Source organism: Chelmon rostratus, chromosome 9, assembly GCF_017976325.1.
Source record: "Chelmon rostratus isolate fCheRos1 chromosome 9, fCheRos1.pri, whole genome shotgun sequence".
Lineage (NCBI taxonomy): Eukaryota > Metazoa > Chordata > Actinopteri > Chaetodontiformes > Chaetodontidae > Chelmon > Chelmon rostratus.
Window position 1 is genome coordinate 7,861,065 of NC_055666.1, and position 116,502 is coordinate 7,977,566.

At 43.2% G+C, this 116,502-nt stretch overlaps 8 protein-coding genes across 14 annotated transcripts; 4 read left to right on the forward strand and 4 right to left on the reverse strand.

The window, feature by feature from the left end:
• Positions 1 to 9,206: 9,206 nt before the first annotated feature.
• fgf20b (fibroblast growth factor 20b) lies at positions 9,207 to 11,665 on the reverse strand. The gene is made up of 3 exons (XM_041944330.1): positions 10,995 to 11,665; positions 10,613 to 10,716; positions 9,207 to 10,406 (listed from the first exon to the last, which is right to left on the reverse strand). The coding sequence occupies exons 1-3, from the start codon at positions 11,284 to 11,286 to the stop codon at positions 10,161 to 10,163; spliced, it is 642 nt and encodes a 213-aa protein (XP_041800264.1). The 5' UTR covers positions 11,287 to 11,665; the 3' UTR covers positions 9,207 to 10,160.
• A 453-nt stretch (positions 11,666 to 12,118) lies between these two features.
• On the forward strand, positions 12,119 to 30,622 carry micu3b (mitochondrial calcium uptake family, member 3b). Its single transcript, XM_041943886.1, has 15 exons — positions 12,119 to 12,373; positions 14,628 to 14,775; positions 16,634 to 16,665; positions 16,782 to 16,860; positions 19,047 to 19,094; positions 19,186 to 19,268; positions 19,354 to 19,425; positions 20,828 to 20,869; positions 22,850 to 22,945; positions 23,564 to 23,652; positions 23,874 to 24,045; positions 25,449 to 25,557; positions 27,176 to 27,333; positions 28,048 to 28,116; positions 29,455 to 30,622. The coding sequence occupies exons 1-14, from the start codon at positions 12,119 to 12,121 to the stop codon at positions 28,114 to 28,116; spliced, it is 1,452 nt and encodes a 483-aa protein (XP_041799820.1). The 3' UTR covers positions 29,455 to 30,622.
• Positions 30,623 to 32,821: 2,199 nt separating this feature from the next.
• zdhhc2 (zinc finger DHHC-type palmitoyltransferase 2) lies at positions 32,822 to 43,993 on the forward strand. Of its 3 annotated transcripts, none has more exons than XM_041943679.1 (14): positions 32,822 to 33,029; positions 36,296 to 36,322; positions 37,185 to 37,279; positions 38,041 to 38,161; positions 38,329 to 38,398; positions 38,511 to 38,543; positions 39,363 to 39,483; positions 39,629 to 39,667; positions 39,822 to 39,954; positions 40,554 to 40,680; positions 42,071 to 42,163; positions 42,437 to 42,552; positions 42,662 to 42,734; positions 42,812 to 43,993. In XM_041943679.1, the coding sequence occupies exons 1-13, from the start codon at positions 32,903 to 32,905 to the stop codon at positions 42,700 to 42,702; spliced, it is 1,143 nt and encodes a 380-aa protein (XP_041799613.1). In that variant the 5' UTR covers positions 32,822 to 32,902; the 3' UTR covers positions 42,703 to 42,734; positions 42,812 to 43,993. The 3 variants fall into 3 exon arrangements, with proteins under 3 accessions (XP_041799613.1, XP_041799614.1, XP_041799616.1); XM_041943680.1 differs by having other exon boundaries at positions 42,662 to 42,712; XM_041943682.1 differs by lacking the exon at positions 39,629 to 39,667.
• Positions 43,994 to 44,152: 159 nt separating this feature from the next.
• cnot7 (CCR4-NOT transcription complex, subunit 7) lies at positions 44,153 to 50,967 on the reverse strand. The gene is made up of 7 exons (XM_041943683.1): positions 50,816 to 50,967; positions 50,030 to 50,153; positions 49,753 to 49,946; positions 49,136 to 49,297; positions 47,223 to 47,367; positions 46,962 to 47,072; positions 44,153 to 45,881 (listed from the first exon to the last, which is right to left on the reverse strand). Exons 2-7 carry the CDS (start codon positions 50,144 to 50,146, stop codon positions 45,750 to 45,752), a joined length of 861 nt encoding a protein of 286 aa, XP_041799617.1. The 5' UTR covers positions 50,147 to 50,153; positions 50,816 to 50,967; the 3' UTR covers positions 44,153 to 45,749.
• A 2,087-nt stretch (positions 50,968 to 53,054) lies between these two features.
• mtmr7a (myotubularin related protein 7a) lies at positions 53,055 to 62,456 on the reverse strand. The gene is made up of 14 exons (XM_041943684.1): positions 62,274 to 62,456; positions 61,809 to 61,931; positions 61,377 to 61,539; positions 61,061 to 61,218; positions 60,841 to 60,969; positions 59,368 to 59,502; positions 58,975 to 59,107; positions 56,953 to 57,062; positions 55,699 to 55,824; positions 55,256 to 55,305; positions 54,979 to 55,179; positions 54,635 to 54,769; positions 54,311 to 54,437; positions 53,055 to 54,216 (listed from the first exon to the last, which is right to left on the reverse strand). The coding sequence occupies exons 1-14, from the start codon at positions 62,295 to 62,297 to the stop codon at positions 53,872 to 53,874; spliced, it is 1,959 nt and encodes a 652-aa protein (XP_041799618.1). The 5' UTR covers positions 62,298 to 62,456; the 3' UTR covers positions 53,055 to 53,871.
• Positions 62,457 to 66,674: 4,218 nt separating this feature from the next.
• slc7a2 (solute carrier family 7 member 2) lies at positions 66,675 to 76,733 on the forward strand. Of its 3 annotated transcripts, none has more exons than XM_041943825.1 (12): positions 66,675 to 66,899; positions 68,196 to 68,573; positions 68,658 to 68,813; positions 70,439 to 70,604; positions 70,822 to 70,958; positions 71,040 to 71,262; positions 72,203 to 72,735; positions 74,348 to 74,450; positions 75,181 to 75,392; positions 75,472 to 75,638; positions 75,745 to 75,853; positions 76,164 to 76,733. In XM_041943825.1, exons 2-12 carry the CDS (start codon positions 68,204 to 68,206, stop codon positions 76,349 to 76,351), a joined length of 2,364 nt encoding a protein of 787 aa, XP_041799759.1. In that variant the 5' UTR covers positions 66,675 to 66,899; positions 68,196 to 68,203; the 3' UTR covers positions 76,352 to 76,733. The 3 variants fall into 3 exon arrangements, with proteins under 3 accessions (XP_041799759.1, XP_041799760.1, XP_041799761.1); XM_041943826.1 differs by having other exon boundaries at positions 72,203 to 72,342; XM_041943827.1 differs by having other exon boundaries at positions 72,599 to 72,735.
• A 2,409-nt stretch (positions 76,734 to 79,142) lies between these two features.
• Positions 79,143 to 83,818, forward strand: pdgfrl (platelet-derived growth factor receptor-like). The gene is made up of 6 exons (XM_041944552.1): positions 79,143 to 79,368; positions 80,172 to 80,445; positions 80,541 to 80,692; positions 81,814 to 82,107; positions 82,639 to 82,775; positions 83,493 to 83,818. The coding sequence occupies exons 1-6, from the start codon at positions 79,314 to 79,316 to the stop codon at positions 83,679 to 83,681; spliced, it is 1,101 nt and encodes a 366-aa protein (XP_041800486.1). The 5' UTR covers positions 79,143 to 79,313; the 3' UTR covers positions 83,682 to 83,818.
• Positions 83,819 to 84,775: 957 nt separating this feature from the next.
• On the reverse strand, positions 84,776 to 112,624 carry mtus1a (microtubule associated tumor suppressor 1a). Of its 3 annotated transcripts, none has more exons than XM_041943880.1 (14): positions 110,603 to 112,624; positions 109,541 to 109,775; positions 106,739 to 106,972; positions 105,255 to 105,347; positions 104,654 to 104,773; positions 99,040 to 99,257; positions 92,279 to 92,345; positions 89,471 to 89,685; positions 88,691 to 88,796; positions 88,402 to 88,475; positions 88,177 to 88,272; positions 87,295 to 87,411; positions 87,081 to 87,178; positions 84,776 to 86,018 (listed from the first exon to the last, which is right to left on the reverse strand). In XM_041943880.1, exons 1-14 carry the CDS (start codon positions 112,622 to 112,624, stop codon positions 85,790 to 85,792), a joined length of 3,924 nt encoding a protein of 1,307 aa, XP_041799814.1. In that variant the 3' UTR covers positions 84,776 to 85,789. The 3 variants fall into 3 exon arrangements, with proteins under 3 accessions (XP_041799814.1, XP_041799815.1, XP_041799816.1); XM_041943881.1 differs by lacking the exons at positions 109,541 to 109,775; positions 110,603 to 112,624 and adding exons at positions 102,795 to 102,917; positions 107,352 to 107,478; XM_041943882.1 differs by lacking the exons at positions 99,040 to 99,257; positions 104,654 to 104,773; positions 105,255 to 105,347; ... (1 more) ...; positions 109,541 to 109,775; positions 110,603 to 112,624 and adding an exon at positions 93,125 to 93,337.
• Positions 112,625 to 116,502: the final 3,878 nt, after the last annotated feature.

Below are 116,502 nucleotides of genomic sequence, written 5' to 3' on the forward strand. Positions count from 1 at the left end.
TAAACATTATTGTGGGAATATAAATGGTTCTCCACTCAAACACTGCAACATTTGAGCGACGTCCCAAACTATTCTGCCGGGTCTCGAGGCTTTGAAGTCTGATTTCTGCCTACTGGAGCAGACAAAACTGACATCTTCTTGTTTGAGGCATGGGAAATGAACTTGGGAAGCGCAGGTGAAACTCTAGAAAGCTTGAATATGATATTTCCTGTGCTCAGCTACTCTATTCTAGGCCAGATCTGCATGATGATTAGTTACTGGGACGTGGAGAGGTATGCATGCCTTATGAGCAGGAGGAAGAGGAGGAGCAGACAAAAGCATCATCAAAAAGCCCCTCTATGTCCAACAACTGCTAATCTATGTATTCTTGTTACACCAGGAGCTGGACTGTGAAGTTTTCTATTTCGCCTTTATATTGACTACACCACAGTAGATCACCATTATTATTCCATGCTAGCCAATGCTTGAGTCCTCCATTGGTCAGAAAAAAACATTACTCCTGAAATGTGCAGATTTTGTCCCAGTGAGGTCAGATTTTATCTAATATAAACATTGTTTTCTTTTTTTTTTTTTAAAATTACCATTTTTTCTCATGCAATTCATGAAAACATGTCCAAATTTCATGCCTCTATGGTAATGTCAGGCGGTCCACCTCTTTGGTCCAGACTGAAATGTCTCCAGATGTATTGGATGCATTATCATGAAATTTTTCTTCAGACATTCATGGTCAGGGTGAACACTCCTGACTTTTGCAACCTCCTGGTTTCTCCTCCAGCGCTACCACGAGGGTCAACTATTAAATGAACTGAAAGTTGGTAAGGACAGTCATTCTCATGATGATTTTAATCACTTTGCAATTTTCAGAGTGAACATGGTCAACATTACCTGCTAAACATCAGCATGTTAGCATTTTCCCTGAAGGGGGAACCTTCTTCCAGTCTTGTTTAAATCCAGCAGCTTATCACCTGCTCCAGCTCCTTGCTCTGTTTTTTCATGTTGCCTTTGATACTGGGGGAAATGCAGGCTTTGGCAAAATAAAGGCCTGTTGGAGGCGCGACTGATTAGCCTCTGAATCTGTGATAAGCTGGGAGGAATCAGCAGTCGTAAGCAGCATGCTGGGATGGATTCTGATTGATATGGGGCTGTAAAAAGTCCTCTACAGACAGGAAACAATCATGTCACGATTTGGTTTCTGAGGTTTTCTGATCATTTTCACACTCTATATGGATTGGGGCGATATTGCGTTTAATATATCTCATATCATGTCAGTACGGGGAGAGGGATCATTATTCTGTTGCTCCTCTTCATGCTTCTCCCATTTTTTACATTTCCTTTACCATTTTTTCCCCTTTTTTCATTTAATTTTTCCTTATCTGAATTGAGGGTTTAAGGGTAGACTTGCACAAGATATTATTGCATCCTGTACAGACTGTGAATCTCTCTTAACTTACATGCTTTATAGATCTGCATGAAGGTTAATAGTGTCTTAATCTTAGAGTAAGAAGGCAAGATTTGCTGCTGTTTTACAGAGAAACTCTTCACTCCTCAATGACATTGCAATAATACTTGAGAATTTTTCATTTTCCATGAAAATGTTTAACTGAAGACCTGAATTAATAATGCCACCACCTCGGGATTAGTTCACTAAAGCTGAGTACAATCAGCAGTGTTTAAATGTGTGGAGGTTTGTGCCTGAGTTAACACGGACTGTTATTTCAAGGTGGGGTCTGTGGATTGGCTGTGTTAAACCGGCCGGCTCGTTGCCTCTGTAGTGGAGTGATGTGTCTTTCCTGGCCAGGGGATTTCCTTCTTCCAGAAGCACTCAAGGTTATTACTGTGGAGGAGGATCTGAGCTCTGCTGCAACGCCTGTTTGAAGTTCCCCACAACATTTTGCACTAACACTCCCAGAGAGATCACAGCGGGAGCACTGGAAAGTCAGTCATATCTTCTCTTTTCATTTTCTAAAAGTCCACTTTAAATTTGATCTGAGGTTACTGTCTACATGACAGCTGTTTGAATCCGCCTTTCCTTTCATCCACCCTTTACATCACACTCACATTCTTTATGTATAAGTGAAGCAGTTACGGATTGAATGTGGAGTTTTCACTGTAACACATCACAGGTCCATTGATTCACATTGATTCCTCTGAAGTGGTTGTCTTTCTTGGCTCAGACTCCTTTCTGTTCTCCAAAACAACTGAGACTCGAGCGGCACGCTTGGATCACTTGTGATTCGTAACTCGCTGGGGCTTGTTCACGTTTAGCCCTGTGATTTAAACAATGTAACGATGTAAGAGCTGCAGATTAATGTACTGTATGGCAAAGCCTGTTTAAACTCCATGTGCAGCAGTCTTGTCAAAGGAAATATCCTGTTCTCAATTACTGAACACATTCTTCAGGAAGGGAAAGGAAAATGATTTTTCTCTGTTTAATTTAAGGATTACTTGATAAGAACTGATCTAAGTGCTGTGCAAAAGAAATTTCACACTTTAAAGTGACACTACGCCGTTTTAAGAAAGGTAGATAACACGGTCTTTCAATTAGAAATGAAAAATTTAATTCATTAGCAATAAACACACCCTTATTTAACGCCATACATTGGGGTTTTGCTGCTACAGCCTCACTTGGTCCAGTATGACCGCTGTGTTAAGGTGGTAGATTATTGCTGTCTAACTGTCGCTTGTCGTCCATAACTGTAACATTCACCAAAACTCTCTCTCCCCAAAACTCTCTCTTGAGTGCTTATGGGAAATGCTTTTTGTTAAAGATGCTAAAAAACAGAAATATTAAATACACAATAATATTCGATTTTTTAAAAACAACAGAGGGATTTTGAATGAACAGTTTCACTTGGTTTCAGGGCCACAAGGATTGTTATGTTGCAGTACCGTTGTTGGCCTCTGGGCTAAAATGACAGCGAAGCTAACTCTGCACCTTCCCCAGCAATATCAATTCATCCCTTATAAGGTCCCATTCATCTCACTCTGTCAAGTTGCCGAAGCATCGTGTCTGGAAATAAAAGAAACTAAATATGCCGTTATCCTGTAACAACCACTCGTGGCCATAGTGGCCGCTGTTCTGCCAAAAAAGCTACACAGTCTAGCTTTAAACCCTGAATAATCATATATTTATGTTTATCATTTAAATGAAGCTGCTACTAGTTAGACTACCATTACCAAAATAACATCACAACCAAACTGCATTTCGCACGAAACTATTTAAACATCAAAAGTTATTTGCATGACTGTGGCCTCGTCACATTCGACGCTGCTCTGAAGCAGGAAAACAATTCAGCCTATTTGTCTTTGACATTGATCTCTATTGATGTTCTGCAGACGCTACTTCATAATTTGTTGAGAGACACTCAAACGATTAAAACAACTAGTTTGAAAGCTGAATCATTTTTGGTGTCTGTCTTTGATGTTCCATGCGCATCAGATCTGTGGGAAACAGCCTCGGAGCCTCTCCTCAGGATTAAGCAGTCAGCCGAGCTGTGGAAAAGTTTTAAGTGTTTCTGCTATTGCCGTAAATCAAGCAGCTGCTGTTTTGACCGAGAGGATAACAGACAACATCCTCTTGAGCCTGTAAGAATGTTCTGTGGTCACAGGCAGGAATAATTAGTGGTATTCTCCAGGTTTGGATGTTGGCCAAAAGCTGGCATTTCATCTGCCACTGTGAGCTAAATGTATATTGGGTTCAAATAAGCTGAAATGGGCAATAGCCGTGCAAGGTTTCACGGTAAATTCTTCTCGCGTATCGTTTTTCTCTCCCCTGTCTTTAAGTCGCTCGCTCTAAGCCCTCTTTTCTCTCCTGTTCGGCCTGTTTTGTTATTTTACCTGGAGGTGCAGGTGTGAAAGGGTGAGGCCGTGGAAAAACATTTGATTCCGTAAGGTTGTCATGAAGGAATCCATTGACTGACCTCTGCATCCTGGCACACAATGACAAATGGGTTTGCAATTTTCCGCCTGACTGAGGGGCAACAAAGCACATTTCCACTTTCACCGGTTGGCAGTGAGAGTACAGTCCCCTTCCGTCGTGCTCTTTAACCAGGCAGCGAGCATGTTTGCAGCTCTTACGGTCAAAATAGACAATCGCACTCGCCACGATCGATCAAGACAAACATGCTTCAGTGAAAGCCTGATTCACACAGTGAGGTAATCTGGTGATGAGGAGACGAAGGCTTGTTTTTATTGCATCCCATTTTTACAACTCATCCTAAATTTAGAGAATCTTCTGTCCTTCATGTAAAATGTTATTTTCTTCTTTGGTTTGTTTAGATTGAGCTTGTTTAGATTGCTGAGCTTTTGTTGTAATGATTCATGAGTGTGCATTTTTGGCAGAATATGAAAGACATACTGTACATTACCTGATCTACTGAAGAGGTCTTGTTTTCTTTTGGAGCTAAATGTTAAATGGAAAAATTATAAATGAAATGTGATAGTTGTTTGTTCTGTGTGATACTGGTTGTAGTTTTCACTGTGTATAAGTGTGTGTCTGCAGTGAAGAGGCTGAAACATGAAACTAAGTTAAATTAATCACACATTTTCTATAATTCCATTTTTTCTGATAATTTTGCATTGGTTAAGCACTAATTTGTAAGTATGTCTCCCAAAACAAACCATCTTCAGAGATAGACCTCATCACTCATACATTATGTTCATAATGTGCTAAGCTTTTTTCAGTTATTATTATTTCTGAGTAAATATTCCATCCATTAAGGCTGAGCACTGAAATGCATCCAGCTCATATCTGTAAATCTTGCAGAGCTGCATGCAGTTTGTGTTGTATTTCTCTGTGGGATACATCCATCTTGTTTATGAGTCCTCTGTATCGTTAAGTATGGCTGCTAACCAGTGTTTTCACTGCTGATTGAATCGCTTCCAAATCCTGCAAGAATGTTTAAAGTAGAAGCTATGGAAATGAACCAATTGACCTCTCTCCTGACCCTAAAGATCTCCACGCCCTGTGGGAGCAGAAACTGTCAGGCGGCACCAGAGTCATGAAATCAAAGGGATCTATGCTGTTATTAGCGTAGCGGCACCCTGAGACCTACTGCCGCTCCTCCAGCATGGCCTCCACACACACATTGTTTTCACACAGCTGTCGTTTCAAAATGATGATTGAATATCATAATGAGAATCAGACTAGTTATAGAACATGCTGGCACGTTGCATGACCTGTCTTGGCTCGATTGCTACCAAAAATGAACCAATAACTATAAACTCTGTGAGCTTCTGTGAGTGTGTGTGTATGTGCATTGGCGTGCGTGTGTTGTGTGTTGCGTGTGCCCTGGCGGGGGCAATCCGGCCGAGCAGTCCAGCAGGGCGATTATGTCCTGTAGGGATAACCTGTCATGGCGCTGAGAGCCTAATTGATGCCTCATGCTTTTCAGGGGGCAATTATAGCGCCCAAATGTCAAGACCTAATTTGTGACTCTGTAATGTGGACACATGGGCCAGAGGAAGGGGTGACACGGCTGCTCCGGAGGGACTCGCACGCCGGTTTGGTCAGCAGATGTGAGGAGCTGAGGGGGTTACAGCAGCACGGGTTTGCTTCAGTAAAAGCAGCAACACAACAGTAAAAGTTTTGTATTTTAAATTAGAAAATGTGTATGTGCAGAAAACTGCACAGAACTATCACTAGTAACAGTACTAATTATGCAGATTGTGTTATTAAATATAATATAATTGGAATGTTATACAGATGCATCAAAGCTACACTAATCAATATTTATATATTAACAATGGATCAAATGACTATGTGTAAAGAGAAAGAGGTCACTCGTAGTGACGAGTGATCCACAAAGACACCAGCTCTGAGGAATGTTTAGCATCTGTCAGCTGATTGTTTTGGTTGACTGAACTCTAATAAAAGCTAATGTTGCCTGCTGGATGTGGAATAAGCGACTGTTTGGGGACACATTTGCTGCAACAAGATGATCATATCATTTACAGCTTGTTTTGCACCAAAATAACAAACCTGTTAATTTTTATCAAGAGTGTTTCAATGAAGCTCCACTTCATCTCCACTTCCAAAAGTTGAGATGAAGTGGAGCTAATTTAACTACTTTATACTTTAGGGTAGTTCAATCTATGATAATCCAACATGTTTTATCAAAAGGATCCCATGTTTTGTGTTTAAAATCTTTATCTTCAAAGTAGCTGTCAGCGCTACCAGTCAAATCAATGCATTGGAGTAAAAAGTACAATATTTCTTAAATGTAAAATAAAATATGCCTCAAACACCTCAAGTCAAACATACTTTTCCCCTTTCGGCCATCTGTAATGTGTGAACTTCATGGATAGCTAATATTTGTTGACATTCAGAGAATAACATCGTTGTAGCTGAACACACTTCCTGTGGTTAACATTTCAACAAATATTCTGAAGAATATAGAAAGCAAACTTTTATTTGTTGTATCAACCAAGAACTTTCCTGCAAGAGGGTGAAAACTATGTTCAATTTCCAGCAGAACACTGTCAGAAGCCTGTTATCTAGATAAGTACATGTCACAGTATGTCATATGTAACTACAACTATGCCTCTTGTCGACCTGTCTCTGCATCTGTGCGCTGTATTAGATGCGACAGATGGCAGCTGTGTGTTGTTGTTGTTGCAGAATCTGAAGGCTGCAGATTCTGCAGCCTTCAGCCTCCTCCAGGTCCTGTGTGCTCGGATCCTTTTAGCTAAACAGAACACTGTCAGTCACCGGTGAGGTCCGCGAACGCACCGCAGTGTTGTTCGCCATGTGCGCCTGAACTCTGCAGAAACGTCTTCTTCTTTTTGTTCTCCGCTGCACCTAAACATTGTTGTTTTCTGCTAATGTCTCCATGGAGATGCAAACAAAGCAGCATATTTTCCACTGGAGCTGACAGCTTGCGATGTGGAGTGTCAGTAAATCAGGTATGCTGGTCTAATTGCCGCTTGCGGAAGGCGGACCGCAAAATCCTCTTAGCAATGACACTAAAAATGATTGAACTCAGACGGAGCACAATGCAACAAGTGTGAAAGATGGTTTATTTTTTCAGGCCACAAAACATGAATGCTGGATGGATGACATTTTGGGAGCGCTGGCTGCAGATTTTTCTAGGATCTCTCTCTCTCTCTCTCTCTGGACTGGGATGAAAGCCCAAAAGTATCAAGTGGATAACGCTATACTTACACTTCTGCTGTAATCCCTATAAACACACATGCAGCTCATAATTTGTGCGCACGGCAATTTAGTAAGGAATAAACAAACAACAAAGAGCCTGAAATCAATAGTTGCAGGATTCAAATGACACAAAGCTGCAGACACCATCCCTGCGCAAACACACTCTTAGAAGTGGCCACGGCTTTGGAGCAACAGGTGAGCTTCTCGGCACCTCCCCTGTCTTCCCCAACGCAGCCTACTAAATATAGAAATTATGCTCTCTGATAATTGGGGCCAGACAACAAAGCCGGCTGTATTTCCACCCTCCTCCTGCTGTTGCTGCTGGTGCTGCTGCTGCTCAGTCATATCCCCAGCTGACAAGCAGCAGACCTGAGATCAGAGTGTGAGAGCTTGAGTGTTGAGGGAACACCTGCGCCGTCTGACCGGACCGCGAAGATAGACGCAGAAGATCACTGACTTCCACACCTGCCCGTGGAAACACACACACACACACACACACACACACACACACACACACACACACACACACACTTGATTGGGTTTCCTCGAGAGCCCTTTAAGGCCGCTGCTGAGGAGGTGATGAAAGTCGGGGAGCGTCCATTAAGCGTGTGAGACGGCCCTCCGGAGTGGGTGCCGATGAGGGGTCTAAGTGTTTTCAGCGAGGAGCCACAGACCACCTGGAGGAGGCGGAGTAGGCTGAACAAAAGCATCTGTCTCAGGGCCAGGTAGACTCCAAAAACATCGGTTAAACATGTGCCAAAGAGCACTTCTGGGCATCAGGTATCACGAGTCAGGATTTCCAGCGTGTTTAGAGAGATGACCTTCAAAATGTCAAAAGGGGGGCGGAGGGGGTTACGCTCTTAGATCTGCACAAAGTCTGCTTTTCATGGCCACAACTGAGACGTCTCTTTGGAGGTATTGCAATGACAAAAAAAAAGTTGCACGCTGCAGGTCAAAGTCTTGGACAAACTGCTGTTGCAACACACCGTATAGCTGGGGAGGATGGGATGGTACATGCACGAAGCACGCCCTGTCCATCATCTTCACGCTCGTTAACGTCTCTATGGGGCTACAGAAAGACGAGCAGTGACAGTATCTTTCCAACAGCAAGCCCCACGAGCCATTTTCGTGTTGTTAGAGGCTCGCGTGTGTTCAGCCGGTGGACGGGGGATGTCCACGTGCACGCAGGTTATAATACACTCCGGGACGCTGTCATTAATCGACGACAGAAGCGCGTTGATGTTCAAGGTGTGCAGGTGGGAAAGTCCCACAGTATCACACTGCAGATGGGAGAGAGTTGGCAGCGGGGCTGACTCCCTGCATCGAGACAGCCCCCACTGGCTCGCCATCACACACACACACACGCGCGCGCTGAGATCACAGGCTGAGCTCTCATGCTTCAACACAGATCTTCCCCCAACCGTGGAGGACACATGCGCACAGACATGAGACAGTGGCTTTTTCAAAAATAAGTCAGCAGTTCAGCTGCTTTGCACCTCGAAGTCCATCATGCTTTTGTTAGTTCTTCTGCTGTGGAAAATAGTGGAGCAGCAAAGCAGCATTTTGACACAAAAGACACAGGAGCTGTCAGGAAACAAGAGAATTAAACAGAAATGTCTGGACCACCTTGACTTCCATTATTTGATCAGACATTTCAGCAAGTCTGTCATCCTCAAAAACTGTCAGCAGAGGTTACTTCATCCTTATCGCTCTGACCTCCACTTTTATACAGCTGCTAGAGCTGCTGGGCCTGAGCTAAAGGTCACATTTTATTTGGCCTGGTCATGTTGTTGCGCAGCCTTTACATTCAGATGATTCAGGAGGGCAAGCTTTGAAGTTTTATGCGTGCATCAAGTCTACGACTCGTCTCTCAGCATAATGGTGTCCATAAAGAAAGACAACATTGGTCTCGTAAGTGCATTTATATGTTTAAACTCTGAAAGACGAAAGCAACCTGTAAAGTACACTTTTTTAAACAATATTGCTTTGTTAAAAGTAAAAATGTGGCTTTTTTTAAAAGGACACTGGTTATAAGTGGACACAGTGAGCAACTAGCAAAATATCTTTATCTCCGATCACACAGGCTGACAAAAAAACATTTTGATCACATTCGAGCAATTTATTGTTTGTATTATCAGTTTGTTGACTTCTGATTCCTCCTGTAACACATGTAACAGTAGTTCGGCTAGAATTAATACGTCAACATTACAAAGATTTTTAAAAAATTAATTCACAGTTGCCATATTGTGATTAAATGCATTTCAGAAGTGGGGATCTTTCCCAAATTTTGGCAATATGTTTCATAGTTGTGGTCATATTACAGTATATCACTAGCTGAGCTTTGTTCAGAATAAAAGACATAATGGTACAGTGTCTCAGTCTTTATATAATCGATACAGTTTCTAGTGGTTTTTCTATATTGCATGTATCTAACTGTAAAAATATATTCTCCAATAAATAAATATATAACATAAATATAATATGTATCTAAAATGAATAAATAAATTGTTACATTTTCTTACTTTTCAAACAGGTCTAGACACAGGTAAGAAAAAAAAACTGAATTCCTTCAAAGTCCTTCTGAACAAACTACGTCTCTCTGACACAGGACCCACGTTAATAGTACCATTTCATGATAGTACAAGCTCCCACAGACTCCACGTCAGCTGACGTCTCCGTCCCACCAGAGGAGATGCTCCCTGGCCATTCAGCGCCGTTTCCCATTCGTCTCCTATTCCACGCAGGTACTTTTTAGGGTCGTCCGTCCTCTAAAACAAACGACCCCCTCATGCCGAGTGTGCAGACATTCTAGCCTGTCTTCCTGGCTGCTGAGAGATGGCCCGTGCATTCCTACAAGAGGCCCCGGTGCCTTTATCCCTGCTGGTCGGACTGCTGTCCACCAGCCTGCACCGGCCACGTCCCCACGCCCGCGTCCCTCTTCCCTTCTCTGCTCCCTGCCTGCCAGGGCTTTAGCAGCTATTCCTGAACTGGACCAGGGCTCGGGGTCTCAGCTGTGTCCCAGGATATCCCTGTACAGCTCTGGCACACGGTCAGGGTCCACAGGCCTGGGCAAGAAGTGTGTAAATTTCTGATGCCGCCTGGATTTAGTCCCATCCCTTGGTGTCCCGTCTTTATTTAATGCCACAAAGTAACGCGTCCCTTTGTCTCCGTGTTTGTAGAGGTTGGAAGAGTACGTGTTGTACCAGTTCTCCTCAAACTGCTCCCTGAAGACACATTCAGCTGTGAGCTTATCCTGAAAACAAAGTGGACAACATGAGACAAGTCCTGGCTTATGATGCAGACACAGAAACTCACACAACACATGCCATTATTCCTCTACATTTATACTTCCGAAAATCAAATTATCCAAACATGACAAATGCAAAAAGCTCCTTGTCCATAATCACATTGCCAAAAATGAGGATTTGGGCAAGATGAAAAAGCAGAGATGGTACTTACAGAGCCATACAGCTCTCCTTTGTCGTTCATCCCCAGATAGAGTCCACTGTCCACCCCTCTAATGCTTATCAACCCAACAGCAAGGCTTATGAATTCCAAAATACCTGGAGAAGAATAACACAGTTGTTCAGTACAGACTCTCACAAAGATGAAAGAATATCATCCAAGAGGTTTAAAAATCCAGATTCAACTCTGACAGCAGCCTACTGGCACAATTAATACATGTTAATCAACAAAATTGCATCAAATTATTATTTTCATCGTTCGTATTCACTCTTTCCTTGTTGCTGACTATTTTGATAGTTATTTGCTTTATTGCCACTTTCTATTGCTTACATTTGTTGCAACCAAAAACAGATTAAATTAAAATTTCTTTATTTACCAAAACGACTGTGGTCCTTCCTCGTGCCTTGCACTGTGCCATCCGGAAGTATTTCCAGATGAAAACCAGTCCTGCAGTATAACTGTCTCCTCCTGAGAATCCCTTTCAGGTGCGTTAAATCCGCCGTGGTGCTCCGGGAGAGCCTGTCCCCAGGTATGAGGTGCTCCCCCAGCAGCGTCGGACTGTCCCCGAGAGGGGTCAGCAGGAAATGAGACCCGACCTGTGCGACACCATCGATGCCGTGCAAGACGCCTCCAACTTCCCCCAGAGCGGCAGCAGCAGCAGCAGCCATCGCGTCAGAGCTCAGCGGGTAAAGTTCAGTGAGGAGGTGCGGAGGGAGCGCTCTTGCGTAGTACACTACCTGGTCGCCGCCGTCACTTACTGCATGTTTACGTCCACCTCCTCCGTTACCTAGCACACGTACGAGGACACGCAGACGCGCGGGTTTCTCATCAAACAGTCACCAAACCTCAGATTCCCCCTTCTTCTCTTTTTCTTCTTTACCGCCGCGTCTTCATCAGCTGGGGGTGGGCTGCTGCAGCTGCTGCTCACACAGCCCTCATGTTGCATACCTGTTCGCAGCGGACGGTGATGCTTCAGTGGAGCCGCGGAGGAGACACGGCGGAGAGTGGGGGCTGAATAAACGCTGCAGTGCAGGTACAGGAGCTCCGGGAAGGTTTTGCGCTCAGAGTGGCAGGGGTGGCGAGGCAGGTGCAAAACCACAGGACTAGTAATGGGCGGGGCTGCCACAGTTCAGACGTGCCCTGGCAGGGATTTTTTTCCCCTTCTCCCAAGGCATAAAACAAGAGACACGCAGGGAGAGAGAGTTGGTGGTGGGCTGGGGGCTTGGACTGAACACTTACATCACTTTGAATCCAAATTAAACCAGTAAACTCACACAATAAGACACTTTAACTCATCCAGCGAGAGGTGAGACGTAATCCAGCCTCTGTTTCCATGTTTCTGCAAAGATTTCAACACTTCCTTCACTCTCACCAGTTTGACGCCCTTTAATCCCTGAGCGACGTGAAATGCCCACGGCATTTCTCGCGAGCTCGGAGCGGCGGGCGGCTCGAGCTCTGTGCTGCGTTGCTACCGGTTACGACACCTCAGTGCGAACAGCCATGGCTGCCCTGCGCAGGCTGCTACAGTCGCTCGCTAACAGGTCTAAGTCAGGGACGTTCACGGCGCGGAAACAGCAAACAGCGTCGAAGGCGACAAGAGCGCTGAAAGTTATCGCCGGCGGAGGGTGTATCACCGCCGCGGCCGGCGCTGCTTATTTCTGCCGGACGCCTGTCGACAGGCGCCGCGAACTGAGGAGCCACGTCGAGGCTCGACTCTTTCATCTGGCGCTGCCATCAGTTTCTGCCTCCGACAAGGTACAGTGGCACATTTGTCAAGCTCCGCGGCTTTAGTGGCAACATTCAGCTCACATGCAGTCAGACGAAAGACACCTGCGGCCGTTCAAAATGCTTCAGTTTCACTGTCAGCCTGTCTCACGTGAGCGGAGCTCTGGTGACCGGAGCATCTGCACTTCCAACATCATTAGCCTATATCACACACAGCGCACGTGAAGCGACGGTAACGTGGATGTATCGTCACCACGAGGAGCTATCCCCGACCTTTGGTGCTGAAATGGCAAAATGGTCAAAGGCAGTACACAGACCACGTGACCTAATTGCTGCCATGGATGAGGCTGTTGCCTGCTTTTTCTGCACATAACGTTCAGAAAACGTAGAGAATGAGAATACCTATGTATCCTGTATGGTATATTCACATATTTCAGGTGCTGTTCAAAATAACAAGAACACCTATGTCATGTAATACAATGCAAGAGCCGAGCAAGGGTTGGTATCTCTGGGAGGCCTCTAGTATAGCCCTGTGTTTTTTACCCTCCAAATTGTACTGCATCAGAGAGTGTTTGATTCACAGTCATGCTTATCCATGTTGTTGGTGCTTTAAGATATTCCTATTATTTTAGCGCCTCCAGCATCTCCAGAGGTTGACAAAATATTGCAACAATAATGTCAAGGGTTAGGCATTACGAGTAGAACTCCAACTAATGAGAATTTTCATATTGATGAATATATTCATGATTTATTTCAATAACTGAGGAATTGTTTAGTCCGGAAAACACCATAAACAAGTGAGGTCACAACTTCCCAGAGCTCACAGTGACATCTTCAGGTTGCTTGTATTGTTCAATCGACAATCAGTTTTGCTCAACCCCAAAGATTTTCAATTTGCAGTGATATAGAGCCGAAAAGCATTTGAGAAGCTCAAACCAGTAGGCAGTGTTTCGATTTCTGAGCTAAAGCGATCAGTCGATTCATCTGTTAGTCATTCTGTGGAAATTAATCAGCCACTATTTGGACAACTCATTCTCATTCACTCATTCACCAAAATGCCAAATATGTTCTGGTTCAACTTTCTTTCTCCATGGATTCAAAATGTGGGGTGGTTGTGGACTGCTGGTTGAACAAAACATTTCAACAAACAAGAAAAAACAACAAGAAACGTCTGGCACGATTCTGCCTACTTTCAAGGTGAAGAAAGTAACTCGTGTTGACGTGTCAAAACTCCAACAATGCTTTTAGAATGATGAACAACTTTATTGTGAGAGCAATACTTGTTTTTAGCTTGTGAACTTCATCAGAGTCATCATACAACACATTGCAAAAGAATAGTTTGTCAAAACAGCGTATTTTAAAGCTTCTCTTAGGAACTTGTGATCGCTGCTTTCCACAGAAACAAAAATAAAAGTCTAGAAGATTTTGGCCTATTTTCTTGAGAATGTGTGTCTCAATTAATTGACTATTCAAAGTGTTGTTGATAAGTTTTCTTTAAACTAAATAATAACTAATCATTCCAGCAGTAATTACTAGCTTTACTGGGTTTTTGCAGAACTACTGTCATTTTTTGCACCATGTCAGATGTTCATGTTATTTTCTCCACCCACTGTACAATGTGGATGGCCCTATTAGCCTACATACCAGCACTTCCACAGTAAGTCTCTTAGCTCAGACATGTGCTGACATTGTTGACGGGATCCTCGTAGATCACAGGGGATTTAAACAAATAACGTAAACCAGGTCTGGTTTGCACTTCTAGCTACAGAAGATTCCTTGTTTCTAATCTGCGGGTCGCAGGGAGGAAACCTTGACTGGTGTCCACAGGCAGCAGGAATCCAGGGACGCAGGAAACTGGACACTGGGACTTGGCGGAGGGGCTGACATTTGATGAGAGGTGGGGGTGGTTAGAGGGGGTTTAATGGTTAAGCAGAGGGGGGCACACATTCCCTGGGTGTTTGCTCTGTGCCCAGTGGACCTGGCACTGTGCCACCCAACAGAGAGATCCACTCTGTCTTCACCAGTCCAGCCTTCTGATCTGGCTGGGTTTGAACAGTTGTAGGGACATTATCTGGTGCTCAGGGATGAAAAATAGGGCTGACATAACATGCGCCCCATTACTGAATTAAAGCTTGGGCCTCTTTGTTGTTCCATGTGAGCGAGGCTTTTCGTGACAAGAAAAGCTTCCGTGGATTTCATAAAAAGCATCTTTCAGACAGTATTATCACTGTATGATTTGCAATATTTCAACATGGTTTGTGTGTCTGTGTGTGTGTTTTCAAAGGCCAAGACCTATGGCCTGGATGATGGAGACGTGTACATGTCGTCTTATGAAAACAGATTTCGCCTGTTCAGTACGGTGGAGCACGAGGGCCAGCTCTACATGACGCCACTCAACTTCATCGAGTCCATCAGTTTGAATGAACCCAAGAGTGAGTGCACTCGTACAACTTGGCTCCTTCCCACGATACTAAACATCCTTTGGAGGAAGGAAGGAATCATAATTGATGTTTAGGGCTAAAACAGTCAATCAATCAGTCACTCCATTGACAGAAAATTAATTAACAACCGTTTTGACAGCTTCTAAAATGTGAGGATTTGCTCGTGTTCTGACTGTCATTGTTGTAAATTGAATGTTTTTGGCATTTGAACTCATGATCTGACATAAAGACCTCAGTCTGGGCTTTATGAGTGCAAGAGATGAAACAATTGTGAAAATTATCAGCAGATTGATTGATTATAAAAACAGTCACATTGGCAGTGACGTATAACCATTGCACCTCTTTGACCAAATATTTCCAGGAACAGTGGAGAGAGACCTTTTGGGTTAGGAACTACATTTAGATGCTGATTTCTCTTGTTGAAACACTAGTTAAGTTCCTCAGAGGGTTAATGGGTCCCTAGAACAGTTTTTGTGCGGAGCCAGGCTAAATCAATCTGTCTCAAATGCAGAGGAAACAGTCTCTAATTTGGTAGACCTTTATTTATATTTCCTTATAGTCTTTAGTGCTAAAATTAGTTCCAATCGTTTTGAAGGGAAGGTGGCAGCCCATTTTCCCTCATGAAGAGTGCAGCAGCTGCACTGCAGATGCTGCACTGCCTCTATAATCTTTGTAGCTGTGTGAAGAAATCAGCCACGTTTGTCAGCAGCCATTTGCTTAATTACACTTCCATCAAGCCATCAGATAAACCTCTGCTCCTTCAATTACTTGAGATTAAAAAAAAGGTCCCTGTGTTGTTGTTGTTGCGCCCTGGAACTTGTTGCTGAGGGCCTGCGAAGTGTCATCGGACAATAAGTGGTGGCTTGAAGAGCTTCAGTCATAACACCTGCATAAAGATAGACATCTTTACCAGCAACCCCACTTTTATGGCTCATTTATGTGGCAACAAACTCGCAGAGACCCAGAGAGACCAAACAACTTAGCATGGATGTCATAAATGTAATGATAAGGCATTCTGATTACTGGGATTTATTATGATTTGAGGTGTGTGGCCTGCTGTAATCTTTCAGATATGGCTTCACTGGCATCTGATGAGCAAGGCAAATAAGGAGCACTAATAGCGTGCGTCATTGTTCCCTGGTGGCTAATGGCTTACGTGTGACAAAATAGTAATCATGGAGTTTTATGGTTATATTGTGGCTATAAAAGGAGATGTGTTTTTGCCATTCTAGAAGATGTTTAGGAAGGCCTTGAACATGACCATTATGCATTACTGATGGTCTTAATTTCAGAGGCAACACATGAAGCAGAGGATGGTGGGATTATAGCCTTTTAGAAGTGAACCATCTGAGTAAAAAGTTAAAGTGCTGTCCATTGTTCACAGTAAATTATTCATATGAGATCCGTAAGTGTTTGCTGGTTATGAAACATTAATAGAAAGCATCAAATACATGTCTACATGGAGAACACGACCCCCTTTTATCTTCACATGCTCACTCAGACGCCTCACTTTGGTGGAGAGCAGGCCATCACATGGCAATCATAATCCCAGCTTTAGACACAGGCTTTAAAATGTGTCAGTGGAGGGTTATTGTCACTGTTATCGATGTGATTTTTCCTAGCCAGTTTTTTTTTTTTTTTTTACAACACCTCCACCTTATCTGTTGCTTTATTGACCATCGGAATGCGTTCATGGAGATACATGGCTTGTGTTTCTGTCCACGTAAACACCTGTTTTCACTTTTGTTTCCCAGTTCTATATTCCTAACACAGAAATCACCACTTCAGCATGTTATTATAAGTCAGACGTCATAGATCATCCTCTAAACGTTCCCCTTTGTTTGTTTAGGTAGGAGAGCTCGGAAGTCCCTGACAAAAAAGGTGAGCAGAATCTCCTCTTCATCCGTGTAACACCTCCAACAAGCAGTGCATAACGTTGTGATTACCTGGGATTTAGAAATGAATGAGTGATTTGGGATTTTCTTCTATTCTCGCAGGAATTAGACAAGATGCTGTCTGATACCCCGCCTGTTTGGAAAGGATCATCTAATTTGTTTAGAAATCTTCGTGAACGAGGTGAAGTAACCCACTTAATGTATTACAGCTATACACATAAATCCATTGAATTTAAGTAACTCCCTTTTATGCTTCTATTTTTTTAAAGGCCCTCCGTCTCTTGTTCAGAGTCTGCTCTGTTGTGCATGTCAGCCTCGTATAATCCAGAGCCATGAGTGTGTTGTAAATACTAATCTTATCTCTCCATCAGTCTGGAAACAGGTTGTAGATTTATTCTCAAGTAACCTCTGCAGGAGGGAATGGTCCATTGATAATATGCATAAAGATCCTCTCTGCTTCCTCTACTAATATGCAGGAACTAAGTTTCCTGGAAATATGTAATTTTGTACTAATTATTATAAAGGACAAGTTTCCTTGAAAGAAAAGCTCATTTTAAACTCAAGTAACACATTTATTTTTGTGATCCATATATGTTGAATGGTATACATGCTTGTAGAACATGCCACATTTTTGCATGTTTAACCGAGCTGTTACACTTTAGGACACTCTAGGTTACAGAAAATACTAGAAATTAGCTGAAAGTGTACCAATTTCTCAATTCCTTGGACACAGGAAATTATTCTGAACATATGGGCCATTAAAATAAAGGCCAAAAACAGTGCTGATTAGAGTAAAGCATTTGCATCATTTTGCAAGTTAATTGACATTCACTGCACAGACATATGGAAGCATATATGAGCAATGTACTGGAGCCTTCACTCCTCACCTGCAAACCTGAAGTCACAGAAGTGTTGTCAGTGTGTGTGAAGATTTTTTTAATTCTCCCACCTGGGCCTGCACACTCCCGCTCAGTAGGTCATGCGAGCCAGTCGAGCATCAGATCTCACTGTTCTGCTCTCTTCTCTGTTGCTTTAGCTAAGTGCCAATGCTGGGATTTGGGGCTTTTAATCCTGCTGTTAAACGTTGCGGCTTTGTCAGGGAAAAAAGGACTGGATTGATCTGTGAACAAAGCGTTGCTTTAGAGAATGAGGGAGCTGTTTGAACCCAGCTATGTCGAGGCATGTCCCACTGGCCACCCCCCTGATCACCACGGACATTATGAAGCCTACGAATGGCATTGGATTACATCTCCGGGACTGCCACTCTGTATGAAGTGTTTCTGTGGAATTCTTTGTATTGTCTAACAACATCTACTTGAGCTCTGAGGCTCAGAGGGAGGAGGGGGGTGGCTCCCTCCAGGAGTGAAGGTGTGTGGTATTGGTGAAACATGGCTGGAATCTCAAAAGTTTTTTTTCTCTCTCTTCAACCCATTTAAGCTTTAAAGGCTTTGAAGCTAGAGATCTGTTGTCATTATAGGGCCGTACCTGCCAAACAGAGAGAGCCGGGGTGAGAAGATGGAGCACTTTGTCGTGGGGATTTTTTGATGAACTTTGTCGAATGGCATGCACCACTGATTCTCTGTTCGCACCTCAGTTTGTTCACGTGTTTCACTTGGCTTTACATCACCTTGGTAGAAGCGTAGCTCCAGCCCCTAGAGGAAATGTGGAAGCGAAGTAAAAATGGCATTTTTGTTTGCTAGCTTTGTTTTCTTTCCCTCGAGTGTTCCTCTTTCTGGAAATATCTCCCCGCAGCAAACCCTGTACCTGAATTCTTTTCCCATAACACCAAGGGCAGTCACCCAGAACTATCTGTGCTCGATTCTCTATCTTCCCGAGCAAACAAAAGCTTGGGAATGCTTTCAGAGTCAGAGGGGAGAAGCCTCCTGAGTCGACTGAGATGTCTCCTGACACATACTCTTCCCTTCTCCGTGTCACACAACAAAGGGAGCTGAAGGACACGACACAGAACCTGAATCGGCCATTCTCAATCAGTGACAGATCACTCGAGAATGTATTACACCTTGTTACCCAAACACGATCAGAAGCCGTAGGCCTTAAATTTGTTTGGGTTTGTGTCCAGATAGGTCAGCTCAGTTGTAAAGCCTGTGTTTGTGTGAGGGGAACACCAAGCATGAAGTAAAAGGCACCTTTTAAGATGTTATCAGCGGGCGCGAGAAGATTACTCTTGTCTGAAGGCGTGCACTGTTTCTTTGGACGGCTTATTCATCTCAGGTGGATGACTTTGAACATCTGTAAACACCTTCAGCTAACTGGTTAATGCTGTTTGATGCTGTCTTGTGTGGAAAAGGGAACATTTAGGTTTTTGTTTCTCAGCTTGACAAATCTTTCTCTTTTTTTTTCTTCTAGGTGTCATCAGTTACACAGAGTATCTCTTCCTGCTCTGCATTTTAACAAGTGAGTGACTGGCTTGAGAAGACTTGTCTTGAAAGATACTTAGATACTCAAAGGTGACTGTCCCATGTGATTCTTTTCTGTTTGGTTTCAGAGCCCCATGCAGGCTTCAGGATTGCTTTCAACATGTTTGATGCAGATGGGAATGAAATGGTGGACAAAAGGGAGTTCTTAGTGGTACGAGCCTCATCTTGGTACTCAGAAATAATAAAATGCATTTGATCTATCTTTTCTGCATAATAACTTTTCTTCTTCTCACCAGCTGGAAGAAATTTTCCGTAAGAAAAAGGACAGAAAGGAAGTTGCTGATGATGTGCAAAGATTTGACCTGCAGGTATGAGTTGCTTTTAAATGTCTTAACACTTATTAAAGCTGCTTTAATCAATGAGTTTTATATTAACAATGGAACAAATGACTTTGAATAATGTAATAGGTTGCTGGTAATTATGAACCCACAGAGGATTATCACCAACTTTGCAGTTCACCTCATTTTTAGCTTTTTTGCCTCTTAAGCTCAATGCCAGACAGAGAAAGTTAGCAACTAGCAAGCTAAATGTCAGATATCTTGTTGTTATCTTGTTTTCATGATTCTAAATGAATGCTAATGTCTGCTAGATCTGTAAATAAGTGCTTACTAATAACTGTCCTAAAATGCTCCCTATAACAACTTTATATGTAGGGTGTTGTGCTTTCAGCCTCATCTGCTGCCCCCATGTGGTCAAAAAAAGCAACATGCATTAATCAGTTTGGCCAACAGCACAACAAACTGTAATCACAGCAAGGACATGTTATCACTGCATAAAGTTGATATGGCTAACATGTTAGTGAGCAGTTGCCTATTTACACATCCAGCAGACGCAGAGCAACATTAGCATTTATTCTGAGCTGTATTTCTGCTACCTGACAAATGTAAATACAATAGTCACCCTTGTTTTAGATTTATTTTAGTCTACACCAACTCCTGAGAAAGATTAGCCCTTTAGCTTCCTAGTTGCTGACTTTGAGAGAAATATCTGTCTCTTTAAGTAAAAACTTATGCCACATTCACCAGCTAGTCGCTATCTTTGTCTTTCTGCTCTTGTCTGAAAGACAATAAAAGGCTCCACAGAGAAACAGAGAAGGACAAGTGACACCAGCCATTTGATCCATTGTTGATTAAAGGAAAAATAATTAGCTCAGCTTGACTTTGCCCTGAATCTCAAATTTGAACCAGTGTCTAACATGACATTACATTACATGAGGTGTGGTCGTACAGGGTAAAACATGCCTGAGGCTTTCATCTCTTTAGGGCTGTCTTATGCTGCATGCAGGTGGATGTAAACAGGCAGAGCTGAAAAGAGCGATAAGAGCAACTCTTTGAGGTCTTATCGCACAAACACAACATGGAGGAGCTTACTCTGACGGGACAAACGCTAGCATCTCTGGACGGTCTTGCATTAATCTGAAGCCCGTATAACCATCAAAAAGATCATTAGAATGGGCACTCTAGATTTGGAAATATAACGATGCTTTGCAAGAAGACAAAGCTGAAGATGAAGACTCTGAGCGCATTCACAAAGCTTAAGAATAGGAACAAGATTCTTGGATCGCTGGTAAAGTCACGACATATAAACTTGATGGCTAAGACTTGAAAATCAATGGATAGCTTACAGACTAATTTCCAACCATCTTCCTGTTCTAAAACACTTTGTGAATTATAAATGAATCTCTCTTTCTGCTCTCTTTTTGCATTTCAGAGCCTGCAGCTGTACGGTCATAACAAATCCCAGCCGCACAGTGTATGTATTGTTCTCTTTCCCTGAAGGAAAATGAACTGTTCTGCTTGTTGCATGCACTTTTGGCATGCGCCCTCCCTAACCTGACAATGTTTTTGCATAGTGAGTTAGCACAGAAAACACACATGTATCTCAGGGGCTGACAACACCCGTATTTGTGTCTGTTAACACCAGATAACCTCATTCACATTCACTGGAATTGAAACACAGCGCTGCGTACTTCAGCATTATCTGACATATTGTCTTCGTCTGTGTGTGTGGTAGTGCAGGGGGTGCACCGCAGATGATTTATGTACCAGCCTTTTGTCAGTGTTGGGCGAGAGATTCCACTCCAGAAAGCTCTTACCTGAAGACTGACAACGTCTCACCCAGACCCCCATGTTTTATTTTTACAGTTTCTTGAGGAGTGGTATTTGGGCTCAGGTTACCTTTTGTGTTGGGTTTGACCATGAAGATGCCCGTCAGAGAGGAGAAGCAGCACTGTGAAAAGCACTCAGCACACACACACACACACACACACACACACACACACAAACACACACACGCAGGCGAGTCTACAGCGAGCAGAGGGACGGAGTCCTGAAGACTTTCCCTTGAGGTGTGCCTTTTTTGTTTTGATTTCTTCTGCCGTACTGCAGGTAACTTTCCAACAAAAAGTTCAAAAGTCGGATCTTTTTAAAAACACATAACAGGCATGTGTTCAGTGCTGCGGTTGGGCTTTCCCCAGCATATTCTAATTACAAGTGTATCAGGATCTTTTCATGGGATGAGATGGGAACAGCGCAGCGCATTAAAGAGTTGTTCCGTAATTAGCTGTGGGATCATGTCGTAAATCTCTCTCTCTCTCTGGTGAAAAGCGATGAGGCGCAGAGGAAGAGCTGTTTTATCAGCTGTCTCACATTCCCCCTCAGGCCCGAGAGATGAAAAAAAAAAACTTAATAAGATAAATAAATATTATGAAATCAAGCAAGCCATCCTTAAGAACACGTGTCGACGGCGACTGGCTGTTTCTGGTTGGTTGCGTGCTGATGTTGCTTTTGAATGAGGTGATGTCGAGACTTGAGAAAACATCTAGACTCAATAAATGATCGGTTGAAAAAACAGAGCGAGAGGCACCAACATGGTCTATAACTGCGAGTTAGAAATCCTAGTTTTTTCCTAACTACTCGGAAGACAGATTTCCTGTGATCTTCTGGTTGCACATGACACCAATTACAAGAAAATTGTTGTTGACAGTTGTGTTTCAGTGTAGCTGTAGTTATAGTCATCCCACGGCAGCTGGGAGAGTGCAGGGAGCAGTGTAAACTGTAATAATAATAATGATTGGTTAATCCCAGATCAGGAGCATGACCTCATCAAGAAAAATAGCAGAGTGGCTTCTTTGTTCCAGGGCAGGAAATGTGTTGGAAGAGCGTTGTGCATTTTAGTGTATTGGTAAAAACATCACCATCTTTTATATTTAGACTTCAATCTCAGACCAAATTGTTCCAGAAAAGGTTGCTATTTAAAACCAGAAGCCATTGCACAAGAGTAGGTAAAAGGTGTCCGATAACCTGCATTTACCTCACAGCATAGCATCAAATGATGATGTATTGGGTGGGTTCAGTTACATCGTTAACCTGGCATGAATCACCCTTCAGGTCTCACGCCCTGCATGCTTTGGACATGTGTTAGCTACATCGGCTCAACGTCCTGCCAAGAGGCTGCATGCATCGCTGCAGATCAGGCTCACGTCAGGGCTGATGAGCCTCTCAGATACACCGGTGTCAGCCCCCGTCTGTCTCTGCCTGTCTGTCTGTCCCTCCCGTCTGACTTTTTGTCTACTGCTACATATGTCTGACTCTTCATCTTCTTTCTGTCTCTGTCTCTGTCCTCCTCCCTGCCTTAGTGTGCATTAACCATGCTCGTCTGTCCAGCTTCCTTTTCCTGATCTCAGTAACATGTGCCAGATGTATTTTGTCTTCTAACAGCTGTGCTTCACAGGTTCTTAAAAAAGATAGTCAGCATGTGGAGGCCCGCGGCATGTGGGACGTTCTCAGACGTGGCACAAGTCAAGTTCTGTTTTCTGATCTCGCTGAGGTAGCCCTGCCCTCTTTAGCTACTTCTTCATTACTTTGGTTACACAGTTATACTACGCAGCAGGTCCTGACTGTCCTTACTTGTTTGTTTCTCATAAAAGCTCCTGTAGGTTCTGAGGTAGTGAGCACAGTGGAACAAGTTCTAGATTTATGCATCTGTCCTCTTGCTAGTTAGAGTATTTACCCAAAGAGAGCTCCTCCGAAGCATGTTTAATGAATGTGTTGCATGGCACGTGTTCCTATCGTGCAGAAATTACAAATGCTGGTTTGGTTTCAGGCACCATGAAAAATTAACCATTAACTCTGAGTAATTATTCAATAGCGGAATCTGGGTATGGCCATTAACTAACATCTTTACTTAAAGCTTTCAGCATGGTTAAATAAATGCCATTGTTAATGTTTACCTGGCGTTACCATGATACGCTTGTATGTAACAAAGCAGCTCGTCCTGGCTGCTCAAACGGAGATTTTGTGCTGATTTCCTCAATATTTGACTGAATCATTGCTGTAATCGGGTGTGGTTTGCTCTCTGTATTTGACTATACTGAACATATCACATCTGAGGTGGATGTTTAACACTATGAGGATTCATGATGCAGTCACTTTTTACCTACGACAGCACGTGGATGAGAGAACAGAGACAACCCTGCTGGTGCATTTCTTTGGGAAAAAAGGCAAAGCTGAGTTGAAGTTTGAAGATTTTTACAAGTGAGTTGAAAATGCTTTTGTCTGCTCTGTGATGAATCATGATGCCCCTGAGAAAGTGATTATCTCACAGTTTGATATGTCCATGGGTCATTTTCATACCACCTGTAACAGATCAGCCTTTAGTGGTTTTGTTGGTGACTACGTTAAGTGTTCCTCTGTGCATGTGAGTTTCTGGTGGTGGCATTTCCTGTCAGCAGCTGCTGTCCCTCTCGCGCCTCCAGGTTCATGGACAACCTGCAGACAGAGGTGCTTGAGATAGAGTTCCTCTCCTACTCCAAAGGCCTGCCCACCATCAGCGAGGAAGACTTTGCACAGATCCTCCTTCGCTACACCAGCGTGGACGACGTCAGCGGGTATTTGGAGAACGTGCGCCACAGCATGCCGGACGAAAAGGTGCGCTGTATTTTTTTCCCCCTTCAGATTCGCTCTGTCATCACGTCACCTGTGACAGCTCTCATTCAGCATCTTAAAGAACAAGGGGTAGACAAAATAACAATAACACCTTATAATATGATGTAATCTAAGGCAACATCAACTGAAAACATGCAGGAGACATTAATCAGCTCCTCTCTTCAGCATTAAATGAGTCACAAGTTTGTAGGACTGATTTAATTGGACATTTTGGAGCAGGGTGTTTGAAGGAATAGTTCAACATTTTGGGACTAGATGGACTTATTTGCCTTCTTTTGGAGAGTGAGATGTGAAGATCGTGAAGTAAAGTGAAGTGATTTGCTTAGCTTAGTTAGTCCAAAGACAGGAGAAACAGCGAGCCTGGCTCTGCCCATCATCACCTCTAATGCTGACAAATTCACATGTTGTACCTCATTTGCTTGACTTGCCCATGAAAAGAGCAGTTTCTCTGCCTGTTAATTAGTTTTAGTTTTTCACAGACTTTGAAGCAGCACAGTTCAGCACAATCTACATGAACTGCAGTAAGTTGGCCTGTGAGTCTGCACTCAACCAGAACTTTTCGTAACTTGTTGGGCCGTCACAGGTGGTTTTGTGTGAGTATGGGAGTATTTTAGTCCTTCGTTTCTTTGGCTACAGCTCTGTGAATTAGCTGCTGAGTGAAGCATCCTCATTTTAGCTTTAATTTGTTTTTCCTCTTGGTGCGCTGACCCGGCTCCTCAGCCACCTCGAGTAGCCTGTTGCTAGATCTCCATTGATTATCAAGTGGGTCTCACCGTTAGGCTAAGAGATGTTTTATGGCCCTCACCTTGTTAAAACAGCAAAGCGTCACAGATTAGTCATTACTCCATTTGTTCCTCTGTGTGTGTGTTGCCTGTTTGGCGGGGCCCCCGGTGAGAGAAGGAGCTAGTAGCTGCGGGATGGTTGAGTGGAGATCAATAGGCTCAGTGTTTGAGTCATCAGCCAAGCCTGAGATGTTTGGGGATTCATCACTTTTGTTGTTTTTGTTTATTCAAGTATCAGGTTAATCTGCCTTAGAAAAGTCTGCAAACGGCCTGACCTCTTTCCAAAAGCTCCGATCCTCCCCCCGCTGCTGACAGCTCAGCGTGTCCATACTGCACAGGGAAAATCCAGCAATGTATACTTTGTCTGTTTGGGTGTGTTATCTACCTGATGGCTTCAAGGTCCCACACACACTAAAGGATTCCCCGCAGGATGAAAGGAAGCAGATTATGTGTTGTGTGAATTGTAGCACTATCCTTCTGCCGGAGTGTTGACACATGCAGCCGCTTGCTTTATGTGGCACGTTATAATTTCTCACGTTGCGTTTCACAAGCTTTGTGTTTCATAAATAAAGGCATTGTTTTATTGTCGTTATCTCTTTGCAGGGAATCACCTTTGAGGAGTTCAGGTCCTTCTTCCAGTTCCTTAACAACCTGGAGGACTTTACCATTGCCATGCAAATGTACAACTTCGCCAACCGCTCCATTGGCCAAGGTGAAGTGTCAAAGTTTGTAGTCACATACTAGTTGTACAGCTCTTTAAGTCTTTGCTTTCTTTCTTATGTCTCTGTCTCTGTTGAAGTGAAGTTAACGTTAAAGCTAAATTCATGGTTAGCTATGAAGCCAGCAGCTGGTCTCAAGAGGGGAAAACTTCTACTTAACTTCTATGTAATATGTAATGTCCATCAAACTTCCAATCCACTTATTGTTTACACAGAATCAAGGTGCACACATAAAACATCGTTCCAACCGTAATGTATCTATTCTGAATTTTGAATGCACCCGTGGAACCATTTGATCTTATGAGCATATTCACTGTTTCAGGATATTTACTTTGGCTGATTCTTGGTGGTATCATACACATGTCTAAGGTAAAACCTGCACAACATGTCCAAAAGTATGTGGACACCTGAAATCAGGGCATCTGTGGGTCCTTTTTTGAAAATATCGGTCCTTAAAACTCATTAAATGGTCTTAAATTCTAATTTGTGATTTCTTAATTGCCAAAAACATTTGATCTGATTTAATTTATCCATTTTTTATTTTCTTTTATTCAAAACGAGTCAAGCTCTTTTGCATGAAAGTCCACATTTCAGATATTACAAAACTTTAAACCTACCACTGAACCAAATACTGTCATTTTACTTTATACCTGCACTAACAAGTTGACAAAAGGCAGATTAACCTAACTCAGTGTAATAAACATATTCCTTCATAAGACCTACCCCTGCACAAGACCACATATATACAGTCCTACTTATCTTTATATTTACCTGCAATGTTTGAATAAGAAAAAGATGACTTGTCCACAAATCAGTCTTAAATTTGGTTAAAAGTTATCTTGAAAAGGTGCTAAAAGCATTCAATATAATGTCTGATACCTGAACATTTCGCCCACATGTGATTGTCAAGCATCTCATTCCATGATCACAACATGCTGCTGTGACAGCCTCCGCTCTTCTGGGAAGGATTCCCACAAGAGTTCGAACCCTTGCTGCAGGGATTTGATCCCATTCAGCTCTGAGAACAAAAAGGTTGGACACTGATGATGGGCGGTGAACCTCTTCAGGTCAGGTCTCTGTGCAAGCCGGTTAATTTCCAAAACCAGAAAACCATTTTTTATGGACTTGATCTGTTCATGGACCATTGTTATGTTGAAATAGGAGAGCTCCTCCACAAACTGTTGCCACAAAATTGGAAGCACACTATATTCTGAAATATCATCGTATGCTGTGGCGTTAAGATTTGCCTTCATTGACACTTAGGAGCCTCGCTCAAAAGTATGAGGACAAGCATCTGTGTATTTGCTATCATTTATTTGCCAAAGCCTCATTCCACAAAATGTCTGAAATAATCCCTCATACATGTAAACATGCTGCTGTAAGTACTGTGTTGAACAGCCTGTTGGTTGTCATGTTATTCTGATGAAAACAAGATTGCTTTCCAAAAAGTAGTGTGTCACCCTCCAAACACTGGTGTTACAGTGATTTTGGTCTTATTTCAAGCCGAAATGCTGAAGGCAGCATTTAAAGCTGACATGTTGTAAAGTTTGCTCTCTATTAGGTGATTTATTGTTCACTTCTCACCGATCACCTGTTTTATTTCCTTCTCAGAGGAGTTTACCCGTGCCGTCTACGTGGCTACAGACATCAAGCTGACCCGCCACTTGGTCAACACAGTCTTCAAGATCTTCGACGAGGATCACGACGATAAACTCAGCCACAAGGAGTTTATCGGTGTCATGAAGGACCGGCTGCACCGCGGCGGTGGGGTGAGACATAACCATTTACATACCATCTAGTATCTGTCTTTATTGAAGGTGACAGAAGACATGGCCCCTCTCTCCTCCTCCTTCGTCAGCCTCTCACAGTGTGGATGAGAAGGAAAGCAGCACTGAGGTGTTGGTGTTTGAACTGAGAGCAGCACTGGCTGATGTGAAAGATACCAGCACTGTCAGCCTTTGTCAGCTACTTCTTAATGTGTAATCTGTCAGGGCGGATGCCACAAAGAGCTCAAACATGGACACATAGATGCAAAGTCAAGTCAGATTGAACAGGATGAAGGAAAAAAAGGCAAATATGTCTTGGTGCTGAGAAATACATGTTTGTTTTCAAAACAGAGCACTTTTGCACCATTAAGCCTACTTACGCAGCTATTAGCATCACAAACAGCACATTTCCTATTTAATTACAACTTTAGGTAAGCACTCATTATGCCTCTTTTCTCTTTACATTGTGGTATACTTAAATACCTCCATACCATAATGTCTAAATTACACTCCTGCCACTTTCTATTACTGAAGCACGTCTCACCTCTGAAGCAGCGATTAGTGAGGTTTGTGAAATTATACTGCCATCTAGCGGAGCATCATGAAATTGAAACTGATTTCTCTCTCTCTCTCTTTCTCTCTCACACACACACACAAACACACACACACACGCACACACACACACACACACACACACACACACACACACACTCACAGGGTGTCAGAGTGGAGGAGAAGTTCACCTCTTTTAAGTCCTGCATGAAGAAGGAGCTGTCAGGGAAATAGGTAAAGTCTTTTCTCACACTCTTAAACTATACTAACACTGTTTAACGTGAGGTTAAACATGCGACATTATAATTTTTAGCTGTTCCCCAGCAGAGTTTCCCAGGCACACTATCCCAGCCTATAGTCAGTCTTTTCAGATGTGTTTTGAGGCCCTCACTCTGCTCTCCCGCAGCATTGAGTTACACTGTAATATTAACGCCTGATCAGTTGCCACCAGATACCAGCTTAAGTCTGCACACATGAGCAGTGAGCAGTGCAGTTTAAAGCCGTATAAATGTTTCAAAGGAAATGCACCTCTTTGGAGAGGGCTTGATAATCTTCCCTGATAAATCTTCGGAAGGGACTTGATCTGTATGTCTTTGCAAACAGTGCCGCAACATAAAAAATGTTTCTTTTGAGAATTTTGATAAAACAAAATAGAAAAAATACCAGGTTTTGGCCTCATTATTGTGGGATTTGGACAAGGATGAAAGTGCAATGAAAGTTTAATATTTCACTTCAATACAGCATTAATATTTTTTTACATGAATGTAACATTATCAGCAGTTAAGGGACGATTTTGACATTTTGCTTTCTTGCCAAGAGCTATGTGATTTTGGTATCTATTAAAAATAACATGCAGCCAGCAGCTGGTTAGCTTAGCTTAGCACAAAGACTGGAAACAGGGGGAAACTGCTAGCCTGGCTTTGTCCAAAGTCAAGAAAATCCACCTACCGGCACCTCCAAAGTTCACTAATTAACATGCTATATCTCCTTTGTTTAATCTGCGCAAAAAAAACAAAGTGTTAAAACAACAATCTTCTCATCTAACTCTCCACAAGAAAGCAGAGAAGTATATTCATCAAAATGTTGCACCATTCATTTAACGTTCATCATCTGCCACAGTAACTTTGCTTTTCTGCCATTTATCATGATTGTTTTACCCTCTGCTGCCAATGACTTGACATGTGTGACTTCTGTGCTGGCAATGCTAAATGTTTTTCTTTCAATTAAAGTAAATGAGTGAAATCTGGAGAGAACTGTTGCTGGTTGCTGCTTGTTGTCTCTGCTGAAAGTCCCCAGCTGTAGTAAATCCTGCAGAGGACCCAGGTTTATTTCTGCATAATTGCAGAACTACTGCAGCACTTGTGCTCCATGACTGTTTTAGAGGCGTAAGAGTTCCTGTTTCTCAGTGTTGTATTTCTGCATTGTAATATACAAGAGAGAACTGACTGCAGTTCTAATGTAAGAACAATATAGATTATTCACCCTGCTCTGCCTTCACAATGGCAGACAGTGTGTTGGTATACATTTCCAAAGTGTCACTTGTATTTATCATTTTCTCTCTGTCGTCACCAGGTGAAATCCCATCATCAGTGCATGTTTTACAAACTGGACGAGCTGTGCCTCCGCGGTGCTCTCTACAGGACAGAAGGGTTCATGCATGTTGCAGCGTCTTATTGCACTGTGTCAGAAGTTTTCAAATAAACACAAACAGGATGTGGTCAGCCTAATGGGAAGCTGTTGCAAGTGGTCAGACAAACATGAATGACCTAGCAAGAAATTACATGTACTCAGTGTTGCAGGACTCTAAATTTGACTAACTTGTCTAACTGCTTCTGCTGCTCAGAAGATATTGAACTATTGATTCACCTAATTGTAAATATATTTATCACTTTATGATTGCTAACTACCTGATTTTATTTATTCATCTAAAAGTCCATTGTTGTCTTATTGCTGCTCTCCCTGTGTGTATCCTTCCATTTGATTCTCCTTTTTGTCCTGAGCCTGTTTCTGTACGGCAGCATTATTGCTTTCATACTTTGTCCTTCTATTGGCTCTGCAGCCCCCTGCACAGATCAGCTTAGAACAGCACCTCCCCTCCTTCCGATCCTCCTCCCTGTCCTCCTCCTCCTCTCTCCCAAAGCGCTGCAGCTAAAATCCTCCAGGATCCCTCAGAGCCAGCAGGCCTGAACAAACTCACTCAGTCTGTGTCTTTTTCACTGTTTAACTACAGGCAGCTAGCAGTGTTAATCATTTCTTGGCTAGTAAAGACAAGTGTTATTTTAATGCCACTGGCAGGGAAGACCTCTTTAAACATAAATATGCAGAATATTGAAGCCATATGTTTGTTCCACTCTTGGGACACTCAGCTTGAATTATTGTTGGTTTTAGAGGAGCAATATATTAAAATGACTGTCCCTTTAGGCTCCGTGAGGAAGACTTTACACTATATCTTCTTTATAGAAATCCTCTCTTGTCCTACTGTACTCTATGTTACTGAGGAATTCTACATGAATGTTGTTCCTGCTATAATGTTTGCTTTGGGTGGAGTTCTGTACTGCAAAAAGAATGACTGAAGATCAACATGTTACATGCTGCACCACACTAATGGATTTGTATTTCAGACTACTTTCTGTTTTGGTGTTGGATGTTTGATTTAGTTAGACTACCTCTTAAAGAGTTTAAGCAACTTCCGGCCATATATTCTTTCAAGTCAGGCCTTGACTGTTACACTGATGTTACGGTACATTACATGCATTTATAATGACACAGTGAAGTAAATATGATATAAAATAATTGGATTCTTGGCTATTTTTATACTCTGTCTTCCTCTTTGCCACACACAAACACATGCTAACATTGCTTTGTTGTCAGCTAGTAAAGTGTGAACCTCTCGCACCGTCCTCACCAGACAAGGCTTTTCTCTCTAACCACAGTGGACTGACGGCAGAAGCACCGAAGAATAAATTAGCTGTTTTATTTTCAACCTCAAGACAAATCATTAACAGTATTAATCATCAGGAACCTGGGGCTGTGTGGGTGTACGAGATTTTAATCAGGGACTTTTTATCTTTAAATGATTAATTCAGCAGGGTAATAATTTGCAGTCTCATACTCTAATCATGCACTTCTTTCAGTAAGATCAAGGAGATCCTTCAAGGACTCAGTAACAGATCCCTGAAATATAGAGAAAGGTTACAGCTACAGCTGCATTGCACATCACTGATGCAGTTATCTGAACTTCACCCATCACATCACCCACCTGTGCCGTGTGAAAGCACCGGCAGTCTCAGCCACTATTAAAGATCCATGGCTGTCACCTTCCCCTCAGTACAAACAATCCTGTGACGGGGAGTCAAACAGGGACATCAGCAACTTAGCACTGCACCCCTGTAAAGTTGGGGGACTTAAACAAGACCGATTAAAAGAAAGGATCGTCCAAATTGATGCAGCAGAGGCAGAGATATCCTGAATTTTTTGTCCCTGTTATGTGTGAAACTCTGGATCCTACAACTCCCACAATGCAACTCATCTTTTATTAGAGCCCCCCTGCCTATTAAATGTCCACATCTTTCAAACTCCAGGCACCCAGTTTGTAACACAGGCTGCAATATATATATATAATAGGTCTCAAGCCCAAGATGATTGTCAGGGTTGTGTTGGTAGACTTTAAAAAGGGTCTCTTCGGAGACCACAGGAGAGATGATGCAGCTGTTTTCACATGCTGAGTGGTACTCTTGATGGGAAGTAAATCAATCTGCGTGTAAAATCAGTGAAGTGCCACTCAGGGGAGCTCAGGGTCAGTTGTAGCATTTTCAAAATGTCTCCAGGTATTTATAGAGGTCGCTAAACTGCTCACATTTTTATAAATTACATTTAGATCCAAACAGGCATGAACCAGTGAAATCTTTTTTCATCATTTGATTCAGTTGTATCATGTTTTTTGTTTTTCTTCACCTTTTGCTCAGCAGCTTTTGAACAATACTGAAACTGGTTGATTTTTGACATGTGACTGGACCATCTGTCCTTATTGTAAGACTGAGATGCTTTATTATTGCGGTGCATATTGTTAGCTTGCTGCAGCATACCGCCCACCCACGAAACTGGCGACAGGTGGAAAATCACAGATCTTTCTCACATTCAAACAGCATTTACGAAAAAGACCTTCTCAGTCAGAAAGCAGAAGTAAAGAGCAGTTGGTGAGTAGAGAGCAGCTTGGCAGGGGCGGCTTGTGCGAGGGAACATACTGCAGGACTGCAAAATATTTTGCAGGTGCAGTTGGACGCGAGGCAGCAGAAGCAGGTGGATCTTGCAGACCTCCACCTGCACTGTCAGGTAATGGAAGAATAACAATATGCTTGCAACAGCGCCTCTGACACAAGCAAACCGTATCATAGCCTGGTAAACAGTCACCAGACCAATAGATAGATATTGTCTGAATAGGCTGTGATATTAGAGGATAAATATTAAGAAATGTTTTAAAAAACAGTGAGACTGGCTTCCTCTTGCCTTTGTGGGCAAATGAAACCAGCATCTGGGCATGATGGGGGCAGACAGACATCCCTCAAACATGTGTGTGTGTGTGCGCGCGTGTGTGTGACCCCTATTTCAACACTCGCGAGGCTGAACTTATTGAGCCCATCTGCTCGCGGTGAAAAAATATGCCAGGCTTGCAGCATCCCGCGGACGTCATGGCAACCTGTGGGGGGGCAGCAGGGGCGGTCCTGACTCTGCGCGCGCGTGTGTGTGTGTGTGTGAGCTGTCTGATATTTTGTTGTAGTCTGTGCTAGTGGCTGAGCAGGACGATCAGAGGGGAGCAGTGCAGCAGCGGCGGCGGCGGCAGCAGCGGGCGGGAGGCTGGTAGGATGTTGCGTCTGCGCTGCCGATTAGGCTGATCAGAGCCGGAGCGACGATGCAGTGACAGACTACAGGAAGACACGGGGACGCACACGCACACGCACGGAGGGAGAGGGGAGGGAGAGTAACACACGACTGCGCACGAGAAATGATCCGCTCCTAGACTATGGCTCCGTCGGGCTCGCGTAGTATCAAGAAGGGCTGTCAGAGAGTTTTGTACTGGATCCCGGTCCTCTTCATAGCCCTCATAGTGGCTTGGTCGTACTACGCCTATGTTTTGCAGCTTTGCATAGGTAAGAAAGCAGCTGTCTGGGTAGTAAGAGGAGGAGGTGTGTGTACGTCTCAGTGTGTGTGAGGGAGAAATGCCTCTGACTGGTGTGTGAGGTTTTTTTGGTGATGGGGTGGGGAGACGTTTCTGTTTCAGCAGTTTGTGGTCCAGGCTGATTTTTTTTTTTTTTTTTTTTTTTTTTTTTTTTTTTGGAGGGGGATGCAGAAGACTGTCTTGTTGTTCATGCAGTGTGTGGACAGTGTCAGTCACATGACAATAACAGTGCAACCAGGGATTGTCAGCTTTTTTTTTTTTACACACAAGTAGCAATGGTGTCTTTTTGCATGAACAAGACAATTTCATTCTTTTTAAATCCTGCCACAGACAGAATTACAAGTATTTGACAGGCAGCTTTTATTGTGAAGGAGCTTTTATGACACTATCACAGGATGTACAGAATAGGATTAGGCCATCCTATGAGATTCATTATCTGACTCCTCCACTACCACTCTATCAGCACTATCTTAAAGACTTACTGTAATAGCTTCAGGCTCATGTAGTTGCCGAGCTTCATTATCTGAATTTATATCCTCCACCACAACACCAACAGCATTATCTGTTGGCAAGAAGTCTGCCCGTAATGGCTCTTGAGTCGGGCCTGCCTTCTTCCTTCATGCTCCCGCCGGCTGCTGAGCGTTCGGCGGTGCGGTTGCAGACAGCGAGCCTCCTCGGTGAACGGTGAACACAGAGTTGACCTGGATAGTGAGTAATGGTTTCTAGGATGTCTCAGAGGAGTCTCGGCAGCCTACTCATGTGCTCCATTTGGCAGCTTGTCAGACCACTAGGAAAGCAAATCTCCTCTGTCAAGAAGGGGGATGAGATGTAGACAGTCTAATGAGACCAAACACAGGAAGACACAGAGAGGCAGAGCTTGATATTCTGGCTGTTTATCAGTCTTATCTTCTCCGAATTTACTCAGATCACTGATGAGTGAGACTTGTGTGTGCTGGAGGAGTCACAGTGCCATGTCACTGGGTTCACCAGCATGGGTGAGCCCAGAAAGGTTGGCCATGGGTGTCACACCACCCTCCCAAAGTCTGATCGCCACCCCTTGGTGTCCCCTTTACCAGAGTCAGTAGGTGACAGGGAGTTGACTTCTTAGTATTGTGGATGGAGAACTGAAAGTCTTACAGAATGACCACAAAGACGTGAAAAATGACTGTATAAAGATGACAAATGAAAATGACCAAAAAAGAGACACAAAAAACCCAAACGAGACAAAAAAATGACCACAAGGAGACAAAAAACAACCATTTAGGGACACAAAATAATCATAAAGAGATGAAAAACAACCACAAAGAGATGACAAATGACTACCAAGAGACGTAAAACAGCCAAAGAGAGAGGACAAACAACCAAAAAGGGATGCAAAACAGCCACAGAGAAATTAAAATGGCAACCACAGAGGGACAGAGGGACACAAAATAATCACTAAGGGATGAAAACGACCACAAACAACCAAAAAATGACCTCAAAGAGCTGAAAAGTGAAGGAAACCAGTTTCTCATAAAACATCCATGCATGAAGCTATTTGGAGTTATAAATGAAAAAAAAGATATTATTATTATTATTATAGTATATTGTATATATACAATATTGAGAGGTCTTTATTTAGCTTTAATTTATTACACAGAATAAACAATGCAACTATTAATAGTGTGCAGTTAATTATTTCCAAGAACCAGGGCTTTACATGTGAGTCTAAACACGTTCTTATAGTCCTGTTCTTTAAAACCTGTCCCCAAAAAGTTTCTGAAGCTGCCTCTGTTCAGCAGAGACGCCTGCCAGCGTCTGTCTCAGGATGAACCTCTTCTAAGGTTACAGGACGCCTTGTCTCTGCCGCCAGCTCCATGAGATATCGTCCTTCATCACTGCGGGGTGACAGAATAGCAAAATCACTGTTTCAGTCAGACTCTTTTTTTTTTTAAGCATCTTGTTTTGCATCCTGCAGAACAAGAGCAAATTTGTGATGCATTCGAGTCCCATGGGACAGACGGAGGAAAACAGCAGCAGCAGGGCAGGACAGCGGTCGCTCAGGGCCAGCATGTGCTCTGCAGACAGACACACAGACAGTTGTGCGAATGTATCGTCAGCTGATACCTCTCAGTTAATCCCATTGTCTGGTTTAGATAATTCACCCCAAGCAATCTGCGGTTGACCCACTTCCTTTTAAAGCGCTGAACATCAGCCTTTGAACAGTTGGTCCTTTTTCCAAGATTGCTTAAAATGGGAAGTCAGGTGGTATAGTTGGAAATGTGCCTTGTTACTGCAAGAATGCAGAGGGAAAGCCGAGTGCAGCAAACATGATCATAATGCTTTCATAGACACATTAATGGACATCCTCGCACATGCCCTAAATCACACACACACACACACACACACACACACACACACACACTCACACACTTATGCTTCTCTGTCACACTCTGGGGCTTTTATGCTGGCAAGGCGACATGCACACAGTTTTTGGCTGCATGCCTCAATTCAGCTCCTTGGCTTACCTTTCCTCAGTTCCTGCTGTGTGCATATGTGTGTGTGTGTGTGTGTGTGTGTGTGTGTGTGTGTGTGTGTGTGTGTGTGTGTGTGTGTGCTTTACAGGCTAATTGCTGAAGATGGATGATTCTGTGTGCTCAGGTAATCATAGCTGAGATATTGGGACAAATATAAAACGGTGTCAACGGTGAGGTGTGTGTTTATGAAGGTTTTGGGTTGATCGTCAGGTGTGCGGGTGATGATGTGGGCCTTCAATCAGCAGCTTTGGCCGGTCCCCTCTGTGGGAGTTGTTGCAGCTGTCAGCATTCACACACACACACACACACACACACACACACACACACACACACACACACACTGCTGTTTTCAGTGCCTTTTGTTAATGCACCGTTATCTACATGAGAGCAACAATGAGTCGAACCGCTTGACTGGGACTGTGTTGTATATTGATTTTGTGACTGGTGTGTAATTGGACGCTGGCGGTGGGGGGTTACAGAGTCAGCATTTTGGAGTTTTGCTAATTTGAAGTCAGACACTGACCGTCAGTTAAACATCGGTCTTGTAAAACTCACCGTGTGGAGGAGGTCCCTGTGCGAGGGATTCAAAAGACATATAAAGCTTTCATTTTCCTCATGTCGACCTACAAATTTGGGAATATCCTAAGATGCTGCACAGTGTGTTTCACCTGCTTTCATTCTGCACAGATCTGACTGTGTCTTTTCATTTTGAACTTTTCAGAGTCCATTGAAGACACAGGAGAAAAGGGTAAGTGTTGCTGCTGAGCATCCAGAGGAATCACAAGTGTTTCGGCTGCTGTGTATCTGCTCTGTGCTGAGTCGAGCTCAGCAGCCTTCAGTCTTCAGCCCACATCTAAACACAATAATCAGCCTGCGTCAGCTGGAAGAGTGCCGGCATTTTTTTCATGACCTTGATTATATGTTTAAACGCTGGCTTTTATTCAGAGCACATTTTGCATCCACACAGTCTAGAGATGCGTTTAAAGAGACCAAAACAGCTGGACTTGCTAGCATCATGGATGGTGATGTCTGTCAGTCATTCAGTCAGCGAACCATGTTGGTCCAGGCTGAAATATCTTTACAGCTATTGGATGGACAGTCATGGACCACAGAGGATGAACCCTACTGACCTTGATCACCTGACCACCTCGAGGTTCACATTCGTGGCTTTGAGTGAAGAGTCCCACCAGCAAATCTAATGAAATTATCATCATCCTGAGATGTGTTTAGTATTAATTAGCAAATGTTAGCATGCTAACATGCTAAACTTAAATGCTAAACATTATACCTACTAAACATGTTAGGCATGTTAGCGTTGTCAGTGTGAGCATTTCAGCATTTAGGAGCACAGTATGTATGGCACTGTGTAAAATACTGAACAAAGCGTTATATGTGAACTTCACTGTCATGGAAGATAGATGCAGTTACACAAAACTGATGTCTTGACAAAATAGTGCACAAATCAACACCACATACATATAAGAAATGATTAGATTCTGAGCCACATCAATTTTAATAATATTCACTGAAGCTGCAGACTAAATGGTTAAATGCATGCCGCTGATGATGATGATGATGATGACGGCTTGTTTATGTTTTTCTGCTTTCAGTTGTATACTTGCTGGTGTACCATGTTATCTTCATCATGTTCGTGTGGGCGTACTGGCAAACCATCTTCACCAAGCCCATGAACCCCCTGAAGGAGGTGAGTGCGTCTGACTCCGCCGCAGCGTTATTGTCGGCTGCGATGATGAGGCATGGTGGGAAGTGCACATGTAGGTTACAGCCTCCCCGCGTGATTGAACGCTGCATTTAGACTAATAATACTTTCCAGTGGAAGTGCCTGGAGCTGCACTCTAATGGCTCTGATCCTGACCACAGCACTTCAGCTCTGCAGCTCTGCACACACACACACACACACACACACACACGCGCATGCATACATCTTGGAGAGGACACTCGGAGAAAAGCCACCTTTGCATTTCAATCTGAAGCGAGGCGAGGCGGCCCTGGCAACCATCATTCATATGAAAGCTTTCCTTTATGAGACGTGATGGCTGGATCACTGGAGGTTTTGAGTTTGTAATAAAAGTCAAATTTCGCGTGTGCTCTGCTGTTTGCTATCATCTGAGTTATTTGTTTCCAGTGTTCAATCATAAATCGCCTGAGTGGCTGAAAGTAATATTGCAGCTCTGTGCTGCGTCGCTCCAGTTTGCCTGCTGGGGCAGAAGGAACCAAAACAAAAGGAAGAAACAGATAAAACCTTCACTGCCTGCTGAGCTGCAGCTTCACACTAACAGACATCACTGCATTACTGACACTCACACAGCCTGTAGCTTATCTGACAGATAGCTGAAATCTGTAAGGGTATGATTCATTAGGGCTAACCAGCGCTGCTCACAGCCAGAGCTGCTGATAAATCACAGGCGCTTGTTTGTCTTTCCCTCGCTGCTCTGCCCTACATAGTTTCACCTGTCCTACTCCGACAAAGAGCTGCTGGAGCGTGAAGATCGAGGAGAGTCTCAGCAGGAGATCCTGAGGAGGATTGCCAAGGATCTGCCCATATACACCCGCACCAACTCTGGAGGTACGGTACAGTACACAGCGCCGCCGATGCGGGCCAACAGGAGCAGTCTAGACTGACACGCAGCTCTCAGAGCTCATTTCGCCCCCGTCACCTTGTTAGCCTGTGGTCAAGTGTTAGGAGAGGCTGCTGCTGACGGCTGCATGATTGAATTGCCTGTGTCTCCTCAGCAATTCGTTTCTGTGACCGCTGCCAGCTGCTGAAGCCTGATCGATGTCACCATTGTTCAGTCTGTGATAAGTATGGCTCTCTGCTCGTGCACCCATAGAGAAAAGACCACACGAGATATATTGCATTCTGGCAGGCAGAGTGAGATTCACTTCCACTGACGCGTGACCCTGCTGTGTTACAGATGCATCCTGAAGATGGATCACCACTGCCCGTGGTACGTAGTGACGCTCACATGCACTCACATGGTGCTGTTAATAAATCCTTGTGATTGTGTTTTTCGTTAAAAGCCTCACAGGCTTGGGTGTTTTTTTCTTTTGCGCCACACTGTAAACACACATCACATGGAAGCACAGAGAGCCTGTTTACTGGGCAGCGTTTGACCCTGTAACCTCTCGTCCTGCCAGATAACACGATCCGACAGCAGAAGGAGGCAAAACAAATCTACCTCCACTCGGTGTCATTTTTGCTAAACATGGTCGGTTTGTCTGCTCTCTTTCCAGTCGTGCACCATGTCTGGCGTTCAGACTGGGGAGAAATTCATGAAGAAAGCTGGATATTAGAATGAGTCATAACGCAGTTTGCCACTGGATCATAAAGCAGCAGGATCCAGGAGTTTCCTGGTGTGAGCCTGTCCTTAGCAGTCTTAGACAAGACGTAACACACGACACTGGTCCCTGATTGGCTGCAAATACCAGGTCGTCTAATCCACATGACACAAACCTGCTGACTGAATGTTTTCTGGTAAAGTTCTGTCGACCAGCTGTGATGCATTTACCTGTTTTTCAGGTAAACGGGCTGGAAATCCATCCACAATACATCAGTGAATAGGTTCTGGATACCAAAATAAATGAATAAAATATCCGCGTTAATACAATAGAAACGTTTATTGTTACAGTCAGAACTCATCCATCAACTCATGCCCAGTATTTAGTGTTTTAAATCATTTCTTCAAGTCCTGTATCTCTGTATTGAGAACAGGCACTGATAAGAACATTTTCCCACGCCGACCTGAATCCTTTCATTCTCATCGCAGGGTGAACAACTGTGTGGGATTCTCCAACTACAAGTTTTTCATGCTGTTCTTGGCATATTCGTTACTCTACTGCCTTTTTATAACTGCTACAGATCTTCAATACTTCATTAAATTTTGGACGGTAAGTATTACTTTTCCTCCACAACATGAACCGTTGATTATATTCTGTGTTTTTGTTTTTTGCTTTAGAAACTGTTGGGCTGAATGCACGTCTAAAAAAATGCATTCTGGGTTAAATATGTGGTATTTGATTTTTTTCTCACAAGGCTGGAGGTAGAGCACATTTCCGTCTGAAAGAATATCTGGTATGAGCCAACCTGCTAGTTAGTGGCACTGCAGTAGAAACAGATTAATCAGCTCCCCTAGAACACTTCAGAAGAAATCTCTCTCACAGTTTCTTAGTGTTCTCTCTGTTTTCGTGCAGTTATCTTGATTGTCTGGTTGTTGTTTCCCCCTCAGAACGGACTCCCAGACACTCAGGCGAAGTTCCACATCCTCTTCCTCTTCTTCTCGGCCTCCATGTTCTCAGTCAGCCTTGCTTCGCTTTTCACCTACCACTGCTGGCTCGTCTGCAAGAACAGATCCACTCTGGGTAGGTGCCGCGCTTGACGCCTGGGCGTCTGCTCTGTTTCTGGATGGGGTAACTGCACAGCCTCTGCTGGACAGCAGCTCGCTCATCTTTGTGCACAGCGAGTCTCCGCTCATAGCCTGCCTACAGTTTGCACAGCGTCGTCTTTGCACTAATGATGAAGGATGTCTCATTGCTTTTTTCCCACCGCCAGTCACCGTCCTCATCAGTGCAGCGATATGATGAGCCTCTCTGGGCCGTTATCAGACGGAGCGGTCTCTCATTATGTGTGCACAGTGGCACACTTTGTCTGTGTGTTGAGGAGAGTGGATTATCCAGAGGAGTATGTTACAGTGTAATGCAAAGACACGAGGCTCAGAGCAGTAAGCAGCTTAGTAACAGACACTGCTAGGAAGAGAAGTCACACATGGAGGAACAGTCTGAGATCTGCTGTTCCTCCACTACAAAGACACTTTCATTCAGACTTGTTCCACTGATGCATCCATTCAGCAGCAATGCGTTGATCTGTTGTCTGAATGAGCCGCTGTTAGAGTAATAGATTGTAAGGACTGAGAGCGAGCGCCGTATTCATTCACTCTTGGTCTCCATGTGTGTCCCCTCAGAGGCCGTGCGCTCTCCAGTGTTTCGCCACGGCACAGATAAGAACGGCTTCAGCCTGGGCTTCAGCAAAAACTTCCGACAGGTCTTTGGTGACGAAGTCAAATACTGGCCCATTCCTGTTTTCTCCAGGTAAGGTTTTATGGGCTTCAAAGGAAAATCATCTAAAAATATCAATGAAACAAAATGAAATGAAAATAAGAAACATCAGACGACTGTAAGAGGGCAAACTAAAGAAACATCCAACAGAGTAAGTGAATGTGTTTAGAAATTTTTTTCAGCATCCACCTGGCAGGTTGTTGGACAGTTTAGGAGCCCTGATGACCTGCAATTTAGAGTCTAGACTGAAGGACAATCGGGTCAAAGACTTCCGGCTCCACAGCTCTGTTGTGTGGCGAGGACTTAAAAAGAGACCAGTAAGACCGAATCAAACTCATAACCTGTTGACAGGACTGCTGCTACACTGTGAGCTGACACCTAGGTGTCTAAACATGATGTCAGGGGCATCCTTTCATCTCTCCACTGTCAACTCCAATAAACACATCAAATATAAATATATGTATAAAAAATAAAGCCAAAGAAATCTGAGGTAGAGAACTTGAGAACTGTTCAGCAAAACCCCACCACCATCTAGATATGTACTGTTTATGAGCTCTTATATAATGCATTAATGTTTCGTCCAGTTGTATTTATAACACAGCATCTGTGTACAAATTATTATTGTACATAAGTTCATTATGATGCCATCTACAGTCTCTGCCCCATTTCCTCCCATTGCATCTATAACTATATGAGGTCAATGAGTTTTCATATCAGTTATAAAGTCAGCATCAGCGCCACAGCACCGCCACATATTTTCCTCCGAAAATGCCTCTGTAGTTCTGATAACCTCACTGAGGACGTCAGAGAAGTGCTGAATAAATGAAGTCCCGGTTCAGCTGGGGGATCAGTGAGCGCCGTCGCTTAGTTTGAAGCAAAGTGGTTCAAAAGAGGGAAAAGTCCCAAAGGACGCGAGAGAAAATGAGCTTCAGTAAACAGCAACAACATCACTGTGAACGGATGCAGAATCTCCAGCTTTGCAGAATTAGTAATTCATGCAGACAGAATGAATGATATTCTAAATATACAGCTTTTTGTTAATTGCAGTCAAATTATGAAAAAAAATAAATAAACAAAATTTTACTTCTCAAGTGTAAAAACAAAAGGTAGAAATTTGAAGGACAAATTTCAGATGTGTGCATCAGCATTAGTTCACTGATTTTATGACTCTTCTGTATTTGTGCTATTTTTACTAAGCTTTAGCATTAAGCATCATCCCATAATTGCCACTGGTAACCACAGTGACCGCTCTTAATCAAATGTTACATAGACTCACTGTAACATAATCCACAGTCTTTATTAGCCATCATGTCCACGCACATAAATAAAATAAACATAACTTTATGGATAATATCAGCTGCACTGAGCAGATTTATTACTGGCTAAGCTGATCTTTCTACTCTGTTTTTTGCTGCTTTTCCAGTTTAGGGGACGGTTGCTCGTTCCCAACCTGTCTGGTGAATCTGGACCCCGAGCAGCCCTCATCGCCAACTGGCTCCAACCCTGCCAACAAGGGGTGAGTGAAAATAAAGTGAAGAACACACACATTCATGAAAAAAGTAAAGCCAGGTGCAGCACAGAAACAAAAGAGTCTGCCCAAATGCAAGTCAGCCTGCGGTGGTTCATTAACCCCGAAGGTTTAATGATGCAGGAAAATCACCTTGCGGTTTTAAATTAACCATCCAGATCACAGGATAAAAGTATTCAGGGCTGTTTTATTTAAAGAAGCATGCACTCCTCAGGAGGCTCCTGGCTTCATCCCTGCTCATGTGTATTCGTGTGTTTGCAGTGCAGCAGAGGGCCGCCAGTTCCCCTCCAAGCCGCTGAGGGAGTCTCAGAGTCGGCTGCTCACCAGCACCCCCTCCTGGACAGAGAGTGACAGTGCAACAGAGAAAGACAAGAAGGGTGAGACAGTTTCTCTCATTACATAACCCCAAGAAAACAAATGATTAGGAGTTGAAACAGTTTCTTAATGACTTAAATGATGGGTTTTATTCCCTCTGTGTGTGTTAAGGTGCCAGCAACCCAGGGATGACCATAGAAAATGAGGCATAACCTGACAAAGGTGACACATTCAACCCAGAAAAGTATGTTTACAGTCATACAGAAAATATTCACCGATCAAGGCAAAAGATATCTTATACCTATGTGTGTCACTCTACAGGTCTATGCTGCCCCCTCCTTGGTGTTTGTGCCTATCAGAACGTGACGTAGTGGTGACATCATCAGTACTTGTTGTTTTCCATACTGCTTCTGAGAGGTTTACGCGACCGAGATCATACAAACCAGAGAAGAAAAAAAAGAATGAAGATTATCACCAGTGTCACTGTTAGAAGCAACAACTTCTGCTGCTATCTGGAAGAATTCTTGCTTCAGAGCAAGTGGATTGAAACGATGACTGCATTCCAACTATCACTCCTTCTTTTGTTTGTATATGAATAAGCACAGCAGCAATGGAAGAGATGTTTTTGCACTTTGTATACATGGAGATCAATCTGAGCTGCTTTTGTATGTTACAGTGGAATTATGTTCAAGTTGATTTCTGTTATTTTCATAGCTTAGCACATAAAGTAAACCCTGTTATAAGTTTGCCAAATGTTTGCACATTAAGTATAGATTAGTAGTGGTGTTAATGTGATGTAACTGATATTCCTTTAGCCATTTTCTGTTTTGTTTGGTGACGTCTTGCCTGGGGAGGGGGGGCAGGTTTTCCACCCACCATGTTGAGTTTTGTGGAAGTTCAAACGATGCATGCTCTCATCTCAGGATGTCAAACACACCTTGTTGTAGTGACTTGTACCACAAGATGTTCTCCGCTTTGCTTGGAAACAAAAACAACCCCAGTGTATTAATTAGTAATCTGAATAAGGGCTCTTCTGACTCGTTATAGCATGAGTGAGGGTGCTGCTGTCACACCGAAACACCTGACGGCACGTGTCCCCCTCTGCCAAATATCTGAAGTGCTGTCTGGTAGCCTACAGGACACGTCACACTGCCGGCCAACAGCTTCCTGACTGTGTCTGGAGGGCCGGCGGCAAGACCTCTGTGTAATGCTGCAGATCTGTTCACCATCAAAAAGCAGACGCTGTTGAGTGTTTTTCTAACTCGCAGCTTAATGTTGTGGATGAACTGCAGAGCAACAAGAAAAAAAAAGAGAACAGCTCCAGTCGCTTTGTATATGTTCACCTTCTGAGGATGTCTGTTCTCTCTCTGGCTGGAAACTATTAAACCATCACTGGAAATTAGCTGGAAGAATGTATGCTTGTTTCAAGACAAAAAAAAAAAAAAAAAAAGCTCCATGGTGACAGCGTCGATCTATATTTTTCTATTCTTCTGTCTGTATGACTCAAGAGACAACATGGATGTGTGAGGTAACGTACTGTACAGTTGTGATGCCTTATAATTAAAATGAGCTCCTCTTCAGCCTCTTTACTCCAGTCTTTGTCGCACATGTAGAGGAATCTTGCATCATGAAAGAGATGTAATGGCCAAGAGCATGTTATGGTAGAAAAGTTTCAAGCCTTTATTTACAAAATACTCTAAAAACAATCCTCTTGTATATTGCATATTCTCTTTTTACTCCTTTACAGTGTGAAAGATGTGCTGCAGAGTCAGGAAGGAAGGTGTTTCAGTTGTCAGCTTTTCACGCTGAGGGAGGTAAATAAGTGGAGAACCTACACTTCAACACACACCTATGGAAGTTCAGGATACTATTCAACAACACAGCATTTATTCAAACTTTTTTTTTTAGTACATGCGGCTCTTCTATGCGGCATGAATGAACTGGAAAGCAATCCCAAAAAAACAAAAATAGGTCATTCAAAAGGCCAGATCTACAAGTGAAACGAACTCCACCGGAACAGAAAGATGCGTGTTAAAAGGCAATGTTAGTTTTTTTTCTAATGAGTAAAAGTTTTTCTCCTTTTATTACAACACTAAAACCCTTAATTTCAATTAAAAATGAAAACTGACTCTCAAAAGAATAGATCAGGGTGACCTCAGCATGGCCTACAGCAGGCGAGTGTTTTTTGTTTTTTTAAAGGTCTGGTGAAATTGGTTGAAATCAGAGCAAGACCATGCAGAGGTGATGCATCTGCCTTCACGTGTGCTTGTGTCACTGAGGGTGTTTACATGCACAAATAAACCACATTCCTCCAATCAAAAGTATGCATCGAGTACATACTGCATACACATATTTGAATGCGACCTCTCGGACCATTATCATAAATAAATACAAAAGGAAAAGAGCGACAAGTAGTAAAGAGGAAATGGTGCTGTCTCGTTTTAGTATCCCGTCTATGATAGACAGAATACACCAGCTTGTTAAAGGCATCTCACATTGGGATTAGAGTATACTCAGGTCATTATAAACATAATATTTATATGAACAAATGGAAAAAAAAAACTTCAATGATAGTCCTGTGCACGTAAACAGACTCACTGACAGCTCCCTTTCTCATTATCATACAAGAGATCCAATGACAGAGGGCGGGCGTACCGTGTCTTAGTGTTGAATGTCAGAGAAGACAAGATACTCAATGTCAGACAACCTGCACAATAAAAGTTTAAAAGATAAGAAAGCAGCTAATGTTAAGGCTGAGCGTGGTGAGAGCGGCTGCTGTGAGAGTAAAGAGTTGCATGTTCACAATGTAAAACGGGAACGTAGAGAAGGCAACAAAGAGGAGAGACACACCGGAAACATTTTCAGCTTTCCATATAAAATCAGGTTAGAGCTTTAAAGTGCAAAACATTTTCTACAGAACATCTTAGGAAAACTAAAATCCCATCTTTTCAAGCATGTTAAACTGAACTGATTCAACCAGCTGCCTACACCGCTTCGGAGAAATAAAAGACTAAGCTCACACATGCAGCCAGCGGGGGGGCATGTGTGAGGACAGCTGTAGAGCTTTTTTTTCTTTTCTTTTTTTCGACCATCATATTCAGTTGTCTAAGGTGAGCAGAGCCTATGAGAAGCAGCTTGCTAAATGACGTGTGTATGTTCCGTGTTCTTCCATTTTTGTCATCCGGTTGGCGAAGCTCGGCTTCGGTGCCGCACTGATTGTGCACGTTGAACCGCAGGATGGGAGAGTTTCGGGGTGATGTCACGACTGCTGCTTGTTAGCCTCCTCTTCGTAAGCGTTCCCCGTTCCGTTCTGGACGTAGGCCGAGCCGGAGCCCAGCCCGTACAAGTGACCACAGTACTTTGCATCATCGATATGATCCTCAAAGAACATCTGTGGACAAAGCAAAGAAGAAAGGACACAGAACAGACACGATCATTTAATGTCCGGAATATGGGCTTGTGATAACATCATCATGTGAAATACAGCCATTGATGCATTTGAGGCGGTAAGCTATGCTGTGAAGGAGCTTGCACAGTGGTTAAATCTGTCAACAGTTTTTTTTTTTTGTCTATTTTTCATCTTTATCAGCCTTGCAAAGCATCTCAGAAGCTCAATTTCACCATTCTGAGAAATGTGCATATTGCAGAGCATAGACAGCCACCATGTTTTCACAAAAATGTAAATGTGAAGCTCAATCAGAGAAGCAAATGAGCGGTTCATTAGTCCAGCTCAATCAGATGCAGGAAGTATCCGGGGGCAGAAACAACTTTACAATTCATCTTTTAGTCAATCAACAGAAAAATTATCAACAATTTTGACAATCCATTAATCATATAAGGCTTTTTTTTTTTTTTTTTTTTAAAGCCAACAACCATTTAGCTAAATGTTCACTGTTTCCTGCTCTCAAGATGTGAGGATTTTCTGCTTTTTATGGTAGAAATTAAATATCTGTGGGTTTTGGACCGTTGGTTGGACAAAATAAGATGATAACTTGTATTTCAAGACACCATCTACAAATCAAACAATAATGAATATAAACTGCAGCTGCAGTCTGAGAGGGGTTTCGTGAAATTGATCCAATTATCTGCCGATTTTGATCTGAACACTTTAAGAGAAGACCTACTGAGGCCCTGCCTGATGACTCCAAATGATTCCATCATGGAAGACAATACAAGACGAACATTTCTCTTTCTGCATGTTTAACCACAAACTGCTGCAGCCTTTGTGTTAACCTGACAGCTCCGTTCACACTGGTTCAAAGGGACACTGAAATGTTACCAACATGGCCATCGTGACTCTAAAGCGAATGTGACCAGGGTGCTTTCTCTGGCATGTTAAATTGGCATCAGATTAAAGAGGTGTGGTGCAGGTCTGAAAGGGGCTCAAGTAAAACTTCTTGCTGGCTTTGGGAGTTTTGAGTGTCACCGCACTCACAGTACAGACCTCCTCTCTCTGACTTGAGGAGCTCACCTCTCTCATCTTGAAGAAAGCCATGCCTGTGAGTAAAGAGTCAGAGCCGGCCTGATGCTGTGGTCCGATCCTCTCCAGCTCCAGCTGCTCGGCTACTTCCTGCAGCCCGCCCTGAAAAACAAAAACACCATCAGCCACCCAACAGCCATGACTGTAGTCAAGTAAAACCTGAGAGCCACACTCACAAGAGATCACAACAGAAAACAAAGGTGTGAAGCTTCACATTTATAAAACAGGAGACAGGAATAGTTATTTAGCTACCTTCAGGTTTTTACAACTCTTCATGAGGTACTTGACATCGTAAATGACTGGAAAGTATAAACGAAGAATCTCAAAGAAGTCCACCTCTTCCTCAGGCAGGTTAGCGTTGGACAGAATCTTGATCAGGTATCCAAAGTCATAGCCACTGCAAAAAAAAAACAAAAAAACAAAACACATACACATGCGCACCTTATAACTTTGTTTTTAAAGAGCACACAGGCCCCAAGAGATTCTCACTTCCAATCAGCCGTGACACAAAGGTAACGGTCTTTCTTACACCCCTACCTGCTTGCCCTCATGTCAAGTACACAAGGCTACTACATGCAAGGACAATAAACTACACAAGGCCATTACCCCAGAAAAGAGGTTGTGATTCAGGACTTTGATTTTACAACAAGTATCCTACTAATCAGTTGGCTAATAAGAGCTGAAAAAACAACAGTCCAATTATCCAGTAAGATTAACACTGACTTCACCAGAAAACTATGAAAAATAGGATAAATTAAAGAAAAACTGATAACAGAATCAAGAAAAATAAGACAACAAAGAGTCTAAATGAAAACAACATGACATTAAAGCCTGCTGGTAAAGGTGTGTTCTAAATACCTGAAAGATGACAACCTAAGCTTTGATTATTTTCCAAAGCCGGGTTATCTGTAGCCTCAGTTTGCCATGGAGACACAGTGGGAAACTGAGTATGACATGAAGATGTTAAGCAGCAGAGTGGAGAAAATACTGGTGAAAAGTCACGTCATCATTACAGACCAGTGCAACAAGTGTTCATTTCACTCGAGCAGCAAACTTTAGCAGGATATCGTCTTGTTTTAACATGTTTCACACAGTTCTGCTCAACAACTTTCTTCTTACTAAAAGACAATAAATAAAAGTGAAATAAATACACAAACTAAATCATGTTCCTTCTGGGAGGCCACAACAAACATCATTAGTCAACATGAGGATGTCTGTGTGTAGACGTGCCAAGACAGCCCATACACTGAGAAATACTTTCATTTGGATAAAAGATGCTGTGTATTATATACTGTATGTGGTGCTGAGAAAATATAGTTATGATACCAGAATTAACACAGTGAGTCTGACAAAAGCTCGTTAATTAACTAACTGACAAGCAAAGAGTGAAAAAATATAAGCGATGAGAAGAGAATTTCTGGACATTTTACCATTTTTATGTCCGACAAGGAGCTGGCCTGATTTCCATGAAACTTGGTGGAGGGGTGTAACATGGGCCAAAGAAGAACCAGTTCAAATCTGGAGCAGGTCCAAATCACAGGGAGGCTACACAAAGTATATTTAACTTTCCTTAACATTGCTAGAGAGGGTGCCTGACTTTGGCTGAATAAATGTCATACATCTTAAAATCCAGCAGATGGAAATAAAGTTCAATAATGACAAAACACAGCCGAGTGTAGAAATGACTCCATATCACAGCCCACATTCACATCCACAGTAATCCTCCGAGGTAGCCGACACATGTAGCTGCTCAAACTCCACACAGAGAGCAGTCGTTATGGAGCACTGGGGGGCAGTGGTTTGGTTTCATGGGAGGACTGGTGCAACTGAAACATCGCCACAATTGTAACAATACTGTTTTCTCAGACTAAGGCGTAGCTGTGGAAAATAAACACATATCATGCAGCTAATTATAATCTTATCTACAGCCAAATGTGAAATTCTGATAGTTTTGGAAATATATCCTGACTTATGTAGTGGTTGCTCTTGCAGATTTGCAGAGAAGAATGGACAATTAGCTTTAGCAGAGGTCTGTGCTCTCTAGTGCCCTTCTAGTTTCTGAATACTGAGGGCACAATGAACTGATTCCTGTTGCTATGCAGCGGTCTACAGCACAGCTGCCATTCAACTCTACCTGTCTGCATACAGCTACATGAACAGAATACCTGTGAAAAGACAGCCACTTGACCCCATCACAGAGCACCACTCCTGATGTCATCAGCAGCTCTGCAAAGTACAGCGTCTCAATGCCTTCGTCCTCGTGCTTCTTGAACTGAATCCCTGAAGTGGTCAGGAGCTCAATGGAGTCCTGTGCATACATATCTTCTCTGATGGCGGAGACACGTCACACTGTTATTATTTCAACCGCCAAAGACACTCAAGTAGGTATGAGAGCAGTAATTGAACATCACAATTAGTAAAATAGTCTGGGTTTTGTAAGCGGTGTCTGAGGTGTTGTGCTGTCAGAGTATGCAGTTGAAAGAGTGATGTACTGAATATATAGACTGACAATAAGCATTTTGACAGGGAAACGTATCTTGTGTGTGTGCTGTAAACAATCTGACACACTCTTCACTTCACTAGTACGACCACAAATCATGACACTTCTAATTTGACACGTGTGCATGTCACATTCAAATCTGCGCTGCAAAAACCATGTTTGCTGTTAGTTTGAATTGTACTGATTTTAAGACACCCAGGACTACATAACTACATGCCACGGATGTATTTGAACGCCACACAAGAAGCGAGAAGAGTAAGAGAAGCACAAGTGCTATCTTACGTGAGGTTAAACTTAAAATTGAACTGCCATGTGGATGTTCCCGGAGGGTATTCGCCTTGCTCATTCATAAATGTGAGGCCCAGCTGGATTATCTTGAGCAAGTCCACGTTGCAGCGCAGTAACTGGTACTGATAGTCAGCGTTGCTTCTGAACTCTCCGATTGGTCTGGCTACTACACCTGGAAACTCGGTGTCCTGGAAGAAGACAGACAAGTCGTTACGCCCGATGGAGATCTGCTTGTGTGGGACAGTTTTTGCCCTCACCCAGCACCACCCACCATAGCAATGTAGTTGTACTTTCGGATGACATGTCGGATCCTCTTCAGCTCCTCCTCCAGGTTGTTGGCCCAAACCTCACATATTCTTTGGCTGTGATCCACAGTAGCTGCGGGCATAGTGCCACTTCACCATGCAAAGAGACAGATTACAAAAACAAAAAGGACTAAGCTTCAAGACAGATGGTTCATAGACCCAATCAGCTGACCTGTGACAGACCAAATGATAAGAGGTGGAAGGACAAAGGCACAAAACACATGATCCCCAGACACCCAGGAAAAGCTGACAAACCATTTGGCTAACAATACAGAAGTGTTGACGCTAGGATATGAAATGCAGGACACACAACCTGCTCAGGCACATATCTCAATGTCAGTGGGGAAGCTAACTCAGCCTCAGAGCGGGTTGTGCTTCCTGTCAGCAGGGATACTGAACTGAAATGAACAGGTAACAGAAATACAGACATGTGAACAGCAGCCGTCTACCCAGGACGTGCCTGGCTGGCTGCTGTTAACATTAGCTCGGCGCAGGCAGTTCTCAGCAGCACTTTGGGCTAGCTAGGTTACCTGTAGCAGTTAGCAGGCTACAGACAGCTAACATGAGCAGGACAGCTCTCAGCTGGGGGGCTGTGCGCAGTTTCAGCACACTTCTCCAAGCAGACAGCTAGCTCGACAGATGAATAAGAGTGTGTGCAAGACATGAAAGACATGAGTAACTAGCAACACACACACTCACTCACTCAGCGCCACTCTGATACTGCAAAGCTCACTGTAGCCTCGTCAACTCACCGTTCCCCAAACCGGGCCGTGTGTGTTTTAAGTGCGTACTATCAGAAAACTGTTGCTTTGTTCTACGTTATTGTGCCGGGGGTTTTCCGCTAACTTTTAAATAGTTTATATTCAGTAATGTATCGATGTCAACCCACGGCTGCCATCATAGCCGAGCCTACAACACGACGTCATCACGTAAAACAGAAACGTCATGCGCGTGCGGGCCACGTCCTATTTGTTCAGTGCTGCTGCTTCAATGTGTGAAAAAAACTAAAACATTTGTTCATTGAGAGGAAAAAGGTTCAATTTCAAATAAGCGTTCAAACACATTTTCATATGTTTGAAAGTAAATTAAACCTTGAGACTTTTTACACTTTTTAAACTTGGACCGGTTAGATTAACCATCAATTTTCCAATTTAGTGCTTCAGTACTGGTCAAAACAGCCAGACAGATGTTCACAAACATCAGGACTGATGCTGAGCCTGAGTCTGTGCTGCCATTGACTGAACCTGACTGATCACGTCATAAAACCTGGCTGAGCCCAACTAATGCCAGTCGACATGAAGCATATTATTATCCTTTGTGAATTAAGAATTGATTATGTAAATTCAGTTGTGTAGATATAAATGGTTTGAGAAAGTTGCACCTCTCTTGCATCAAAAGCTTCTATGTGGTGAAAAGGGGGGACAGGAGACACAGCTGGGTTTCAGGCAAACAGTTTTGAGGAAATAAGTGTGTGTGTGTGTGTGTGTGTGTGTCATTCTTAAGAATGACAGACTGTGCAGCTCATTGACTATTTAGAAGAATTGCTGAATTGAATATACAAATGTTACCTAGTGTAAACAGAGCGTGCAAAGGCTGCATAACATTAAAAAACAAAAAGAAAACAAGCAAATGTCTCATGTGCTTCTTTTGGTATCTAGCAGTGCAGACAGTTTGGGTTTTATTCGTTCAGGGATTGAGACAGTTGTCTCTGACATTTCTGCAATGCAATGGAGCACTCAAAATTACATTTCAAAAAATTCAACAGCAACATATTTCTACAATCAGTGTCCCAGTTTCTCTGTGGAATCCACAGATCACACTGTCAACATTGCTGGAACTTTTTACTGACGCAGTAATCCCTATGAAAACTATTCACAGTGTGTTCTCTGGATTATCCAGAAAACTCAAACCCTGGACAAACAAAACCAAGCCTATCTGCAGACGTTTGGGATAACGTCAGAAAACTTTTTTTTTTTGTAATTTGGGTGAGCTGACCCTTCAAAATAGGGTCAGCAAACACACAGCCAAGAATTATTAAAACAATATAATTGACGATAGTATATTTATTTATTTCAAAACAAAACTGACAGGAGTTACACGACTTTGCATTTGAATCAGTTTGACAAATTTGGCTCTTATTCCACCTGAACAAACAAACGCAGCAACATAAAGCTCTTTCTGTCATACAAGAACATAACTCAGTATGACCACTTTAGACCACCTGATACAAATAAAAAAACGTGCATTAAAGCAAGATTACAGTAGTCAAAAAAAAAATAAGGTCATCGTACAAAAATATCTGAACATGCTTTGCTTGATAATCTCGACATTGTTCATTTGCTGTGTTGGAGTGCACCTAATGTGTTCTACACGATTAAAGTCAGCAGTTTTATGCATATTTTACAGTAAAGATGGCACAAATACATAAAAAGTCAGTCGCTAATCTGCTGGCCAAAGCAGCAGTACATTTGTGTTCGCATGCTTCAGTCTGCTGCTGTCATATCATTTACTCTGTGCACCATCTATACTAGCGGGCAGTCAATTTCCTTTGGTCAGAATTTCCAACAACAAATCTGGTGTTGAAATATTGTGGACAAATGTATACATTTTTTTTTGTGACGGCTTATTTTTCACGTTCTAGTGGAAATATCACATGATATTGTGCATCCAGTTGAAATACCCAGGTGTGAACCACAAGGTGCCGATTGACCACAACTAACCACTTATTATCAGTGTAGTGACCCCAAAAAGCCAGCTGAGGTCACTGTGGTGTCCTGAGTGATTTTAGTTTAGTCATAACGTGTCCTCTGAGGTCGAAACACTGCTACATTGCTGTTTGAACTATGCTCCTTCAGGCCGGACTGAAAGCTTGAGTCCAGACTGCAGCGGCCATAAGGTGCGACATCATTTAAATCAGGTGTTACACAAAATTACCAAAACACTTTATGGAAAAGGACTTACGGAGCAAACATGAATCACTCTGAATGCCAATTAGCAGCATGTGGCAACAGTCTATATTCTGCACACATATCCTTGTTGATGAGTCAGCTGGGTTTTTTTTTTAATCTCTGCAGTTTGTCTGTTTTCTGATCTGTTTAGTTCTGTTTTCATTTCTCTAATCAATTATTTTGCTGTCTTAAAGACCAGAGCACCTAAAATGATGGTTTTCCCTCTGAGGAGATCTCTCGTTTGTTTCATTATGCTTTAAGAACTATATAACAAAGTGCTGCTGACTACCTCATGCCCTTTCTCATACGGTGCTTACATTGCAAAGCCAATGCTTGATGAGTAAATAAAGTGTGGAAGACTTGAGTAAAAAGCAAGCATACACACCGAAATGATTCATTAATTTGATGAGTTGACCATCTGTGGACATGTGCATTGAATTGTTCAATTATTCTTAACTTTGTGGTTGAAATGATTAAAATGTCTCCAACATCAATCTGGTTACTGTGACCCAGGAAGCAGTGCCCCATGTTTTAACCCTCTGCATGTTTCTCATTGGTTAATTCGGCCGTCGACAACAGACATGACAGTGAGCAAACCTCAGCTTTGCTATTACTTTTAGAATCTTAATTTCTTTCAGCCCCTGTAAGAAGAAAAACATGATCAGCTACAGTAAACAACTATTAACTACTATGTGTGTGGCAATGGGGAGAGTCCTCCACACCACAGGCAAAGAAAAGTGCAAATCAAGTGTGTAACCCCACTAAGACTTTTCACTGGAGTAAGCCACCAGCTGGGTTACTGGGTGAATGTGTAGGTTTGTTCAGTGGCCCAGTGGACCTTCCACTAATGCTACATTTGTTCAGGCAGCTGAGTAGGCAGCCTCATCAGAGTCCGGATCCCTGGCGCTGTCCTCGCTGAGGGGCGAACGGCAGCTCAGGTCCGCGATCCCCGACTCCTGGTCGCTGCCGTTTGAGAGGCTGGTTTCAGACGACTGATTCAAGTCCTTGGGCAGGAGGATCAGGGTGCTGTCGGGCGCTTTGGGCTGACAGGGGCTGCTGGTGATAAAGCCCCCGGTGTAGTCCTGAGGGGTGTTGGCCAGACCGAGGTCATTACCGCGAGCCCACGCTGTGGGGCTCTTATCAAAGGTGGCTTCTTTCTGGTTAGCACTCCTCCACCCCTGCTCCTGCTCCAGTTGAGCAATTTTCTATTGATAACGTAAGGCAACAGTCACCTTCTATAATCAGGTGCAGATTTTCCTGACTTACGAGAAATGAACAACAGTATGAGTTGTGTTCTACCTGTTTGTGTGAAGCCAGCTGGTCCTCCAGCTGCTGGGTCTCCTCTTGGATGGCGCTCAGATAATCCTCCACAGACTGTCGAGGATGCATCCCCCGGTCAAAACGGTTGTACAGTCCTCTCCAAAACCTACACAAAGCAAGACATTTCCAAATCTGAAGTCAACATATCGCCAACTCTGGCTCCTTCCTTTGTTTCATTTACCATTTATATTGATTGATCAAAGAACAGTCCAATAACTTTAACTACATGTAATAGGAAATACATGTGCGTGCATAGACTTTAAACTTAAGTTGTATGTGCTGTTCTCGTTTGCGGCAACCTACTTAAAGCAGTAGGGGGCGGTAGATGGCCGGAGGAGCCCCTGCGTCTGGCTGTGGTCTGGTCGGTACAGAGGGTTGATGTAGTCTGCCTGGTTCGTCCACAGATAACTCCACAAAGAGTGAGTCCTGTCACGCAGTCTGTATGAATGAAAGTGGCAGCCAGGAGACAAAGACGTGGACAGACAAGATAAAACATAATTAATGTGCTTCTGTTAACAGACAGATGTTTTGTTTTGTTTCTAGCACAGAGATGTCTCCATTTGCACGGCTGTAGCAAGTCCATTGTCCAGATGTCTGTGCTGTGAAAAGGCAAAGAAACTGATGGCGGCTGCAGGTGTAAATCTCACCCCAGCTCCATCCTCTCCCGCTGGTTGTTGCCAATGAAGTTGCCGTACTGGCAGGAGTAGATGTGGCTGTGAATGGTGATGAGGAACCTCTCGTTGAACTCAAAGGCACAGGGGAACTGCTCCATGAGCTGCCACACGCACTCCAGCAACTGATCGATGATGGGAGATACCTCTTTAGGGTCTCCGACCTGGTGGTTGCATCTGCAGAAGAGGTGAGGACGGTTAAAGCCAAACACTAAGTCCAAATCACAGATGCTGCAGTATTTTAGAGTCAAACCTGTGAGAGAACTTGTGCCCAAATGAGACCCAGTCTTTCTCGATGAGAACCTGAGGGCAGAAAAAAAAAGACATTCATGTGCTTAAAACATTTCAGAGTCGTGATGGGAGGTTCAGACATAGTTTACAGTTAAACCCTGCAGAATGACTGAACCTCTTCACCCTCTGTGTGGGGTCACTTTCCTCTGACTTTAGGGGCAATTCCCAATTCACTATTAGATTTATTTTCCACAGTGGCTCTTGGTGGATTCCAGGTTAGCCTGCACAAATCCTTCTGGTCGAAGCAACAAGCCTCATGAGCCCAGTGTGGACTACTACCAGAGAATGTAACTGGATAAATGAATATGATGCAGAGTGTACCAGTGGCGTGTGTGACATCCACAGCGCTACGAAACAGATACAATCCTACATGGTAACTTAAATACAAAAAGGTCCGGTACCTACCATGAGTCCCCTGAGGGTCCTGTAGTGAGGATCCAGCAGCACACAGGCCACTGAACACACCTGGGCAGTGCGGTCCCACCCGTCTGAGCAGTGAACCAGGACACTGACACCCTCCTCAGCAACAGCCTGCACACACGCACACACAGCCACAGTGTGATCAGACCAAAATAATACATTTAGAAACATCTACTGCAGCCAAAGTGCAAATATCAGCGTTAATCTTAACAGAAACAAGAAACACAAGAGAAACACTGAATGCCAACAGAAATTTGTTTCAGAGAAAACTCCAAAGGGCCCCTTAAAAAACTCAGATACAGCAGCTCACTTCAGACCTGCTGAAGGACCGCAGTCGGGACACTGACTCACCACAAGTTAACAGATCAGAGATACCGCCTGGGGCCACACACAGCTGTGCTTAAATATCAATCAGTAAATAAAAGGGATCAATGAAGAAACATGCTGTGTGTTATAGTCCTGCAGTAAGTTGTGGAAATCCAAACATGTGTGACTGAACAGTGAAAACAGCTTAAACAAGAGTGCACCAGAGGCCCTGAAAGCAGAAGTTTCTGCTGCTGAAGTTGGAAATAGAGATTATGCTTTTATTGTGATTGCATTGTACCTTGTTTGCATGTGAGTTCTCCCTAATGTTCTTGTTTTTATCTGCTTGGAGAAGTCTGACACAACTGGTTGTGCTATTTTATCAGTTAAATTGAGAAGTAAATGGTAAATGGCAGTTTTGAGAAGGGAAACTGTCAGTTGTCAGATCATTTTTGTTTCCTGTCTTGCACCTTTTGTGCACCTGCTGCTTCCTGTTAGGCTGCATACAAATTCTGCCTTGTGTTGTTGAACTGATTGACCCTAAACATGTGTGTGTGTTTGCCTAAGCAGCACAATGCAGGAACTAAAGGTCCTGTATTCATACATCATACATGACCCAGCCCGAGGAGAGGGATCTGATCTGTGCTGTTGAACTGAATTGTGTTCTACTGACAGGCATCTCTATTATTTTGTCCACCTCATTTATATCCATGAAGGTAGCCAAAAGGATTTACTGCAGGACTGATGTATCAGACTGCATTAGTTTTTGCTATCTTAACCTCATAACTGGCAAATGAGTATACACAGACAGACAATATCTGTATCACACACACACCCACACACACACACACACACACAGGATACAACACACACACACCTAAGCTAATATTGAGTGCAGCAGTGAGGCAGACAGCAGGGATTAACCTCCAGACTGACCTTAGCGATGAAGATGCCTGCATCCACAACAGCTTTGATGTGCTTCAGCCAGCCTGAGTTCTCCAGACCTTCCAGGAAGTCGGACATGGAGGGGGAACGCAGCTCACACACTGTAAGCACAACACAGCTGTATCACTGGCAGGAAGCATGGAGCATACCTGATCACTGGACGTTATTAAAGCCCACAATCACTTTCACTACAAACATCCACGACAGTCACTTTAACAGGAGTCTGTGCATGGCATGAGAAAGTGTGGGTCTCACTGGCGTATTTTGTTTTTCAAAACAGGCTTCCTTCAGCGTCTCATGCGATGGTTCTCGTGGACCCGACAATGTTTCTAGTCCGGCTGGCAGTGTGGCTCTGGGGACGGCACCGCCGGTCTGTCCAACACTTCGGTCCAGACTAAAATAGCTCCACAACTAATGGATGGATTGCCATGAATTTATGAAGAGACATTCATGGCTCCCAGAGGATGAATCAAACTAATTTTGGTGATCACCTGACTTTTTCTCAAGTGCCACCATGAGGTCAAAGTTTTCACGTGTGAAATATCTCAACATCTACTACATGGACTGGCAAAACATTTTGTACAGATATTTAAGGTCCCCAGATGATGAGGTGCCTGACCTTTCGTCTAGCGCCACCATGAGGTTCGTTTGTGGTTTTAATTGAAATGTTTTACTACGCACTTTTTGGATTAAATAAAATTCATCATGGGGGGACATTTGTGTTGCCCTCATGTTGAACTTTAATCACTGTAGTGCCATGATCAGGTCAAAATGTTTGATTTGTCCAACACTTTGACCAAATGCCTGCAAAACTAATGACGTTCCCGTCAGCCTCAGCTGTACTACAGCATGCTAACACACTAAACTAAGCTGGTGAATATGGAAAAAAAAAAAGACACATGAACACGTTAGCATGCTGGAGTTAGCATTCAGCTAAAAACAACCACTACGTGTAAGTATAATATATATAAAGTATGGCTTGTTGCTGTGCATTTTAAAACATGAATGTAAGACACACTAACACATGCAGATCCACTTCTGTACAATAAGACTTCCTGCGTTCTGTTTGTTTATCTCGTAAAACTGAATCTGAAATTAATTTTTCCATCTTCAGGGTTCAATGTCAATATTTGCAAGTTCACTGGCGGGGCAAAGTGACATAAACCTGTTTCTCCACAGCTGGCAGGAAAATTTATGACATTAAGGTTCATAATTCACACACACTGTTAGATGAGTGTATTAAAACAGTGTATTGCTCGCTCCTCTCTCATTAAAAAGGTGTCGACAGAGGTGGTAAAATGTGTGCTGACCTGTAAGAGCACGCTGTGGCCACGGACAGAGGAGCGAGCAGGTGAATGGGTTCAGTCAACCTTTTATAACACTTTGTAGAGCAGACTTCCACTTAGAGGAAATATTTGAGCTAATCCTGCCAGGCAGGGGGTCTTCAAAATCTTATTCAAGTGTGCAATCGGGTAGAGCGAGTCAGGCAGGGCTCTGAAGGGGAGGCGCTGTCTCCAGCATTTAAAGACTTCCCTTGTGCTGCCAGGGGGCAAAGAGTTATCACAACTAAGAACAGCTATAACTTTTCAGACTTGAAATCACATCATTCTCACGCCCTCGGTCTCTCTTTGGGGGATAAGGTCCCGGATCGTCCACTCCGGGAAACCAAAATAGCTCAGAAATAAAATCCAGATGGATTCAAAGTCTTCCTAGGAGCACCCCTGCACAATACCCAGAAATTATCCTGTGGGCTCATTTGAGGCCTGATTGCAGCACAGTCCGGTCTGCATGAGCGCATATGAAAGCCACAGGGGTAGCATGGGGTCCCGCTCTGCTTTAGTAATGTGAAGAAGCGGCGGACGTTAAACAGACAATGCCAGAAAATATACATTTCATTGCCCAAGCACTGGTGTGGTGAAACATTTCTGACAGTGATGAATGCACTGCTGTTTCTACTGCAATTAACTCGAAAAATCGGTGCGACAAATCATTGCAGGGAGACGTGATAATTACCTTCCAGCATTTTTTGTTGGCTGTTTCTCATGACATGGATGTTCTCGATGCCGATGAACTGGAATTTAATGTTGGAGTAGTTGTCTTCGTTTTCGTAGCCCTTTCCTGCAGCTCGGTTCGCGATGGCATTCAGCTAGAAGGACATTTGCTGAGTAGTCGGAAAATACTTGAAGAGCAAAACAGCTAAAGAGCGCACGGTTTTACGCAAATGTTTCTTACATAATATTGATCATGGTTCAACAAGCACGTGGCCAGGGATGTTTTCAAGGCTTTGGCTGTGAGCACATCCAGCTGGCAAAATGCAGGATGGAAAATAAAGCCCACCTGAACATACAGTGTAGTACTGTAGGACTTGTATTTTCACAGGCCATTCTTTAGGCACAAAGGGCTCACCTTAGGCCTCGTGTCCACCACATACATGAAGTCGCTGCGGGGATTGGACCTCAGGATGGCCTCCAGCATCTGTTCATCCTCCAGGCAGCGAGCGCTGAAACCTGACAGGGGCTGGCTGCTGCGGCAGATGGCAGCCTGGGAGGAGGCAAGAGGCACTCAGGCTTCATACGGGAACCTTTACTCTTCCTGACAGTTAATTTTAAGTTAGTTACTACTTTGGACGACATTTAGAACAAAACAAAAAAAAGTCAAACATGTGAGAATCAGGGTAAGCCCAATTTCACAGTGTTTTTTCTTTCCTTGCGTGTTCAATTCGAATTAATTAACCACACAATTTCTCAAATGTCCCTTTATAGCCCCAAGGGAACGGGCCAGAGACCGTCGTGTGATTCTCCCCTCTGGCTCATGAACCGGAACGGAGCCCCTTTTGTACGATCTGAGCTCCACACACTGGACCCTCAACCCTGGGAAGCTGACCTCGCACACATAAAGCACTCCCAACTGTCCCGTCAAGGATTAATAGAACAGATTACGAATGTTCAGGCTTACTCCTGATGCAGATATAGAAAGTGGTAATAATTCATGATTTGATTTAATGACAGCATGGACATCTCCTCGAGGGAGACAAAGTGTCTGCTGACATTTCATGGCTGAGAATCGCATGTGTTCTCTTTCCACTTTGTTTGATGAGCCTTGTACTTTTGGATGTGTTTCTTATTTTCATCTGTAGTATTTCTGTCCCGTCTCTTTTAGTAATGTTTACTACAGTGACCCTGACATGGTGAAGATCTACTTGTTACGTACCAGTTTTTTTTTTTTTTAAATCAATAACAAACGAAATGGCAAAAAAGACACAAATGATGACATTGCCCTGTAGCTTGGCTGTGTCAATGTCAGCGTCTATATCCGATGTACAGCTTGTTCCTCACAACACAAAAAGTTAAAATCTGGTTTCAAATCAACGATATTTTTTGCATTTTTACTGATTAAATGCAAAAATGGCCAGAATATATCTGCCTGCAGTACGAATAACTCAACAGCAGTCACTGACTGTTTACTTTTGGGGTTTGTGACTTTCAAAAGTCACTGCCAGTCTTGCATTTTTTGTGAAACAGAAAAACGTTCGGCTGCTTGAGGACGGAGGGCGGTGCTGAGGATGACCGACCAGCTTTAACAAGTCATTCTGGCACCAAAAACTGGCCATTAAGGCAAGCATAAAAGAGGAAATGTCATCGTAACATTTTACATCGTAATATATGATCTTATCCTGTTTTTTCTGCCAACATTTTTCAGCTATGAAGCTTTCTATCGAGCTTCATACCATTCCTATGCAGGGTCCAAGTCTCAGTGTTCCTACAACCCCTATTCATCGGGGAGTCTGAGAAACATCACCGTTCATGCCCCTAGAATTAAACATGAGTTGTCATAAGAACACATGGAAATTACAAAAGAAAACACACGCAGTCAACTCACATGATTTTCTTTGGAGTAGTACGACAGAGTAGGAAATCTGCCCCGGCTTCTGAACTTGGAGCTCCCCACTATGACCGGAGGTGTGGCAGACTCGGGCACAAAGAGGTCAGCGGGGTAAGTGTCACTCACCTTTGAAAACAACGTAAGAGAAGTCTGAGCCACTGCCATGCCCATATTAGGATGAAATAGCTAAACTGGTCATAGATGTTGACTCACTGACCTTGTAGTGTTGGTTGACAGGGGAGAGTTTCCACAGGGAGTTTGGAAGTCCCATTCTGCTGTAATCAGCCATGAGGTCCAAGAAGTCCCATTCCTGCCGTCTCTCCTCCTCGTCAATGTTAGGCTTATAGGAGAAGCAATACAGCTCCTCGTAACTCTCTGCAAGGCACAACACTGGCTGAAGGCTGATGCGCAAAACCTCAAATTTGTATGAGTTAGACAGAGCAGAGTGTTGCAAAAGCAGAGGACATGAAAACTAGAGAATGAGCAATAACATCACCACACTGATCTTTTGTTGGCACGATGAGACAGCTCACCTGGTTGGGAGAGGCGCTGCAGGGACAGGTGAACATCCTGGCACTCCCGCTCTCGAGGTATGACAAAGTGAAGAACCTGGAAGTTCTTGCAGTGGATGATCAGAGGACAGCCCGACGCTGTGGCAGACTGTTTCTCCACACTGCACACCAAGCTGTGAAGCACCTGGTGAGGTAGACCAGAGACAGATGCACACCTTTTATTGCATGTTTTACACTGAAAACACATCGTACAGCAGGGTGCATGGTTGCACACGGCGGCTAAAGAATCTACAGGTAAAAGTCACGTGTTGTTTACAGCATGTGTGCCACATTGTGCATCTGAGGCCTTCAGGCAACATCTCACCAAGATACCTCCCTCAACATCTACTGATTTGTATTCTGTGTCCCAACTGGTTGATTTGTGGTCCTTCACTGTAGCGAGCTGGTGCCTACCCAGGTTTCATTGCGCACTCCAGCCTCGTTCTCCACAAAGATGGTGTGCGTGGCCGTCAGGTAGAGGGTGCCCACCCTTCTCCTTCTGGGGGAGACTCTGTCAAGCAGCCTGACATTCTCCACCTGCAGGAGGAGGGAGAAGAAGGAGAACATGACACGTCCTCATGCTCAGAGCTTGGTCAGCTCCTCACACAGCAGCTCTGACACAGCTGGACTCATGCTACCAGCACCGACAGACAAACACACCGTGCCTCCGTCAGATGCGGCTGATAGCAGCAGGACTCTGGCTGCCTACGTGGCCCGCGCGCCACACGCCCTTTAATTAAGCCTGAATGTTAGCCTGGGCTAATGAATTGAATTAAAACTCCGCAGTCCTCGCCAGCGGACGCGGCTGATGTGTTGAAGTGACGCTGCGGGCTCGGTGCGGAAACTGGTGCTAATCACTGCGATCGGATCCGCGGTTACCTTTGGTAGTCGGATGTGCTCCATCAGCAGCTGATAGATGAGCCGCAGCTTCCTGCGATCACTCAGCCCGTCACAATACAACTACCAGCGGCACAGCATGTGTACAACAGGGGTACAATACACAGGAGGTTAGCTTAAATGGTTAAGTTGATCAGGAGCGCGCAGGTAAACCCGGCCATAACATTGCTGTCGCTGTCTTCATCAGAGCTGCGCCGCCGGGTCCTAACGCCCGCCTAGCTTTGACCTGCAGCTGAACATATTATTCACTGAACTGCTGCTAAAGTATTCACCCCCCAAAAGTAAGTACATTCAAGACATTCACTGAACTGCTGCCATCTGAGAGGAAAATTAACAATAACTTTGGTTAATTAAGTGGTTTATTATGATGGTGGGAGTGGCTTTATTCAGAAAAATGTGTTTTAGCAGAGTGGAAAATAGCTTAAGTCACGTTCAGTATATAGACTCATTCCAGCAATCACATCAAAAGACAGTTCACACCTGTGATGCCAGGTGAATCCAATGAGCTACCTGGTCTGCGCAGACCCTGAACCACTACTCTGGCTGGTTAGACCTGCTGGCTCATGCTGGGTGAGGCTTTTGCTGGGAAGGAAGTTTCCAAAATGTTGGAAAATGAATGATGAAGGTGGAAGTCCTGCAGAGAGAGGTGGCTGTAACAAAAGCTGACAGGTGGTTGAAGGAATCAGGAGTCTAGTCTAATCTGTAAATTATTTTCACACTAACAAACATGGCTGACCAAGGCCAAATTTAAGTTGCTCATCAGCTCTGTCCTGTCCACTGCAGTGAAAACGTTGTCTCGGGAGGCATTTCTGCTGCAATGACACTTGACTGCTGAAAGTCAGTAACCGAGACAACACTGAAAGAGCTGCTGTTTTCTTGCTTTCTTCCCCCTCTCATAGCTCACTCTACAGCCCTTTTTGTAAGCTGTCAGCAGGACACAATCAGAGACAACCAACATTTTGCATTTTTGCAGCCAGTCCAGATGTTAAGGAGTGTCTCACAGAGTCTTACAGCAGACAGTTGAAAGTGTCATTTGAATGCCAGTTTTGTAGGATACAGTACTGCACATTCTGGCACTGAGCATGAAATAGCCGGAGTTTGCTCAAGTGATTGTTGCACTGCTAGACAGTGCATGAAGGTATTTTGAGAAGCTCCCCAGTGCAAACACAGATGCATCCCATAAGATCTAAACTGCATGTATACACATTTTATCTGTATACCCACTCTCAACTGTTTCAGTTTATCAGGTTCTTCTGACATCTTTGTCATTTCACCAAGTCCTACCAAATGTATTTTTACATTCAGTAGTATTTCCAGTGAGCAGAGGAGCCATCTGCTGCAGGACAGTTGACAGAAAAAAACAATAAACGTAGTTAGTTAAACTAAGCAGAAGTCATTGACTTACTGACGCCTGGCAGCCCTGCTGCACGCCCACTCCTGCTGCGCTGCATTCATGCATGAGGAACCAAAAAGAGCTTGATTGTCCAATGATTATAAAACCCAGTTCAGTTCTGATAATATCACACGGTCAGACAACACACCTCTGTTTAGATGAGCAATCACATTATGTGCATATGCTAATTAAGGCAATCCAGCCTTGAGGACTGACCTGAGATCTGTTCATGTTTGATATTACAGTACATGTCTACAAGTAATTTGTGTAGGAGTAGTTAAGGAGTCCCTCTGCGCTGTCATGTGATCATGATAGTGCAGAGGGATGATTTCAAACCAAATACTGATTTAGGGTTGTAAACCGGTAAAATCCCCCTTGCACGTCAGCCAGTTTTACAGTAAAACACGTCTGAACTCGCTCAGTGTGGAATTCTTTTTTGGAAGTCAGTGCATCCCGAGGGACTCGGAGTAAAGGCAGCTCGAGGTCACAATTAACCCACAGACCAAAAACTTTCTTGAACATCACAGATCATATTTGAAAGAATCCGTCACTGCTGCCAAATGTGTTAAAACAGAAGATTGATGGCAGTCAGTGTACTGTATTCTACTCTGAGATTGTACTTTATCCCACACCCAAGCTTTGGCCAGAGCAGTTTCCTAAACCATGAGCGGTCATTGAATTACATTTAGATGTGTGCAAATGTAGTAGAGTTGAACCCACTCCACAAAAACCTCCAAGAACTGTACACAGTTTGTACGCTGACCTGGACAGAGACAGGAAATCACTGTTAGCAGAGCAGGGACTCGACAGAGAAGATGAATGCATCCATAGATAATACTTCAACCTCCTACCTAATAAAAAGAGAATTAAGTCAAACTAAGAACAGGTAATGTCTTCAGGCTTCAGTCCTCAGACTGTTCTTAACATGTAATATGAAGAGGCTTTATGCCATTACATTAAATTCAACATCTAAACCATGGCTGATACTGGCCTCCTAAACACACTTCAACACATTTTTACACTTTGTCTTTACATTTTTTCTGTGAGCTATACTGAAATAGGTGATTTGTGTCTATATATCCAGTCTGGTACTGTCTTATCGTGGAATGTTTGTATTTATTCAGCCTTTATTTTCTTAAGAGTTCACAAAGGGGATCAGATGTCCTTGTTGCGCATTTCCCAAGTTATTTGTGGCCCTGTCTTTTATTTAACTTTGTTGCATCCACATAAACCAGTTTTATTTTTGTCTTCCAGGCCTGAAGACGGTTTTTAGTGCGGAGGGCACTCTTGCCGTCTTGATCCTACTCGGAGCTGTTGTCTGCCTTATCAGTAATTGTTCACTCTAACATTTCCTGGTGACACCAGTGTTAACTGGAGCGAGCAGTCCCGGTGTCCGCAAGGCAAACACCACTCAATCTGTTGACCATAGCCACGATTATGAAGCTGGGTCACTCAGCCATTGGAGGGCAAATGCATTCAATTGGCTTCACAGAATTAGCGCATGTCAACAGTGAGACATGGCGAGCCAGTGACTCCTTTCCAACCTTTCCATGGTTACAGAGACGACCTGCAAGTGAAAAAACTTTCTGCTCGGTCTGACAACAAGTATAAGGATTATTCCAGCAATGCAAATCTGTGTAATCTCGAGTTGAAGAGCTACAAAAATGTGTAAGATCAGGTGCTTCCAGATAAAGTGTTGTAATAAATGTCCATCACATGTCTGCTGAACCATGATATAAAATATGATTATTGATTAATATTTTAAGCTACATTAGTGCAAGCATCTGATTGTTTGATTCACCAGCTTCACTGATCTGCTGCATTTGTTCCTCGGCGCACTGCAACACATTGTACAGCCACAAATAGCAAAGTATGCTCAAAGACAGAAGACAGTTTAGTAAATTCTTCAATTTCTGTCCCAATTTCATGCTCTTCAGTCATTTGATAGGAGCCATATTGTCTTTGTGTGCGTTGAAGACAGCTAGCATTAACAATGTCTCCAGCCTGCCCACCACTAAGTAAAGCATTGGCTTTTCTCATCAGCATGCAGGTCAGATAATCAGCCCCTGCAGCCAAGGTTTGGTGGGCGATGGGCCATGATATTCGGGCTGCTTGGCTGGATGGACAAACTGAGAGAAGGCTGGCAGTTACCTCGCCATGGAGCCTCTGGTCTGTGGGTTGGAGCAGGCGGCCAGCTGCCACCTTCCCACTGAGGTCTCAAGCTGGTTCGAGCTGGTCTTGGCACAGATTCCCTCCACTGCAAACTCAACCGTAGTTGTAATTCGCAGGGGCAGTGTTTGACGGAAAAGTTTGACTTTTTTTTTTTCCCCCTTCAAGAGCTCAGACTTGTAACTGAAGTTGCTGTGGAGATGCCAGGCTTTAGGTGGTGTACTACAGTGAGCTGTGCTTCTGATTTTGTAATACACATGGGTTCAATAGCTCAGGGAACATTGAGCAATACCTGTCTTCCATTAGTAGGACTTAACCCCCCAGTGCTGTAGCTCGTCCACCCTTCACTGACCAATCAGCACCCATGCTTTTAGCAGCACTCCTGTGGGCTGCACTGGGTAAACACAAGTGGCTGCCTCAATGTTTGTCAACGCCAGTTGCCTAACCATTTATCAGCAGTCAGTAAGCATCTGGGCAGCTGGAATCTATTTGGTCTCAGTGTGCATTAGAAATCACTAATTCTGCCACCAAGATTCCTCCCTTTCTCTTCCTGGTCCTGCTGCATGATCTCAGGATAAGAGCTTATGGTGCAACGTTGTTTAACTCCCCAATCCTCAGGCATGGAGGTGAAACGCCCCCCCTCACCCTAATTCCCTGGGGTTCCCTCCTCCCCTCTTGCCTCCCTGCTCAAGGGACGTCACTCCCATGACTGCAGCGGGACTGGAGGCTGAGTCTAGGGGCAAGGCGAGGGCAGATCCTATGAAGAAACAAGGGACAGAGGGGTGGTGTAAAAGCACTGCTCTGTACAGTGTACATGCCAGCATATGAACTAGTGTCGAGCACAGTGCTGAAGGAGCGTTTGGAGGCAGCAGTTCATGGGACACCAGTGGATGTTATTTGACGGTTACCTGTACTTCATGTGCAGCTGATCTGCTGTGGCTCCCTGCAGAAGCCAGCTGGAAGAAAAGCACAGCTACTTCTAAAAGCCCTGTCTTTCTGGTGTCTGATCTAAGACCCGTCATATCCTCACAGTGTCATTCAAACAGGTAGGTGCATGCTTCTAATTAAGTTAAATTAAATTTCCAACAACTAATGCTGGAATGTACTAGTCAAAGTTTTGCAGTAGCTGTGTGTTGTGAATGTGAATTTTGCAGAGAAATTCAACACAGTTGAAGACATGACCTAGATTTTGATGTCACTGTGCAATGTAAAATACACATGACATGTATGGAATAATGATGCAGGTTAATGTCTGCACACAAATTACTTGTTTTCTCAATTTCCAAAACTGAATATTCACATGTCAGAATCAGATTTTGGTCTCTTCGCTTTTCATCCACTGTATTCATGGAGACGCTGCAAAGCAGCCCACATTGTAATGTTAATGAGCTGTCACATCCCAAACTCATTTCTCTTGGTCTAAAAAAGCCACACTTAAATGGAGATCAATGCATATTTTGGACGGTCGTCAGTGTTAATTTACTCAAGATAAGCCAAGTGTAGGTTCAAGGAAGAAGCCTTAACTTCAAAAGCACGCTGGAAAGTATTCACTGGAGAGCAGGGATCTTTTATCATTCTGCATTCATGCAAATATTTTCAGCAGGAACCTCAGCAATCTTACTAATGAAAAGAGACATTTTTAGAGACAAGACAATGAAACCAAAGAAGACTCTGAAGTTTGTCTTTTTATGTCCGTTTTAAAGTAATTAGTAAAGAGAGGTGCTGGAATGTCTTTATTGTGTTACAGCGGTGCATTCATGGTCCCTTTATGAATGCAGCTCTTTGAGTACTTAGTCTGCACCATAACCCCAAACAATAGATCTAATGGGATGCTACTGTATGAACTTTACCAGGCTATAGCCCTTGGCAGCCTTCCAGCACGTCACAGTTTGCAGGGTTACTATCCCCGACCACTCTTTAGTCCACCTTCTGTTTCATCCTCACATGTTACGCAACTGACTTCTCAGCATTCTTTTAAGAGAACGAGCTGTAAGAGCTGCTGACTGTGTGAAGCAGGTGAAGTTAAATCAAACTGTACACACAGACCTGACCTTTGGCTTAACAATTCTTGCACCTCATATTGAATAGTAAAAAAGTGCAAATATTGATACTCAGATAAGGAATGATTGATCTTCTGCCCCTTTTTCTCCCTCTCTTGCACTGTGACTTGTTGAGATTTTTCAGATAATATTTCTTCTTCATGTGTGTGTAGAGGCCCTCACGCTGCATGCATACAGAACTGTACACCTACATTTTTTGATTCTGGTCAACCCAGCTATTTAACGCATAGTAAAGTAGGTCAGAGCTTTTTTCAGCCGTTTCTCCTTTTCCTCCATCAACAGGTGTCGACATGCTGGAGCAGGTTCTGTCATTCGGACGCTCCCTGGTGCGCAGGAAAGTGGTCGACCTGAGCAGCCTGGAGGACTCAAAGCTGTGCCGCTGCCTGGGAACCGTCGACCTCATCGCCCTCGGGGTGGGCAGCACTCTGGGCGCCGGTGTCTACGTCCTGGCCGGCGAGGTGGCCAAGGGCGACTCAGGCCCCAGCATTGTCATCTCCTTCCTAATTGCTGCCCTAGCCTCCGTCATGGCTGGCCTGTGTTATGCTGAGTTTGGGGCACGCGTCCCCAAGACCGGCTCTGCTTACCTTTATAGCTACGTGACAGTAGGAGAGATCTGGGCCTTCATCACTGGTTGGAACCTCATCCTCTCCTATGTGATTGGTGAGTTAGAGACTATCTTTGCAGTACATGACATTTAAAGACGATGCTGATTCTTCACGCTGCCTGTTTGTTGCTTTCTCACAGGTACCTCCTCAGTTGCCAGGGCTTGGAGTGGCACGTTTGATGAAATGATAGGAGGACACATAGAGATATTCTGTAAAACCTACTTCAGCATGAACTCTCCTGGTTTGGCTCAGTACCCTGACTTCTTTGCAGTCTGCCTCATACTGCTGCTCTCTGGTAAGGCAACACACAAAGGCTGAATATCAAAGTGTGTTTGCACAGTGGCCACAGAGAAAGAACGGAAATTAGGGCCGCTCCATTTTGTTTAATACCGCCAGCTTTTATGAGCCGCAGCTGGCATAATCCAATAAAGAGATGGCAGGACACTGTGTGACAAGTGTTTAATAGGGCAGAGCAGTGTGAGTCCACTGGGAACCCACATTCTCCCCTTGCTTTTCAAAATATCCCCCATCATCCTGCTAGTTTTCAGCAGTTTTCGCTTCTGCTTCCCACAGTCACACACACCCACAGCTGGCAACAGCACAAGTGCACTTTCTTTACAACCTCAGGCCACTGAGATGCTCCACTGTAGCAGCGGAGGGTTTCGTATCGTCAGCAGCTGCTGGTGATTGGGAGAGCGCTCCATATTTGTTTCTGGTAGTCAGACTCATGACAGTCCAGGGATTCAAACTGAACATGTTTTGATTAAATTCCACCTTTAGGACCCTCAGGCTGAATCTGAAAACTTTATCATGTGTTATATCTACTGGCCTGCCAATGCGCTGATTCCATTAGGTCAGTGTGATCCAGAAACAATCCACTAGTGTTGGTGGTTTTTAAGGCCCCAGATGTAGAACTTATGCAATACGTATCCATCAAAACAAACAAACAAAAAGATCAGCTCCTGCTTTTGTGAAAACTAGAAGGAAAACTAGAGCTTTGTAACTTTTCCACCTTTATTATGGTCTGAAACGCTCCATATTGTGTTCTGTACATTTTTGGGACATTTATCTTATCTAACAGATTCTTTAATGAATGTATTCATCACACAGTCCCACTGGCTAATCATCAGTATGTGAGCATTGCCCTTGCTCATTAGTACGCTGATGTTAGCATTTAGTAGGGGTGGGGGATATGATCACAGTATTTTTTTGTGTTTGATGTGTGTGCGCAGTGTGTGGTGGAGGTGTTACACTTTTATTTCAGACTGCAGCTGATATTAAAGCTATTTAATTCAAAGAACAATGACACTACTAAGAAATGTAGTTTAAGTAGTAATGTTGCTACTTTTAGTGGCAGAAAACCAAAAAGCATATTATAGCCATGACAGTGAGGAAAATAGTAGTTACTGGATGTAACTCCAGTTCTACCTGCACGTTATGGCAGCCACAGTAAAGTGCATTATTTTTATTATGATGAAACTTTCATCACGGTAATGACCGTGTTGCAAAATCCATGTGGTGGCACGACGTCACACTGGTGATGATGATGAAACCAGTACACTGCCCACCCCTTTCATTTGGCTCAAAGCACCGCTGGGCCTAAGTGGGCTACAGCCTCACAGAGCCTGGATGTTCACTCTAACATGTTAAAATTCATCAAGTGGCAATTTTCTTATGATGTCTGGCTCAGTTTGTAAAAACATGCAGTGGGTGTCTGTTGGAAAAACAGAGTTTTTTCTCTTTAGTGACATAACTTAATTGGAATGATCACTAATTGATTATGAATGATAATGATGGTGTGTGCAAATACACAGAGTAACTACTGGGCTTTAACAGATGCAATATTTGTTGAACCAGCAGTAGCATTTCAGCCAAACTACAACAAACCTCACATCTGTGTTGCCTTTTTGCTCATCCCAGGACTCCTGTCGTTTGGGGTGAAGGAGTCAGCCTGGGTCAACAAGTTCTTCACTTCAATCAACGTGCTCGTGCTCTTGTTCGTCATCGTCTCCGGCTTCGTCAAAGGAGACGCACATAACTGGAAGATATCCGAAGAATCCCTTATAAATGTCACCATAGTTACGAGGTAATTCACTCATCTGTAAACCATTCCAGTTGTGTGTTTTGATAGCCCACAAATACAAAGCTGTTCCCCAAACACACAGCGGCACCAGTATTCCAGTTTGTTTGTGTTCATGCGGTGCTCCCTATCAAACACGCAGTGCAGCTGGGGCCAAACTTTTCCTCACGTCACCCACATTTTTTGTCCAAGTGTTGTATGAGAATGAGTTCGCGTGTTTCAGGAACTTGTCAGCGACGGCCAACGTGAGCAGCGATTACGGAGCCGGAGGATTTATGCCTTACGGCTTCAGCGGGACCCTGGCTGGAGCCGCCACCTGCTTCTATGCTTTTGTTGGATTTGACTGCATTGCAACGACAGGTGAGCTGAGGTCGTTTCTTAGCACGGTTTGATATCACCAAAGCTAAATGTGGAGATGTTTGCCACGTCTGTGTGTGACAGGTGAGGAGGTAAAGAACCCTCAGAGAGCCATTCCCATCGGCATCGTGGTGTCACTGACCGTGTGTTTCCTGGCGTACTTTGGCGTGTCAGCGGCGCTCACGCTGATGATGCCCTACTACCTGCTGGATGAGAAGAGCCCTCTGCCCATGGCCTTTGAATATGTGGGCTGGGGCCCTGCTAAATATGTGGTTGCTGCAGGTTCACTGTGTGCCCTCTCTACCAGGTAACCACTGGATTTACTTTTGTAAAATAAGTTGAGGAGAAAATATCAGTATTTCTGGCAGATGAAAGCATTTAGATATTTGCTGTATTTGAATTTATAGCTTTAATTTCTGATTGATGTGCATGCTATAAATGGGTGATAACATGGTGAATGAGATCTGGTCAAAAACTATGACCACACATCTCTGTCTGTGTCTTGTTATGGGATTGATTCCTGTTGTTTAACAGGGCATAGGGTGCAGTGCTCAATTCTCTCTGTTCTCAGATACCCGCATGTCTTTGTAATATACTATTTTTAATTAAAACATCTAAAAGGAGGTGGGTAAGTGTGTCTCAAAGCAATATATTGCTGTGACATAATTCTGTCTTTCTTCCCTGAAGGTTTGCTTTGTCAGTTCCCCCTTCAGTTTCACCTCAGCAAACCCTGGTGGATGTAAGTCAACAACTTATCCCATGAGCCGCATTTGTGTGCATTTCACCAAACTGGACCTGAACCATTTCAATTAAGGACGAGTTAGTACCTGCAATTAGTGTTTAAGCTGTTGCTTCTGGGTCTGCCGTTTGGCATGTTAACACTTCTGGGCAATAATAACTCGAAAGCCCGTGAAACCTCTTTAAATCCAGCTCTAAACCAGTTCTCAAAACTGAGGAAAACAACAAAAATATACCCTCAAACATAAGAATTTGTCTGTTGTGGGACATTAGTGACATGGCTTTGTAAGCAGTCACATTCTATTGTGCTCCATTCACGTAATTTGATGAAAGTGAATGAAAGGAAATGATGCCATGGGATAAAATCCAACAGGGAAGAAAGACACTCATTGACTTTAATCATGCTCTGAAGCTTTAACTGTATAATTGTAAGTGTGTGTCTGTATGTGTGTGTGTTTGGGGCTCTTGACTAACGTGTTGGTCTTGCATGTCTCTGCTGTCTCATGCAGTCTGCTGGGCTCCATTTTCCCCATGCCTCGTGTAATCTATGCTATGGCAGAGGATGGGGTGCTTTTCAAAGTCTTAGCCCGAATCAATCCTAAGACGAAGACCCCACTTATTGCCACTATGACCTCCGGTGTAGTAGCAGGTGAGAGCCGGGGAGAGTCATCATTCCTGCTAATCTTTGTCCACCAATCAACTGTGAAAGACACAGTCAAAGATGCAGATAATCATTTGGCTCTTTTCTTCCTGAAATTGACCCACCCTTCACTTTCTGCTTTAAATGATCCAGTTGTAGGAGGTTTTCCCTCCATATGCAGATGTTGTTCTTTCATAGTTGTGCAGGTGTCATGTTTTCTTTCCCAGAGTGCCCTCCACTTAACCATGAACCGTCTTCTCCCTAGCCTTTTGGGCTCCATGTTCCCTCTGCCGCGCATTCTCTTTGCCATGGCACGAGACGGTATTCTGTTCAAATTTATGTCCAAAGTGAGTAAACGCCAGTCGCCTGTTGCTGCCACCATGGCGGCAGGTACCACCGCGGGTAAGCTCCCGAGACAAGGTCTCGCCTATCATGGGGTTGTGTCCTGGACTTGTATGGGGTTTTTATTTGTGCACATGCACTGTGGTGATGGTGGTGACTGCATGTTAAAGCTGGTGATGGTGTTTCCGAAAGCATGTGAGAAAACATTACACATATCATGGCTGCTAAGTTTATGCACATTTGTTAATTTTAATAGTTATCTGTGTTCACAGCTTCAGTCCATCTGGCCCTCTCAATATAAATGTATGGAAATAGAGAATTAGCTACTGGAAATGAACTAACTACGCCTACTGTAGCTTCGTAGACTACATTCTGATGTCTTTAAAAGAAGAGTTAAAAACATTGTAGGAAACCTCATAGTGATGACTCCAGGAAGTCACTGACACACTCTGACACATAATCAGCAAAACCAGAATGTGTTGTTCTTACACGTTGGATAAACGAAATTGCACTAAAAGGTGAGAATGAAAAAAATGATGAGGCGTGGTTTCCCGGAGGATTATGCACTGGATTTCCTGGCTGGAACCAGCGATTTCTTGGAGTCATGCCATCACTGTTGAGTTGCCGGGTTGTAGCTTTGTATTTAACACGCAGCCATGAGAGCAGTAGCAATTTTCTCACCCGAACTCTCAGCAAGAAAGTGAACAATACCCAAAATGTCATATTCCTTTCAATGCGCTCCCATGTCATGAAATCCTTCATGAAGAACTGTGAGAGTTACAAGCTGTGTTGTTAAACTTCAACGAGGAGGAGACTGTAGTGAGGTTTTCTTTGAATTTGAAGATGTCACCACGGTGGAGAGCAGCTAGTCTTTATTCAAGTACTGTCGTGTCAACACAAGTCATTTCAATTTCTCTTGACAATATTTCCAGAGAAATGTAGCTTTAATACCGCTGACCTCCAGTGGTTTAACTCCACAGTGTGTCAATCCACCATGACTCAAGTGAAAAACTTCCTCTAACGTGCTGTGAAGTTAGTCGTCAGTCACGTAAAGTGACTTGAATTAGATATTCTATCACCTCTAATGACTAAGTAAAGAAGAATGAGTTTCTTCTTTACTTGCTCAGGTGTATGACCTGACCCGGTCAAATGAAGTGTACTGAGCAAATGGTCGAATTGGGTGGGGGTGGGGGGGGCTGTGATCTTTCTTCATGTCTTAATGTAATGTTGCGAGAAGTGGCGACATGCCGCTGCTCTGTGTTTGAACTGTGCTGCTGAGATCAGCTCCAGTCTGGTGCTGAGACACACCAGAGGGAAACGCCGCAGCGTCTGTCACATCAAAGGCCGCTCGGCGTGCAGATGATTACAGCTGTCAGCCCGGGGAAATATTTCGCTCTTTTGTGTTTTTTCTTTGTGGAAAACATGTCTGCATGAAGTTTAATTTGCATCTGTTCATGTGCATTCGTGAAATGGTGCATCTGCAGAAAGAAAGTCTTTGCATTTTTAACTAGAGAACATAATTGTTGCACGGCTGTATGTGGGTGGAAATGAATGTTTTCATGTATTTTGTTAAACTGATTGCTCCAGTAGTCAGTGATGATCCCGTCTCTGACACATGCTCTTGTAAAGATGAAGTGTTAGTGTTAATTGTGTGTTTTTTTGCTCACTATAGCCATCATGGCTTTCCTGTTTGACCTCAAAGCGCTGGTTGACATGATGTCCATTGGCACTCTGCTGGCCTACTCCCTGGTTGCTGTGTGTGTACTGATTCTCAGGTGGGTACATTTATAAATAACTTATATATATATTTAAAAAAATAGATTAAAAAGATCTAATTTGTGCAACACTGTGAAACAGCTTCCCTCCCAGCTTTTCCCAAAACCCACAGGTATGATTATCCTGTCAGTGTAACATACGCCTCATGTTGTTGCATCACACTGGTGATGTAAGAGCACTGAATGTTCCCATTGTATGAATGTGAAGTGGCTGCTTGAGCGAATGAAGGTGTTTACTTAGGTTTTCTGTACTTGCTAAACTCCGGCCCTGCTGCACAGCTCTGCCGGTTTGACTCATCACCACAGATGCAATAAACACAGACACGGTGTTCGCTCCCTGGTTTCAGCTGGATTTATAGCCCTCGGTTGTTTTGTCAAACCAAACATCATAAGCTGTTTCACAATCAAAGCGGTTTGTATAAAGGACGTGCTGTATATACGCAGGCAGGGGAGCGGGCAGCTGCTCAGGAGGTAAAGCGGCTGTCTGCCAATCAGACGCTCGATGGTTTGATCCCAGGCCTCTGCGGTCTGCATGTCCATGTTGCAACATACTGAATCATACATACTGAGTGTGTGTGTGTTATGGCTCCTGATAAGCAGGTGGCAGCATGCATGGCAGCGTCTGCCACCAATGTATGAATGTGTGTGAATGGATGAATGCTGACTGAAAACTGAATGCAGTAGAGACATGCAGTAAGAGGCTTTAAACTGTAATGTCTCTGCGGTCCAGGTACCAGCCCGATGGAGCCCTAGAGCGGCGGGCAGGCGCCGGAGAGCGGGACTACCTGTCCTCTGAGGGGGGCGAGTCTGACCTGACAGAGTCGGAGTCCCACCTCAACATGCTGAAGGGTGGCAGCTCCACCCTGCAGGCTGTCCTGCACCCTCCGGTCTCGCCCTCTGAGCATTCCTCCAGCGTGGTCAACATATCCATCTGCGTGCTCGGTAAGCAGGCCAGGTTCAAATCTTAGTTTTCTGATGTAAGTGAGGATGCGAGCGTCACGTGTGCGTTTTGAAACCGCAGTGCTGGCAGTGTGCGTGCTCAGCTATCTCACCACGTACCACATTGGCGCCATCCTTCGTATAGAAGTGTGGATCCTGGCGTTGCTGTCCCTGTGTCTCCTCATCTTCAGCGTCTGCGTCTTCATGGTCTGCAGGCAGCCTCAGACCAGCAAGAAGGTCTCCTTCATGGTGCGTAGCAGCTCAATAAGTCCACCGTTTGCATACCAAGTGCTGCACTGTGGAATGAGACCCATCCAATGCAAATACATTCATTTTGTGCTTGTTGCCATCGCAGGTTCCTCTTCTGCCTTTTCTGCCCATTCTGAGCATATTTGTCAATATTTACCTCATGGTTCAGCTGAGTGGAGATACGTGGATACGTTTCTCTGTGTGGATGGCTGTGGGTGAGTGTCTTTTAACTGCTGCTCCAAACAATTACAAACAGCCATGTTTGTAATTGTTTGTAAAAAAGTAAATTTGTAATAAAGTAAATTTGTAATAAAGGAACAGTTTGACATTTTAGGAAATACGCTTATTTGCTCTTTTTGTCTGGAGTCAGATGAGAAGATCAATACCAGTGTGTATGCTAAGCAAGCAGCCCGAGTGGAGACGCTGATCTTAGCTTAGCATAAAGGCTGGAAAAAATGTCAAACTTTACCCTGTGATGCCTCCGCCAGTGGGGTCATTTTATATCTTGTCCAACACTCTCCTCAGGCTTCCTGATCTACTTCGGCTACGGCATGTGGCACAGTGTGGAGCGCCAGCGCCTACTCCAGGGCCCGTTAAACGGCAGCAGCGCCCAGGAGCACGGCAAGCCCAGCAGGGAGAAGCAGGTCGGCGTGGCTGCAGCAGAGAAAGACCAGGAGCCTTTCATCTGCCCAGAAAAGACCAGCCAGTGTTGAAGTTTACCAGCTCATTTACAGACTGCGTGAGGCGCCAGATGCATGAAAGCACACAGCAGCGCTGCCTTGATGCGCCTGTTCATACAGCTCCGCCACGTGTGCCTCAGTCACAAGTACATTCAGTCTGCGAAGGCAGCATCAGTATTCAGCATCAGTGGCCACAGGATGCGGAGCCGCTCCGTCACTGATGGATCCACATCCTGTAGGTCACTTTGCGTGTCATGGACAGCATTGGAGGCACAATTGAGAGGACAGGTAACACACTGGAGAGTGATGTTCATTTCCTTTAACACTGAAGCAGTCAAGGCCAAGACTGCAGCAAAGCTGTTCTGTTTCATTTTGAGTTCTTAGTGCGTGACTAATTTTGTCTTTTCTGTTCATTTTTACATTGAAGCAGGTCTGTACAGGGGGGGGGGGGGGGGGGGGGGGGGGGGGGGGGGTTGAATGTGAAGTCTTGGCAGTCGGTGTTATCCATTTAATGAACACATGTTATTATAGTCTGATATACCCATTATGTACTAGTATTAAAAATAATGTTAGTTTGTGGTAAAAGCACTTGTTCTTTGACACAAATGTACGTTGCTGAAAAAGGACATTAACACTATGTTAAAGATGTGTTGTCAATCGGAAAGTTGAAATTTATTTTAGAACTATTTTGTGCATAATTGTTTTTCATGCATACATGTAAAATTGTGATATATGTATAAAAGATAATCAAGACGCTGCCACGTTTAGACCAGTGCCCAGTAGTTTTGTAGGCGCCTGGTTTACTGTATCTGTCAGAGAGCTGAACGTCGGCCGAGTGCTGGAGCAACGATTCAGGCTTCTGTGGCTTCGCTGCAACACATCATATCAGATATCGCACATATCTCTTCTCCGTCAGTCAGGATGTTGTGGGTTTATTCAACACAGGTTCACTTGTTTATTTTTGCTTGGGTGCCTTTTTATCTGTGAACTGTTACAATCCGAATATGAAGGTTTTGAGAACTCTCTTTCCACTCTGTCAGGTTGTGTATGAGATGCTGTTTTTTCCTGTTTGTCTGATATTTTGTGGTATTTTGATACAGTTGCAGACTTGCTGTTAAAATAAGCTTCATGAATTAATTCTGCAGACGGCTTTGCCATCTAACAAGAAGGACAACTGATAATTACAAGTTAAAGTATTATATAAAAATAGGTCTGCCTTGCAACATCGTTCAGATGGACTGGGCATTTTTTCAGGTTTATTCTCTTGTGTTCAGTCTTACTTCAGTGACTCCAGTCTGTGTTGCTTTGTAACCGGTTTGAAGAGGCTTTTTGTGCTGAGTTGCATGAAGATTCAGTTCTCATATTCTTTCCTCTGGGCTCTTAGGGGGCACCCTGTCTTTCTTGTGCTATGAAATGTGAGGCTCAGTGAGATCTAGTTTACAGTAGAAACGTGTGTTCTGTCTCGTCTTTCACCTGTACTGCCAGTGTTTCACACCATCGGACGTGGAGAAATCCTATTCTTTTCAAGAGGTCAGATACTGTGGCTGTAGGAGGTCGGTGATTGGTCGATCAGGTTGATTGAAGTGTGCAGTGCAGTGGTTCAAATGAATGTGGAACAAATTGAGAAGCTCGTCTCTGCGGGAGTCAGGTGGGTTTTCTACTATACTGAACCTCTACATTATCAGTGTAGAGTCTTCCAGTGAGGTTACAGGATGAAGCACATAGAGGTAACCATGATGTCATGATTTAGTATCACTTGTTACCAACTTCACTGCCAAAAACAATAAATGTATTTTCCAGTTAGACGGTGTTTGGTGTTTTCATTTTTTGTCACCATGATTACTGTCTCTTAGCAGGAAATAAGGAATTCACTTTGAGTGACTAAATCAAAGAGGAACGGGTTCATTTATGATGTAGACAGTGCCACCATGTGGCCATGTAGGAAGCACATTTTGACCTCCAAAAGTGTGAGAGAAATATTTTTCGTTTTGTTTTCCTGCATACTGTCCAGTCCAATGTATATGCATCCGTAGGGTGGTGGAAGAAGTCCTCAGATCTTTTACCCAAGTTTATGCACCAATGGAAACATGCTCCACCTAAAATACTCCTGTTTAAGGAAAAGTACAGAACTATTCACATCAAAGTAAAAGTGCTTGTTCTGCGGAAAATGTCCCATGTGATGGATATATTATCATACAGGACACTATTAGTTAATGCTGATGCACTGATGTGTAAGCAGCATTTTACTGTTGCAGCTGCTTGAGGTGGAGCTGGTTTTAATTACTGACACCGACAGACTGTTGGGTGGTGATTCCCACCTCTGAGGGGTCATGAGATGATTAATGGGGTTGGAAAGAAGAAAAAATGTCGCCTCTTTGGGGCTCAAACAGTTATTCTAATAAAACCATGTGAGAGGTTTGGAGGGGAAACGTCTCATACACATCTGAAAGTTGGCTGGGGCCCAAAACCACACATTTTCTTACACATAAAGTGGTAATACTCATGTCAATTACCTCAAAACGGTTGCAAATTCTTGTAGGCATGGCCTGTCTGACACGGTGACATGCACACATATTGATATCGATCACATGGCATCACAGAAAAAAAGCACTGAAAGAGGTATTTGGTCGGGAGGAACAATTAGAGACCAAAAACTGTTGTGCATATGGTGTATATGAGTAGTGTTTTAAATGCGGGCCGAACCTTTGAGAAGCAGTGTGATTCACACTCCATCAGAGGGCTCCAGAGTACGTGTTTCTGCTCATCAGGTCTGAGGAGAGGGAGTAAACAGAAGGGCTCTGAACTTATTTTCCCTTTTCCTCTCATTCTGTGAGGAGGATGGAGCTGGAAATCTAAACAGAGTAGCTGGAGCCTGCAGAGTTCCAGCGAAGCTCCGAGCCTGACCTCCTCTCCTACTGAGCCCCTCGCCAAACCTCCCCGACCTGTGCGGCCCCGCAGAGCTGTCGCCCCTCTGACCACCCATAGTCAGACCACTATGAAGCTCTGGGTTGTGCTTTGCCTGGCTCTGCTCTGGGTGGAGCTCCATAATGGTGAGTAAAGTGTACATCTCCACATATGTCTCTTAGATTTATGAGTGAAGCAAAGTGACTGTTAATTTCATCATGGGAACTTGGAGTGTAACCTGGGAGTAGTGGGAGGATTAGATAATCTGAGGTTGTGTAAATATTGGCTGTGGGCTCCGGTCTCTGTGATGGGCGTAGAATGGGAGGTGGATTCACAAAGAAGCAACTCTTATCCACAGATGGCAAAGACAAGCATTTTATTCATTTGTCAGTCATATTGTGTTTCCTCAGCCACACACTGCAGCCAATGTGCTGTATATGAATTATATATAGTGCATGTGAATGGTAAAAGTTTGCATACTGTTAGAGCTGCGTGAGTTTTTGCAAAGTATTTCTGCAGACCAACTCAAACCAGCTGCATCTGAGGCACGCAACAGGCGTTTCTAATTAGCCGGCCTTTACTGCTGACCTCTCCTTGGAGTTCTCGTTAATGCTGCACCGAAGGATAGAACAACAAACCCCGCAAAGTCTACAGGCTGATCGTTTTGTTCTCATCTTTAATGGTTTATGTGTCCTGTGCCCGCTGAGACATACGGCTGAAAGGCAGGCTGGGCTCTGGACATTTTGTGCCAGTAATAAGGATTTCATGCTTCCTGTTCAGCTGTTGTCACAGCTGGGGGAAACACAAAGAGTAGCAGTACAGATGAGCCTACGCCAGTCTGCTGTTTCTGTGAAGAATTAGGCCGCAGTGCAGTTACAGATGAGACTTCCCTTTGTTATCTTTGTTATCTTTGCTCCCTCCTCTTACCCTCCTTCCTCTGTGCGTCCAGGTGCTTGCCAACAAGTCAAGCGGAGAAAAGACATAGGAGAGAACCGCATCCGGCCAGGGGGGAAACGGGTAAAGATAAGACACCCCAAACTAAAGGACGGAGCGGGGAAAGGCCAGTCCCTGTTGACCCAGGTGCTAGATAAGGGACGCTTTGTGCGCCTGGGCCACAGCACAACTCTGACCCCTGGGAAGAACATAGAGCTGCGCTGCAAAGGCAACTCTATCGGATGGTCATACCCGACCTACCTGGACACCTTCAACGACTCGCGCCTCAGGTGCTGGAAGCAGATATCGGCTGTTTTATTTTTTTTATGTCTGCTCTAAGTTGATGTGAATGTGACACTCTCATATTTTTGTTTCCCGCCTCCAGCATCAAGCAGAGCGACAAGTACAGTCAGCTGATCCTGACGTCGCCCTCTGCTGCTGACACAGGGCCCTACAGCTGCTGGGTGATAGTGTGTGACGGCACGGACTGTGAGAAGGACCACGACCGCACCTATGTCTCCTACATCTACTTCACAGGTGGTTCAGTAGGATATAGAGCATGCTGTGTGCTACAGTTGTGTTGTCTAAAATTAGCAACAAGGAATATTTGCAAAGACTAATTTTATCACTTATGACTTTAAAGGTCAACAGTTTATTCTAAGATAAGATCAGTGAGAAGGCATCATGGTGAAGGAGTAGAAGCAATCTTTAGGTTGGGAGCCAACATGAAGGTGAAGCTTTTCTTTTAGCCTTGTTTGCCCCTCCTGACAATGCTCATTTCATTTTGTTTAATTTCAAAGCTGCACTAATCACCGTCTTTATATCCACAATGGATCTACTGACAGTGTATGCTCTGATACACCAACTGCGCGCCAGCGGCTCAGCATTAAACAGCAGACAGACAAAGATAGTGACTGGCTGTGAACAGAGTGGAGTGTTCAGCAGCTAGATGTTTCACTCAGGAGTAGGTGGAGACCAAAACAAAGCTAAAAGAAGAGTTAATATTGGATTTATATTTGTGAAGAGGCCAGAAACATGAAATCCAAATGACTGATGATGATGATGATGATGATACACCCTGTCTGCTGAATCTGTAAATAGGTCATTTTTGGCTGCATGTTCACATATTAGCTTTATGGTGCTCATGTTTCAGGGTTGCATTTATAGTTTTTTCTGGCCTCAGATGAATTCTTGATTCTAAATTGGTTCAGTTCATTTAAGGACTGCTTATCAGTGGCTGTAAACTGTTGGATCAACATGTAGCATCAAATCCAGCGCTAACAGTTATATCTGCAAGCTGAAATGCATTTTGTTAAGTTGTTTAAGGTGTTTTTTTTAATATTATCAGCAATCAAGACATAAACATAATTCCCTTTGAAAGCCTTTAGCCTCAGTGCCTTGACTACTTTATTAACCATCCATAATGTCATCAGTGACTATTTAAACCCCCTTAGTTTTATTGAAATGCAATGTTGTGATTTATAATGAACTAGCTGGTGAAGGTTTAATGTCTTCCTCATAAACACAAAGCTGTCCATCAAACACATTAGTCATCTTTATGATAGGATGACCTGTCTTCATTTTTGCACCAGTGTCTTTGAGGACATCTGCACCTTGTGACTGACTGTTTCATGCCACACATTTGTCCCTCTGAGCAGACAAAGACAACCTCTTCGTCCCTTCCGCCATCCACTTTGAGATCGTGTACCTGCGCCCGGACAGGCCTGCTGTGGTGCCCTGTCGTGTGACCGACCCGCAGGCCAAGGTGTCCCTGCACAGAGAGGTGCCTCCAGAGGAGCTCACAGCCAACGGGACGCTGGTGGCCTATGAGCCCAACAAGGGGTTCATCCTGCAGAACCCCAGCCCAGAGCATCAGGGGGTCTTCTACTGCAAGGCTGTGACCAAGGGCACCCCTCAGATCTCCACGAAGTACCAGCTGCTCTATGTGGAGGGTGAGGATGCAGCAATCGCACAACACTTCAGCGCGGTGATAAATACAGTAACATATGGTGATGCTGCTCCAAGTGCAGGACCAGTAACCATTTCCCTATACATTTTACGGTCAAACATAGTGCTTGTCATCTTATTGATTAAAAGTGCCAAGAACCGCCATGAGAGGCGTTTCCACCATCACTAATCAATTGCTGATGACTTTACTTCATCAGCTTCCAAGAAAAGGTTTTCAAAAGCCTCCTCACTCCTCACTGCTGAGCTCGGTTTATGTGGGCACTTGCCAGCTGAAGTCTGGATTGATGAAATGGAAATTGTGTGTGGTTTAGGGAAAATTAAGCTCCCATGGCATGTTTGATTGGCAGATGGCGTGAAATAGAGTTTGGACTGATGATGGTGGTTTAACTGTTTAAATGCCACTAAGCTTTCATCTATTAGCATCACTCCACACACATTTCTCATACAGTTTTTGTGGATAGTGGACATAATTAGACATTAGGTAGTTCATATTGTTTACTGTCTCTTGCTGACAGTTCCCAGCGGGCCACCATTTGTGAGCCTCGAAGCCAATCCGGAGTCTGTGAGAGGGGGCGACAACATCAATGTGACCTGCACGGTGCTGGGGGAGCCCGAGGTGGACGTGAGCTTCACCTGGTCTTATCCCGGTCAGGTGAGAGGAAGACTGGGCTGAGAGCCAAAAGTCAAACCTGAGTCAGGACAAGAGACAACAGTCAGTCTGTGTTTATACACGTCAGCTCAAAGAAATGGAGAAAGAAATGAACTGATTTGCAAAATGATTTTTAAAAGCCATTTTGCATGTACGCTGTATAATAATAAATCTAGCTGTTTTATATCCCACTATAAAAGAATAATTTAGGACGCATCAGATAAGATTTCGTAATCTCTCGTAGTAGAAGGTAACCAGCCACAGCGAGGTGCTGTCCCACTCTGAAACATTACTTTTGATGGCCTCATTAAAGATTACATCTACTCCTTCTCTCACTCACTGAGAAACCCAGAGTTTCTGAACACGTAGTTTTGTTGAAGTTCGTTGAACTGCTGGATACAAGATCCTGCTTCACTGAAAAGTCCAGTGTTTGTGCACAGGAGGTTTCAGGTTTCCACATCACACGGTGATGTCACAGAATCCTGCTGGTGCACATGTTGAACTGAGATTTAAAGTGAGCGCAGAGAAACTTTCCCCCTTCAGGAACGTAAAAAAAAAAAACCTCTACACACAAATTATTCTGCACAGTGAGGCTCAAACATCCAAGTGAGGTAAAGCAAAAGATTTTCAGGGGGAAGGGATCTTTAACGCTTCCTGTTGATAAACCATGATGAATTTAGTGATCTGTTGTGAAAGCATGTTTTTTTTTTTATTGTGTAGGACTATCGCCCAGTTCACATCCAAACTTCCTGGAGGCTGGTTAACAGAGGCATGGGCCACACCACGCGGGTCTCCCAGAGCGTCATGACTGTAGAAGACATGGAGACCATCGACTTTGGGACCTATGTCTGCAAAGCCAAGAACCAGCATGGTGAGACAATTGTGACGACCAACATCATCTCCAAATAGCCCCAGAGGAGCCTGAGTCTTGGTCATCTTTGATGTGACTGTGTTGTTGAGATGTAACTGTAACACACATGTATATACATAAAAATGGGTGTATTTTTAGATTGCAGAATGTGGTAACATAATAAAGATTTGCTACATCTTTTGTTGAGTTAATTTTCAAAAGTGACACCTTATGTTTGCTGTGTGACAGGTTAATGTAAACATGCATAAAGCCAGCAGTCAAACAAGTTCTAATAGTGCAGGGGATTCATTTTGCAGCAGGATAATGAGCCTGAACTGTACTGCAGTGAGGTTTCCTACAGTCACCAGACCTCAGATCTACTGAACATGTCTGGGAACATCTAATAAGAGGAAAAGCTGTTTCATAACATGCTTCATGAGACGCTCTACAGGAGTGTGGGTTTAAAAGAGATTCTCTAAGTTGCAGAATGGATGCTAAATTTTAAAATAAATATTACCTTTAAAAATTGTAGTAACAAATGAAACAAGAGTTATGGGTAGTGGAGTCAGATTTTAAGGCCTTTATGGCAGGCACAACACCCGACTGCTGTCAACCCTAGCGCTCTGATGTGTTGGACACCTAATCAAACATCATGACTAATCATAGTTGGCCTTTACGCTGCACTTAAATTACATCATGATGCTGGAGAAGAGAGCAGCAGCCATCAGAGACTTGCTCTGGCTTTGTAGCATGTTGTGCAGAGGTTGAAGTGTGGTTTAAAGCTGAGCTGTGTGCCAGGCTGACGTCCTAATGCACTCCGTATGTGGAATGTGATCTGCAGGCCCACAACTTACTTTGGTCCAATGCAACACTTGCTACAGTTTCCACTTTGCTGAATCGTTGCTGGTTGTTATGATTTTGAAATGTACTTTAGCTAAGCATGTGGATATTTGTGATTTAGAAAACATTCAAAGACATTTGTCTCAGCAGTCCCAAGGCTGGACTGATACCTGCTGCATTCAAGTTTTCCACCCCAGGAAAAACTCTCCTGTGACATACCTCTTAAAAGGTAACTGCAAGTAGAGTTCCATCTGCTGCGATCGAGTCAAAATGTGTAGCTCACAGTTACAAAGCTTGACGTCGACATTGCAGGTTTAATACAAGACTTTATTAATTTCATCATTTAAACAGGGTCAACACACCAATAATATCAGTTCCACAGAAAAATACTTTGAGACGTTTCCAAGAGGCAAGATGTTTGACACGTACAAGCACTCTAAAGCTTCTTCTGCTCAACTCTTTGCAAAGATCCCGACTTTAAAGCTGTATTGGGTGAGTCCAGTAAGGGGTGACTATCACGACTCAAACACATGCACAAAGACTTGGATTGGTCCCATGGTCAAACAACAAGCAAATGTGACAAAACAAAACATGTTTGAGGCCACAGATGATAGCGAAACTGCCAACCTAGATGTAAAAAATCCCAACCTTTAAAAAAATGTAACCTCAAAGAAATTCTGAACATAGATGGCGACATGGACAGACCTGGTGTACTGACAAACAGATGGATGTTTGCAATATGAAAACCCGTCACTCTTCTGCAGTTAGATGTGAGAAATGGTGCAAAGCAGTTCCATATTTAATGTATATTTCAAACAAAATGTGCTGTGAGGAGGGACAGTGTCATCTGCATTCATAGCTATTCTGAATTCAAACTTTACATGGGTGTGGTCTCCAGACACGCACAGAAAGCCTCTGTAGGGCTGAATCTGCATATGTGTTGACATATGCCTGCACATGTTTTCTTTTTACTGCATGTACTGTACATGTGTGCGTGCACTGAGCTTCAGGAAGGACAAGCCTCTGCCAGCAAATACAAGTAACAAAAATAGTGTTTCATTACATAGTCCTGAGATTTCCTTTTTCCCCATCCATACTACCAAACATGAAAGGCAAAGAACAAGGTGACCCTGCTTATGAAGTGCTTCTGTGCAACTTTATTTTTCTCCTCCACCGTGTATAGCGTCTCTGTACAGAAAGTGTCAGAGTTCATCCGATCCTGAAGGAGCCAAGGTCAGGCTAAGCGAACAGGAAACAAACATGGCTCTTAATTCCAGGGGGATAACTCAAGAGAGAGGATCTGCTTCCTGGAAGCAGGGGCCCAGCGTTATCTGGGTGACACAGGAGGGCTGGAGAACAGATCGGAGCTACGAGGTGATTGGAGGCTGAAGGATTGGGAGGTGGGGGTGGAAGTGGGGGACACCTTGCGGGGGCTACTCAAGTCTCCATTATGGAGCTTCCACAGCAGCTCCTCGTTCTCCATCGACAAACGCTTGTTCACCTTGGACTCCTTCTGAAGGGATTCCTGCAGCACTGCCTGCTCTGTGGACAGCTGTCTGTAATACATCAACACAACAGGCAAGTTGGAAATGCTCTGGAGAACAAGTGTTTACAGACATGACTCCACTTCTCAAAGTTTTGTCGAGGAGTACTATTTGCCCTTGTTTTGTGTCTGATCACAATTATCCATGTGGTGACGTGTAACACACAGTGAAGTGACAGCTGACGGCAACACAGAGAGCAGCAATTGTAAGATCTACTGATAGAGAGTAAATACCCATAATCAGCTGGTAAGAGGAAGAGGAGGGGGAATGAGATTGAAGGAGTAACATAAGGATGAGTAACACAGCCAAGTTTCATTTCAATCATGAGACTTCAGGAGAGATCATTTTTCAAAATGTGCACAATAATGTCTTTGGTGACTAGGCTCCATCTTGACACCCCTTATAAATGTGTTTCAGTTACCACCAACTCTCTGAAGATGCTAATAATTTGAACTCTAATACATGTGGCTATTAGCTCTGTTGTTTGTGAATTGGACTTCTTTTGTGGCTCATTTGTATAGAAAGGGCTCAATTTTGCACTAAATGTATGCAAATTACCTTATTTCAACATGTGCAAATAGAATTGGAACACTTGGCAGCACAGTTTGGGGTGCATTTCACACTTTGCGAGAGCTTTGACAATTACCCGCTTTCTTTTTGTCTTATTTGAACATGTTTAGAAGCTGCAAAAGCTGTGCAATCGCCCCTCTGACTTCTCCAGCTCTCAGCCCCAAACCCAGTGGTTCCTACTGAAGACAAGACCCTTTAAAAATGGGTCACAATTACATAGTTTATATCTTAAAAGGGTAGCAATTTTGCAATTTTAAGTACTGTAGTTTTTAGCAAACAATACTCGAAGTAGGGTAAATAGTTTTTATGTGCAAACATCAACAACAGTGCCCATATTCACTGTAAGAAAGGAACATGCCACCCAGTGCAACAGTGTGGCTAACTGAACGTTTTTTAGAAAATGATGGCGGTCTATGGCACAGGGGAGCATGAACTTAACTGAATGCAGTCATTCAAAGGTTCAGTGAGTCATCAGGAGTCCGAGTTCGAGTGGTGAGCTCTTACCTTGACAGTGCGGCATGCTTATCCATGCGGGCTCTGAGGTCCTCGTTCTGCTGCTGAACCTTCTTAAGGCTCTCATCCAACTGCACATTCTTCTCTTTCTGGAAAGAAAAAAAAATCAGAACAGCTGAATGATTCATGTGTTTCATTATGGCTTTGTCAGGAGTTTTGCTTGTCTTGATGCCCAGCAATCATTTTCAGCTGCCTCAGGTCTCACCAGTTTGTCGATCTCCATCAGCTTCTTTTCTTGCTGGTGGAGCTGTTTGTTTTTGATTTCCAGCACCACTGTGAGGCTCTCCAGCTCCTGCTCCAGATACAGGGTGTGGGAGTCCTTCTGCGGGGACAAATAAAGGGACTGGTAAAGACTTCAGAAATGAGTACAGCCAGCCCTGTGTATGTCATGTAGTCATAAATCCAGAACCACACAACAGAGGGCGCCATGCACCTCTTACACAATACTCATTGCTCTGGGCTCATAGGGATGATGAAACAAAAAGGGCACAATGAAATAAAAATGAAAAACAGGCAAATAATGTGGTGTGCATGAAGGCAGTGTTTAAACCACTCCAAGTCCCCTTGACGTGTGGTCAATATATAATATCGAGTTGTTGCTAATGCTATTCCTATCATTTATCTATTAATAGCAGATGTGGAGTGGCAGGGTAATGTGAGGTAGTCACCCTAATTACTCGACCGTGCCAGGGCAGAATGCTGAGTACATGTAGCAGCCACTTAGCACTGATGAGAGATGGCAGCTTCACTGTTTAACAGCACTCTGGGAAAATTAAAATCCACACTGTGCAGTGAGGGAGGACAGAGCTGAAGATAACACAGAGAGAGCAGAATGGAACTCCACTCCTGTTCACGCCAGTTTACGTGGTGAAGAACGGTTAATGGTTAAATGACCTTACAGATAACTCATAGTTGTGTTCTTTTAAGAAAACATGTGCTAATTTCTGCTTCTGTGGGCAATTTATCTTTCTGGCAATCATTGGCTTCATGGTCTTTTCCACCTTTTATGCCTATGGGCAAGCAACACTGGAGTCATGAGATGTTGTGGAGCTCTGCTATAAAAAGCACACAGATACAGTAAGTGTACCTGACTCTTTTCGGCCAGCTCCTTCCTCCTGTTCTCCTCTGCAGTTAGCTTCTCAATTAGGGCTTTGTTCTCCACAGTCAGCACTTCAATCTGTCCCTGTGGATGCACAAAGTCACTGAGTAAAGGTTTTACACACAGGGCATCAATCCATAAATCACTGTCAGTATTGCATGCTCTTGTTTGTGTGAATTTCTTTGATAAAAGCAAGATAAAAGTCAAGCTTACAGATAGAGTGGCTTCTGCATCTTTCAAAGTTTTGTCCAAAGACTGCAGCTCCTGATTGTGGACTTTGCTGAGCTCTAAAGAGTTTACAGGTATTACAGCATCAGAAACATTTCAGAAAACTCAAAAACAAAGGTCAAACCAAAAAAACACACGCATTTGTTAACTGATGTAGATATGAGTTAAAATACACCCAACACTTTCTCAACTCGAGTAAGTATTACATAAACTCATAAGGCAGCTTCAGAGAATGGATATAGTTATGTCATTTGGTCCAGCCCTGTTCACTCACCTTCCAGTGACATTTCATACTGCTGTTTAACACACTGCAGCTGTTCTGTATGGCTGCTCTCTAATTCCAGCTTCATTGCTTCATGATCAGCTTTCAGTTCCTCCATCTTTAAAAACAACACGGGATAGACTTCATGTTGAACCACAGCATTACCACAGGTGTTACTTAGCATTGCATTGAACATGTTTTCCAGTCATTTTCTTCTGAAGCTCAGAGAAAGTTCAAACAGAAACTGACATTTTACAAATTTATTGCATCAAGGATTACAATGACACAATATCGACAAAGAACAGTCCACCCTCCACTGGTGTCTGAGCCTACACAGAGAGCATCTTTCCATTAAATTTATCTAATATTAAAAAGCCTATAAATGAAAATACAGAAGGATACTCAATGAAAAAGTACACTTTGTGGCCACTTTATTACGTGCACCTGTACAATCTAATGCAATCCAATACAGTCCAAAACACCCGCTCTGCCATAACAATGACTTTTATGATGCCAATGTGTTTTTTGACACTGTCATAGATAGTTAATTTAATTATATGTTTCAGCATTGAGGTCATATTTAGTGGTGGCGCTGTTGTACTGGACTGCATTATGTTCCACTCATGTATGTAAAGAGGTAGGACAGAACAGTCAGAAACACCTCATGCATACACATTATAAACTTGGTAAAGATAGATGTTATGGCAGAGTTGTTGTACTAAATTGCATCAGATTGTACAGGTGTACCTAATAAAGAGACCAGTGAGTGTAAACCTTGGTGTAGGGACAAACCTGCTGTTGCATGAGAGTCTTGCACTTGTCAGCCTCCTCCTGGTAGGTGAGGTGGACCTTGTCCCACTCAGCTTGGTAGAAGGTCTGCAGTCTCTGCTCCAGCTCGGCCAGGTCCTTCTGGTGCTGCTCCTGCAGGTTCTGCAGTGCATCTTCCAGCGCAACACGCAGCTCATCCTTCTCCTTCTCCAGACGCTCAGATGAATGGACGGAGCAAACTGGAAATAAAAACTTTTTTTTTTTCTTGGTGAAACAATGACAGGGCATTTGACTGATGCTCAGAGACTGCATGCAGCTGTGCAGACTGTAATATTCATTAAAGTAGGGCAGAGGAAAAATGTATTAGTAACTGCTTGTGTAATAAATGTGGTATGTCCACTGAGGAACCTCTGTATAGCAAAGCTCTCCCTTGACGTGAATGTGTGACACGAAATGTGCTCCAGAAAGGAATGGAAAAAATGACTTTCAAGGGGAGGTTCCTCTTGCACTTGACTGCATATGCCAACTACACTGCAGTCATTTATAGCCAGATGAAGATACGGCAACAAGTTTCTAAATTTATTCACAGTATCTTGAAATCAGTAACAAAGGTAACTGATTTTTTAGTCAAGCTCTTCTCTTCTCCTCCTACAGCTGGCAATTAGCTTTTCTTCAGTTTGAGCAATTGGTGTTTTTTGTTTTTGTTCCGTAAACCAGCATCTCGATTTCCCAACTGTTTCCAACACCAAGTGTTTATATCTACGCTGGAGTGGGTGACAGTGACAAACTCCATAACACGTCTCCAGTTTAAGTGCCTGTGCACACACACAGAGATACTCAGATACTCAGCAGCCGCTGTGAACTTCATCTCACTGGCAAAGTCACTCTGATGGTGTACAGTAAGAAAGAACGTCTGCCGCCATGTTTAGCAGGTGTTTTTCTTTCAAACACATGGTATGACAATAAACCACAACTATTCAGAAGTTGAAACTAAGCATAACTTCATTAGCGGTCATAAAATAATACTCGACCCAGATGTTACTCTGCTACGTACATGTGTGGTAGGTACATTTTCCCAACAAACCAACAGGGCGCAATAAAAGTACATGTACTATTCTTCAATAAAAGTCATCCTACAAATATATGTATATCCAGTTCTAAACCACAGATTTATTGACCACGGAATAATGCTCATGGTTACAAAAAAGGCTCTTTTTAGCATCTTCTGCACTTATGAAGATTCCCCCTTTTAGGCACAAGGACTACATGCTGCATGTCTGCATCTCTATCTTATCATATTCTGGATGTAAGTGAAGTCCCAGAGTTTGTGCTATTGCAGAGCTCAACAGTGAGCTACAGTATGAAGGAACACTGCAGTGCATGAGCATGAAGATTCACCTAACGAAGAGTAGAATAACGACAGCAGAGCCAAGAACAGAGGCCAAGCTAACATAGGGCCTGTCTATCAGGCTTTGGCATGCACAGCTCAACAAATGGAGCCCAGCACTCCACAACCATGTGTAACAGAGATCTGGTCATATGAGCCTTTCTAGTCCAAATCCACCTCACAAAAGCACCTCATGGCTCATATGGAGGAGGAGGGCCCAGGAAAGCTAAAGTTAGCTGTATTTTGGCCCTCAGTCAGCAGGCTGTTGGGGTTTGGAAGTGTCGTAGATATTGCAGATGCTGAAAAATGCAGATCCCTGTTAGATGGAATTTTGCGTGTGAGGAATGGTAACAAAGGGGGTGTGGTTGGATCACAATTTTGGCTGAGGCCCAAGACTGTAATTTATTGCTGTATGAGGAGTGAGATCACTGTTGAAGCAGGCAGGGACACAGTCTGAGAGAGAAATGGGCTAAAGGCAAGCTTATAAGAAAGCCTCTGGACTTTCAAATTTCTTTTATAATATATATTACAAAAGGTCCATCTGAGGTCTCACGCCCTCCCTGATGTGAAGAATGTGTTAAAGTGCAGACATAACAGCGCTCAGCATATAAGAGCAGTCATGTGGAAGTCCCGAGGCTGCGAGGGAGGGTCGGAGCCACAACGTTACGCTGCCTTTAACGAGAGATGAAAGCTGGAGTGTGGGTGTGTGTTTGAGCGTGCACGTGCTGGTATGTGCAAGGCCACTCAGTGTAACAGCACTTAGGCTGGACATTAAACATTGGCCATTGTCTGTAAACCTTCACAAGGCCTCAGGTGGTGTGGCATTCCACAACTGGGAGCCCTTCCCCTGTGTGGGGTCAGAGGTCAGCCTGCTACTCCCTGGGGAAGGGGTTGACACCACTCTACACAGCAACGCTCAAGCACACACATGCCTCAGCAAACAGGCATCTGATTTTCAGTGCTGGACAAAGCAGTTAAGAGGAGGAAGAATCACAGGGGGTATCTATGTGGTGGGCAGAGTCAGACCTCTCCCGCATACAGAAACATTAATATCTAATTGATGACCAGTTCCATCTAATAAGAAAAGTTAACCCACAATAGGACAAACCACTTCATGGCACAGCACTGAACTATTTCAACAGACCAGAGGAATTTATGCAATTTAAGGATTGACTCAATTAAGGCACCAATGACTCAGATCAATAACTGCATTGAATCCCAGCAACAAAATAAGTGAACTTTAAAAAGGAAAAAGAAAAAAAGCCAACACAGGAAAACCGGATCGTCCTCATTAACTACACCAACACAATCCATGATTCCTGACTTATCATCTAAACCAGACAATCAACAGGCTTAAAACACATCACACCGTGTACCAGGAGTGTGTACTTTGGTGATAACAACTTTAAACACAGCTGGTGTGTGACCAAGGTGACCTAACTTACCCAGCTCTCCTCGAAGGTTGACCAGCTCTTGGGACAGATCCCTGCACTGCCTGGTGGCTTCATCACGCTGCAGAGAGAGACAAAGAGATAGAGAGAGAGAGAGAGAGAGAGAGAGAGAGAGAGAGAAAAGTAAACAGTCATGCACATGCTCATGAAGATGTCAGTGAATTTTTTGGAGTATTTGATTTGACACAGCAGCCAGCTGTCAAATCACATGATCACAGATGAGCGATGCCAGCATTATGAATATGAAAGGGTTATTGACTGTAAGGAGGAAGGCTCTGTTAGGGCAACACCCTGACACATGATCATCTAATGTTTTTCCTTGCAAAACATTGTTTTTGACTACTAAATATAAATACATTCACAGCTCAGCAACTAACAAAGTAAAAAAAAACAAAATAGTAAGGATAGGAGAGGGGGATTAAGGAAAACTCAACTTTCAACTCATGTTTTCAGTCTTAGCACATGCTTTCTGTCAGCCTAACTCCTTTACTTCTCCCCTTCTGACTCTGTTTTGCAGTGGAGAGGGGGCAGTGCTGCAGCTGCAGTGCTCCTCCAGACTTCAAACTGACGCATAGATGATCCAAAAACTGTTTCTCTATGATTTACCACCTTTCTCTGACTATGCTGAATTCACATGTACAACCTGACACAGCAAACAGTACATCACACGGCCAGATAATTCAATTATTAAGACAAAATAACAAACTAAGACTAGCCAGACATCACTTCACTGATCAGTTAACAAAAACAAATAGTCCGCCCTGTCCGGCTGTACCCCAGATCTGCATCTATTCCTCACTGCAGAGTAGAACACAGTAGAACAATGTAGAAGCCAGTTACCCTCTCTGCAGTGCAGGGAGCACTAAGGCACGCTCTGCTGCCAGAACAGCCCATGGTCCAGCCTCAGCCTGAGGCTTGGGTGCTGGAGTCCCCCCCCCCAGGCTATGGAGACCCAGTACTCCAGGACAAACAGCGGTCCAGGAGGACGCACCACCTCCACGCACCTCCTCCCAGACTGCTCTGACTACATCTGAGGCACGACTGAAAAAGCCGCTTCACTGGCTGTGGTGAGTGACTGCAGAGTGCATTACCGTATTACACCTAAAAAAACCCCAAAGGGGCAGGCTACAGTGTGCATAAGAGCAGCCTCCTCACCAGGGAGGGGAGGTCACTTTAAGACAGCACTAAAGGCAGCTGGAGTGGAGCAAACAGATAAATTGCACAGAGCTGCCTGACATCAGGCTGATGGAGCAGGACGTGGTGCTGTGCAGTGACCTTCCCTTGGGATAAATGGAGAGGCTTCATTACCACCATCCCCCACCTCTCATCCAAACCTACTGTACATTAAATCATCCCCTCACCCCTCTGCACCATTACCTTAAAACCTGCTGTGTGGCTACAGGCTTCATGGATCTCTCCCTTACAAGATGATATAATGCTGAGACAGATCACATTTCCAGCTTCTGTGTGAGCACGACTCTTTACAGTTAACGTATAGAATTAAAAAATGATATGTCACTTGTTGACTAAGCACCACATGTCCTTGGTAAATATTCCTCAGACTGCATTAGAAACAGCAAATCTGAACCGGTAATTGTCACTGAAGAAGCATTGTGTAGTTGATTGCCTAATAATGATTTCAAGTCAACTGCTCTCCATGCAGACATACACTGATCAATCACAGGCATTTGCTTTTACCCTGCTCTACCAGCTTCACAGTTTGCGGCTTTTTGTTTTTGGTGACTTAAGATTCAAGGCTTCCTTTATGAAAGCATGCTGATTTGATGAGATGTGTGCACCAAAACCTTATGCTCAAATGTTTAATCAAAAGCAAAATAATGGCCACCACGCTGTCCTACTATACACTCAGATTTTCTTGCATAAAACCTAATTTTTGTCAAAGAAAATAGATGCAATTAGAGATGTCTATGTTTGGCCGTACATATTTTTGTCATTTTTTTCTAGATTCTTACTTGGTAAAGCCTGTGTAACTACAGGACATTTAGCTTGCAAAGAGGAGACATGTCCCCAGTGTATATCAATATGATACTACGTCAGGTGTAGAATAACACTTGATGGTAGACTAAGATCAATGACTACTTGCTTCTGATCAAGTTACAATTTCCTGGAAATACTGTGGGCGAGATTTAAATCATTTGTCTGGTTATTTGGGAATGTGCTTGCATTCCTGTACTGAAATTAAACTCGTGTCACAGCATTTTCTCTGCTCTTGAGAGAAGGTATGTTAAACCAGGGCCAGGGCTTATACACTCAATCCAAACAAATAAGATACAGTGCTCAGTCCTTTGCTTAGTGTTTGGCTGCTGTTCATAACCATATCAAGTCAACAGCTGGGACATTCTCACACTCTGATGGTAAAGACCAGCCTCCTATTCTTGGTCTGATGGGTGGCCACCAGATTCCATTGTACACTCTATAGACACATACTCTCCCATAACTACAACAGATACACATGTTATTTTGGTGTATTTAACTACTGTTTTGATATTAAATGCAAGTTACGTGTGTTTTAGACACTGAGGTATGACAACTCTGGTTCAAAAAAACTGCTGTTTTACCTCATCGACTTCACTGATTTTTGTAAATATCTGCTCATTCTGAATTTGATGCAGCAACATGTTTCAAACACGTTGGGACAGGAGCAACAAAAGACTGAGAAAGCTGTGGACTGCTCCAAAAACACCTGCTTGGATCATTCCACAGAAAAACAGGTTGATAGGTAACAGGTGATAGCATCATGATTGAATATGAAACTGCACTTTTACACCTTCACCTGCACCTTCTGTGTACTTAACATTTAGGTACACGCATGCTTAACTAAACGGTCAGCCATTTTGCACTATATACATTTTAGTATATTTTTTTCAGCTGCTGTTGAGTATGGTATATTTATGCTGTTGGTATATTTTATGCTGCTGGTATAGTTTATGCTGTGGTATATTTTACTGTTTATTGTTCTAGTATATTCTTATTGCCTTAGTATATTTTCATTTCTGGTATATTTTTATTGCATTTACAGATATTTTTATCTGCATGTTAGTTTAATTTATTCTAGTTTCTTTATTTTATTTTATTATTACTGTCTTATATGTCTTATATTTCTTATTGTTTCTAACATGGGGGTTGCAATACAAATTTCACTTACATGCTTAGTGATAATAAAGAGGATCTTGAATCTTGAAAAGGGCATCCTGGAAAGGCTCAAAAGCAAGGATGGTTGCCAGGTTCAACACTTTGTGAACACATGATTGTATAAAGGATGTTACTATATGGGCTCAGGAACACTTTGTAAAACGGTTGTCAGTAAACACAGCTTGTTTTCATGTGACTGCACTCTGTTTTCTTAGCCTTTTTTGGCATCAGGATTGTAGTAGCAGTGTAAAGAAGCAGGACATACTGTAGATAAAGCGGAGTGAGTGAGGCCCAGACAGCTGCCTTTCTATCCGAGAGGAACAAACGTGTAGAGTTTTTTGTTGATGCAATCAGTTTCACAACCCTGCCACCCAAACAGAAGGATATGAGTCAAACATCAGTGACCAGAGATCACATACTGTGCCTTAAATACCAGCTGTCACATTACACGCGTCATCATCTGATACATTTAAATACCCCAGCTTTGTTTTGTATGACTGCATGTGTCCATCATCCAATACTCTCCACACTGTTCTCAAATAATAAGTTACACCTGGTTTTCTAATGCCTGGAATGTGCACTCAAGTTACAACAGGCAAATGTGTTCCCAAGATGGCTCGTTAACAGGAGGAGCAAATGCCAAAATCACTTAGACACTTGACTGCTTAATCAGAACACCTATATTTTTTCACCTTTTTGGTTGTGGGGCAGTGCAACTGGCAGCAGAAATTAAGAAACAACAGGACTCACTGAAGCTCACTGAGACTAAAATTGGACCGATATGAACTCTGTTACTACTGCAAGTATCCAGAGCGCTGCCACAAGGGATCTGTCTGGTGTCAAACTCTGGAGTGAGGCGGCAGTAAAGGAACTTGCTGTAATCTAGGCCGAAGGAAATGAATGCATGAGTGGCTTTCTGTATCATGCCTGAGAGAAGCAGCGGTTTAATTTTCTGAAACAGTTCTCTCGTCAACAAACATCCCCTAGTTTCTTGGCCACAAGTTTCATGTTAGAAGCTAAGTTTTGCCTCGAGTACAATCTCCAAACACAGCTTCAGATATAATGATATCAGAGTGAAGGAATTTCATACTTCTACACTCTTGGAGAATGTCAATGGTGACGAACGCCCTCTTTCTCTTCCCTGTGACACTTGGTAAGACATACAGAAGCACACTGCTTGCAGACAACGGCCTAGTACAGAACTTTGGAACACGCTTTGCAGCAACAACTTTACCAGGACCACAAAAACCAATAAACACTGCTAATCTACATGTGATGGGCCGATGCACTAAGCTAGAAGCACCACAGCTACAGCGGGGTTTAAGAATACCGTCACCACTGTGGTGTTCTTCCTCTAGACCACCCCGGTACATTGTCAGTCTACTGTATCTGCACTACAGGGATGCAGCTTGTGCAGGTTATTTTTCATAATAAATGTGCATCTCATGGATTTGACCTCAGCTCCCTGTGCTGATGTGTCAGAGGCATAGCATAAATGTCAGATAAGGTCCAGTGCAGCCACTGCAAGGGAATGACGGCAACTTCCCAGTGGCAAACCTGATGTCTGCCCCCGTGCCACTGAATCAGCCCTCTTCTGACAATGACATAAAATCTATTTACAAACACAAAGTTAGGAAAAAACAACTCAATAACTTGTCATATACTGACAATAACATGAGGCTTAGCAGGGGAAATGTACTAAACTGATTATATTTTTAGAAACACTTGGCTTATCAAGTGTTTCTTCAATTACTGCCTCAACTATCTCGGTGTGCTGCTGACATTTGACAGTCACTGCAACAGGCATTGTTAGACAGGAGATAATGAAGAGTGGAGGACAAGATCAAATCTCACGTATGTCATGAATGCCCTCTGGGTATCAGGACACCTATCAGAGTTTTTAATCAACAGTACTGAACTTCTAGATTCACTATTTGTCACATACACATAAAAGTGTTTTCTGCAGCTTCAAAACAAAATGAAGAGTGGCTTATTCAAGAAAAATAACTAAGTCCTTATAAATTGAAAGAGGAAGACCATACCTTGACCAGACATGATCACACTGATACAGCAGTGGAAGCACAGTACTTATGAAATCTGGACAAGTGAAAGGGCTGAGTGGTGTAATCCTCTGAAATAAAGACAGGGTCATACAATTTAATGGGCGCCACAAAATATCATCTTGTGTCTTAAATCCATTTATATTTAGATGACACATTCCAGTTGTTTCACTCAATCAACACATACAGTGTGAAAATATTTGACAAGGACACTTCTAAAGTTAACCAGAGGACTGAAATAGCTTTTATGTACTCAAACAGGGTAACAGAGTAACTGATTTTTTCCTCTGGGTTTACAAGAAAACACAGATATAAATCTTCACTAACTGCATTAGGTCAGTTTAATTTTAGAATTTACTCATATTAGTCTGTTGGTTTTCCGGTGTAAACAGATTTAATAGACTCCAAGCACCAGATCATAACTTTGCTTTGACAACAACTAAATAAGGGAGTATGATGGTTGGGGTCGGTCGGAGGCTGGCTGATAGGATAAGCCTGTTTGTACTACATTGTGGGAAGAATAATCCCTTGGGGCATCTAGTTCCTGGAAGCCAATCACATGGCACCACTATTAAAACAGATCCAAAACAAAGCGCAAGCTTAAACAACCATATTTTAAAGACTCTCAGGACCATGTCTGCCTACCTGAATAATTTATGAAATGTACAACTGAAAGGCTGCTAAAATAAAAATGAATTCTGAGATGGACCTGGAGCAGAGTTTCTTTCTGATCCAGGATTGCTTCAGTTGTTCAGTGGATGACAACAACAGGGCTGTTTTGTGTTGGACAGCTTCCAAGTATGTCTTGTGTGTGCAGCCCCTCATACCCGTCCAATCACTCCCCATGCTGTTGCTGTAAATAGAAATGCCATTTGGTTTGCCCTGTATCAACACCATGATTTCATGTTGCAACACATGCAGTTATCATACAAGGTGACCAATCATGAGATAAATTCAGAGTTGGTGTATGGCTGTTTTTAATTTGTAGGCCTATGCTTAAACAAATACTAAGAACTGTCTTGCATGATGTTTAATGTAAAATGCAAAGCTCTTCGCAATGCAGTGAAAATATGTGATAAACTTTTTGAATGTTATTGCAGGCATGGTTTCCATGGGATGGACAGATATTGCGAGATCTGTCTGATATATAGATAATGCGTATTGCTAATTCAACTATTGCCTTTATTGTGAGAAACCTTCTTTGTCCTGAGCAACCAAGTGATAACATGGTGTTTTTGAGCCAGGCTCTGATTCTTGCCACATTATCAACTGAGGACAAAGAATCACAAATTGAATTAGGCCAATGTTCTCTAGAAATGTCATGATGACAGCAAATACATTGCTATAATATGCAACAGGTCTTTGCTGGTTGAAGACCTCTCTATATTTTCCTCTGAAAAAAGGTCAATGGGGCTACAAACTGCAGAAACTGTGCAATATGCTTCATTATTTCCTGTTATTAAATCAATTTTAAGAATCCATGTTGTTCAAATACAACATTTGAGAAAAATTACCTTCCCATCATAAATAAAACTTTCATACCTCAGTCAAGGTTTGTTGCAAGACAATGGCGAATGCCTCAAATCTGCAGTTATTAGCTGCCAGGAGTCCTCTGAGCTGTTGGATCCTCTGGTCCTTTCTCCCACCCTCGTTCACACTTGATGGCACCACATCCGGAGGGCCATTACTCTGGCTTGGTTGGGATGCTTGCTGCTGAGGGGGTTGATGGCGGGAGCCGGCCTTGGGTTTGTTCTTGTCCACTGTGAAAGAACATTTGTTGAGTGTTGTGACAACATTTATCATCATCATACCCCCCTCCATAGTCGCTGCAGCTGGTCTGAGAGCAGTACCACCCACCCTATACACTCTTGTCAGGGTCACATGCAGCGAGCTCCAGTGTCAAAGCTCTGGATATTTCTGCAGTCCAGAACTGTTCTGTCCAATCAGCCAATTTGATGGGTCCCAGTGCTGCTCCTCTGACAGCCCAGATGGAAAAATGGATTCTCTGAATGCAATTAGCTTTCCATATCCTAATCAAATCTAGTACTCTGCAGGCACTGGTCACCATGGACAAAGACATAATTCTGTGAAGCTCTGTTGCCGTGGTTCTGATTTACATCAGCTATATAAGTACATACAATAGCCATTATGAAGAAAAATGCTACTAGACTAAGACATCAGAAAAGAGGAACACCACACACTCACAGTGGAGAAGATGGAAATAAAAAGGACTGATAATTGAATTTGGATACCAGTGTGTAAAAATTGTTTCTCTGAAAGCACAGTTTGTCAAAAATGAGAGCGCAGGGAGTGTTATGTAACAGCTGTGAAGATAGCCTGAGACATATCAGGAATGGAGTGCCACCAGTTGCCCAAGGGCACACTCACTGCTGTTAGAGCCAATAAAGAATATGGAGCAAATAAAAATACATACTTACAAAATGTAAAAATGTAAAATTAAAAAAATAAATCTACTTTAAAAGTACCGTGGCTGCTAACACTATTATCTCTCTTACCAACTCCAGTTTAACTACTATGTACGCACAAGCCCCACCCCTGAAGTGTTTATAATCGTATCCTTTATGAACCACAAAACCTGGAGCATGTTCAAGTTAAATTTAGATGTACTATGCAGGCTATCATTTTAGAACATCGGAACATCCCAGAAGAACATCAGCATATAACTGGAGGGCACAGACATCTTTCTGAGCAAAACAATGCTGCGTTTGCCTTTCAAAACAAGGGAAAACAGGGTATTCAATCAAACAAGAGGAAGCATCTTCCAAGCCTGCTGTAGACAGCTGATCCTGAAAGTGCAGACTGAACAGCTCTGCAGACCCTTGGCCTGATGGGGGCAATATAATACTGTAAAGAGAATAACACTCCAGGCTGTCAGGCCAACAGGGGGAAGACTGTTGTGATGAACTGAGAGGAAAACTCACTTAACGACCAAACTGTGGAGTGAATGCAGTAACATGAAAACCTTAATAAAAAAAGAGAAGTAAACAGGATAATAAAAAGCCAGAACCATCTCATCTGAATAATTATATGCTGCATTCATACCACAGAACGACTTGGGTTTACACAGCTCTGTATCCGGATGTGCAGCTCACCTCAGCTTCACAGCTAAAGTCAACAGTTGAGCATGAAAGACAGGCACAGCCTTTAAGACAAACTAAATATTAATATTCCACTGCACCTGGAGGGATGGTACACCTGACAAAACAAGGCACACACCTTATGATACCGCTTCAGGGAATTCAAGAATTTCGTTGCCTCTAATGCTGAACAATTTTACGTATATTTTCTCAAGCTTGTACAGCAGAAGAACTGAAGTCGGGAACGCAGCTCATTCAAACCCAGATTTCCATCTCAACGTCTTGCCTGCATCCTTTAACTTTTGCATCATGCATATTACTACAGCTTGATAAATGTCCAAATAGAAAATCCTTGTCTGACACAGATCCAAACAAAGAGTTGAGCTGTGCTGCATAGCTTTCAATCATTTTGATGATGCTGCATTCTGCTAAACCTGGAAGGATTTCTTTAAATTAGGATGCCCTCTGCTGGTTGTGCAAAGAGGACAGACACCATCTGAATTTATATCACATGTAGCACAGACATGCCTGCAAACAGAATGAAGCCAAGCTCCATGACAGATTCAAGCTGCTGTCGACACTACATTGTGGAAATTTTTAATTTGTCTTTGTGATGCTGTAACCAACATAGTAGTAAAAATTAAGTGACAAGTGAATCTCTTATCCCTCTATATGTGGTGTAATAGAATGTAGTTACTGCTGTTTGCTTTTTAGTTTGTCCTCCTGGGCCAATAAAAACAAAACAAAACCACAAACAAACAAAAAACTGTGGGATCATAGCCATGTTCGCTGATGCCACTTTGAAACATGTACCATGAACTATAGAAAGTCGAAACTGACAGGAAGACAGGTTCCTATATATTTTTTCCCACAGTTACTATCTTGTGATTCTCTCCAAGGTCAGGAGTGGACATTATGCAACAGCTTTCTGCTCAATTTAAAAAATTCATGCTCTCACCTTTTTAAATAATTCAAAATGGTCTAAAGAGGTGGCCAGATTGCTGACATATAGTGCGGGAGTTTGTATTATCCCTGGCTTTATCATCTCAGATTTTTAACTGTAATGTGGCTTTTGTTTTCCATCAACACGCAAATCTGCACTCTCTCAACAAATTTGAGTTTATATAAGCACATAGGCTGTTTCTCTGTTTGTTTCATAGCAACAGCGGACCTGCAGCTATTTTCATCAAAGTGTCTGAACAGAGTTGATGACACATGTTGCCCCCTTCATTTCATACTTCCTCCCAGGCCCAGAGAATCATTTTGTACCAATTCAACCAGTACACTTAACACAGATACTGAGTGACCTAGTGACGCCACAGCATAGTGCTCTGCTGCTAGAAGGAGATATCACACCAGAGCACAAAGCATGATGGGTGATGAGAGCCCTCACAATCATGCACTTGTTAGAGTGCTTGGCTGAAACAATACCAGACAATAATTCTCAGTGTAACATTCATGAGACACTTGTCTAAAATAAATAAAACAAACAAGTGTTTGCATGGGACACGATGTACATACTAAACGACTTGTTTTGAAGTAAATGAATAATGCTTTCCTGTGTTTAAATAAGAAATAATCCCATTGAGTTATTAAAACCTTTACCTTGACTGTAAACTAAGTTACCATATTTGGTATTTAGTAGAAGAATGTTTTAAATGTGGGACGTACAGGAAGCTACTGTGTTCCCACAGTCCAGTTCAAGAATCACAACAAGGTTCTCATGGATCAACCTAGAGACCAAGAACCAAAATAACCTTGGTAGATCTCAGGGTGAAACAGGAGTCCTGGGTATCCCAGTGAGTAAGAGAGTGAGACGCAGCACATGCTGACACACAGTCATAAAAAGGCGGCCTCAAAAATAAAACAAGTCTTTCTGAAATACCACTGTGGCTTTAAATGAGACAGTTCAGATGTTTGTTTAAATCCAATTGTTCCTGAATTCAAGAGTCATTTCCTAAAATATTCCTGCCCAGGGTCACACATTATAGTGACCAAGGTAGGTAAATGAAAGATGAACCTCCTGCTTTGACGGCTGGTAAACAACCATACTAAAAATAGATTTCAGAAATAGCTAAGTGCACAGGTTTGCCTGTGAGGCAAACACTGATAGATTTGGCTTAAATATTATAGTGCAGAAACCCAAAAACCATAACAATGTCAGCAGAAATACTTAACACTGAAATAACAGTGACAGACCTGCTTGGAAAACCACCGTGTTCTTCCTGCATCCTGACAGCAGCTGTATGTTTCGTAGTAAACCCTTGGCTGTCAGACGCACGTGGATGTTGGATAGGGAGAGCTTCGGAGACCATAACATCTCTCAAAAACAAGGCAAGAAAGCGATTATTTTTAGACAACAATTATTGAAAAAAACAAACAAACAAAAAAAGCCCCACCAAGCTCAATTCTGTCTATGAACCACACGCCATGGTGTGCCTCAGTGTATCATGCTTCAGGTGACAGCAGCACTGAAAGGCACAAAATAAATAAAGCAATAAAAAACAGTAGTAAGAGTTACACCACTGGGACAGCCTTGAAAAAAGTGAAGGCACCCAGTTCAGCATGGCAGGTCTCCCGACTCAAAATCAAATTCCCAGCTGTGAAGGCTGGAAGAAACAGACAGGGCTAAAGGTTGGCCAGCGGTTTGTGGCACAACCTGATAGATGTGATAGGGGCAGGGGGGGAAAGAAAATGAGTAAAAATCCCTTAATCCTCTTGGTAAAGCCGGGCGTCAGATATTCACCAAACACATCAGTTTCTCACGGCAGAGCATAGCAGCATCTCCGAGCTGGATGATGGCGGTGCTGTAGCAGAGCTAGGATGCAGGCGGGGGGGTGGGGTGGGAGAGAAAGGAGTGGGAGGAGCAAACAGCATATCTGCAGCCAATGGGAATTAAATCCAGCCTCTTCCCCCCACTCTTCCTCTCATTTACTCTGTGTCACCAGCAGTGGGACGGCAAGAGATGACAGGCTTCTCATGGCATGGTTTTGTCTGATGAGCTGAGCTGTAGACAGCATGGCGGGCACAGTTCTGTGTGAAAATGTGTCCTCAGCTATGACAGTAAAACATATTTGATGCAAGACTTGAAACAATGTGCTGACTATCAGCGTGTTATGAAATAGTTTGTTTTTGCTGTGTTATTGTACCAATTTTTTTTTTTTTTGTTTTGTTTTGCTGTTTCTTGTCGCTCTGCATGGTTTGTGTTCTTGTAGTCTTGAAAATTATTTTTTTGTTGGTGTTGCCATCTTTATGGCGTCTCGTTATCGCTTCACTATGAACATTCCATTTATAGGTTTAAAACATCTTGCCAAAGGAATGAAGTTGAAAATTAGCCATCTGGGCAACACTGGCACATTTACATGAATTGTTATTATGATTTCCATCTAGTTTCTGCAAACAGTTAGCTCGACAAAACACTAAAGGATAGAAGACAGATGAAGAGCCCAAAAACATGCATCAAACATTGTGTGTGTGAGCAGCAGAGAAGGACAGAGGTCAATTAAATAGAAAGCACACACTACAGCTTCAGTGTGATTTTGTTTACAGGAAACAGATGTGAATGAGTAGGGAAAAAAGAGTGGCCACTGACAAACACTACAATTTAAAATTAGCACAAACCACATCTGCTACAGTAAAGTACCACAGTTTCCATCCTTATAGCACTGAGAAGCATTAAAATCATCAGCAGTTTTAGCTATATAAAAATCTAAGTATTCGAGTTAAAAATAGATGCTAGACTTGAACATCAATTAAGGGTACGGCAGCAGAGGACAGGTCTCTTTGTAGTAGATACAAATACAACATGAACATAATGCATCAATTCTCCATTATGAAAGCAAAACATGATTTCAGTATGGTAAGTGCATTACCAAAACAGAGGTTTCAACAACAACAACAAAAGAACAATAACCCCAATATCTTCTGAAACCAAGTCAAAAAGTCCTTTAAACATTTAGTTCAAACACAGGTAATACACACAATAAAGTGAGGGACACAATTTAATTATGAGGAACATCAGTTGTGTCGAAAACAGAAAGAAAAGAAAAAATTCTTACCAGGTCCACTTGAGGTTACACGAACAAATCTTGCAGAGGCGGACCTTTTCAGTGGACTGACTGTAGAATTTGAAGCTCCTTTGCTGGTGGAGGCAGCAGGGTTGCATGCTGTGGCCAAAGCTGTAACAGGCAAAAGATCCAGGTGAGACACGAGGCAGGAGTTAATCTGACCCATAATGTAGCACCAACACTTGCAAATGACCGCTGGCAGCTGCAGACAGGTTTTATGGTAGAACTAGGTCATGAGGTTTGATCAAACATACTGTTCCATTGAAAAACAAAGATATAGGTAATTTAATTCAATCAAGATCAAAGAGCCCTATGGTTACCACACAATCTCAACAACATTAGGAAGTAACAGTAGCTCAGTTAATCACTTTCAACCTCAGTCAAGCTAAACAGGGAAGCTTCCTTATCACAGTGAGAATTTGATAAAAGATGTAAAAATCAATGTGATCTCACTAACATTTACTCTAAAAATGAGAATTCAGAAAGGCCATTTAATGGGATCGACGTTTAAGCTTCCTTCCTTCTACAGGAACAACAGATAAAGGAAAAGGCAATTCTGACATGTAAAAATGTGTGTGTGTAGAGATCTCACATGGTCCAGTGTTTTTTGCAGGGGTTGTGATGAATCTAGTTTTCAGCACAACAGGTTTCAATGGGGATGGTTTTAGTGCAGCTCCTCCAGAAACTGTTGAACAAGTAAAGAAGTATTGACTGAATATTGCAAATCCTGATGTGAAACTCTGCTGTCAATACAGCGTTGCTGTAAAGGCTGGCAATTTGTAAGAAAGTCATGTCAATCTACTTAGAGGATAATGTGAACAGACCATTTTGAGGAAAACAAGCACAATCTTAAGTGCAACACAGTAAACACAATTCTTCTTTGTTATTTTAATAATTTGATTAAATGCAACTATTCTGGTAAAAGAAAATGAATCAGATTAACAAATGATGTTAATCTGACCATTCTGACAGTTACCATAGCAAGATGTAGCAAATCAAATTTGTAAGCAATGTGACTGAATGAATATCTAGCATGTAAAACAAATGCCTCTGCCCTCTGATCAAACTATCCACATGCTCTTTAAAATCCTACTCTTCATCATGGATACTGCAGTTATGATTTCATTTCTAGTCTTACTTACTTCTCCAAAGCTTTCTATCTTTTCCATGAAATGCAGCTAACAAAGGGATGATACAAAAGCGATAGGATCCAATGAGCAGGCATGTCAAGAGGGTGAGATCACAGTTGGATGCTGCACTGCCCTGTGCCAGTGAAGAGGAGTTGTTGAAAACATGAGCAGGAAATTCAGTCCAAGTGCAGCTTCGAAGTCCTGAGTAACCAGCCATTGGTTTTTAATTTAAAAAGAAAATTGGGAAACTGCTCCTTTTCTGCACCTCAGACGATCTGTTTGCAGTGTGTGTCTGCTCACTTTCCTCCAGGCAATACTGTGTGTGAACTGGAGTGGAATAGAACCCGTTGCCATGACAACCACACAAGGGGGGTGTCCCCAGTTTAGAAATAGGTCCTCTTAGCCAATCATATACGTGCATGTTGTTGAAGATGCTGGGAGGAAAACAACCCATAATCTAACAGTGCTTCTTCTTTTATGTTCTCCAGGAAGCAAATAAATACCATTATTAAGCCATTCAAAGCTAAGCAGCAATGTAGAATGATTTGCTGGCACTGGGCTGGATTTCATCCTACTAATACAGATTTTTTGATAGCTTGGAAAGATGTTCTATTTTCTTACAGAGCTTAAAATAAAGAAATCTGAGGAAAAATGCCACAATGTTTTTAAGATGCCAGACTCCTGTATCTTGGCAGATGTGGAGGCATTAAATTAGAGAACAATTTGCCCTGGGGGAGATTTACATGCAAGCCCAGCCCTGAAGTGGGTCACCATTTCAAACAGAAGCCCCTCCCCTCCATGTCCAGATGTGTGCTTAAACAGCACACTGAACAACATGGCCTGACCCTGAAAAACAGCCTGCAAAAAGCTGATTTTCTACCTTTATGTAAGAGCCTGTTCAGCTTGAACATCCCATTACCAAAATGTAAATCCTTGTTAGGCTCACCTTGTGTACTCCCAGCACCTTCACTCAGTTCATTGTGAACATTGGCCTCAGTAAGGCTCCTCAATGGCCCCAGGGTCTTGCGTGGTAGTCTAGAAGCAGGAGTATGGGAAGGGCCCATAAGAGAGGGGTGAGTGGGAGTCTGAGGAGGTCGGGATCTATTCACTTGGGTCTTAATACTTGCTGTTAAGGCAGTTCCATGGGATGACTCTCCTATTGCCTGCCCTCTCTGACTGCCTGGGATGCAATGGAGCACAAATAAACACTGGAGGTCAGGAGCATGAACCCCTTTGTTAAGGACAAATACACACACTGAGCTCACCGGTGTATTAGTCATGAATACAAACTCCAGGCAGTAAAAATGTCCACAGAACTACCAGACAGGTCAAATTAGGCCTAATAAAACTGCCATTTTCTCATAACTGGCAGTAAAATATAATATATATTATATTACTATTATTTACTATTTTAGAGATTTGTCTGAAAGCAAAACTAGTAAGTTAGAAAAGTAGAGAGAGTGTAGAGCGCAACGTAAACATTCATGGAAAACAATATCCCCAACAGCTAACCCACTTCTTAATTGTTGCATTCAACATAGAAATTGTACATCACTTACCTATCTTACTCACTACAGCAAACATGTCCAATTTCAACTAAAAATAAAAACAAACAACAAACTAGAAAAAATATTGCAGTTTAAGTAAAACAATGCATCCCTGTGGAGTCTCCCTGTAGAAGGTCAGTACCTTTTTACTGTGGTCAGGGCGCTTGTTACAAATACTGTGTTCTCACTTTAACACTATTGGTGAGCCTAAAACCTCCCTTTCCTTCCCCTACTTTTTCCACTTGCACAGATGGCTTCCCATCAAAGGAAGAGTCCCCCTCCTTCCCTATGACTCCTCTTACTATGAAGAGCAGAGGGAGTTGGCTTTTTATCCCAAAGACCTGGACAAGAGACCGGAGGTCTGTATCCAACACTGTTCCTGTGGAACATGACTGAGGTCATCAGGAAGGAGGTCATTAGAGAAAGCGCTCCATGTCACCCTCTGATGGGGAGATTGCTTTACTACAACCTGAATAACCAGTTTACAACTGCATGATTTTCATGTCAATTATTTGTGCTGATTTGGTTACAGAAAACGACACTCACTTATTCACTCACTTGTACACTAGCTTCTACACAATTGCCACTTTTTTTTTCTTCAGCTTTACCCAAAACTTTTAAGGGGCATAAATTCACATAAAAAGACTACCGACAATGCAAAATCAGAGATAATAAGGCCACAGATGAAAGGAATTTGCCAACATGGTAATAGCTGTATTTTCAAATGAGAAGAAAACAGCATGAGTACAGATGAGACTGTGTGGACATTGCTCCATTGCCAATAAAAGTAGTAGTAAACTACTTTCTCACTGCTCAGTCTCCTTGAAAGATCAATCATTATCACCACTAGCCTAAGTGGATATAACCTGTAACCAAACCTTCACACACTGAAGGGGGTAAGACATTAGCCAAGTGTAGAATTTTCATGCCTACCTCAATGTCTGTCTGCAAGACTCTAAAAGGAATCCAGACTCAAAGTTCACTTCCCGGGTCCACTCTGCTTTGACTGCAATGATCATCTATTATAAGTCATGATCAGGTAGCGAGCCAGAAGGCTAAACAACCTGATTGAGGGAAGGCTACTAACTTTAACAGGTAGTAGAAAACTACATTGCAATCCAAACTATGCTTACACTGCACTAAAGGGATTGATGCTCCACTAACCACTTCATAAACACACTGTTAAACTTTAGCCTACATCTCCTCCAGCACTGATGAACAGAGTGCTGTGTGCATGTTCACCTGCTGTGTACAACATTTGGAAGATACCAATATAGGGCTAATACATAATTTCCGTGAAGCAGAAAACCCAGATCGAATTGCAGAACTTAATAATAAAAATGCAATCAACCATAAAAACACAACGTATCGCAGAAATTGACAAAACATGGATGCCTACTACTACTACTATGATTTGGTGTCACACTAGCACACAGTCATGTAGAAGAGGCCCTCTTAGAGAGAAAGGAGAGCACTAGCCAGAGCTAGTCAACAAACTCTCAGAAGTGCAAACACATCAGCACATGCAAAGTGCAAGTTTGTTGAAGACTTCATGGCTGCATGCGGAGAGCTAGATATGCTGTTGGGAAAAAAAGCTATCTATGTTTGTTGTCAAGCATTGAAAATAAGGAGTGTTGCATAATATGACATAATTAGAAGAATACCTTGGACTAACAATATAAAATAATTGGAATTATATATTTAAAAAATAAGAGTAATAAAATAAAACAAAATAAAGTGAAAATAAATAAATCCAGAAGCGTCTGTGTTACTGTGTTGAAGGATCCTGCAGATACCCAACAAAACCACGTCCCTCTGGTTCTGCCTTCAATTCTCCATTGCCCTTCAAGTACAGCCCAAGTCAACTTCTGTACTGTGCTTGTTTCAATCATACACAGGGTTAAACAGACCCATCACACAATTCTCTCTGTTTACACAACAGAGCAAATAGTTAGGAAATCATTAGCTCTCCACTTATTCAAAAGCAGGTCGTAAGACCTATGACGGTACTGACAGTCACCTACTGTCAATGTTTATTTACTGACATTTACAGGTCCATTTCCCCTTTTGTGAACCAAATGAAAGTCAGCTTTAAACTTTTCTTACGACTCTCGCAATGTTATCATAGATTCAGCTTAATTGGACAGTGAAAAACCCAGCATTTACAGTATTTAACGTTGTCAAGATAATAAAAATCTTACTTGTACTGCTCTTCTGCTTGGATTGTGGTGTCCCTCCAGCGTTGGAGGTCCTGCATTCATCCCTCCCCAGGGTCCCCTGCCTCTGCCTGGTTGATAGAGCGGCTGGTCTGGGACTGGCAGCTGGCGCTTGTGGTAGTGGTGCTCCTCTTGCTCGCCTAGGAGATGGCCGTACTCGAAATCTGCTCTTACTCTCATCCCATGAGTTTCCTGCTGTTGTCAATTTGCTGGACTCTACCTGCAAAGACAGCAATTTCTTACTCAGTCCCTCCTTTCCAAAAAGGTCCCTGCCAGCTCCCACAGAATCTTTCTGTGTACTAGACCAAAATATTTGGATGGCCTGAAAAGGTGCAGTGAACGATTCGTGAAGGATATTTGAACTCAGCAGCTAAACAAATGTACCCCTCCCTTCAGTGCTCCTTCAGAAGTCCCTCAAATTTATGGACATACCTTGCCGAGGCAACAGTCCTAACAACTAGGTTTGACCAAAACGGAAATAAGGTGTGCAGCGCATGCTGCCCAAGGGTAAGTTAGCCTCAATAAGTAACGTTAGACAGGTAAAGACATGTAAGTCCAAGGGAAAGAATGTGAGGTCTGCTGTAGCAAGTAAGATATTTTTCTATCAAGTTGATGAGGTAATATCTCAGATACTATTTAGAGTACATTTCATTACTATCATGGAGGTCCATTCCTCATGGGCGAGGGCATGTAAGAGGGAGAGTAGCCGGCAGATGAAGAGTCAGAGGTCAAGTGCAACTGGTTCCCCTGTTGTTGATCAGCTGGAAAAGTGTTGTGTGGCTTGAGCTGAGCCACTTTGTTTGTTTCCCGTTTATACAGACAGGGCTGCATACAAACACTGGATTTTTTTTTTCAGCACACAGGATGGACTGCCAGCTAGCTGAATTTGATAAAGACTGTATTGGATTAGAATCACTGACTGCATCTTTAACATGGTTTATAGGTAAAGCTACAAGAACATGAATATTAGCATTATTTTAAAATACATGATGAGTTGTTGCTGATTTTTTAACTGTCAGTTAAATTAAATTGTTAGTCCATACTCACCACTAGGCTGATCTTCTTAACCTCTCTTGTAGAGTTTTCAGAAAGTCCATCTGTGGCCTCAGCCTGTATGGCCTGCTTATTCTGGGAAGAGCAGTTCAGGTTCCCTGGTTTGTTCTGACCCAGTGGGGTGTTAGCTTTAGAAACGATGAAACTAGTTGAGAGCCTTGGAGTTGCTCTTTTCTCCTTTGGTGGCCTAGATGATGATGATGAACTCTCTGATGAGCAGCGAGGCCGCATCTTGAGGACAGGAGGCTTGTCCTGACCTAATGCTGAGCCTGACCTGACCTGAATTTTGTTCGACACGCCCCTCTTTGGAGACCGTTTGGGATCTGTTTGGCCACTTCTATCAGGGGATTTTTCCAAGGATGAGACGCAGAGGGTCTGGTTGCCAGCATGCTGCGCTGCAGTGCCTGCCACTTGGCTTGAGGCTGCACGCCCTGTTTCAGAGCTGGCATTACTGCATTGGACTGCTGAAGCATATTTATTTGCAGCTGGGTGGCGGTAAGGTGGGGATGTTCTACTCTTGCCCAGTCTATCCCGAGCAGGTTGCCTAGGTGACTGCATCATTGCCACACCAAAATTAGCAGCACTTGTATTCACTTGTCTCTGAGCATCACTGACCATTTTAGTGGTGGTAGAGACAGTTGTAGTGCTACCCCTTACCTTGGCAGGACTGTTTCTGATAGTTGCTCCTCGATGTGCTTCAGTGTGTTTATTGTGCACATTAACATGTGATGGTTTGTGCTGTGAAGCGGGGCCTGGCACTGACACTGAGTGCACATTTCTTGTCACCACTTTAGATTTTACGCTGCTGAAGTCTGACTTGGGAAACTTCTTGATTTCCATTTTCTTGGCTTTGCCAGTTGAAGGGGGCAGTCCTGCCACCAAACGTTTAGGAACCACAGAGATTTGCTGCTGTTCAACAGCGTGGTGTCCTGGGTTTCCTGTGTTTCCAGTGCAGGGAGACTCTGAAAAAGAGGGGAGGCTGGGTATCATTTTCCCAACGTTTTGTATTGGAGTGGAAGTATGAACATCCTTATCAGTGTCTCGCATAGCTGACAGAGTGGAAACAAATGTCTTGGCTTGTTCTGGTGTAAATGCTCCAGGGACATTGAGCAGGTGTGCTTCCGCACTTGCAAACTGAGCCTCTTTTCCACAATCTGCAGGAGATGTTCCACAGACAAACGTCATCAAAAGACCTCCTTCATTCTCACTTAGCGGAGCTACATGAGAGTTGGATGTTGCCATATCATCTTCCTCAGTGGGGAGCTCTGCCTGAGTGAAAGTCAGACCGAGACACGAATGGCCTGTGTTCTCCTCAATGACTCTTTCTGGGGATTTTTCGCAGACATCCAGGAGAATGGTTGACAGCAGGTTAGGCTCAGCGGGCAATTCTGGATTGCCCCCAGCTAAAGAGACTGATGACTCTTCCAGGGAAGACACTACCATGAGTGACTGGTCCTCAAGGCAAAAACTGTTACTCCTTATTATCATTTCCCCAGAGCTCAGGGAGCAGGAGTCATTCTCAGTGGATCCCCTACGGGAGGTCTCACATGAACCCATTTGGCTTTCCCTCCCAGCAGAGTCTGGAGACATCACTGCACTGCTGCTTCCATCCTCTGTGTTCGTACTAAAAGTCTGATACTTCTCTGATCCCATCTCATGGTTGCTCATTAGACTTGAGTTTTCATTCCAGAAATTCACATTGCCAGTAACAGGCGTGGCAACAAAAGTTTGGTTTAGGTTCATGCTTACACCACAAAGCACATTACCCTGTGGTAAGTTGGGCTTATCCATAGGGGAACCATCGCTGAGACAGCACTCCAGCATGTTGACATCAGGGGAGCTGTTGGCTTCTCTGTCACTCAGGTTGGAAATAATACTGTTGGAGTCAGGTGAAGGTGAGAGAGACAAGTCGCTGTAATGACTCTCAGATGAGAGGCCCATCTGTAGGTCTCTGCTGGGCAAAGGAACTGTGAGCTCAACTTGGTCAGCAGACATGTTAAATGTCTTATTAGACATTTTAGAGTTCTGATGGGATTTCTCCTATTTCCTTTGGTTGGCAGCACTGTAATCCATCAAATCTTGGTCAGGCTTGAAAATCTGTAATGAAGGGGAAAAGGTCAAACCTTTATAACCAGGTTATTACACAATGTTGACATCTATGTAATTTTATAGAATGTTACCAGGGACACCCCAAATTTATCTTAGGGCCCCAAAAAGGCCTTGGCTTGCCCTGGCAAGGCTTTGTAGACATTGAACATTGTAATTGTAGCCACATGCTCAAATTATTTATGACTCAGTTGAATGAAAAATGCAAAAGTCATCAGGATCATGCTTAGGGAGTACATGGTGTTTAAATTATCTCCTAGCTGTGCTATGTGCCACAAGCTGTTTCATTAAGACTGCTCAATATCAGATTACCTAAGTATCTGTATCCTAAAGGTATGTTTCACCAGACACAGCATCATGTGTCAAGGTACCTACTTTTTTTTCCTATGGGCCACACTTTAGATCCCAGGTGAGAATGAGTAGAAAATATTACTACAACAACTGTCATTGGTGTTTCTCATGAATCATGACTTAATAATCATGTGACGATGAACCATGTTATGAGCCATGTTTCTACTCTGAAAAGAGCCAACATGTGTTTGGCATGAGAAGTAATGGCAGTCTTAACTGCTTTGTTGTGCACTGTTGTGTTTATTTAAGCAGACGGGACTGCTAAGCTTGCCAGCCACTACTACAACAAAAGCACCATTGTGGGACATACCACTAGAGAGTAAGATATCAAGTCACCAACAGCCTCAAAATGTTCCAGTATGCAGACCCCAGACATCCTGGTGCACATTAAGAAAATGTAGCACTTGCTTGGAGCAAAAGTGTGTGCAGTGCTGCCCTTGTGTCAAGTTTAATACGACAACAAGTATAGTGGTGGAGGAAGGATGGCCAGGATCAGTGAGGCTATGTGACGTTCCCAGGAAAAAACTAAGCTCAGGGTTTTCTTTTGTTTGTCAGGGCACTCAACATTAAAAATACTCCATGTCTAAAGAAAAACACTGAACAGTCATAGAAGAGAGGATTCAGTTTATACAAGGCAGCATGTTAACCTCATGCTTCCGTTCATGAATTCATGAGTGGCAGCCTCCCTGCTTTTGCCAGTTTTTTATGTAGCAAGACATAACATAAAACATAATCCAGCACATGAATGGCCTAGGTGTCACAATAAGCCTTTTCTTTCCTTATGCACAGAGGGGCAAGTAAGCCTCACTTAAAGTGGGTGACGTAATATAAGAGTCAGACACTGGTAGTTACTAAAGACCTGACAATACTAGAGCTAGCTGCAGGCCTGAGCTGCACAAAACTGTAATTACACTGACTGTTTTTTCTCATACCCAAAATATCAGGCATCTTTACAAAATAATTTTGCTCACACATCAACTCAATAAGAATTTTCAATGGAACCTAAAAATGACATTCAGCAAGTGTCAACTCAAAAGTATTGATTTTCCTTCAAACGAGGCACTATGATAGGAAAATCAGCACATTGTTGACTATAAAATGAACTATGATTAAAAGTTCATTCAAATTTTCACAAACTTCTTTGAAGGAAAAAAAAATATTGTTTCCTTAGAAACACCATATTGACAAAAAATAAAGACTGTGTCCCCAGTGATGGCTTGACCATTCAGACCTCACCTTCAAGCACACACACTTTCAAATGTTAATTAGAAATATGTTTAACATTAGAGCTTTAACATTACGGCTGACATATCTATCTGCAACTCTCTTCTTTAAAGCGATGTTTATCTTACACATTTGGGAGAATGACATTTTGAAAATATGTATTTAAATCTGCATTACATTCCACACTACTGCTGATAATGTATATCAAAGAAGCTCTTGGGTCTAGACCTTTGAATCCACCCACCCCACAGAGTTGACTGTAGATGGAAACATCCATGCTTTTATCAACATGGCCAACAGTCCAAATTTAGATGAATAATATGCTTGTTCAACAGGCAGAGAAACAACACACCTTTCTGTACATTACAATCTGTACTATCAAATAAAACACACAGCCTTGGCAAACTGCTGTGCACATTGAACCTTGGCAAGAACTGCCCCTCCAAGGCTACTGCAGTATCTTCCCACACAGAATAACAATGCAGAACAGTGATTCTGCTGGTTAAAAATCTGACTGTGTATCACAATGTTATGTAAAGTACAACTGCAGCTAATAACCACGACCTGACAATGTTTATGGAAAAACAAAACCATGAAATTCAAGCTAAAAGACACTGAGCCAAGAAGGCAGAAAATAGCAAAAAAAATACACTTTTAAACAGGTCAACAACACTTACCTTTCACTAAAAAACTGATCAACTATAATATCAACCAACTACTCCAGTCTTCTGCAGGGGACCAGTGGGGGCGAAAATGCTTCCACGGTCAGCTGTGTTGCCTGCTGTATCTCGTCAGAGATCACTCAGTTTATGCAGGTTCACCCAGCTCAATTTTACTCTGAGACAATCCCATTAGTGCTTTCCTTCCAAAGTCCTAAATCCAGCCAACAGGCCAGGCAGTGGTGTGCGAGTCTGCTTCTGCCAGACACCAACGGCCCCTGTCCCACCACTGCTTCCTCCTCGTGTTCAGAGTAAACCGTGCATCAGTTAAATCACAGCCTGAATGAGGGTGCCCCTTGTGCAAGCCTTAGATTGTGTTTGTTCCTCCCCTCCCTGAGGTAACGTGACTTAGTCCAGCAGGCCTACTGCAGCGGTGGATCAGCAATCTCTCCAATCAGCCATCGTGTCAGACACCATCAGTAACTTGGCTGCACACTGCTCCCATGTCAAGGTCCAGCAATGGACTGTGCTCAGTGTAGAGCTCCACTTCAAAGTTTACAGAGGGAGCTAGCGAGGAAGAAAGAAACATGCTACCTTATCCATGCCGAGCCCAGTGCAGGGGGAGTGGCCATGGCCTGCCAGGCTGAGTTAGCATTCACTGTTGCTTAGCAGCCAAAGTCCCTCTTTTATGAGGAAATGGATCAGTCGGCTTTTTAGTAAGGGATAAGTGAAAAGGACACCAGAATGACGGGAGGCCTAGGTGCAGGAGAATGTTGTATGTGGACAGTGTTCAATAGCAGATCCCAACCAGAATTTACATTAAAATTCATTTACTGCAAGGACACGTTACAATGTTGCATGTAATTGATAAGTTCTCCAGTCAAAGTCCTCCTCTGATATTGTCACTGTCTGATGACATGGCCTCATGTTGTACACAAACAGCTCGACACATGATCCTGACACTACGGCAGTGGTGTGACACCAGAGTCTAAGACCCCTAAGACCCAAGCTATTTCTGCTTAATCTATACAAGGCCCCTGACCCTGAGAACCACAGTCTAATCTTAACTAGAGACAAACACATTTGTGGGCTTATTATCTCCTCAGAATTAGTTTTATATCCTCTAATATCTGTTAGTGGTCTAGTTATGTTATCCAAGCATTTCAGCCTTGGTCTTCAAGCACCCTTGTTAACAAGAATGCAGAAGTGATGTCCATTTTTAGCTGATTTTAGAAAAACTTTTAGACTCTCCAGTCCAAGATTCAGTAATGCTCTAAAAGCATAGACAAGACATTCAAAACAAGTAGGAAAATGGAATTATTTTGTAACTGGATCACATTAATTATCACCATTACTGTCTGATATGAGACCTCACCAAGTACCTCTGTTTATCTTCAGAGGAATTCAATGCAAGTCACTGCCTTCAAATTGCATTACACATTTAAAACTGAGAGTGATATCAAAAGAACAGTGCCTCTGTTTTTCTGAAGCCCCTAAGGCACTGTGCAGAAAGCCTCCAATGGCTTTTCCTTGCCTTTGCATGGGTGACTGGAC

Coding starts and splice junctions, on each gene's coding strand:
- fgf20b (XM_041944330.1), bottom strand. CDS start 11,286: ATGGCTGCTGCTGCTGCTGCCGCTCTGGGGGAAGTTGGAGGCGTCTTG. Junction 10,717..10,994: donor GAAGGACCACAGTCGTTTTG/GTAAATAAAGAA, acceptor ATTCTTCTCCAG/GTATTTTGGAATTCATAAGC. Junction 10,407..10,612: donor AAGGAGAGCTGTATGGCTCT/GTAAGTACCATC, acceptor CTTTGTTTTCAG/GATAAGCTCACAGCTGAATG.
- mtmr7a (XM_041943684.1), bottom strand. CDS start 62,297: ATGGAGCACATCCGACTACCAAAG. Junction 61,932..62,273: donor AGCACATCCGACTACCAAAG/GTAACCGCGGAT, acceptor CTCCTCCTGCAG/GTGGAGAATGTCAGGCTGCT. Junction 55,180..55,255: donor GGGCACAAGTTCTCTCACAG/GTTTGACTCTAA, acceptor CCTCTTCTGCAG/ATGCAACCACCAGGTCGGAG.
- cnot7 (XM_041943683.1), bottom strand. CDS start 50,146: ATGCCCGCAGCTACTGTGGATCACAGCCAAAGAATATGTGAGGTTTGG. Junction 47,368..49,135: donor AAGTGGCTGTCTTTTCACAG/GTATTCTGTTCA, acceptor TTTTTTTTGCAG/TGGCTATGACTTTGGATACC. Junction 47,073..47,222: donor AGAGTTGTAAAAACCTGAAG/GTAGCTAAATAA, acceptor TTTGTTTTTCAG/GGCGGGCTGCAGGAAGTAGC.
- micu3b (XM_041943886.1), top strand. CDS start 12,119: ATGGCTGCCCTGCGCAGGCTGCTACAGTCGCTCGCTAACAGGTCTAAG. Junction 12,374..14,627: donor CAGTTTCTGCCTCCGACAAG/GTACAGTGGCAC, acceptor GTGTTTTCAAAG/GCCAAGACCTATGGCCTGGA. Junction 14,776..16,633: donor CAGTTTGAATGAACCCAAGA/GTGAGTGCACTC, acceptor TTGTTTGTTTAG/GTAGGAGAGCTCGGAAGTCC.
- slc7a2 (XM_041943825.1), top strand. CDS start 68,204: ATGCTGGAGCAGGTTCTGTCATTCGGACGCTCCCTGGTGCGCAGGAAA. Junction 68,814..70,438: donor CCTCATACTGCTGCTCTCTG/GTAAGGCAACAC, acceptor TGCTCATCCCAG/GACTCCTGTCGTTTGGGGTG. Junction 71,263..72,202: donor CTGTGTGCCCTCTCTACCAG/GTAACCACTGGA, acceptor TGTCTCATGCAG/TCTGCTGGGCTCCATTTTCC.
- mtus1a (XM_041943880.1), bottom strand. CDS start 112,624: ATGTCTAATAAGACATTTAACATGTCTGCTGACCAAGTTGAGCTCACA. Junction 106,973..109,540: donor CAAGCAGAAGAGCAGTACAA/GTAAGATTTTTA, acceptor ATTGCATCCCAG/GCAGTCAGAGAGGGCAGGCA. Junction 87,412..88,176: donor AGCTGGCCGAAAAGAGTCAG/GTACACTTACTG, acceptor TTGTCCCCGCAG/AAGGACTCCCACACCCTGTA.
- zdhhc2 (XM_041943679.1), top strand. CDS start 32,903: ATGGCTCCGTCGGGCTCGCGTAGTATCAAGAAGGGCTGTCAGAGAGTT. Junction 36,323..37,184: donor TGAAGACACAGGAGAAAAGG/GTAAGTGTTGCT, acceptor TTCTGCTTTCAG/TTGTATACTTGCTGGTGTAC. Junction 39,484..39,628: donor ACTTCATTAAATTTTGGACG/GTAAGTATTACT, acceptor TTTTCTCACAAG/GCTGGAGGTAGAGCACATTT.
- pdgfrl (XM_041944552.1), top strand. CDS start 79,314: ATGAAGCTCTGGGTTGTGCTTTGCCTGGCTCTGCTCTGGGTGGAGCTC. Junction 80,446..80,540: donor TTCAACGACTCGCGCCTCAG/GTGCTGGAAGCA, acceptor TCCCGCCTCCAG/CATCAAGCAGAGCGACAAGT. Junction 80,693..81,813: donor CTCCTACATCTACTTCACAG/GTGGTTCAGTAG, acceptor CCCTCTGAGCAG/ACAAAGACAACCTCTTCGTC.